The 112,457-nt window shown below is 48.8% G+C and overlaps 6 protein-coding genes, 1 non-coding gene and 1 pseudogene across 9 annotated transcripts; 2 read left to right on the top strand and 6 right to left on the bottom strand.

Annotated features, from left to right (window-relative positions):
• The first annotated feature begins 906 nt into the window (after positions 1 to 906).
• On the top strand, positions 907 to 27,164 carry LOC102267380 (liver carboxylesterase). Of its 2 annotated transcripts, none has more exons than XM_005890927.2 (14): positions 907 to 1,094; positions 4,192 to 4,399; positions 7,799 to 7,943; positions 10,793 to 10,926; positions 12,040 to 12,193; positions 13,895 to 13,999; positions 17,057 to 17,161; positions 19,714 to 19,752; positions 21,760 to 21,900; positions 23,443 to 23,523; positions 24,225 to 24,372; positions 25,073 to 25,204; positions 26,455 to 26,527; positions 26,806 to 27,164. In XM_005890927.2, the coding sequence occupies exons 1-14, from the start codon at positions 1,043 to 1,045 to the stop codon at positions 26,987 to 26,989; spliced, it is 1,701 nt and encodes a 566-aa protein (XP_005890989.2). In that variant the 5' UTR covers positions 907 to 1,042; the 3' UTR covers positions 26,990 to 27,164. The 2 variants fall into 2 exon arrangements, with proteins under 2 accessions (XP_005890989.2, XP_005890990.2); XM_005890928.3 differs by having other exon boundaries at positions 908 to 1,094; positions 4,195 to 4,399.
• An 8,000-nt stretch (positions 27,165 to 35,164) lies between these two features.
• On the top strand, positions 35,165 to 67,665 carry LOC102269282 (liver carboxylesterase). Of its 2 annotated transcripts, none has more exons than XM_070388410.1 (14): positions 35,165 to 35,541; positions 39,115 to 39,322; positions 46,838 to 46,982; positions 49,279 to 49,412; positions 50,513 to 50,666; positions 52,629 to 52,733; positions 54,539 to 54,643; positions 57,002 to 57,040; positions 58,647 to 58,787; positions 60,670 to 60,750; positions 61,113 to 61,260; positions 65,908 to 66,039; positions 66,959 to 67,031; positions 67,307 to 67,665. In XM_070388410.1, exons 1-14 carry the CDS (start codon positions 35,490 to 35,492, stop codon positions 67,488 to 67,490), a joined length of 1,701 nt encoding a protein of 566 aa, XP_070244511.1. In that variant the 5' UTR covers positions 35,165 to 35,489; the 3' UTR covers positions 67,491 to 67,665. The 2 variants fall into 2 exon arrangements, with proteins under 2 accessions (XP_070244511.1, XP_070244512.1); XM_070388411.1 differs by having other exon boundaries at positions 35,167 to 35,541; positions 39,118 to 39,322.
• Positions 67,666 to 70,324: 2,659 nt separating this feature from the next.
• LOC102278449 (metallothionein-1C-like) lies at positions 70,325 to 71,781 on the bottom strand (annotated as a pseudogene).
• Positions 71,782 to 75,714: 3,933 nt separating this feature from the next.
• LOC102278728 (uncharacterized) lies at positions 75,715 to 77,814 on the bottom strand. Its single transcript, XM_005899860.2, has 3 exons — positions 77,418 to 77,814; positions 76,655 to 76,720; positions 75,715 to 75,945 (listed from the first exon to the last, which is right to left on the bottom strand). The coding sequence occupies exons 1-3, from the start codon at positions 77,797 to 77,799 to the stop codon at positions 75,854 to 75,856; spliced, it is 540 nt and encodes a 179-aa protein (XP_005899922.2). The 5' UTR covers positions 77,800 to 77,814; the 3' UTR covers positions 75,715 to 75,853.
• Positions 77,815 to 81,344: 3,530 nt separating this feature from the next.
• On the bottom strand, positions 81,345 to 83,504 carry LOC102279002 (metallothionein-1B). Its single transcript, XM_005899861.3, has 3 exons — positions 83,275 to 83,504; positions 82,518 to 82,583; positions 81,345 to 81,577 (listed from the first exon to the last, which is right to left on the bottom strand). Exons 1-3 carry the CDS (start codon positions 83,300 to 83,302, stop codon positions 81,486 to 81,488), a joined length of 186 nt encoding a protein of 61 aa, XP_005899923.1. The 5' UTR covers positions 83,303 to 83,504; the 3' UTR covers positions 81,345 to 81,485.
• A 2,929-nt stretch (positions 83,505 to 86,433) lies between these two features.
• Positions 86,434 to 87,990, bottom strand: LOC102279288 (metallothionein-1C). Its single transcript, XM_005899862.3, has 3 exons — positions 87,684 to 87,990; positions 87,022 to 87,087; positions 86,434 to 86,657 (listed from the first exon to the last, which is right to left on the bottom strand). Exons 1-3 carry the CDS (start codon positions 87,709 to 87,711, stop codon positions 86,566 to 86,568), a joined length of 186 nt encoding a protein of 61 aa, XP_005899924.1. The 5' UTR covers positions 87,712 to 87,990; the 3' UTR covers positions 86,434 to 86,565.
• A 6,397-nt stretch (positions 87,991 to 94,387) lies between these two features.
• LOC102279580 (metallothionein-2) lies at positions 94,388 to 95,405 on the bottom strand. Its single transcript, XM_005899863.3, has 3 exons — positions 95,247 to 95,405; positions 94,889 to 94,954; positions 94,388 to 94,633 (listed from the first exon to the last, which is right to left on the bottom strand). The coding sequence occupies exons 1-3, from the start codon at positions 95,272 to 95,274 to the stop codon at positions 94,542 to 94,544; spliced, it is 186 nt and encodes a 61-aa protein (XP_005899925.1). The 5' UTR covers positions 95,275 to 95,405; the 3' UTR covers positions 94,388 to 94,541.
• Positions 95,406 to 103,106: 7,701 nt separating this feature from the next.
• On the bottom strand, positions 103,107 to 104,765 carry LOC106701043 (uncharacterized). Its single transcript, XR_011467555.1, has 3 exons — positions 104,473 to 104,765; positions 104,175 to 104,240; positions 103,107 to 103,357 (listed from the first exon to the last, which is right to left on the bottom strand). It is a non-coding gene; the product is annotated as an uncharacterized protein (transcript).
• Positions 104,766 to 112,457: the final 7,692 nt, after the last annotated feature.

Raw genomic sequence — 112,457 nt, 5'->3', positions numbered from 1 at the left:
TAGCCGGCTGTACCAGAGTGTACTTAGAGAATGTCCCATTTACTGGACATATAATGATTCTATTAGACGGGCTTTGAGCATCTTCCTCTTTCCCCTAGTAGGTAAGGGCACTGTCGCAGGTGTACTCAGAGCACTCTGCATCCCTCTACTTTGGTGCTGCCACACTGCATTGCAACCCACCTATCACCTCTCCCTGCCTCTGTCTTACCACATGGTGACTCCTCCAGGAGATGGACCATGTTTTATCTTTGTATCCATAGCACTTAGCATAGTGCCAGGTATTTGGTAAATGTTTGGAGAATGAATAAATGAAATAATAAATGGAAGGATGGATGGATGGATGGATGGATGAATAATTAGAACCAAAGAAATGGAGAGATGGAGTCCCTTTACTGTAAAGACATTCTCTCCCCAGATCCCTGCCTGGATAGGTAATGAGTTCCCTGACCCTGGAGGTATACAATGGGAGGCTGAGTCACTTCGCAGGAATAATGTAAAATTAATTCAGACATCAGAAGAGAGACTGAAAGAAATTTATGATGCTTCCAAAATAATAGCATGGAACTCTGAAATTGAAGCCAAAGGAAATGAAAAGATTTGCCCTTAATTCTCTAACTAGGCAGCTGTGGGGCTAGGAGTTGTTCTGAAAGCTTTCCAGTTTTTCTGAGGACCCCAGATCAAAAACTCCCCTTGTCTGAAAGCCTCTTGTCTGTTTGTGCATGCCCTGGGAAGGTCACAGAGCACTAAGGTTAGAGTCCAGGAAAGGAGAAGCACTTATGAAACAAGTTGTTTATAGAATCTGCAGCTACCTGCAATTGGAGAGTTAAGTCTGGGTTCTTGATTTCAAAGAAGGTAAACTCTTGTTGGGCGTGGCTCACACATTCTAACCATCCGCTAGGCGGGGAGGAGAGATTTGCTTGTTATTGAGCAGCTGGGGAGTGAGCTTGTGGAGGGAGCTGAGGCCGGGAGCTGGGGCCCGGGACTGAAACAGCCCCTGTGAGCAGCGCAGACACCTGTGTACAGGAGCAGTTCTCTTTCCAGGATGTGGCTCTTAGCTCTGGTCCTGACCTCCCTTGGTTCCTTCACAGCTTGGGGTGAGTCCTCCTGAAATGCAGATAGCAGGAGCATCTTTGGAAATCCTTGTAGGGGACAAGGATGGGCACAGGGCAAAGCAGTGACAGGCCGGGTTCTGCAGCAGCTCGCGCTCTGTGAACTTGGATGGTCTAGCCCAGCCCGTGCCCCATGGCAGGAGACACAGGGGACCAAGCACGCCCTAGACTCGGCTCAGCACAGCCACACCAGAGGAGGACAATCAGCTCCCCTCCCACATCCCGCTGAGGACTTTGACACGCTCCTCCGTGTCTTTCCCTCTTGATTATTAATATGGATATGGAGTGGGTCTTTACCAGAATCCTGCAACGGATCTCTGTTATTGTTGTTTAATAGCTAACTCATGTCCAACTCTTTTGCAACCCCATGGACTGTAGCCTACCAGGCTATCTATCCATGAAATTTTCCAGGCAAGAATCCTGGAGTGGGTTGCCATTTCCTACTCCAGAGGATCTTCCTGATCCAGGGATTGAACCTGTGTCTATTGGCAGGTGTATTCTTTACCGCTGAGCTACTTGGGAAGCCCTGAAGGGATCTTACCAGCATATTAATACTGGTTCGGGAGACAGAGCGGTGTGGGTTCCCATCCCAGCTCAGCACTTAGGGGCTGTGTGTTCTTACACATGGGATGTCCCTTTTCTGTGCTTTGGTTTTGCATTTTGAAAATGGGGGTGACAACTCTATCTCCGTGGACTGTTGTGAGGTGGAAATGGGCTGTTTATTCTAAAGAGTGCCTGAAATAGAGAAAGTGAAAAAAGAGATAAAGCAGTTGCTTTCAAAGACACTGTATTACTGCTATATTAAAATGGTTAACTAACAAGGGCCTACTATACACAGCACATGGAACTCTGCTTAGTGTTATGTGGCAGCCTGGATGGGAGGGGAGTTTGGGGGAGAATGGATACATGTGTATGTATGGCTGAGTGCCTTCGCTGTTCACCTGAAACCATCACAACATGGTTAATCAGCTATATCCAAACACAAAATTAAAAGCTTAAAGCTTAAAAAAAGAGATATGTATTAATAGACTATTAGGGTATTCTAAGGCCCACAGATCAGGAGCCAAGTACCTTTTGGAAAGATGGTTTATGACTCACATTTTCATGGAGGAGAGAGACCGGGGTAAGTCACGAGGGAAGAAAAGAAATTGGGAGTAAGGGTGTTTATCTTGGACACTGATAGGGAAGGAAGAGGAGAGGCAGGATAAATAGGGTTGGGAGTGGCAAAGCAGACAATTTCAGCAGGCTAGGGGGTATGCACAGTTTTCAGGTACTTTGTCCTGGAGTGTTTGGGGCAGGATGATAGTGGCGAATGGGGAGGACCTGATAAAGAAGGGGACTGGGGTACAGGCTCTGGCAGGCTAGAAGGGGAAGTTCATTCCTGTCTCCAGGGATTGGCTAACTCTGGGAGGGGCAGTTCCCCCAGAATCAGCAAGGCTCCAGCTGTCAAAGCATCAGAATACGGGACACAGAGGACATGGTTAATACAAGGGTGCAGCAAGGGACCTCAGAATGCATCTGTACCATTTTGTAGATGGAAAAGCTGAGGCTCAGAGAGGGAACTGTACATGCCCAAGGTCAGCTGGAAAACCACGCTCTGAATTCTCTGTCTCCTGAGTCCAGAGCCAGTGCTCTGGCCATCAGTGCTCTGACAGCCCAGGCTGCACTGGGTTTTATCTTCTTTCTGGCTCTGTGACACTCTGAGAGGCCTGGAACCGAGGGGAAGAGCAGTTATGTGTTAGTCGCTCACTCATGTCTGACTCTTTGTGACCCTGTGGACTGTAGCCCACCAGCTTCCTCGGTCTAGGCAAGAATATAGGAGTGGGTTGCCATTTCCTTCTCCAGGGGATCTTCCCAACCTAGGGATCAAACTCAGTTTTCCTGCATTGCAGGCAAATTCTTTACCATCTGAGCCACCAGGGAAGCCCTAATTAAAAGCTGATTATCCCCTTACTTGGAGAAGGCAGTGGCAACCCACTCCAGTACTCTTGCCTGGAAAATCCCATGGACGGAAGAGCCTGGTGAGCTGCAGTCCATGGGGTTGCTAGGAGTCGGACACGACTGAGCTGACTTCACTTTCACTTTTCACTTTCATGCATTGGAGAAGGAAATGGCAACCCACTCCAGTATTCTTGCCTGGAGAATCCCAGGGACAGCGGAGCCTGGTGGGCTGCCGTCTATGGGGTCGCACAGAGTCAAACACGACTGAAGCGACTTAGCAGCAGCAGCAGCATCCCCTTACTGCTAGTTATCCCCTGGCAGGGTCATACCTTTTCCACCTTTAGAAAATCCATACTAGCTGGCTCCATTTCCTCAGTTACCTCATCTGTAAAATGGGCATATTGATGTCTCCCTAGCCAGGCTGCTCTGATTAGAGTGCCCACGTGGTACATAGTAAGTGCTCAATACACAATCATTACCTATAACACAAATGGTAGCCACTGCTGTCACCATCATTGCCTATACCTCACAGCCCATCACCCGCTTTTTCACTCTTGCCAGTTGGGCATCTGTCCATGTCATGTCTCTTGAAGGCTGTGTCTGTGAGACCAGATCTGGGTTATTCTTCTGTGTCTGGCCACACACTTTGAGAGGTTGGCCTTTCGTCTGTATCTAAAGGGGAACAGTTGGGAGGGTGAGAGGCTGGAAATCATTTCCTGTAAGGATGCTTAAACAAACTGCAGCTGTTGAGGATGGACAAGAGAGAACTTGAGGGACGAGCATGAACAGGGGTCACACTAAGACCACCTGCCTCATGAAGGTGCAGGATGCCCCCGAGCAGCAAGGACCGGGCCTGACGTGGCAACTGCAGGAGACGCATTTAAGCTCAGTGAGAAAAAACCGCCTGCTCCATGGGAATGGGACAGATAGAATGTGACCCCGAGTCACCCTCCCTCTGATGACCCTGTGAGTTAGGAAAGACAGCTTCACCCTCTCCTACATAAGAAGCTGAGGCTTAGAGAGTTGAGAGGACATTCAAGGTCACATGGCAAAGTATCAAAAGTGGGAAAAGTAATAAAATCCACCCAGAATCCAGTTCACTGTCACCACTGACATGTCCTCATTTCCTCTCAATGTCCAGCAGGGCTGGCACCCTCACCGCCTATTGTGGACACCGCTCAGGGCAGAGTCCTGGGGAAACATGTCAGCTTAAAAGGATTTGCACAGCCTGTGGCCGTCTTCCTGGGAGTCCCTTTTGCCAAGCCTCCTCTTGGATCCTTGAGGTTTGCTCCGCCGCAGCCTGCAGAACCATGGACCTTTGTGAAGAATACCACCTCTTACCCTCCCATGTAGGTCAGGGGTGTGGTTTTGGCATCTTTCAGTGGGGATGTTAGTCTCAAAGGGATGCAGAAAGGAGCCAAGGCAATCCACTGAGTGGCTCATACTTTGCTGTGAAATCCTCAAGCTCTTGTAGGTCCTTACCAACATTCCAGAACTCTCACAGCATTCTAGAGCCCTTTGTTCAACTAGGAGTTCACACTCTGTGACTAAAAGACCTCACGTGTCATAGGCAAGAAACATGCAGCCAAATAAATAATTAATTTTTTGAAAAGTGAGGATGGTAAGTAAAATTAAGACAATGAAAATCATACACAATTCCACAACCTAGCAAGAGCTCCTGTTCATATTTTAGATTCTATTTTTCTAGTCTTTTATCTGTTCCATAATTTCTCCTTTAAAGTGGAATCATAATTTCCTGTACCCAGTTCTAATGTGTGTGTGTGTTTCCCACACCAAAAAGCAATTCTTGCAGACCATATGTGTGTCCAACAGTTCAACTAATTTCTGACACTGTCTTGCCAGAGATAGCATCAGATTCCATCTGTGAAGGGCTCAGTCCCACAAAACCTCCCTCTACTTCAAATGCCAAATCCAAGTTGTCAACTGCATCTGACCAACTGGCTATAATTCAGAGGTTCCCGTGACCCCCTTCCTATGTTCTATTAATTTACCAGAGCAGCTCACAGAACTCAACAAACTAGTTTCCCCACTAGATTACCATTTCATTATGAAGGATATTGAAGGATACAAACCACAAGCCAAATGAAGAGATCCGTAAGGTGAGGTCCCTGACAGAGGACCCAGCACGGTGGCCACCTCCCTGGTTGTCCAGAGGTTAAGAATCCGCCCTTCCACTGCAAAGGGTTCAGTCCCTAATCAGGGAAGTAAGATTCCACATGCCATGCAGTGTGAAAAATAAAAACAAGTTCTGGTTCACCAACCAGGATGCTTTCTGAACCCGTCCTTTTGACTTTTTACGGAGGTTTCATTACATGGGCGTGAGTGTTCATTGCTCAGTTGTGTCCGACTCTTTGTAACCCCTTGGACTATAGCCCACCAGGCTCCTCTCTCCATGGAATTTTCCAGGCAAGAACACTGGAGTGGGCTGCCATTTCCTCTTCCAGGTAATCTCCTGTGTCTCCTGCATTGGCAGACAGCTTGTTTGCCTTGAAGCCCCCTGGAAAGCCATTACATGGCCAATGGATTGATGTCATTGGTCACTGGTGATTGATTCCCCTCCAGCCCATCTTCTCTTTCCAGAGTTCAGGGGGCTGTGAGAGAAGGTTCCCTTGCTTATAATAATGAGATTATTCCTCTGGCAACCAGTTCCCGCTTTTAGGTGTGGTCCAAAAGTCACTTCATTAATCCAACAGTATACACTGCTCAGGAAAGTATGAACACAAGGGTGTCAAGAGCTCTTCAGCAGAAACTGGCCAAAGATCAAATACATACTTCTTACAAATGCTCATTTTTCTTATATCACAGTATCGTATTACATGGTACAGATAATATAGATGAAAGCAGTAGACGAAGTTCATGAAAGTGTATCATGAACACCATTCTGTGTCATTAAATATCACAACCTGACGTTTAATCACCATTTTATATTGACTATTGAATCATAATTTCTTTACTCCATCTCTTATTTGGGGTTCTTCATTGTTGTTGATATTTTTTATACTATAAATAGCACTCTGATGAACACCCTATAGCTAAATTTTCATGCATATTCATTTTTGGATAAGTTCCAAGATATAACATTTTAGAGTAAGAGTATTTTAAAAATTTCCCTTCAGAAATATTCCAACTGCACTGTTTTAATTAATATATGAAAACCTCCATTAACTGAATTTTTGTCAATGCTTGGAGTTATTAAAATTTATTTATCTACTGAATAGGCAGAATAATGTTAATAATTGTTACCATCACCATTATATAAAAAATTATTCTTTTTATTCTGTGTTTGTTTGAATACTAGTGACATTGAGTATTTTTCCTTTTTAACTCTTAATCTTCTTTTATGAATATTATGTCCCTTGCCTAAGTGATCTGGGGAAAGTTCCCACAGGATGGAAATCAAGAGGTTATCTTTGAGGTTGTGACTCTGTGACTTGACAGCTGTGTCATCCAAGCACATCAGTGCCTCAGTTACCTCATCGAAATACTGAGGGCAGTCATGCCTGTTTTGGTGGGGGCATTGAGATCCGTAAATGTGGCTTATGATATCCTTGAAAACATAAGCACGACATAGTGTGACTCTTTCTGGCTGTGTGACCTTGGGCAGGTTCTCTAACTTCTCTGTGCTTCGGTTTCTCAACTGTAAAATGAGGATAATAATAGTACCCGTATCATGGGGCCAATGGGAATTTAAATGAGTTAATATATAAGAAGGATTTAAAACAACAGTTGGCAAGTTGAGAGGACTCAATAAACATTAAAAATTATAATATCTGTAGCATCTTTAAAGTCTCCTATTGGGACAACCAATAGCTCTTGCCTGTGATGAGTTGCTGACAAATATTAGCATGTCCATGTTGCTAGACCCTTATAGAAATCACTCCCCTCACTTACATCAGACAGATTGGGACCCAGAGCAGGCAAGGCATTCACCCAAGGAAACCCAGAAAATCAGGCTGAGGCAGGACTAAATATAGTTCCCCTAATGCTGCCCCAGAGAAGGCGATGGCACCCCACTCCAGTACTCTTGCCTGGAAAATCCCATGGATGGAGGAGCCTGGTAGGCTGCAGTCCATGGGGTCGCTAAGAGTCGGACACGACTGAGCGACTTCACTTTCACTTTTCACTTTCCTGCATTGGAGAAGGAAACGGCAACCCACTCCAGTGTTCTTGCCTGGAGAATCCCAGGGACGGGGGAGCCTGGTGGGCTGCCGTCTATGGGGCCGCACAGAGTCGGGCATGACTGAAGCGACTTAGCAGCAGCAGCAATGCTGCCCCACAAATATTTGACCCTGCTCTGTTGTAGGCCCTAAATATCTGCCATTTGATTGATTTCTCCTGGTTTCTGGAAGTCTCCTGTGGCCTAGAACATGTTTCCGTGTGGGCAGAATACAGCGGCACTCTACAGCGGCGTCATACAGCGCTGGTGTGGACCCAGGGATGCAGGAATGTTCCTTTCTCATGCCCATCAGCACATAGGGCGGCCTCCTTCCTTGACCCAGGGCATTCCAGAGGCCTAAGAAGGGAAGAGGGTCAGGTCTGACTGTACATGGTCCTGGGAGACCTTGGTGAGCCTATGGATCCCCATCGCATGCCCCAGGTATGGTAAGAACAACTCTATTTACTGGCCTGAAGCTGCCAGCCCAAGGCCTTTGAGGACCACAGAAGACATCTCCTTGGTCAGCTCTGATTGAACCTCAAGAATTCTTCTCTCTCCTTGCCCCTCACAGGTGCTCCCAAGACCCAGTGGGGGCACAGTTGCTCTCGGATCTCTTTACCAACAGAAAGGAGAACATTAGTCTCACGTTTTCCGAAGACTGTCTTTACCTAAATATATACACCCCTGCTGACTTGACGAAGAGAAGCAGGCTGCCGGTGAGCGGTGGGAACCACTGGGCAAGGCTGGTGTAGACTGGAAGGGGATGAAGGCAGTGTTGGGTGGGGGCGTCTTGGGCCAAGGGTCTTCTGGGGCCGCAGGGCTTTCTTGTGCACCACAGCCAAACCTGACATCAGGGAGCACAGGTTGCCCACTCCTCTGTTTCCCCTCGGCCAGAGTAGGGCCCCTGGGGGAGATTGCTGCACATCTGTAATGCACATTTAATTTTTCTGATGTCTCTCATGCTAATAGATGGACAAGAAGGATGACTCTTAATTGCTAGATTAGGAATCTGATACCCAGAGAGGGTAAAACGTCATTTCCATAAAGTTAGAGCTGGAAGCAATCTCGGAGATAAGCCAACAAGCCAACCCTTCCTTTACAGACAGACAAACTGAGGTCCAGTGAGGGGAAGGTGCAGTCACAGAGTAGGGTTGGCAGGACTGGAGCACGGGGCTCCTGGAACAGCCAGGAGCGCTCTGACACGCGCTAGCACGGAGCCTGTGTGTGGCCTTTCCTCAGCACACAGAGACCCTCTCTGACAGCTTCCTGTGACTTGGTGTCACAGCTTGGGGGGCAGAGCCTGGAGCAACAAAGATGTATTTTCCTTTGCCTTTGCCAGCTATCAAGATTTTCTTGTAGTTAATTTCAGTTCCTAATTGTTTTGGGTGAAGCTGATGACCCAGTGAGTCAGCATTTCCAGAATACATGGAACCCAGAGACAGAGCTGTCACGCAGGTGTATGTTCCTCGGTTCTTTGTCTTGTCACAACAAAGATTTGGAGTGATGGACATTAAAGCCCCTTCGGCGTGTCACAGCTCTCAGGTCTTGGATAGACTGTGTTACAGCTCTCAGGTCTCGAATGGACCATGTTGTAGCTCTTAGACAAATCAGTGTTACAGCTCAGTGTTACAGGTGTATTTTATTTAGAAGATAGCAGGAAAATCCATCTTTGAGGCGTGAGGGCACATCGATCCAAAGACACGAGGAGAAGAGCACCCCAGCGCGCGGGGGAGAGAGAGAGAGCTATCTTTGGCTCCTCTTTTTATATGTTATTTTTCCTGGGCCTGTCCTCTGTAAATTGGGCCAGCCAGGAGTGTTGTTTGTTTTACCTGAGGTCCTCACTCCGGTCCTCGGTCCTCGGACCTTCTTTTGTTCTATTTTTGCGGGCTTTTCCCTTCCTTGTCTTTTAGCCACCGCCGTTTTGGACTCCTTTTCCCTATTCTACCTACCTAACAGAGCCGACTTCTAGGCTCCGGCTGGAGGTCTTCGGGGCAGGTCTGCTGGAAAAGGAGGGGTCAGTGGGGTAGAGATGGGTGGGCACATCCAGCCATCACCCAGGAACACCCCTGGCATGGTGCCCAGATGTGGAGGAGGGTGTCTGTGAACTTGTGATTAGAAGCTCAGAGAGGTGGGGACAGTTTTTCACTCATTCATTTATGCATTCATTTCTTTTCCCTATTATGTACTCAGTGTTCCCATAGACAGAGCTAGAATTAAGGGTTGGGAGAAAGGAAAAACATAAAACCATGACCACACAGCCCCTATCTTCGAGGATCTGCACAGAACTGGACTGGCCTCACTGCTGACCAGCCCCTGGCTCAGCCTGGTCTCAGAGATGACTGCAAACTCAGTCCCTCCACCCAGAGGTAGTCAGGGAAAAAAAGTGTTGGAGGAGCAGGGGCTCCGGGAACCTGAGGCTGGAGAACCTCAGCTGTGGACACTGACTCTGGAACCACAGGGTCTGGGTGTAAATCCTTGTTCCACCTTTTACTGTTTCCTCAAATTGGGGATAATCACACACAAGTGTTCAGTGACCAATATGAAGATTTGTGGCAGTGTCTGGCACAGCACACGAGGCTAGTCTTCCTGAAGTTAGAGTTGAAGGGAAGGAATTCCTCCTGTCCAGCAGCCAACCTACTGCGGCATGGCCACTGGCTGCTGTGTGCTGGGTGGCTCAACATGTGGACTCTGCAGCCAGACTGCCTGGGTTCCAGTCCTGCCTCCACCACCCATTAGCTGCGTGACCTCGGGGTGGTTAAGTGCCTCAGTTTTCTTGTCTATGAAAAGGGACAGTAGTAATTCCTTTCTCATGGATGGTTTATTTTAAATGCTTGAATAATACTTGTTACATAATTTATATATGAGTTCTTTGATTTTTTTATTAACCAAGTGTTTCTATTATTTTAGTCATTCTCACTTTCTTGCTATGTGAACTCCTTAAGTTGAGGGCTGTGTGTTATGAATTATCATAATATGTGAATACATATTCACTCTCATCCTCAGTTCTTGCTCAGGTGCTCCTGGCACCTAGTAGGTTTTCAGACCATATTCATCAAATGGTTAAAGACTTCTCAGAGGAGGTAGTTTTAGGCTGGGCTTTGGAGGATGGGTGAGATTTGGGGAGCGGAGGAGGTAGCAGGAAGTCATATTAAGAAGAGGTGCCACCCACGGCATGTGCTTCTTAACATGATCATTCATTCACTTGAGAAGTTGAATTCGCCACACAAAAGGTAACTAAGATGAAGCTGAAACAAATTTCTAACCAAGGGCTTCTGCATGCTGAGTGTGCTGAGCTGGGTGAGGGGCCCAGGAGTGAGGGTGGTGGGAGTGCTGGGGAGGGGATGATGCTCGAGCCTTGGCTGTTCCCATGATGATGTTCTCAGCATGAAGAGTGCTGAGTGCAGGTGGCACTGGGGCAGGGGAGACAGGCAGGGGCAGCCGGGGTGCCCTGAGTAGGGTGGTGGCCTGGGCCACTGCTGGAGAACGGGTAGGTGACCAAACCTGCCTCTGAGGTCTTCCCCAGCTCTGCTTCCTGTAACCCTGTGGTTGCATCCTCCCCGTCCAGGTGATGGTGTGGATCCACGGAGGAGGTCTCATGGTGGGCGGGGCATCAACATATGATGGGCTGGTCCTCTCTGCCCATGAAAACGTGGTGGTGGTGACCATTCAGTACCGCCTGGGCATCTGGGGATTCTTCAGGTAAGACCCTGGACTCTCCTGGTGGCACAATGCCCCCAGCGTGGGGGTGCTAGGACCCCACTCTGGTCATGCAAGCCCTCTGGTCATGCAAGCCCTCAAGGGGCTCCTTGCTAGGCTCCCTACTAAGACATCTGAGTCCCCTCCTAATTGGGCTCCACCTACCTTCTCATTCCCCAGCCACCCTGGTGCACCTACTTCTGAGCTCTTACACATAAAACACCTAATCTCCCTGACACACTCCTATTATTCCTACAAGCCCAACCCAGTTGTCATCTCATCTGAACTGCTGTTCTTGTTTTCACTGTGCTGCCTGGCATGTTGCAGTCTCTTAAAGATGACAGTTACCATGTAGCACAGCACTTAGAGGCTCACACATCTTTCCTCCTGGGAAGTAAAGAAGGGGTAGACTCATGTGGGAGCTCCATGAAGTCTTGTAGGTGAAGAAACGGCTGCCTGGAACTGGGAGTTGGTAAGGAGCATCTGACTCCAGGGGTACATCTACTGGGAGGAGCGTTGGGCCACGCACCCCATTTCCTTCTGGAATTTGGCACACGTGTGAGTGAAGGCTTGAGTCTCCTGTGTGGATTCTGTGGGGACAGGAACCAGGTTTCCAGCAGGCAGTTACTGAGCTTTTCCCAAATGCACTGGCGCCAGGACCTCCTACCCTGAGATGCTGGGGGCTGGGCCGGGGGAGGGGTGGTCACCTCCCTGGAAAGACCTGTGGGCTGGGGAAGGGTTGTCCGAGGGGAGTCGTGTCCCAGGATGTGTCCCCTTCACGGAGACCCCTCATTTCTTCCCCCATGGCCCGAGTCTGCTCCCAGGGACAGTGTAACTGCACGTACTCGCCCCACTTCCTCTCCCCCCGGCCTCTCCTCTACCACGTGAGTCAGAGTTTCACCCCGACCATAGCAAATGCTCAATCAGTAGATGAAGGATGGCTCTGTAGAGCCCTGTAGCAGAGCAGGACAGCAGGAAAGTGAAGACCCTGTGTCAGGGCTGTGGAAGCCCAGTCCTTTCCAGAAGGCTCCCCTGGACCCCCAGCCCCATCTCTGGTCCTCAGGGCCCTGCCGGGACATCTCTGCTCCCAACCCCACCCTGTTCTCTTACTCACAGCACAGGGGACGAGCACAGCCGGGGGAACTGGGGCCACTTGGACCAGGTGGCCGCGCTGCACTGGGTCCAGGAGAACATTGCCAACTTTGGAGGGAATCCAGGCTCTGTGACCATCTTTGGAGAGTCAGCAGGAGCGGAAAGTGTCTCCATTCTTGTAAGTCTTCCTAGCCCTGATGTGGCTGCTGATAGGACCCCTTGCAGATCATCCCATCTAGTCCTGGGACCTTTACTTCCAAGACCTGGATTCAAGGCTGACCTGACTCTGTGCAGCATCAGATGGTGGAGAGTTAATGGCCAGACTCCCCTTGGCCTCCAGGAAGCTCAGGGCTCAGCTCAGCCTCCAGGGCCATAGCTGCAGCCACAGCTGTGACAGACACTCTCTTGCTGTCCTGTGTCGGTTGAGCTCATCCTCTCCTTCTTAATCATTTTAACGTTAGGACTCGCCTCACTTCTCTTGAGATTAGGGGTGGGTGTAAATGATTAATCAGAGGAGCCAACTTGAGGTTGGTCTGGGTGTCCTTGTCTGACTTGAAGCCAGGCCTACAGTTCAGGGAGACACGAGCACTAGGAACAGGTTGGGGGTCCCCTCTGAGGGCTCTGGGGGCTTGTCCATGCCCAGGAGGGAGGGCAGCAGTCTCTGGGGCTGAGGGATGGAGCTGGGCTGGGGAGAAGGAGAAGAAGAGGAGGGATGGGGGATGGGACAGGCGACAAGGGGACACAGACAGGACCTGGGAGTGTGGTGTGGGGAATGGGAATGAGGGAGACACCAAAGGAAGCAAAGCTGGAAAGCCAGATTAGAAGTTGCTGGGAGCTGTGGGAAACACTCCAACTATCTCACATTTTAGCAGAGAGTTAGTGCTATTACCGTTTTTTCTTTTTTTCGGTCGCTTGGCCTGTGGGATTTTAGTTCCCCAACCGGGGATCAACTGGTTCCCCAACTCGGTTCCCGAACCGAGCCCCCTGCATTAGGAGCTTGGAGTCTTAACCACTGAACCACCAAGGAATTCCGTATTACTGATTTTTAAAAATCTATGTTGGTTTCACAACTGAACACTAAGAGGAAAATGTTTTTATTTTTCATAAAGTGGAGAAATAAAAGTACAGAAAACCTCAAAGAAGAAAAAAATTCACTCGCAATCCCATTGTCTGTGGAGACTCACCGTGAACATTTTGATCTGTATTTTTCTAATTTTTTCCTATGATTCTATTATGTATTAATCTAGGTGGAATTTCTTAAATAAAAATTTTCCTTAGCATTATAAAACAACATAAATGTTTATCTAACAATTACACACCCTTTCATATTTTTGTGTGTATAGTCAAGTAGTTCCATGGAAAGAATGAAAGACAGCTTAGTTGCCCAATCTCACAATATTGAAACCTTGGGTTATTCCCAGTGTTTACTATTATAAACAACGTTTGCATTATTAAAAGTTGTTGTGTACCTCCATGCTCATTTTCCTTAGGATAAATTCTGAGTAATGGAAACAGGAAATCAGAACTGTGCCTTTACTTTATTTATTTATTCTATATTTCCCCAGCCAGGTTTAAGATTTTTTATTTACTTTTATTTTTTTAATTAATTCCTACTGGGGTATAGTTGCTATAAGAACTGTGCCGCTAAAGTGTTGCTAGGAGTTGCTGAGCTGCCCTCAGGTACTGCTGATTGTTATAGTCAGTGGGCGCCACACACCGCCTGTTCTGTCCCTCTGCTCCTGCCTCCCTCCAGCTGAGGTTTTCTCACAGATGCTGGGCCCATGGTCTCCACAGTCCAGGTGAGGGTTGTGGATGGGTATAGCTGTTGAAGACCACCCTCCCCATGAGCATAAACTCCCTTCTCAACACGGTCCTGCAGGTGTTATCCCCCCTGGCCAGGAATCTCTTCCACCGGGCCATCTCTGAGAGCGGCGTGGCCCTCATTTCCACCCTGGTCAAGAGGGACTCGAAGGCTGCAGCTGAGGTAGGTCTCACACTGGCCTGCCCGCACACCACGCGCTGCCCTCCTGGAGTTGTCAAGGGCTGTTCTTAGAATGGGGCCTGGCTGACATCCTCGAAGAATCACAGAGGTGAGGGTGGCTGAACATGTAGGAGAAGGACACACCTCTCCGCACCTCCCCCTTATGCCACTGCACAAACCGGGAAGAGAGCTGAAGCACTGGCCAAGAGAGTGAGGAGGGCAGAGCTGGACTCGGGCTCGTGACTCTGGACTGCCAGCCCCGTGCACTTTCCACAGAACCTGTTTCCCAAAGTGTGCCAGGTGGGGTGAGGGGCTGCAGAGTGGGCAGGGGCCTGTCACCTGTGTTGCCTCTCTCGGGGTCTGAGTCTGCTGAACTCATTGGCTCCATGTGACTCTGGAGTGGATTCTTCCTGGGGGTTTGTGACTGGGGTAGTCGCTTGGAGGATTCATTCACTCATTATTAGACATAATCTGACATCTAGCAACCTCATGAAGCTTCTATTATAATTTAGGAGGCAGTTAATAATTATATAATTGCACAACTTAGAAAATGTCAGCTGTGATTGGAGCAATAGAGGTACCTGATGTCAACAGAATCCAAAAGCAACACGTAGTCCAGTTTGTAACGCTCAAAATTCTCCAAGCCAGGCTTCAGCAATACGTGAACCGTGAACTTCCAGATGTTCAAGCTGGTTTTAGAAAAGGCAGAGGAACCAGAGATCAAATTGCCAATATCTGCTGGATCATCAAAAAAGCAAGAGAGTTCCAGAAAATCATCTATTTCTGCTTTATTGACTATGCCAAAGCCTTTGACTTTATTGTGTGGATCACAATAAACTGTGGAAAATCCCGAAAGAGATGGGAATACCAGACCACCTGATCTGCCTCTTGAGAAATCTGTATGCAGGTCAGGAAGCAACAGTTAGAACTGGACATGGAACAACAGACTGGTTCCAAATAGGAAAAGGAGTACATCAAGGCTGTATATTGTCACCATGCTTATTTAACTTATATGCAGAACACATCATGAGAAACGCTGGGCTGGAAGAAGCACAAGCTGGAATCAAGATCGCCGGGAGAAATATCAATAACCTCAGATATGCGGATGACACCACCCTTATGGCAGAAAGTGAAGAGGAACTCAAAAGCCTCTTGATGAAAGTGAAAGTGGAGAGTGAAAAAGTTGGCTTAAAGCTCAACTTTCAGAAAACTAAGATCATGGCATCCGGTCCCATCACTTCATGGGAAATAGATGGGGAAACAGTGGAAACAGTGTCAGACTTTATTTTTTTGGGCTCCAAAATCACTGCAGATGGTGACTGCAGCCATGAAATTAAAAGACACTTACGCCTTGGAAGAAAAGTTATGACCAACCTAGATAGCATATTCAAAAGCAGAGACATTACTTTGCCAACAAAGGTCTGTCTAGTCAAGGCTATGGTTTTTCCAGTGGTCATGTATGGATGTGAGAGTTGGACTGTGAGGAAAGCTGAGCGCCGAAGAATTGATGCTTTTGAACTGTGGTGTTGGAGACTTTTGAGAGTCCCTTGGACTGCAAGAAGATCCAACCAGTCCATTCTGAAGGAGATCAGCCCTGGAATTTCTTTGGAAGGAATGATGCTAAAGCTGAAAATCCAGTACTTTGGCCACCTCATGTGAAGAGTTGACTCATTGGAAAAGACTCTGATGCTGGGAGGGATTGGGGGCAGGAGGAGAAGGGGATGACAGAGGATGAGATGGCTGGATGGCATCACTGACTCGATGGACATGAGTCTGAGTGAACTCCAGGAGTTGGTGATGGACAGGGAGGCCTGGCGGGCTGCGGTTCATGGGGTAGCAAAGAGTCAGACACGACTGAGAGACTGAACTGAACTGAACTGAGTCCAGGTTTTAGGGGGAGGTTATCTTGAAAAGTTTTCTTGAAAAATAAAATGATCACGAGTTGAGTTGAGAAGGATTAGTAGTAAGTTATTTGATAAGAATATCCAGGAAGAGGGAACAGTCTGTGCAAATGTCCTGGGCAGGAGCAGGTATCTTAAGAGAGAGAGTGAGGAAGGCTGATGTGGCCAGGGCAGAAAGTGCAGATAGGACCTGGAGAGAGCTGAGGATGGGGCCATTGGCAGGGCCATGCTATGTAGGACCCGGTGAGGGCTTTGTCTTTATTTGGAGACTGTTACAAAGACAAAGAAAGGATGAGCAGCACAGAGTCCCTGCTGAGGAGTATGCCTTAGTGTCAGTGACGTGGAACATTTGGTCCGGCTGTGAGAGCTGGTTTGGTGGAGGGGTGGGGGCAGCAGCCAGACTTAAAGGGGTGAGTGGTAAGTAGGAGAGGAGGAGATAAGAGTCCAAGAACATTTAGAATTTGGGGGAACTTTTTTCAGAATTGTTTCGCTATGGACAACAGAAGCCCATTAATCAGGCTAAAGTTAAGAAGGGGGAGTTTATTCCGAGAAAATGGACGTGGTAGAGATGGACCTGGGTTTTATCCACAGGACCAGGAATGGCAGAACAAAGACTCTCAGGTTCCTTACTGCGCGCTCCCGCTCTTCCTCTCTCCTCCACTTCTTCCTGCGCCTTTTTATTTTCCCACCAAATACATACTGAGCGCTGATGTATGTCAGACACTAGACCAGGCTCTGGGCAGCCCGTGCACACTCTCCAGGGCCCCGTCATCATGGCGCCTGACTTATCTTCTTCTGCATTTTCCCCTCTGGCTGCAATTCGCAACTGACTGGCCTGAGGCCACATGGCTATTAATCGGATGAGCCAAGATTTGAAATTAGAAAGTGGGATTCTGGATTCCAGGCTCTTAAGCACCCCTTCCGTGCTGCCTCTCTCTAGATGTTCAGCTTTGAGATCATTCTGCCCACTTTAACAGAGATTAGGCAGCAGAGGCTGAGGAATGTAAGTGGCATCGCTGGGACCCAAGACCTACTGGTCTGGAGTATTTTCTGCTATCACAGGCTGCCTATAGAAATTGAGGTTGGGACAGAACACTCAGTATTGATGGAAGGAAGAGAGATGGCTCTTGAACTCTCCTGTCACCTGTGATCTCTACAGCAAATGGCTGTCATTGCTGGCTGTAAAACCACCACCTCAGCTGTCCTTGTTCACTGCCTGCGCCAGAAGACAGAGGACGAGCTCCTGGAGATAACACTGAAAATGGTAGGTGCATCTACTCTTTTGGAAACACAAGCCCCCTACCCTAGAAACATGGCCCCACGCTTCATTATTTCACCTTCAGTCCTCTTGCCCTGGAAAAACTACCTGGGACAGTTTCTCAGCTCCCAGGAGGAGTGTCAGCCTCTAGATCTGAATGGGAACTTTCTTTCCTTCCTTCCTTATTACAGACTATCTCAGATGTTAGCAAAGACAAAAAAATAATGTAATAAACAACTGTGTAATGACTCCTCATATCTATCAACACTTACTTTTTCCAATATTGTTTTCTAATGTTTTTTAAAAGTTTATTTACTTATGGCCGTGCCGGGCCTCCTTGGCTCTGTGCGGGCTTTCTCTAGTCTTGGTGAGTGGGGGCTACTTTCCAGCTGGTGGTGCCCAGGCTTCTCATTGCCGTGCCTTGTCTTGTTGTAGAGCACGTGCTCGAGGTATGGGGGCTTCAGTTTCTGATATGTTTTTAGGAAATTAAGCATTACATATTCTCAGAGATAATTACCACCCTGAATTTGGGGGATGGGACTATTTCGAACAAAGATTTTCAGAAATATTGTCACAATTTGTTTTGGTTAATTTAGAAACCACCTCAATTATAACCCAGTGGTGGTCCAGTTTTTTAGATTTTCTGTGTGTCTGCCTCAATTGTGACTCTAATATAACTGTATCTACCCACTCATCCATCCAACCTTCCATCCATTCATTCATCATTTTATCTGTCCATCCACCAATGAATCCAATTTATCAGTGTCTTTTCATCAACCTTAAATACTATCAATTCATCTATAGCATTCATTCATCTGTTACCAATCATCCACATGTATGTATTTCATCACCCATCTCTCTAAAATCAATGATGAATCCATCACCTAGTCGGCTGGCTATCATTCATCTATTCACTTATCCCCCCAATTCACCCATACTCCTTGGATTGACTAATTTCATCCATCCATGCATCTCTGCTAAGTGTATGCAGGGAGATAACAGGGCAGGTGATGCAGACATAATTGGATATAGTCCCTATTCACAAGGAACTATTCAAAGAGAAATACACACATTGACTTGAGTGGATTGGGTGTGGTGGGAGTACAGAGAGGGGAAGCATTCATTATAACAAGCAGGGCTACTTCACAGAGAAGGTGACATTTCAGGACTGATGGATGGCTATGGTGGTGGGTCATCACAGGAAGTTAACAGCATGACAGATACCCAGAGAACAGCACATTTAGAACCAATGGGAACCATTGGAGTCGCCTGAGCACCTGGACTCTCTGTCTGGACCCTGGAATCCTGAGGCTACTCCTGGACTCCCCGGGGCTAGACTCCAGCACTGGATTCTGCTCTATTTCCATGGGTAAAGTCCAATGTAGCCTTGGATCCCTGTTTCTCAGGCTCAAATAAGGTGACCACTGTGCTCAAAGATAAAAACACAACTGTTTTCTGGTTGTGTACATTTCTTTCAGAGGTAAATTTCTTTCATCAATTCATGTGGCACAAGAGATTCAGCTTATAAGGGGAGAGTGGCTGACTTTGGGGAAACCCAGAGAACCTAAGAGTCCATGTTATTCTTCTGAGATCTTCTGAGATCATGTGGAAGTGTTTCCAGGATTATCCTCTCTCTCCAGTACACACACACACACACACACACACCTGCACACCTGGATTGTGGGCCTACAGCACATAATGGAGGGATCCTTAATAGGATTTCCTGCATACTGGTCAGGCCTGTTAGCTCCAGTGTCACAACAAAGCTAGCACAGTCTTGGTAAGCTCACAACAAAGAGAAGTGTGGGGTGGGCTGAATTTCATTGAGCTTGTAGGAGTCAGGATTTTCTAAAGTAAGATAAGAAAATTCATCTCAAAGTGTCTTGAAAAGAGAAAGGAATATGTTGTGACAGAATCTTCAGGTAACTCACTGCCAAATCCAAGAGTGGATGGCTTCAGGCATGGCTGGATCCAGATGCACATATGCTATTATTAAGAATCTATCGCTATCCCTCAGCTTTTAACTTTCTGTGTTGGTTTCACTCTCAGACTGATTTGTCCCCTGGGGAGGTTAAAGACAGCAACAGTACTCTACTCTTACATACTATCTGCTTAGAAACCCTATTTCCCAACAATTGCAGCAAAAATTTGGATAAACTCTATTGAACTGACATGGGCACATGTCCACTGCTGAAGTAGTCCCTGTATTCAGGGATTTGGTGCACCGGAGGTCACATACAGATGTCTGCAATGATGGAGTGAGAGTGGGAAAGAGGGAGTTCCCCAAAGGAAAATCGGGGTGTTGTTGCCTGGAAGAACAGAAGGGGAAATGGGTGGAAGGAAGGGCAGGCACCAAAAGTCCTCTGCAGAGCTCCCCTCCCCCATCCCACACCTGCTCCCTGTGTTGGTGCCCAGGGGAGGGTGTCCTGCCTGCTTCCCTTCAGCCCAGCCAGGGTGGCACCAGGAGGGAGAAGTTGGTATCTTTGAGCACAGCTCACATAGGTCAGCTTTCCTCCCAGGAAGCCTCCTCACCACAACCACTGTCTTTGTCTTCACAGAAATTTTTCGCTCTTGATTTACACAAAGACCCCACAGAGGTAAGGACCTTTGGTTTCTTGAATACACATTTTAAGTCTTGACACCTTTGCTCCGTTGCTAAGTCAAGTCCCATCCTTTGCGACCCATGGACTGTAGCCCATCAGGCTCCACCATTCATGGGATTTCCCAGGTAACAATACCGGAATGGGTTGCCATTTCCTTCTCCACTTGACACCTTTAAGCTCCAGTTAGTGAAAAGGAAAGAATGAAATAATTCTTCTCTGTAGAATCATGGTATCTCCTTGTGTTTATATTGCTGAGGCCCAGAGAGGGGCTGTGACCTGCCTGGGTCACACAGCCAGGAAGACCAGACATAGGACTGGAACCAGTTTCCCGGACTCCTAGTCCAATGCCCCCAGTTTTGAACTCTGTGTCCCTGTCCCCAGCCAGCCCCTGGTCTTGTTTACGTTCCTAAAAATGCCCTGTTGGGAGAAGGTGAACGAGAAACCTCCATGTGGGGAGTGGAGATGACTGGGTAAGGGGCTCTTCAGGAGCCTTCACGAGGAGCCCAGATCATCTCCTGGGGGCTGCAGGGTTGACTGGCTGTGCAAGTCACTCTATTTGCAGGCATGTGGGGAAAGGAGCCATGAGTCTCAGTCCTCAGGACACCACCCCTCTCCCAGTCATGCAGGAAACTCCAACAGCAATCTCCCCAGGCCGAGAAAACATTGAGGCCTTGTTGGTTGGTGTTTTATTATCAATAAATATTACACATAACTAATTGTCTGTAAGAAATGTATATTACATAAGGTGTCTTTAAACAAGAACATACGCAACACAAGGTTGAGAAAATGTGACCAGAGGCTCAGGAACCTGGCCCCATATTTCCCCTGTTGAAGTGACAGAGCAGTCCCTAAATCAGAGTCGTGGTAACTTTACAGAACTTAAGTGCTACAAATAATGAGAATGTTACTGAACCAATCAGGGGTCTTGCTCCTTACTGGTTATGAGATCAAATACATATTCACAAATCGTAAAAAAGAAAGGTGACTTTAATCAGAATGCAGGAATCTGGGGAGATGGCGAAGTCAGCATCCCCCCAAAACCACCTCCCAAGTTTCCGTTTGGCCATGAATCTTTTTGCTGTTGTTGCAGCATGCAGGCTTCTCTCTAGTTGTGGTACGTGGGCTCAGTAATTGTAGTGCGTGGGCTTAGCTATCTGTAGGCATGTGACATCTTAGTTCCCCAACCAAGGATCAAACCCGAGACCCCTGCATTGCAAGGTTGATTCCTAACCATTGGACCACCAGGCAAATCCCTGGTCATGAAACTTTTTAAAGAGCAACAGAGAAGTAATCTCAGTTCGCCACTGAGATAGGAGGTCAGAGTGGTAGCCATTCCCCTCTGTCCGCAGGCTCATATGCAGGTTGTTGATTCCTCGTGATCTTCTAGATATCATCTTGTTCACACAGTTTATTTTGGAGATTACTAAAGGGGAAGCTAGGGAGAAGACCTGGTCATCTGTTAACTACTTATTCTTCATTTCTACTTCTTTGATCTATGGGAAGAACCAAAAAGTTAAGCAAGGTATTGTGTGATTAAAAGATCTGATAAGTGTGCTTGGGCTGGAGATGAATAGAGCATGGCGGTTTAAAGCAACTGGTTTAAAAGTTGGTTATCATATAGCTTTGCTAAAGTGACCAAAGTAAAGGGACTTTCTGCTGAGGGTGGTTCTGTAAAGAGATGCTTGCAAGGACTGTAGATGGAGGAATGCACATAGATATATTACTATGTACACTTCAAATTAAATACACATTATATGATATATTTTCATACCAATTTGAGTGGAGATCTGTCCCCATCACATGACCACTGCTGTCCCCTGGTCAGAGTTCAGCCCTCTCGGATCTGCAGACTTAGCCCCCTCTGTTAGGACCCAGGTGTGTGGCCACCACCCACGGGCACCCAGGTGTGTGATACTGGCCTCGAGTTCCAGCAGGTGGAGAGGAGGATGAGGGTGTGACTTGGAAGAGGAAGCACAGACACTCCCTCGCTCTCTTCCCTAGAGCCATCCTTTCCTGCCCACCGTGGTTGACGGAATGCTGCTGCCAAAGATGCCCGAAGAGATGCTGGCTGAAAAGAATTTCAACAGTGTTCCCTACATGGTGGGAATCAACAAGCAAGAGTTTGGCTGGATTATTCCACTGGTGAGAAAGCGCAGGCCTTGTAGACTTGTCTCCCATCCCATCACCCTCCCATCTCTGGTCACAGACCTCTCTCTAGGAGAGAGGCTGTGTCCCCAGGGCAGCTGTCCCCTTCATACAAGTTGACATTTCCATGGAAACCATCTCTGATGGTCCACACTGTCATCTGGGAGATGTAGCCCTGGGGACCCACGTCCCCAAACACTCTCTAATTGTCCTCCCATCCATGGATCCTGAAATATCGGTTCCAGGAGGACTGGTGGAGATCATCACTGGGCAGATGAAAAACCTGGAAAGGACCAGGGGCTCGGGAGTTAAGGAGAGTGGGGCTTGGAACCTGCAGCCTCTCGCCTCAGGCTTGCTGCTTTCATGCTTTCTCCGTAAATTACCCCCGCCTCACCCATGCTCTCACTCATCTCACTGGAAAGAGTCAGAGGAGCCTGCTTCCTCCTGAGTTAAAATTGACTTATAAAAGTTAGGAAGGGCTTTCCCTTCTGACAGAGATAAACAAAGCCAGACACTAGGTGAAGTGGTAACAGATTTGATTCAGTTACACCCCTGCTAGAGGGAAATGACCCATCGTGAACTGAACCCAACCCCTGAAATGAAAGCCCGGAGCCTCTTTAAGGCATGGGTGAGGCAGGGTGGATTGTCTGTGTGACTGGGCTCCCTGGATTTGTTAGCTGGCATTTATGTGGAGAAGAAACAACTCCTGCCTTTATGACAGGAGGCAATGGTGTAAGTAGAAGCAAGACCCCACTGAACTTAGGCCTTTATCATCTCACAGGGACTGGAGGAGAGAGCAAGAATTATCCCTGAATGTTTGTTTTTCATAGAGATGGCTCTCAGATCCTTGAGGAAACAGTTTTGGGTGGAAGACTTACATCTAAAGGGGCAAAGAAAAGATTTAGAAGGGGTTCGTGGACCTACCTGCCTATCACCAGGTTTGGGCTGGAACAAACAGTAAAATCTCCTGGCAGCCCAGAGCTCTTTAAGGGGGCCTGTGGTCATCCTGGGGACATGGCCTTAAGCTTCCTGCAGCTGTCCTGGAGTTTGGTCAAGTCTTAGGACAGAGTTTTGATGGAGTCGTTATGTGCAGAGTTCTGTGGTTCTTCAGCATGATTTCAGAGATTTTACCAAAGGACCCAAGTCATAATGGCAGGATTTGGAGCTTTCTCAGTTATCTGACACAGCAGGGTATTTGTGGAGGTCTGTGTCATCTGCCCCAGGGCCTTCCACTTCAACAGTAGGCTGGCTGAAAACTTTCCTTTCTGTCTTGATGATTATTGTGGGAACTCTAGCCTAATTATTTGTACACACACACAAAGACTGGGGCACCTTCCCTTAACAATTACTTTATCCTCCTTGCACTCCTTAATCTCTAGATATAAAAGTCTGTTTGATTCATTGGTTTTGCCCAACTCATCAAAGACCCATGCCCATCAAGACATGGCAAAGTGACCTTAAGTCTGCGTTGGTTTGGTCTCTTGGGTTTTTCCTGCCATTGCTTAATGATTCACAGTTGTTTAACCTTTGTTTTAACAGTTCATGAGCTACCCTCTGCCTGAAGACAAGCTGGACCAGAAGACGGCCACATCACTCCTGTGGCAGTCCTACTCTCTCCTTGTGAGACTCTAGGAATCACAGGAACCGGTTGAGCCCCAGAGAGGGCCAGAAGCGTGTCCCCAGTTGCAGAGAAATTAATGGCAGAATGAAGACTGGGGCTGGGGGATTCTGATCCACTTTTTCTACTTTTCTTATTGTTACTCAAGTTGAGGGGTGGGGGAAGTTTCAAGTGGGCTTAAAAGGCTCACCATTAACCAAACAAGAGATGCTGTGTCACTCACCAGGGGTGGTGAGGTCAGAAATTGAGAAGTAGCAAAATTAAAACCACCAAGTGAATGAATAATATTTAAGAAGAATTTATTGTACATAAACACCACTTTTCTCTCTGGGAGCTTCCAACTTCAAAGGCTGATAGGTTTGAGGACATGAAGTTACAGCATATGGCTTCTAAAGTGAAAATGAGGAAGTTGTCCACCTTTCCAGTGGTTGCTTATTACAATAGAGTTTTTCAGGTGTCAAGGGAATGGTGAAAAGTGATTATCTCATACCATTTTAGGGAGATGACTTAAGTTTATTTTGTGATTGTCAGAGGGCTTTACAGAAAAATAACCTAAATTAGGTTTTGCTTAGGTGCATGAAATAAGCGAGAGTTAGTTTTGCTCCCATGGCTTAAATGTTTTGTCTGCACAGATAATTCATAAGTCTGGTCTCTACCTTGTATTTAATTTTAACAGTGGTCACTTTCACTTGATCTATTTCAGAGCATTCCTGAGGAACTGAGTCCAGTGGCCACTGACAAGTATTTAGGAGGGACAGACGACCCTGTCAAAAAGAAAGACCTGTTCCTGGACTTGATAGCAGACGTGCTATTTGGCGTCCCATCTGTGAATGTGGCCCGTCGCTACAGAGGTGAGTCCTGGACATTAGGCAGGAGAGGGTCACCGCCATTCCACCTTCACTGGTTCCTGCCCGGCCCTCAGCCCAAACACACACGTGGAAACTGTTGAGACTTGTACATCCGATACTAACTGCATTTGGCCTGAAATGCTCAAAAATAGGCGGAACTGAAAGCACCTGTTGTGCTGCAGGTATTCTCCACAGGAATGAAAAGCAGCCTGCTATCAATGAAATGTAGTGGTATTTCTGTGGACATAAACTGTGTGTATCTAGATGTTCTGGTGTGAGAATGCATCAGGGCAAAGAGGTTTATATGAGTTGACCCGATGCCTCTACAATGATAGTTATTTTTAATCAGTTTCCCCAGAGTTTCAACATTCGTTTATTCATTCATTCATTTACTCGGTCACTGAATAAATACTGGTTCAAAGGTAGTTCCACCTCCACCACCAATGTACCCTTAAGCAACTCATAGGATTTTCCCAAGCTCCTTATTCTCTACTGTGCTCATAACCAGGCACCTGCTGCAGGAACACACAAGGTTGGCACACGGTTGGTTCTCACAGTGGGCAGCTGTTATTAATGCTCTTGTTGTTCACGCAGGACCAGGCGTGCCCCCCGTTTCCTGATTGCTCACGGCCCCCTGGAGCCCTTGATACCATCCAGTTGTGTGTCTGCTGAAATGAACCATGTATGAATCCATGTTTTCCAGATGCGGGAGCCCCCACCTACATGTATGAGTTTCAGTATCGCCCAAGCTTCTCATCAGAGCTGAAACCCAAGACGGTGATAGGGGACCATGGGGATGAGCTCTTCTCTGTCTTCGGGGCTCCATTTTTAAAAGGTGATGGCCTTTTGGTGACTATGAACTTGGAGTTAGGAGCTCCTGGTCCGATATTTGATTTGGTAACTTGCGCAAGTTCCTCCTTCTCCGCAGTTGTTCGTTTCCTGAAGTCACCGTAACAGGGACAAAGGGCCCAACCATTTGTTGTTGTTGTTCTAGCGTACATGGTGTAGAATGCATATTCTTCTGCCCTCACCCATGGTCACTCTAGAATCCAGACCTGGGCATCAGCAAGACGGGAGTGTGTCACCCTCAGGGCCCTGCTCAGGGCTGCTGCTGCTGCTGCTAAGTCGCTTCAGTCGTGTCCGACTCTGTGCGACCCCAGAGACGGCAGCCCACCAGGCTCCCCCGTCCCTGGGATTCTCCAGGCAAGAACACTGGAGTGGGTTGCCATTTCCTTCTCCAATGCATGAAAGGAAAAGTGAAAGTGAAGTCGCTCAGTCGTGTCTGACTCTTCGAGACCCCATGGACTGCAGCCTACCAGGCTCCTCCATCCATGGGATTTTCCAGGCGAGAGCACTGGAGTGGGTTGCCATCGCCTTCTCCTCTGCTCAGGGCTAGAAGGCCACTATTCACACCACCCTCACAAGAGCGTCTCAGAGTACGAGTGAGAGAGTAAGGTTATAATTGCTGTTAACCTTGAACCAGGACTAATGTGTGTGTGTCTATATATCCAACCATCCATCTAAAGCTCGTATCTTTTTTAATTAAATATATTTAACATTATAATATTTTAAAGAATAACTCTCACAAATGTCTTCAATGTCTCCACCATCAACAGTTAACAGACAGCTTGTGTGTGACACACCCCAGGGCTGTGCCTCTGGACACTTTCTGATGGATGACTATTTGGGGATCTTGCAGCTTGGTTATTTTTCAGATTCTGAAAACATATGTAGGTGAAGGAAACTGAGGAAAGACCCAAAGCATCCTGGGAGGTGGGGTTAGTCTAGCAGCAGCCCTGGGGTGTGTCCCTAAAACACTGAAGGGGGAAGGGCAGTTGGGTGGGCACAGAAGACAAGGTAGTCAGCTTATGGATCGACTCCAGCCCTTCACTGAGCCCAGCCTCAGTTGGTAACTGTCAAGCTTAAAGTGTACTTGAATTACCCAAGATCTTCTTAAAATGCAGGTTTAGACTCAGCAGGTCTGGAGTAAGGGCTCCATTTCTGAATCTATTAACAATTTCTTAAGTGCTTCTGTTGCCCATGAACCACACTTTGAGCAGCAATGGCTTTGTCCTCTCCCCACAGATGGTGCCTCAGAAGAGGAGATCAATCTCAGCAAGATGGTGATGAAATTCTGGGCCAACTTTGCTCGGAATGGGTGAGCTGCTGGCAGACATGGAGTGGGGTTGGGAAGGGACAGGGCGTGTCTGTTGGGTGAGGGGAGCTTCCAACGTGCGATGGTCAAACACCTGGCCCTGTGACCTCTGACATGAGAGCTCCCTGTGATGGACTGGCTGCCCAGGACATGGTCAGCCTCTTGTCTCTGGTGGCATATGAGCCTTTGGCAGAAATGAAGCCATGGTGTCCCTGATCATCTCAGAGGGTTGTTGGGACCAAACCTTTGCTTTGGTGAATTTCTATTTGATTCTGTTTCAGGAACCCTAATGGGGAGGGCCTTCCCCATTGGCCAGCGTATGACCACAAAGAAGGGTACCTTCAGATTGGTGTCAACACTCGGGCCGCTGAGAAGCTGAAAGACAAGGAAGTAGCTTTCTGGAATGAGCTTCTGTCCAGGGAGGTGGCAAAGAAGGCACCACACTTAAAACATGTTGAGCTGTGAACGGGAGGCTCGACTGGGTCCCCAGATGGAGGTTTCTCTAGAAGTGTTTATGTGCCAAAGAGGCGTCTTATTGTGGAGGCTGAGGAATTATCCGATGGGAGCGGCAGAGGTCAAGGAGGGGGAGTTTCTGTTTCTGTGGCCTCAATTTGGAAATAAACTTTCTTTTGGAGACCAAGTCAATGTCTTTGTCTTGTGCTGGAATAAAGTCATCCTCCTCAGTGAGAGAAGGATGAAGGCAGTGGGCACCATCGGCAGGAAGGTGCTCTGGCCATTCTGGCTTGATCTCTGGACGTGCAGAGTGGAGCGGGCTGGGCCCTGGGAGGTGCTGAGGGGGCTGCTGCATCCGCTCCACGCCTCTGGGCCATCCACAACTCCAATGAGAGGATGTGGGGGACCAGAGTGCTGTGTCCCCCTCCTCCATGCGGAGCTGCCTGTAGAGATGAAGGCGACACAGACTGAGGATGTCCTGGAGTGGGAAAGAGGGGGACGGGGCATGGCGACATGTGGCATGGCTGCCTGGCCCTTACTGGCCCTCCCACAGGTCTATAATGCTTTCTTCAACTTATGTATTGTCCTCTAGGCCCCTCCCTGGGGCCATCTCTTCCAACAACTCATATGAACCCTCTCTGCGGCCTGGACCACATCAGGGCCAAGCAGTGACCACCTTGGAGGGAGTCCCTGAAGTGTCACCTGAAAACTGTCTTTCAGAATGCCTGGGGTGATTTCTGGCTTCTCCTGGGATGTAGAAGTCTCTAAGAATGTTACGGCCACCATTTCTGCAGGAAAAATCCAGATTATTCCCAGTTTCATGACTATTTCTGATTCATTCAAAGAGGTTGCAGGGCAATTACCCTGAAGTCTGAAGGAAGACGGGCACTGTGGAAGAGAGATGGGACATGAACACTGGCTGACTGTCTGCTGACAGGTGGAAGATGGAGTCACTGTGTGTGTAAGTACAGTGACTCTAAAACGTGAATCGAGGCTAGAGGCCAACTGTGGTGAGTATCAGAGTATACAATCCTCAGGAGCCACTAACCCACAGGGGAGTTTACACTGACGGCAGGCCCTTCTCTGGACCTCTATCAGGGACCCATGAGAAATACTGGTGACAGTTGCTTCTGTTCAGTCTGCAAGTCATGTCCGACTCTTCGTGAGTCCATGGACTATAGCCCCCCAGGCTCCTCTGTCCGTGAGGCTTTTCAGGCAAGAATACTGGAGTGGGTTGCCATTGCCTTCCCCAGAGGATCTTCCTGACCCAGGGATTAAAGCCTTGTCTTCTGCATCGGCAGGTGGGTTCTTTGCCACTGAGCCACCAGGGATGCCCAGCAGGTAGTAAGATCAGTGAAAACCTGCCTCAGGAATGCAGGATTGAAGCCCTGCTCAGACACTTCTCCCTTAAAAAATAACATCCCCAAACCACTGAAAGACCAGCATACCCACTTCCCTTGGGGCCCTGGGTAAGACCTATTGTAGCTGAGTGAAAGGAAAATTTTAAAATTTTGTATAGAGATAGAAAGTGTTCGGTAAAATCCTAGTACAAGTGATAGCAGGAATGTAGGTATCCTCCTGCATCTCTCAGGAGAACAGGGACAGCCTCGACTGTGGCTTTACATCACTACTGCCAGCTCCTCCTTTGTGGAAAAGATGATAGCCCTCTCTGGACAATGGCACAATCACACGTAGTTTTTGAGGATGACACAGGACACACAGCCATGAACAGCAGCCCTGGGTTATTGGTTTGGACGTTGAAAAATATCTCCTGTAATATGATAAGAATATCTGATAGTTTGGTTGCTCAGTGTGTGCATTCTAAGACTGTCCATCTCTTAAATACTTCAGTCTTATTAAATTCTTAAGTTTGTTGCCTAAAGTTAAATTCTAAAATAATCAGGAGCTATTGCTGTACCTGTCACAGAGGAGGAGACTGAGCAGAGAGGTGATGTCACCTGGCAGGGACATAGGTGGGACGGGCACTCATGATGGCCGAGTGCAACATCCTCGGCCTCACCCCTACCGGGCACCATGTCATCTCATGATTGGTAATTTGTTCCTGGTGAGGCAGGTGCCAGGAAGTCTGGTCAGTGTCCTGCTCCCACCTGCTGAGCTCCAGGTCCCTCCTCGGACTCAGCCCAGACCCCGCGTTCCCAGAGGAGGGCCCGCACTCACTCTTCTTGCAGGAGGGCCATCTGCAGGCCTTGCAGGTGCAGGAGCTGCCTGCCCGGGTGGGAAAGGCCAGCAGTGGGTAGGGGGGAAGGAGGAGCCACCGCAGACATCAGCAGGGCCCCCTCCCCCTCCTCCTGGGTCAGCATCAGCGCTGGAGCTCCCAGCCCACTCAGGCAGATAGAGAAACCCCAGCTCCTTGCTCCAGGTCCCAGGAAAGTAAATCCCCTTGGTCCCAGGCTCCAGACCCAGCCCAGGTTGACTGGGCTGGGGGTCAGGTCTATGTCCTGAACCCCAAGAGGCACTACGCCCCCTCCTGCCATCAAGGCGCGGCAGCTCCAAGGTCTCCCCCCAGCACTGGGTCCCAGTCTAGCTGTCCCCTGATCCCTTGGGTGAGGACAAGAGGTACAGTCTGGAGCCTCCGTGCCCTGAGATTTAGAATGGAGGCCAAGGGCGCCTGAAATGCTCTTAGGAGCCGGGCTAGGAAGACATTCCTGGAGAAGCAAGTGACAGGGGTCCCTCTGCGATCAAACTCCACACACTCCCTTCTGCAACCCTAGGGACCCTCTGTCACGTCCTGTGCCTGAGAAGCAGACATCAGTAGGGCTCAATTCCAGGGGTCCCTCACCAGTGGGGCAGGAGCACTTGGGGTCCATCAAGAGAAAAGGCGAGGTCCAAGGTCCAAAGCAGTGGTGAAGCAGACCCACTGGTCCTGTGGGAGGCCTTGGAGCCCAGAGCCAGTCCCGCGTTCGGAGGGGAGGGGCCGCCGCAGAGGCCCCGCCCCCTGCGCCCGCCCCGCCGCAGCGTCCGGGCCGAGCGCGCGGAGCGCGCGGCTCCACTTGGGTACCGGCTGAGCCCAGGGCCCTTGTGCCCAGCGGTAAGCGCTGTCCCAGCCTCCCCGGCCGCCCGTCCCCGTGTTCGCCACGTGAGCAGCCACTTGTTCCCGGGCGTCTAGGAACAGGGCTACTGTGTCCTCGCGGCTTCCCAGCCACAGACCCCGCGCCGCCGGCCTCCTGGTTGCCCTTGCCTGGAGCCAGTGAACCACCCCCGCCTCCAGCTCGCTGGTGTCCCGCTCGGCTGAGGCCGGGGAGTGGTGCCCCAGACCCAAGGTGAAGGTGACCCTTGCCACCATTTCCCCTTCCCCGGGGTCCCCAGGCATGGCCTGCCTCGGTCTCCACAACGGTCCTTTCGCAGCGGTTTTCCTGTAACGTCTCCTGTAACTGCTCCAAGACCCACATTTCCTTAGGCCTCTGGTCCTCACTTCCGTTTTCCTTTCCTGAAGAGACAATGGCGCGTTTCTCCAGGCGCCCCTTTGCCTCAGTTTTCCAGCGGCTTCCCTCAACTGTAACGGGGCCTTTCCACTCCAGCATGCAGGTTCCCTATAGGATACCCCCCTGGAGACAGGCAGACCTGGCATTCAATAAGAAAGACCAGTGGGTATTACCCTGTCAGACTCCAGTACACACCCTGGAGTCTGTACCAAGCCTTGTTAATTGCTTTTGCTCTTTGAATTCTCACAGCAACCCTGAGGGAAATACTAGTTAGGATGGCCTTTCTCAAAGGCAAAACTGTGCACAGTACAAGGAGGCTACTCAGGCAGGCTGATGGTGCTGGGAGGGAATGCCCTACTTCTGTATTTTTTTTTTTTTCCCCACTTCCTCGTGGAAAGTGAGAAAGCTTCTCTTTAGCCCAGAACTATGTCTTCAGCACTTCTCACTGTGTAAGGCTCAATCCTGGGAGTCACATGTGAGAAAGAAAAGAAATGTATATATGATGTTCTGGTTACCTACTGATTCTCTTTTTCACTAGTGGTCAAGGGTTTTTTTTTCCATATATGTAAGAAAATGTATATTAATTTCATATAATGTATGTAAGAATCATTCAAAAGAAAATGGTAAGGAAACCCTGAGGCAGGTGACAGCAGAAAGGGCAGGATCCTTCAGTATCTGTTAGGAGGATCCACACTGCATTGTTCATGGCCTTCTATCTCCAGGGTCAATGCCTCTTTTCCTGAATGGAGGGCAGCCCTCTCAGAGGAACTGGTCACATGCTCACAGGGTTGATGTGGATGACACAGAACCCAGAGCTAAGCCTCCTGTCCCCACTTGATTGTCTGGAAGGAGGAAAATGGCTCCTATGTTAATAATAATAGTAAATAAATAGCTGACATTATAGATACTCACTAAACATATTATGTCAGTCTGCACATATATTACATTCTTTCATCCTAAGAGCCAGACACTATTATTTTGTGCTTTAGAGCAGAGATGACTGAGGCACAGAGAGGTTATGTGACTAAGTGACACAGGTTGGACTGACACTCTTGCATGCTGACTGCAGCCTCCTACCCTCACCCCCCACAAGATAACCCCCACTATGTCATCCCAGGACAGGTGAGGACATGAACACCTGGGGGGAAGCACTGAGGTGGCTGTCAGAACCCTCTGCATACTTGGTGAGCTCTCTGGCCTCATCCTCCCGTCTCTCCAGCCAGGAGCACAACTGGACTGTCTCTGAGCACCCTCACAGCTCTGAATAAGGAGAGGCAGGGTCAGCATCCAGTGGCACCATCATCAACACAGCATGGCAAGGCCAGGCAATGAGACAGCGTGGTTTAGATTCAGCCCTCTGACTATGGGCTATGTGACCTTAGGCAAGTTGCTTTACTTGTCAGTACTAGCAGTCACTCCAGACCATGCAGGTCCATTGAGTTTGCTCAAATGATGGTACAGTGACTTATTCTGTGGGGCTTATTGAAAGACATGCACAGGCCCTAGGGACACTGGATAAGCAAAGTTCCTATCTGTCTGTGGCCTCACCCTAAGCATGGTTGCAAACCAATGAGCCTTTCTCCAGGGGCTTATTGGGAGCTGCATTAATGGCAGTGTGGATAGAGAGATCATAATGGACACTGTTCAGGTAGCCTGTGCTAGGAATCAAGCCACTGTCTCATTTATTCCCCCACATAGAAATGTCATCTTTTAAATTATTTGTTTATTTATTTATATTTGGCTGTTCTGGGCCTTCATTGCTGAGTATGTGCTTTCTCTAGTTACAATGTGCAGGCTTTTCATTGCAGTGGTTTCTCTTGTGGGGGAGAACAGGCTCAAGAGTTGTGGCTCACAGGCTTGGATGCTCCGTGGCATGTGGGATCTTCCCAGATCAAGGATCCCACCCATGTCTCCTGCATTGGCAGGAGGATTCTTTACCACTGAACCCCCAAGTGAAGTCTTATTATCTTCTTTATAGGAAAGAGGAAATGGAATTCCAGAGTGTATCAGTAACTTGCCTCTGTCAGGAAGTGACAAGGTGCCTGTGAACAAGGATGCCTGACCCCCAACCCATGCACTCAGCACAGGCTGGCTCTTCACAAAGAGCGCCTGTAGGCAATCTGAGACCTGACTTCTGAGCCACGTGACTCCCCTTTTTCTTGAACATCAAATAGCGAGTCCCTCCGGCAACCGCCAGGGGGCGAAACACCGGAATTGATTACCAGTCTATGGGGTCGCACAGAGTCGGACACGACTGAAGCGATTTAGCAGCAGCAGCAGCACTTAGCACATAGGACCCTGACAGGCTACAGTCCACAGAGTTGCAGGACTGAAGCCACTTAGCACACAAGCACCAGGCCCTTCAAACTGCAGAAAAGCCATCACCCTGCAGAGGAAGGTATGAAGTTCTCTATCTGGAACCAAGTCTCAGGTACACTTGCTTTTGCTAGAAAAGAGACTGGAAAGTCCCTCCAAATCTAAATCACTTTGTGACTTTCAGGTAGCAAAGGGCTGAATTTTCAAGGAAGGGTGGACTCCAGCCTGACTTAGGGAGGAGCTTTCAAAGAATCAGAGCCAAGTCAGCACAAGGAGCTCTCAGGGAAAACGGGTGTCTTGTCACTGGAACTGGCCAAGCCAAGACTGATGTTCCCTCTGGGGATGCCAAGCACAGCATCTCAGGCATGTTTGGTCTCACAGTGGGGCATTTGTAAAGTATTTCCCTCCAGGCTCCTCTGTCCACAGATTTCTCAGGCAAGAATACTGGAGTGGGTTGCCATTTCCTCCTCCAGGGGATCTTCCGGAACCAGAGATCATATCCGTGTCTCCTGTGTCTTTTGTAGTGCAGGAGGATTCCTTACCCACTGAGCCTTCAGGAAGACTAGATTATTAAAATATCTCATTAGTGAAAGATAATCCACACACCAGAAAATAAATCTTTTTAAACATTTGTTTTCTTCATTTTTGGCCACACCATGTGACATGTGAGATCTTAATTCTCCCACCAGCAGTTGAGCCCACACCCGCTGCATAGCAAGCATGGAGCCTTAACTATTGGACCTCCAGGGAAGTTCAGAATTCACCTTTTTAAGGCTTACAGTTCAGTGGTTTTTCAGTATACTCAGAGTTGTGCAACCATCACCACTATATAATCCCAGGACATCACCTCAAAGAGAAGCCTCTACCCAGTAGCACTCACACATCATTCCCTGCCCCCCAAACCCCAGGCACTCAGCAACCTTTGTACTACTTTCTTGCTCTACGGATTTGCTTAATCTGGACATTTCATATAAATAGAATCATACAATATCTGTCCTTTCATATCTGGCTTCTTTCATTAGCACAATATGCAATATTTTCAAGGTTCATCCCTCTTTAGCATGTACCAGTACTTCATTTTTTTTTATGGCTCAATAATACTGCATTGTACAGACAGATATTATTTCATTTGTCCGTTCATCAGTTCCTGGACATTTGATTTTTTCTACTTTGGCCCTTATAAATCGCTGCTACTTGTGTACAAGTTTTTGCTGGGACATATGGAGTGGAATTGCTGGGTAATATGATGACTCTGAGTTCAATATTTTAGAAAAAAATTTTTGCCACACCACATGGCATACAGGATCTTAGTTCCGTGACCAAGGATCAAACCCATTCCACCCGCAGTGGAGTCTTAGCCACTGGACAGCAGGGAAGTCCCTGTGTGTGATTTTTGAGGAACTACCAAACAATATCCTAATGCAGTCATTACTGTATTATAGGTGTTTTTCCCCTTAACAATAGATCATGACTGCCTTTCCCTGTTAAGAAACAGAGGTGTACATCACTAGATTGAATGAAAGAACAGTGTTGCCTTAGCCGGCTATACCAGAGTGTACTTAGAGAATGTCCCATTTACTGGACATATAATGATTCTATTAGATGGGCTTTGAGCATCTTCCTCTTTCCCCTAGAAGATAAGAGCACGGTCACAGGTGTGCTCAGAGCACTCTGCATCCCTCTATTTTGTTGCTGCCACACTGCATTGCAACCCCCTATCACCTCTCCCTGCCTCTGTCTTATCTATTATATGGTGATTCCTCCAGGAGATGGACCATGTCTTAGATTTATCTTTGTCTCCATAATACTTGGCATGCATGGTAAGTCGCTTCAGTCGTGTCTGACTCTTTGAGACCTTATGGACTGTAGCCTGCCGAGGCTCCTCTGTTGATGGGATTCTCCATGCCAGAATACTGGAGTCAGTGGCCATGCCCTCCTCCAGGGGATTTCCCGACCCAGTGATCAAACTGGCATCTCCCTCTCTAGCAGGTGGGTTCTTTGCCACTAGTGCCACCTGGAAAGATGAAAAACACTTAGCATAGAGCCAGGCATTTGGTAAATGTTTGGAGAATGAATGCATAAATGAAATAATGATAAATGGAAGGAAGGGTGGAGGGATGGATGGATGAATGAATAATCACAGCCCAAGATGATGGAGTGGTGGAGTCCCTTTACTGTAATAACATTCCCTCCAAAGATCGTTGGAGCTGTGCAGCAGGAGGCTGAGTCACTTGGCAGGAACACTGTAAACTTAATCTGGGCATCAGAAGGGTGACTGGATAAATTTCAAGATGCTTCCAAAATAAGAACATGGAGCTCTGAAATAAGCCCCTTAATTCTCTAGCTGGGTGGCTATGGGGCTGGGTGTCGCTCTACAAGTTATCCAGTTGTTCTGAGGGCCCCAGACCAAAGGCTCCCCTTGTCTGAACGCCTCTGTCTGCTTGTTCCTGCCCTGGGAATCTCACAGAGCACTAAGCTTAGAGTCCAGGAAGGGAGACGCACTTAGGAAACAAATTGAAGTGTCTGTGGCTACCTGTAATTAGAGAAGTAGGTCTGGGTTCTTGATTTAAAAGAGGGCAAAGTCTTGGTGGGCGTGGCTCACACGCCCCAACCACCCTCAAGGAAGGGAGGCCAGTTTTTCTGTTATTGAGCTGCTGGAGTGGGAGCTTGCGGAGGGAGCTTTGGTCCCAGAGTGAAACAGCCCTCTGAGCAGGGCAGAGACCTGTGGACACAGGAGCAGCTGTCTTTCCACGATGTGGCTCTTTGCGCTGGTTCTGACCTCCATCTCTACTTTCACAGCTTGGGGTGAGTCCTCCTGAATGCAGATAGCCAGGGCTTCTTTGGAAATCCTTTTGGGGAACATGGGGGAGGAGATGAGCATGGGACAAAGTAGTGACAGGCCAGGCTCTGCAGCAGCACGGGCTCTGTGAACTTGGATGGTGTAGCCCAGCCCGTGTTTCGCAGCAGGAGACGCAGGGGACGGAGCACACCCTAGACTCGGCTGCGGGCCACCACTGCAGAGGAAGCCAACGAGCTCACCTCCCACATCCCTCCGAGGACTTTGGTGAGCTCCTCCATGTCTTTCCCTCTTGATTGTTAATGCAGATATGGAGCAGGACCTTACCAGAATCCTGGAAGGGGTCTTTGTTTTTTTTTGGCTAAGTCCTGTCTGACTCTTTTGAGACCCCATTCAGCCCGCCAGGCTCATCTCTCTATGGGATTTCCGAGGGAAGAATATTGGAATGCCTTGCCGTTTCCTTCTTCAGGGGATCTTCTGCACCCAGGGATGGAACCCACGTCTCCTGCACTGCAGGTGGAATCTTTCCACTGAGCCACCCAGGAAGCCTTTACGAGAATATTAATACCGGCTCTGGAGACAGCAGTGTGGGTTGCCGTCGCGGCTCAGCACTTAGTAGCTGTGTGTTCTTAGACAAGTTATGTCCCTTTTCTGGGCCTTGGTTTTGCATTTCGAAAATGGGGGTGACAACTGTATCTACCTCAGTGGGCTGTTGTGAGTTGGAAATGGGCTGTTGCTTCTAAAGAGTGCCTGAAATAGAGAAAGTGAAAAAAGAGATAAAGGAGTTGTTTTTAAAGACAGTGTATTAACAGAAAGTTTGGGCTATCCTGGAGCCCACAGATCAGGAGTGTGTGTCTAAGTCCCTTCAGTCGTGTCAGACTCTGTGAAACGCTATAGACTGTAGCCCTCCTGGCTCCTCTGTTCATGGGATTCTCCAGGCAAGACTTCTGGAGTGGGTTGCCATTTCCTACTCCGGGGGATCTTCCCAACCCAGCGGTTGAACCCACGTCTCTTACATCTACCTATATTGGCAAGTAGGGTAAGGAGCCGGAGAAGGCAATGGCACCCCACTCCAGTACGCTTGCCTGGAAAAGCCCATCGACGGAGGAGCTTGGTGGGCTGCAGTCCATGGGGTCGCTAAGAGTCAGACACGACTGAGCGACTTCACTTTCACTTTTCACTTTCATGCATTGGAGAAGGAAATGGCAACCTACTCCAGTGTTCTTGCCTGGAGAATCCCAGGGACGGGGGAGCCTGGTGGGCTGCCGTCTATGGGGTCGCACAGAGTCGGACACGACTGAAGCGACTTAGCAGCAGCAGCAGCCACAGGCTAAGGAGCCAACTGCCACTGAAAAGATGATTAAGACACATTTCCCTGAAGAAGAGGGCATGGCCTTACCATGGTGGTGCAGGTTATGAAGACAGGGGTATGTCTCTAGGCAGAGGCAATAAAAAGAAATTGGGATTAAGGCCTTTATCTTGGTCGCTGATGGCAAAGACAGAGGTGAGACAGGATAAGCAGGTTTGGGAGTTCCAAGGTAGAAATGTCAGCAGCTTAGGGGGTATGCACAGTTTTCAGGTATTTTGCAATGGAATGATTGGGGCAGGGTGATAGTTACTCAATAGAGGGCCTGACTAAGAAGGGAATTGGGGTTCAGGCTACAGCAGGCTGGAAGGGGAAGCTTGTTCCTATCTCCAGGGATTGGTTAACTCTGGGAAGGGCAGTCCCCCCAGAATCAGCAAGGCTGCAGGTGTCAAAGCATAAGAATACAGAACATAGAGGACATGGTTAAGACAAGAACGTAGCAAGGGACCTCAGATGCATCTGCACCATTTTATAGATGGAAAAACTGAGGTTCAGGGAGGGAAATGTACATGCCAAGGTCAGCTGGAAAATCACATTGTGAATTCTCTCTGTCTCCTGAGTCCAGAGCCAGTGCTCTGGCCATCAGTGCTCTGACAGCCCAGCCTCCACTGGGTTTTGTCTTCCTCCTGGCTCTGTGACACTGTGAGAGGCCCAGAACCAAGGGGAAGCACTGACTAAGAAGCACATTAGAAGCTGATTATCCCCTTACAGCTGGTTTACCCGGGCAGGTCCATACAATTACCACCTTTAGAAAGGCCGTACTGGCTTCCTCCATTTCCTCGGTTACCTCATCTCTAAAATGGACATAATGGTGTCTCCCTAGCCAGGTTTTTCTGATTAGGGTCCCCACGTGGTACCTAGTGAGTGCTCTATGCACAAACACGTAACCAAGTGTCAACCTCTGCTGTCACCACCATTGCCTGTGCCTCTCAACCCAACACCCACATTTTCACTCTTGCCAGTCAGGCGTCTGTCCACTTCATCTCTCTTGAAGGCTGTCTTTCGATGTGTCCATAAACCAGATCTGGGTTATTCTTCTCTGTTCTGGCCACACACTTTGAGAGAGAGGTTGGCCTTTCGTCTGTATCTAAAGGGGAACAATTGGGAGGGAGAGAACCTGGAAATCATTTCCTGTTAGGATGCAGGTGTTGAAGATATACAAGAGAGGACTTGAGGGACAAGCATGAACAGGGGTCCTACTAAGACCACCTGCCTCATGAAAGTGCAGGATGTCCCCAAGCAGGAAGGACCAGGCCTGACCTGGCAAGTGCAGGAGACACATTTGAGCTCAGTGAGAAAAAACCGCCTGCTCACGGGAATGGGACAGACGGAACGTGACCCCAAGTCTCGCTCCCTGTGATGACCCTGCTCAGAGTCATCGGAAGGAGCCTCTTCAAGCTGATTGTCTCTCTCTTACTCCAGGACAGTTCTCTGTTGCTCTTACCCCCTAAAAAAGCCAGAATGGTTGGCCTGGTATTTGGGACTCTCCCAGCCTTGAACCTTCCAGGATCATGCTCCACCCCCATGACTCTTCCTGGAGTCACGAGGAAGACCCATCGCTCTTCCTCGGGCAGGCGTTGTGCTTTGCTGTCTCAGAGCCTCCCCTCTGCACAATCTCGTCTCTCTTTATACCTTTATACCCTCTCTTCCACCTCCCGGTGTCACTGTTCCACCACTGCAAGTCCCAGATGCGAGGTCACTGCTTCCATGAAGCCAGCAATCAGAGGGCCTCGCTCCCTCTTCTGTCTCCTATGGGACCTTAATCAGTAATTCTCCCAGGACAGGGACCACTTGTCCCCACAGGAGGGTCAGGTATGCGTGTGCTCATTCTCCACGTAAGGTCAGATGTCTGAGAAGAGCAGCCGCCTCTTGCTCATCCTCTCATCCAACGTGCAGCTCACGGCTGGGATCCAGTGGGTGGTTGACTCCAGAGGCTCCTAAGTGTGGAGACTGAATGCCATCTTCATTCCCAGCAGCTCTTCTTCATGCATTTGTGTCTGATGTGATGCTGTTACACCTCCAATTGCAATTCATTCCTTCAGATATCCCTGTGAGTTAGGAAGGACAGTTAGCTTCACCCTCTCTTATATAAGAAGAAACTGAGGCTTAGAGAGTTGAGAGGACATTAAAGATCACGTGAGAAAGGTAACAAAATCCACGCAGACTCCAGGTCACCATCACCACTGACGAGGCCTCACTTCCTCCCGATGTCCAGCAGGGCAGCCGCCTTCATCGCCTGTCGTGGACACCGCTCAGGGCAGAGTCCTGGGGAAACATGTCAGCTTAAAAGGATTTGCTCAGCCTGTGGCCGTTTTCCTGGGAGTCCCTTTTGCCAAGCCTCCTCTTGGATCCTTGAGGTTTGCTCCACCACAGCCTGCAGAACCATGGACCTTTGTGAAGAATACCACCTCTCACCCTCCCATGTAAGTCAGGGGTGTGGCTTTTGCATTTTTCAGTGGGGATGTTAGTCTCAAAGGGATGCAGGAAGGAGCCAAGGCAGTCCTATGAGTGGCTCATACTTCGTCCTGGAATCTTCAAGATATTGCAGATCCTTATCAACCTTCCAGAACTCTCATAGCTTTCTAGAGCCCTTTATTCAACTAATATTTATTGAGCAACTTTACCAGGTATCTTCTAGTTTCCTGGAATCCATTAGCGACCAGATCAAAGATCCCACCTTCATGGAGCTTGCACTGTAGCTGGGGCAGACAGATAGTAAGAAGTATGCAAATTGAAACATAGATTATGTAATGTATCAGAATATGATAAGTGCTGTGGGAAAAAATAGAAAGTGGAGCAGGTGAAAGATTTCAAAAGTAATGATTCTGTTAACCTAAAACAAGAAAACAACCAGATTTTTTCCAGCAGAACCAGGGGTTTATTTGAGAGCTGCAAAGAACTGCCATCGTGGATATGCAACTATGGCCAACCACATGCAAGTCAAGTAAAACAAAGGATTTTCTCTTATAGAGGCCAACGGGAAGGTAGGAGGCACTGTTACAAATAAAAAGTCCACTGGAGGAAACTGGGAGTTTGTTATGTAGTGGCTTTTAATTGGCTGAGGAAAGACAGTCTCTCATTGGCTGAGCTGTTGCCAAGGGAAGAGTTAATCTTTCTCATAGTAAAGTCCTGTCACTTCCAGCCAGAGGTGCAAAGTCTGTCTCTACCTAATGAAATCTGTATTGAGGTGAAGTGGTATGTTCCTGAGAACTGCCCCTCCTGATCTCTGCATTTTATTTTAGTGAGGTTTCCCTTTATTAATTTTCACAATTCTATTTCTTTTCCTTCTTGAACTTCACCATAGTGAGGAGTAAGGTGGGCCAGGAGATGTGTGGGTGGTAGTGCTTTGGGGTGTTGATTGCACAAGTTCTCAGCTCCCAAGTGTGTCTTGCTCTCTTGGCATAAGCAGAACCATTGTTGATGTTTTCTGCTTAGCTGGCCAAGTTGGGTAAAGAAGACGCTCAGCTGCTTCCCAAGGCATCTCAGATGTCTGCAAGCTTTGAGTCACGTATTATTTATCTCAGCAAGAGATTTCTAATTATTTCCAGGGTCCTGCGTCTTGCTACATTCTTTTCCTTTCTTCTCTTCTCTACTGTCCTTACTCCCTTCCATCTTCCCTTTCTTTTAAAAAACATTCATTCTTTTTCTTTCCTGATAACAAGTAATAAGTAGTACATACTTATTACATAAAAGTGAGGGAACCTCCCTGGTAGTCCAGTGGCTAAGACTCCATGCTCCCAATGTAGAGGGCATGGGCTCAATCCGTCGTCAGGGAACTAGATTCCAAGTGCCACAACTACGAGTTCCTGTGCTGCAACTGAAAAATCCCACATGCCATGACGAAGACCTGGTGCAGCCAAATATTAATAAATAAAATTGAGTAATTTTTTTAAAGTGAGGAACTACAGGTGAGTAAAGTTGAGAAAATGAAAACCACACAGTCCCACCACCTAGCAAGAACTGCTATTCACAGTTTAGATTCTATTTTTCCAGTCTTTTACCTGCTGCACACTTTCTCCCTTTAAATGGAATCACATAACTTTCCCTACCCACTTCTAGTGTGTGTGTGTTTCCCGCATCAAAAAGCAGTTCTTGCACACCATATGGAGCACAACAATTCGCCTAATTCTGTCGGGGTTTTGCCAGAGATAGCGTCAGATTCCATCCGTGAAGGGCTCAGTCCCACATAACCTCCCTCTACTTCAAACGCCAATTCCAAGTTGTCGCCTGTGTGTCTGACCAACTGGCTATAACTCAGAAGTTCCTGTGACCCCCTTCCTGGGTTCTAGTAATTTACCAGAGCAGCTCACAGAACTCAACAAACTAGTTTCCCCACTAGATTACCAGTTCATTATGAAGGGTATTGTAGGATACAAACCACAAGCCAAATGAAGAGATCCGTAAGGTGAGGTCCCTGACAGAGGACCCAGCATGGTGGCCACCTCCCTGGTTGTCCAGAGGTTAAGAATCTGCCCTTCTACTGCAATGGATTCAATCCCTGGTCAGGGAAGTAAGATCTCACATGCCACACAATATAGAAAAAAAGCCTTCTGTTTTGGCAGGACAATCTCTGAATGTGTCTTTTTGAGTTTTCATGGAGTCTTCATTATATGGGCATAGTGATTGAAATAATCGGTGATTCATTCCCCTCCATTCCAACTCCCCTTTCCAGAGTTCAGGAGGTTGTGATAGAAGGTTCCTACTCTCTAATTATGTGATTATTTCTCTGGCAACCGGTTCCTGCTCTTAGGTATGGTCCACAAATCACCTCATTCACCCAATAGTATACACCACTCAGGAAATGACTGATACAAGGGTTTTAACAGCTATTCAGTGAAGCTGGCCGAAGATCAAATGCATATTTCTTCTTATATCACAGTATCATATTACACCATACAGATAACTTAGATTCCTGTTTTGTTCATGCAAGTATATCATGAACATCATTCTGTATCATTAAATATCGCAATATGATTTTTGGTCACTCTATTTCATTTGGTATTGAATCACAATTTCTTTACCTCATCTCATATTTGAGATTCTTCATTGTTGTTGATGTTTTTGATAATATAAGTAGCACTCTGTTGAACATCTTGTAGCTAAATCTTCCTGCATGTTATAAGTATTTTTCGATTAAGTTCCAAGATATGATATTTTGGAGTTGGAGTATTTTTAAAAATTTCCCTTCAGAAATATTCCAACTGCACCCATTTAACCAACATATGAAAACCTCCATTAGCTGAATTTTTGGCAATGCTTGGGGCAATTAAAAATGGCTTTTGGATACTGAACAGTCATTATAAAATTATTTTTTTATTCTGCATTGATTTGAATATTAGTGAGATTGACTCTGTTTCCCTATATTAAATGTTGAATTTCTTCTTTTATGAATACTATACCCGCTTGTCTCGGTCATATGGGGAAAGCTCCCCCAGGATGTAAATCAGGAGGTTCTCTTTGGAGCTCTGACTCTGCCACTTGACAGCTGTAATTAGTTCCCCAATTAGGGATTGAACTCGTGTCCCCTGCATTGGCAGGCGGATTCTTAATCACTGGACCATCAGGGAAGCCACATGTTCCATATTTTAGATATCCTGTGATGGCAGCCTGTAGTTCCAGCCTGTGATGAGTTGCTGACAGAATTTTAGCATGTCCCTGCTGCAAAATCCTTACAGAAATCCTCCCCTCACTTACACCAGAGAGATTCGGGTGCAGAGCAGGCAAGGCATTTGCCCAAGGAAACACAGCATATCAGGGAGAGGCAGGGCTAGGGTGCAGTTCTAATGCTGCCCACAAATATTTGACCCCTGATCTGTTGTAGACCCTAAATATCTGCCATTTGATTGATTTGTCCTGGTTTCTGGAAGTCTCCTGTTTCCCTGTGGGCAGAATATGGGCACTCTACAGCGGCGTCATACAGCGCTGGTGTGGACCCAGGGATGCAGGAAATGGCCCTTTCTCATGCCCATCTTTTCTCCTTTGCTTTTCGTGTCTCTTCTCTTCACAGCTATTTGTAAGGCCTTCCCAGACCGCCATTTTGCCTTTTTGCATTTATTTTTCTTGGGGATGGTCTTGCTCCCTGTTTCCCGTACAGTGTCACAAACATCCATCCATAGTTCATCAGGCACTCTGTCTATCAGATGTAGTCCCTTAAATCTATTTCTCACTTCCACTGTATAATCATGCAGGATTTGATTTAGGTCATACCTGAATGGTCTATTGGATTTCCCCTCTTCAATTTAAGTCTGAATTTGGCAATAAGGAGTTCATGATCTGAGCCACAGTCAGCTCCCAGTCTTGTTTTTGCTGACTGTATAGAACTTATCCATCTTTGGCTGCAAAAAATATAATCAAGCTGATTTTGGTGTTGGCCATCTGGTGATGTCCATGTGTAGAGCCTTCTCTTGTGTTGTTGGAAGAGGGTGTTTGCTATGACCAGTGCGTTCTCTTGGCAACACTCTATTAGCCTTTGCCCTGCTTCATTCTATACTCCAAGGCCAAATTTGCCTGTTATTTCAGGTGTTTCTTGATTCCAACTGTTGCATTCCAGTCCTCTATAATGAAAAGGACATCTTTTTTGAGTGTTAGTTCTAAAAGGTCTTGTAGATCTTTCTAGAACTGTTCAACTTCAGCTTCTTCAGCGTTACTGGTTGGGGCATAGACTTGGATTACTGTGATATTGAATGGTTTGCCTTGGAAACAAATAGATCATTCTGTTGTTTTTTCAGATTGCATCCAAGTACTGCATTTTGGACTCTTGTTGACTATGATAGCTACTCCATTTCTTCTAAGGAATTGCTGCCCACGGTAGCAGATGTAATGGTCATCTGAGTTAAATTCACCCATTTCAGTACATTTAAGTTTACTGATTTCTAGAATGTTAACATTCATTCTTGACATCTCCTATTTGACCACTTCCAATTTGTCTTGATTCACGGACCTAACATTCCAGGTTCCTATGCACTATTGCTCTTTACAGCATTGGACCTTGCTTCTATCACCAGTCACATCCACAACTGGGTGTTGTTTTGCTTTGGCTCTGTCCCTTCATTATTTCTGGAGTTACTTCACTAATCTCCAGCAGCATATTGGGCACCTACTGACCTGGGGAGTTCATTTTTCAGTGTCCAATTTTTTTTTGCCTTTTCATACTGTTCATGGGCTTCTCAAGGCAAGAATACTGAAGTAGTTTGCCATTCCCTTCTCCAGTGGACCACATTTTGTCAGAACTCTCCACGATGACTCATCCATCTTGGGAGGCCCGACACGGCATGGCTTAGTTTCATCGAGTTAGACAAGGCGGTGGTCCATGTGATCAGATTGGAGAGATTTCTGTGATTGTGGTTTCAGTCTGTCTTCCCTCTGATGCCCTCTCTCGGCGCCTACTGTCTTACTGGGGTTTCTCTTACCTTGGAGGTGGGGAATCTCCTCATGGCCACCGCTCCTGACCTTGGAGTAAAAATAAAAAATGAAATGAAAAAGAAATGCAAAAAAGCAAAATGGCTCTCTGAGGAGACCTTACAAATAATTGTGAAAAGAAGAGAAGTGAAAAGCAAAGGAGAAAAGGAAGGATATACCCATTTGAATGCAGAGTTCCAAAGGATAGCAAGGAGAGATAAGAAACCTTCTTCAGTGATCAGTGCAAAGAAACAGAGGGAAATAGTAGAATGGGAAAGACTAGAGATCTCTTCAAGAAAATTAGAGATACCAAGGGAACATTTCATGCAAATAAGGGCTCAATATAGGACAGAATTGGTATGGCCCTAACAGAAGCAGAAGATATTAAGAAGAGGTGGCAAGGATTCACAGAAGAACTATACAAAAAAGATCTTCATGACCCAGATAATCATGATGGTGTGATACTCACCTAGAGCCAAACATCCTGGAATGTGAAGTCAAGTGGGTCTTAGGAAGCATCACTACAAACAAATTTAGTGGAGGTGATGAAATTACAGTTGAGCTATTTCAAATCCTAAAAGATGATGCTATGAAAGTGCTACACTCAATATGCCAGCAAATTTGGAAAATTCAGCAGAGGCCATAGGACTGGAAAAGGTCAGTTTTCATTCCAATCCCAAAGAAAGGCAATGCCAAAGAATGCTCAAACTACCACACAATGCACTCATCTCACACACTAGCAAAGTAATGCTCAAAATTCTCCAAGCCAGGCTTCAGCAATACATGAACCATGAACTTCCTGATGTTCAAGCTGGTTTTAGAAAAGGCAGAGGAACCAGAGATCAAATTGCCAACATCTGCTAAAAAGCAAGAGAGTTCCAGAAAAACATCTATTTCTGCTTTATTGACAATGCCAAAGCCTTTGACTGTGTGGATCACAATAAACTGTGGAAAATTCTGAAAGAGATGGGAATACCAGACCACCAGACTTGTGTCTTGAGAAATTTGTATGCAGGTCAGGAAGCAATAATTAGCAATGGACATGGAATAACAGACTGGTTCCAAGTAGGAAAAGGAGTACATCAAGGCTATATATTGCCACCGTGCTTATTTAACTTATATGCAGAGCACATCATGAGAAACGCTGGGCTGGATGAAGCACAAGCTGGAATCAAGATTGCCGGGAGAAATATCAATAACCTCAGATATGCAGATGACACCACCCTTATGGCAGAAAGTGAAGAGGAACTAAAGAATCTCTTGAGGAAAGTGAAAGAGAAGAGTGAAAAAGTTGGCTTAAAGCTCAACTTTCAGAAAACTAAGATCATGGCATCCAGCCCCATCGCTTCATGGCACGTAGATGGGGAAACAGTGGAAACAGTGGCTGGCTTTATTTTTGGGGCTCCTAAATCACTGCAAATGGTGACTGCAGCCATGAAATTAAAAGACGCTTACTCCTTGGAAGGAAAGTTATGACAAACCTAGATAGCATATTGAAAAGCAGAGACATTACTTTGCCAACAAAGGTCTGTCTAGTCAAGGCTATGGTTTTTCCAGTGGTCATGTATGGATGTGAGAGATGGACTCTAAAGAAAGCTGAGCACCGAAGAATTGATGCTTTTGAACTGTGGTGTTGGAGAAGACTCTTGAGTCCCTTGGACTGCAAGGAGATCCAACCAGTCCATCCTAAAGGAGATCAGTCGTGGGTGTTCACTGAAAGGACTGATGGTGAAGCTGAAACTCCGATATTTTGGCCACTTGATGCAAAGAACTGACTCATTTGAAAAGACCCTGATGCTGAGAAAGATAGAGGGCAGGCAGAGAAGGGGACAACAGAGGATGAGATGGTTGGATGGCATCACTGACTCAATGGACATGAGTTTGGGTAGACTCTGGGAGTTTGTGATGGACAGGGCGGCCTGGCTGAGAAGTCAATGGCAACATACTCCAGTACTTTTGCCTGGAACATCCCATGGGCAGAGGAGCCTGGTAGGCTGCAGTCCATGGGGTCACTAAGAGTCAGACACGACAGAGTGACTTCACTTTCATTTTTCACTTTCATGCATTGGAGGAGGAAATGGCAATCCACTCCAGTGTTCTTCCCTGGAGAATCCCAGGGACAGGGGAGCCTGATGGCCTGCCATCTATGGGGTTGCACAGAGTCGGACATGACTGAAGTGACTTAGCAGCAGCAACAGGGAGGCCTGGCGTGCTGCAGTCCATGGGGTTGCAAAGAGTCGGACATGACTGAGTGACTAAACTGAACTGAACACACCCATCAGCACATAGGGCAGCCTCCTTCCTTGATCCGGAGCATTCCAGAGGCCTAGGGAGGGAAGAGGGTCAGGTCTGACTGTACATGGTCCTGGGAAACCTTGTTGAGCCTGTGGATCCCCATCGCATGCCCCAGGTATGGTAAGAACAACTCTGTTTACTGGCCTGAAGCTGCCAGCCCAAGGCCTTTGATGACCACAGGAGACATCTCCTTGGTAAGCTCTGATTGAACCTCAAGAATTCTTCTCTCTCCTTGCCCCTCACAGGTGCTCCCAAGACCCAGTGGGGGCACAGTTGCTCTCGGATCTCTTTACCAACAGAAAGGAGAACATTAGTCTCACGTTTTCCGAAGACTGTCTTTACCTAAATATATACACCCCTGCTGACTTGACGAAGAGAAGCAGGCTGCCGGTGAGCGGTGGGAACCACTGGGCAAGGCTGGTGTAGACTGGAAGGGGATGAAGGCAGTGTTGGGTGGGGGCGTCTTTGGCCAAGGGTCTTCTGGGGCCGCAGGGCTTTCTTGTGCACCACAGCCAAACCTGACATCAGGGAGCGCAGGTTGACCACTCCTCTGTTTCCCCTCGGCCAGAGTAGGCCCCTGGGGGAGATTGCTGCCCATTTGTAATGCACATTTAATTTTTCTTGGGTCTCTCATGCTAATAGATGGACAAGAAGGATGACTTTTAATTGCTACATTAGGAATCTGATACCCAGAGAGGGTAAAACGTCATTTCCATAAAGTTAGAGCTGGAAGCAATCTCGGAGATAAGCCAACAAGCCAACCCTTCCTTTACAGACAGAGAAACTGAGGCCCAGTGAGGGGAAGGAGCGGTCACAGAGTAGGGTTGGCAGGACTGGAGCACGGGACTCCTGGAACAGCCAGGAGCGCTCTGACACGCGCTAGCACGGAGCCTGTGTGTGGCCTTTCCTCAGCACACAGAGACCCTCTCTGACAGCTTTCTGTGTCACAGCTTGTGGGGCAGAGCCTCGAGCAACAAAGATGTATTTTCCTTTGCCTTTGCCAGCTATCAAGATTTTCTTGTAGCTAAATTCACTTCCTGATTGTCTTTGGCCCAAGCTGATGACCCAGTGAGTCAGCATTTCCAAAATACATGGAGCCCAGATAGATGACCGACTTCTAGACTCAGGCTAGATGTTGGGGCAGGTCTGCTGGAAAAGGAGCGGTCACTGGGGGTAGAGACAGGGGAGAGAACACCCAGCCATCACCCAGGAACACCCCTGGCATGGTGCCCAGATGTAGAGAAGGGTGTCTGTGAACTTCTGACTAGAAGCTCAAAGAGGTGAGGATGATTGTTCATTCATTCATTTCCACTCTTACATACTGAGTGTACCCATACACATAGCTAGAAGTGGGGGTTAGGAGAAGAGGGAAGGGAAAACCATGACCACATAGCCCCTGGCTTGGAGGATCTGTACCTAGCTGGACTGGCCTCTTCAGCAAATCACTGCTGACCAGCCCCTGGCTCAGCCTAAACTCAGAGATGACTGCAAACTCAGTCCCTCTGCCTGGAGGCAGGCAGGGATCAGAGGTGTCGGAGGAGCAGGGGCTCTGGGAACCTGAGGCTGGAGAACCTCTAGTGTGGACACAGGCTCTGGACCTGTAGGGTCTGGGTGTAAATCTTTGTTCTGCCTTTTACTAGGTGTTTCCTCAAATCGGGGATAATCACACATGAGGTTTCAGTAACAAATATCAAGTTTATGGCAGTGTCTGGGTCAGAACATGAGGCAAGTCATCCTGATGCATTAGTTAGAGTTGTAGGGAAGGAATTCTTCTGCCCCAACAGCCACCCTGCTGTGCCATGGCCATTGGTGTCTGTGTGCTGAGTGGCTCAACATGTGGACTCTGGAGCCAGACTGCTTGGGTTCAAGTCCTGTCTCTACCGCCTATTAGCTGCGTGGTCACCTGTCTATGAAATGGGACAATTAAGAGTCCCTCTCAAATGGGTGATTTGTTTTTATTGCATACAACCATTCTTAGCATATAATTTGTAAATGAGTTCTTTTGTTTTTTATTAGCCAAATTTTTATAATATAATTTTAGTCATTCTCACTTTCTTGTTATGTGAACGCCTTAAATTCAGGGCAGTGTTTTATGAATTTTCATGTCCTCTCTCATCCTCAATTCTTCCCAAAGTCCCTGGCACCTAGTAGGTTTTCAGATCATATTCATCAAATGGTTGAAGGCTTTTTGGAGGAGGTGGTTTTAGGCTGGGCTTTGGAGGATGGGTGAGATTTGGGGAGTGGAGGAGGAAGTAGAATAGCAGGAAGTCATATTAAGAAGAGGTGCCAGTCTCGGTGTGTGCTTTGTAACACGATCATCCATTCACTTGAGAAGTTGAATTCACCACACAAAAGGTAACTAAGATGAAGTTGAAATAAGCTTCTAACCAAGGGCTTTATGCAGAGTGGACTGAGCTGTATGATGGGCCCAGGAGTGAGGGTGGTGGGAGTGCTGGGGAGGAGATGATGCTCAAGCCTTGGCTGTTCCCATGATGATGTTCTCAGCAAAAAGAGCGCTGAGCACGGTGGCACTGGGGCAGGGGAGACAGGCAGGGGCAGCCAGGGTGCCCTGAGTTGGGTGGTGGCCTGGGCTGCAGCTGGAGAATGGGTAGGTGACCAAACCTGTCTCTGAGGTCTTCCCCAGCTCTGCTTCCTGTAACCCTGTGGTTGCATCCTCCCCGTCCAGGTGATGGTGTGGATCCATGGAGGAGGTCTCGTGGTGGGCGGGGCATCAACCTATGATGGGCTGGCCCTCTCTGCCCGTGAAAATGTGGTGGTGGTGACCATTCAGTACCGCCTGGGCATCTGGGGATTCTTCAGGTAAGACCCTGGACTCTCCTGGTGGCACACTGCCCCCAGGGTGGGGGTGCTAGGACCCCACTCTGGTCATGCAAGCCCTCTGGTCATGCAAGCCCTCAAGGGGCTCCTTGCTAGGCTCCCTACTAAGACATCTGAGTCCCCTCCTAATTGGGCTCCACCTACCTTCTCATTCCCCAGCCACCCTGGTGCACCTACTTCTGAGCTCTTACACATAAAACACCTAATCTCCCTGACACACTCCTATTATTCCTACAAGCCCAACCCAGTTGTCATCTCATCTGAACTGCTGTTCTTGTTTTCACTGTGCTGCCTGGCATGTTGCAGTCTCTTAAAGATGACAGTTACCATGTAGCACAGCACTTAGAGGCTCACACATCTTTCCTCCTGGGAAGTAAAGAAGGGGTAGACTCATGTGGGAGCTCCATGAAGTCTTGTAGGTGAAGAAACGGCTGCCTGGAACTGGGAGTTGGTAAGGAGCATCTGACTCCAGGGGTACATCTACTGGGAGGAGCGTTGGGCCACCCACACCATTTCCTTCTGGAATTTGGCACACGCGTGAGTGAAGGCTTGAGTCTCCTGTGTGGATTCTGTGGGGACAGGAACCAGGTTTCCAGCAGGCAGTTACTGAGCTTTTCCCAAATGCACTGGCGCCAGGACCTCTTACCCTGAGATGCTGGGGGGTGGGCTAGGGGAGGGGTGGTCACCTCCCTGGAAAGACCTGTGGGCTGGGGAAGGGTTGTCCCAGAGGAGTCGTGTCCCCTTCACGGAGACCCCTCAGCTCTTCCCCCCACGGCCCGTGTCTGCTCCCAGGGACAGTGTAACTGCACGTACTCGCCCCACTTCCTCTCCCCCCGGCCTCTCCTCTACCACGTGACTCGGTTTCACCCCGACCATAGCAAATGCTCAATCAGTAGATGAAGGATGGCTCTGTAGAGCCCTGTAGCAGAGCAGGACAGCAGGAAAGTGAAGACCCTGTGTCAGGGCTGTGGAAGCCCAGTCCTTTCCAGAAGGCTCCCCTGGACCTCCAGCCCCATCTCTGGTCCTCAGGGCCCTGCCAGGACATCTCTGCTCCCAACCCCACCCTGTTCTCTTACTCACAGCACAGGGGACGAGCACAGCCGGGGGAACTGGGGCCACTTGGACCAGGTGGCCGCGCTGCACTGGGTCCAGGAGAACATTGCCAACTTTGGAGGGGATCCAGGCTCTGTGACCATCTTTGGAGAGTCAGCAGGAGCGGAAAGTGTCTCCATTCTTGTAAGTCTTCCTAGCCCTGATGTGGCTGCTGATAGGACCCCTTGCAGATCATCCCATCTAGTCCTGGGACCTTTACTTCCAAGACCTGGATTCAAGGCTGACCTGACTCTGTGCAGCATCAGATGGTGGAGAGTTAATGGCCAGACTCCCCTTGGCCTCCAGGAAGCTCAGGGCTCAGCTCAGCCTCCAGGGCCGTAGCTGCAGCCACAGCTGTGACAGACACTCTCTTGCTGTCCTGTGTCGATTGAGCTCATCCTCTCCTTCTTAATCATTTTAACGTTAGGACTCGCCTCACTTCTCTTGAGATTAGGGGTGGGTGTAAATGATTAATCAGAGGAGCTGACCATGGGGTTGGTCTGGGTGTCCTTGTCTGACTTGAAGCCAGGCCTACAGTTCAGAGAGACACGAGCACTAGGAACAGGTTGGGGGCCCCCTCTGAGGGCTCTGGGGGCTTGTCCATGCCCAGGAGGGAGGGCAGCAGTCTCTGGGGCTGAGGGATGGAGCTGGGCTGGGGAGAAGGAGAAGAAGAGGAGGGATGGGGGATGGGACAGGCGACAAGGGGACACAGACAGGACCTGGGAGTGCGGTGTGGGGAATGGGAATGAGGGAGACACCAAGGGAAGCAAAGCTGGAAAGCCAGATTAGAAGGTGCTGGGAGCTGTGGGAAGCACTCCAACTACCTCACATTTGAGCAGAGGGTTAGCGCTATTAGTGCCTCTTTTTTTTTTTTTTTGGCCGCTTTTCATGTGGGATCTTAGTTCTCCAATCAGGGATCAAACTTGAGCCCCCTGCATTGGGAGCTTGGAATCTTAACCATTGGATCACCAGGAAAGTCCCTATTACTGCATTTTAAAAACTTATATTGATTTCACAGTTGAACACTCAGAGGAAAATGTTTTTATGCTTCATGAAGTGGAAAAAACGAAAAGTACAGAAAATCTCAAAGAAAAAAAATCATTCGCAATTCCATTATCCTTGGATACTCATGTTGAGCTGTATTTTTCTAGTTCTTCTCCATAATTCACCCTGTTTATCTGTCTATCCATCTATGAATATAACCAGAATTTTTATAATTCCTTTTTGAAATATTTGGCTGTGCTGGGTCTTCATTGCTGCACACTCTTTGTTTGAGTGTGGGGGTGTCTCAGCACCCTGCCTTGTTGCGGAGCTCAGTTCTAGGTGCAGGGGCTTCAGTAGCTGTGGCATATGGGCTTAGATGCTCCATGGCATGTGGGATCTTCCCAGACTAGGGATTGCACCCATATCTCCTGCATTAGAAGGTGGATTCTTAACCATTGGACCACACGGGAGGCCCTAGTTAGAAATTTTTAAAGACAAACTTTCCCTAGCATCATGAAATGACATAAATATTTCTCTGAGTATTAAACAGTCTTTCATTTTTTGTATGTATAGTCAAGTTATTTCATCGTAAGAATGAAAAATATGTTGTTTATCCAGTCTCATAATATTGAAACCTTGGATTGTTTCCAATTTTTACTATTATAAACAACATGAGCATTATTAAAAATTGTTGTGTACCTCCATGCTTATTTTCCTTAGGATAAATTCTGAGTAATGGAAACGGGAAGTCAGAACTGTGCCTTTATTTTCTTTATTTATTTTATATTTCCCCAGCCATTTAAAATTTTTTATTCACCTTTATTTTTTTAATTAATTCTTACTTGAGTATAGTTGCCACGAGAACTGTGCCGCTAAAGTGTTGCTAGGAGTTGCTAAGCTGCCCTCAGATACTGTTGATTGTTACAGTTAGTGGGCGCCACTCACCGCCTGTTCTGTCCCTCACTCTGCTCCTGCCTCCCTCCAGCTGAGGTTTTCTCACAGAACCAGGCCCAGGCCTCCAAGGGAGCAGTCCAGGACAGGGGTGAGGATGGGTGTGGCTCTTCAAGAACAAACCCCCTTCCTCCCGTGAGCATAAACTCCCTTCTCAACACGGTCCTGCAGGTGTTATCCCCCCTGGCCAGGAATCTCTTCCACCGGGCCATCTCTGAGAGCGGCGTGGCCCTCACTTCCACCCTGGTCAAGAGGGACTCGAAGGTTGCAGCTGAGGTAGGTCTCACGCTGGACTGCCCACACACCACGCACTGCCCTCCTGGAGTTGTCAGGGCCCTTTTTTAGAGTTCAGTCTGGCTGACATCCTCAGAAAAGCATAGATGTGAGAAATGGCTGAACAGGAGGGCAAGGACACACCTCAGCCCACCTCCCAGTTCTACCACTGAGCAAACTGGGGCAGAGAGCTGAAGTACAAGAGCCTAGCCAAGGTCAGTGAGTGAGGAGGGCAGGGCTGAACTCAGGCTCATGACTCTGGTCTGCCAGCCCCGTGCGCTTTCCACTGAACACACGTCCCAAAGTGTGCCTGGTGGGTGCTGCCCCAAATGTGTGCCATCGTGTATTATCTCACTCGAGGTCTAAGATCAAGTGAACTCGCTTACACTATGGTGGCTTGGAGTGGCTTCTCCCTAGGGACTTTGTGACGAGGCGGGTGCCTGAGAAGTCTTCATGGCTTCATTGATTCATGCAGCAGATAGTTTGGGGATAACCTAATACCTAGATTCTATTCTCAAGAAGGAGGGAGATTGATGATTACATAATTTTACCAGTTATAAAATGTCAATTGTACCTAGAGCAATAAAGGAAGGTATCCGAGGTCATAACAGAACCCAAAAGGAGCACTTCATCCACGGTACAGGGAAGGTTATCAGGAAAGGCTTCCTGAAAAAAAAGAAATGATCAACGAGTTGAGATGAGAAGGGTAAGCAGTAAATTACTTGGCAAGCAAGGAATATCCAGGAAACAGGAACAGTCTGCACAAATGTCCCGTGGCAGGAGCAAAAGTCTTGAGAGACTGAAGAAGGCTGATGTGGGCAGAGCAGAAATTTCAGAGGAAACCTGGAGAGAGCTGTGCATGGGACCATGGCAGGGCCATAGCGCATAGGAGCTGGTGAGAACTATGGCTTTATTTGGTGAGTGTTAGGAAGACTAGGAAGGGTGAGCAACACAGAGGCTCTGCTGAGGAGTGTGCCTTGGAGTGAGTGACACAGAGCATTTTGATCAGGCTGCGAGAGCTGATTTGGAGAGCGCTGGGGGCGGCACTGACTGAAGGGACTGGTAAATAGAAAAGGGAGAGAAGGGGCCCCATGAATTTTTAGAATTTTTGAGAATGTTTTCAGAATTTTAGGATATTAACAGCAGATGCCCATTAATCAGGCTTAGGTCCAAAAGGGGGAGCTCATTTAAAGGAAAGAAAGGTCTCGGAGATGGGACTGGATTTTGCTATCAAACAAGACAAGAAATCAAAGAATGGAGAACCTGACACTCTTATTTTGCACTCTCGCTGTTTCTCTCTCCTCTACTTCTTCCTGTGCCTTTTTTATTTTTCCACCAAATACAGACTGAGCTCTGATGTATGTCAGACACTGGACCAGGCTCTGGGCAGCCCGTGCACACTCTCCAGGGCCCCATCATTGTGGCGCCTGACTTCTCTTCTGCATCTTCCCCTCTGGCTGCAATTTGCAACTGACTGGCCTGAGGTCAAATGGCTATTAATTGGATGAGTCAAGATTTGAGATTAGAAAGTGGGACTCTGGATTCCATGCTCTTAAGCAGCCCCTCCATGCTGCCTCTATTTAGATGTTCAGCTTTGAGATCACTATGCCCACCTTGTTTAACAGAGATAAAACAGCAGAGGCTGAGGAGTATAACCGGCATGCCTTGGACCCAGGACCTACTGGTCTAGGGTGTTTACTGCTACCACGGACTGCCTATAGAAAGGGAGGATGGGACAGAACACTTCGGTATTGATGGAGGGAAGAGGCATGGCTCTTGAATTCTGCTGTCATCTGTGATCTCTACAGCAAATTGCTGCCTTTGCTGGCTGCAAAACCATCACCTCAGCTGTCCTTGTTCACTGCCTGCGCCACAAGACAGAGGATGAGCTCTTGGAGGTAACACAAAAGATGGTAAGTTCATCCACTCTCTTGGAAAAAGAAGCCGCCCACCCTGGGAACATGGTCCCAGGCTTCATCATTTTAGCTTCAGTCCTCTTGCCCTGGTAAAACTACCTGGGACAGTTTCTCAGCTCCCAGGAGAGAGCAGTGTCAGCCTCTGGATCTCAATGCGAATGTTCCTTCTTTCTTTTTTTTTTTTTTTTTTTTTGAGTATCTCAGATGTTACCAAAGACAGTGAATAACAGAATGAACAACTGAACAATGACCCCTCATATTTATCAAAACTTACCTTTTCCAATCTTGCTTTCTGATATATTTTTGAGAAATTAAACATTACATATGCTCAGAGATAGTTATCACCTTGAATTTTAGGGATGGGGTTATGTAGAACAAATAATTTCAGAAAGCTTGCCACACCTTATCTCAAGATCACCTCAGTTATGACCCAGTGGTAGCCCAGTTTTCTAGGTTTTCTGCATGTCTGCCTCAGTCATCGTTCCGTCATAACTGTTCATCTACCCATTCATCCATCCACCTGTTCATCCATTCATCAGTTCGGTCATCATCTTATTATATATCTGTCCATCTATCGATGAATTAGAGTTCATCAGTATCTTTTCATCAGTCCAATATCAATTCATCTATAACATTCATTCATTTGTTACCAATCATCTATATATCTATTTTGTCACCCGTCTCTGTAAAATCAGTGAACCATCCATCAGCTAATCTGCTGGGTATAGTCCCTCTGCCCAGTAACCCCCCAGTTCATCCATACTCCACATAGTGATCAGTTTCATCAATCCATGCATCCATTTATCCACCCACCCATCCATCCATCCATCCACCTCTGGTAGGTGTATGGGTGGAGGTAACAGAGTGGGTGATGCAGACATAGTTGGCTATAGTCCCTGTTTACAAGGAACTATTCAAGGAGAAAGACACACATAGACTTAGTGGATTAGGTGTGTGGGAGTACAGAGAGGGGAGCATTCATTATAACATGCAGGGCTGCTTCACAGAGAAGGTGACATTCGGGATTGATGGCTATGGTGGTGGGTCATCACAGGAGGTTACAGCATGACAGATACCCAGAGAACACCACATTTAGAGCCAATGGGAACTGTTGGAGTAGCCGGAACACCTGGACTCTCTCTGTCTGGACCCTGGAATCCTGAGACTACTACTCCTGGACTCCCAGGGTCTAGACTCCAGCACTGGACTCTGCTCTATTTCCATGGTTTAAGTCCAAAGTAGCCTTGAATCTTGGTTTCTCAGGCTCAAATAAGGTGACCACTGTGCTCAAAGATAAATACACAACTGTTTTCTGGTATAAATTTCTTTCTAAAACTCCATGTGGCACAAGAGATCCACCTTATTTAGGGGGAGATTTGGTGACGTTGGGAAAACCCAGAGAACCTAAGAGTCCATGTTATTCTTCTGAGATCATGTGGAAGTGTTTCCAGGATTATCTTCTCTCCCCATTACACACACACACACCCCTGGATTGTGGCCCTACAACACATAATGGAGGGATCCTTAAAGGGATTTCCCCTTACAGGGTCAGGCTTGTTAGCTTCAGCATCACAATAGAACTAGCACAGTCTCATAACAAAGAGAAGTGTGGGCTGGACTGAATTTCAGTCAGCTTGTATGAGTCAGGATTTTCTAAAGCAAGATAAGAAAACTCATCTCAAAGTGCCTTGAGAAAGGAATATGTTGTAACAGAATCTTAGGTAACTCACTGACAAGTCTAGGAGCCCATGGCTTCAGGCATGGCTGGATCCAGATGCACATACGCTATTATTAAGAAACTGTCTCTATCCCTCAGCTTTTACCTTTCGGTGTTGGCATCATTCTCAGATTTGTCCCCTGGGGAGGTTAAAGACAGCAACAGTACTCTAGTCTTACATATTATCTCCTTAGAAACCCTATTTCCCAACAATTGCAGCAAAAATTTGGATGAACTCTATTCAAATGACATGGGCACATGTCCACCCCTGAAGTAGTCCCTGTATTCAGGGATTTTGGTGCATCTGAGGGCACACAGAGATATCTGCAATCATGGAGTGAGAGTGGGGAACAGGGGGTTCCCCCAAAGGAAAATCGGGGTGTTGTTGCCTGGAGGAACAAGAAGAGAAAATGGGTGGAGGGCAAGGCAGGCACCAACAGTCCTCTGCAGAGCTCCCCTCCCCCATCCCACACCTGCTCCCTCTGCTGGTGCCCGGGGGAGGGTGTCCTGCCCGCTTCCTTTCAGCCCAGCCACGGAGGCGCCAGGAGGGAGCACTTGATACTTTCAGCACGGCTCACATAAGTCAGCTTTCCTCCCAGGAAGCCTCCTCACCACAACCTCTGTCTTTGTCTTCACAGAATTTTTTCACTCTTGTTTTATATGGAGACCCTACAGAGGTAAGGACTTTTGGTTTCTTGATTACACATTTTAAGTCTTATCACCTTAAGCTTCAGTTAATGATTAGAAAAGAATGAAAGAATTCTTCATGTGGAATCTTAGTAAATCCTACTGTTTATAGTGCTGACACCGAGAGAGGGGCTGTGACCTCCTGGGTCTCACAGCTAGGATGACCATATAATGGGACCAGAACCTGTGCCCCGGCCCCCAGGCCAGTGCTCTCTGTCATCAACTCTAGTCCCTGTCCCCAGCCAGCCCCTAGTCTTGTGTACATTCCTTAAAACGCCCTGTTGGGAGAAGGTGGATGAGAAACCTCCACTGCGGGGACTGGAGATGACTGGGTAAGGGGCTCTTCAGAAGCCTTCAAGAGGAGCCCGGATCATCTCCTGGGGGCTGCAGGGTTGACTGGCTGTGCAAGTTGCACTGTTTCCAGATCTGTGGGGAAAGGAGCCATGAGTCTCAGTCCTCAGGACACCACCCTCCTCCCAGTCTCACAGGAAACTCCAACAGCAGCCTCCCTGAGCCGAAAAACATTGAGCCCTTGTTGACTGGTGTTTCATTATCAATAAATATTATATATAACTATCTATAAGAAATAAATATATTACATAAGGTATCTTTAAACAGAAACATTTACAGAACAAGGTTGAAAAAATGTTACCAGAGGCTCTCAGGAACCTGATTCCTTATTTCACCAGCACAGCAGCTCAGCATTCGCTATATCAGAGTCATGGTGACTTTATAGAACTTAAATATCACGAATAATGAGAATATTACCAAGTCAAGAGGGGTTCCTGCTGCTGGCCAATCACAACCTTTAATCAGAATGCTCACAATCTGGGGAGACGGTGGGCTCAGTGTCCTCCCCAAAACCACCAAGTTTCTGTTTGGCCATGAAAACTTTTAAGGAGCAACCGAGAAGTCACCTCAGTTCATCCCTGAGATGAGGGGTCCAGAGTGGTCACCGGCCCTGTTCGCCTGCAGGCGTGTGTGCAGCTTGTAGACGCCTCCTGGTCTTCCTCTAGATGTTACCTTGCTCTTATATTGGGGAGATTCCAAATGTGTCAGCTAGGGAAGAGGTCCGATCATCTATGAATTTCTTATTCTTTATTTCTGCTTCTTTGATCTATGGGGAGAACCAACAAGCTGGGCAGGGCATTGGGTGATTAAAAGATCTGACAGGTGTGCTTGGGCTGAAGATGAGTAGAGCATCAGGGGGCCTGGTTCAAAGGTTAGTTATGCTATAGCTTTTCTAAAGTGACCCCAAAATGGGGGGCTTCCTGGTGAGGGTGATTTCCTAAAGAGGTGCTTGCAAGAACTGACTATAGATGGAGAGTTGCATAGGGATATATTAATTATGCTTTTCAAATTAAATACCCATTTATAACATACTTTTATAGCAATTTGAGTGAAGATTTGCCCCCATCACCTGACTATTGCTGTCTCCTGGTCAGAGTTCTGCCCTCTGGGGTCCACAGACTTAGCTCTGAGCGTGTGGCCACCGGCCACAACCATGTGCTGGTTGTGAGCTCCGGCAGGTGGAAACGGGGATGCGGGTGTGACCTGGAAGGGGAAGCACAGACAATACTCTGCCCTCTTCCCCAGACCTATCCTTTCCTGCCCACCGTGGTTGACGGAGTGCTGCTGCCGAAGATGCCAGAAGAGATGCTGGCTGAAAAGAACTTCAACACCGTTCCCTACATCGTCGGAATCAACAAGCAAGAGTTTGGCTGGATTCTGCCTTTGGTGAGAAAGCGCACGCCTCATAGACTTGTCTCCCCTGCCCATCATATCACCCCTCCCATCTGTGGCCTCATCACCCCTCATATCTCTGGTCACAGGACCCTTCTTTCTGCAGACCCCTCTCTGGGACCAGGCCAGCTGTCCCCGTCATACAAAAGTTGACATTTCCATGGAAACCATCTCCAATGGTCCACACTGTCATCTGGGAGATGTAGCCCTGGGGACCCACGTCCCCACACACTCTGTGATTGTCCTCCCATCCATGGATCCTGAAATGCTGGTTCCGGGAGGGCTGGTGGAAATCGTCACTGGGCAGATGAAACCCAAGGCCTGGACGGGGCCAGGGGCTCGGGAGTTCTGGAGAGTGAGGTCTGGGACCTGCAGCCTCTCACCTCGGGCTTGCTGTTTTCATGCTTTCCCCACTAATCACCCCTGGTCACCCATGCTCTCACTCATCTCACGGAAAGAGTCAGAGGAGCCTCCTTCCTCCTGGGTTAAAATTGACTTCAAAAGTTAGGAAGGGCTTTCCTTTCTGCCAAAGATAAACAAAGCCGGACACTAGGTGACATGGTAACAGATTTGATTCAGTTACACCCCTGCTCTAGGGAAAAGATCCATCGTGAACTGAATCCAATCCCTGAAATGAAAGCCTGGAGCTTATTAAAGGAGTGGGTGGGAGTGGGGTGGGGTGGGGTGGATTGTCCATGTGACTGGACCTCCTGGATTTGTTAGCTGGCATTTATCTGGAGAAGAAACAAACTTCTGTCTTTATGACAGGAGGCAGTGGTGTAAGTAGAATCAAGGACCCCAGTGAAGTTAGGCTTTATCATCTCACAAGCACTGGAGGACAGAGCAAGAATTATCCCCTGCATGTTTGTTTTTCATAGAGATGGCTCTCAGATCCTTGATGAAACAGCTTGGGGTGGAAGAGTTACATCTAAAGGGGCAAAAATTACAAGGTTTCTAAAGTAACTGCTCTAAGATGGGTTTCATGGTGTTGGCTGGAACAAACAGTAAAATCTCCTGGCAGCCCAGAGCTCTTTAAGGGGGCCTGCGGCCATCCTGGGGACATGGCCTTAAGCTTCCTGCAGCTGTCCTGGAGTTTGGTCAAGTCTCTTAGGACAGAGTTTTGATGGAGTCGTTATGTGCAGAGTTTTGTGGTTCTTCAGCACATTTTCAGAAGTTTTACGGAAGGACCAAAATCATAATGGCAGTATTTGGGGCTTTCTTAGTTATCTGACATGGCAGGGTATTTGTGGGGCTTTGTCCTCTGCCCCAGAGCCTTCCACTTCAACACTAGGCTGGCTGAAACCTTCCCTTTCTGTCTTGATGACCACTGTGGGACTCTAAGCCCAACTCTGTGTGTATGTGTCTTTATATATATATGTCTGCGTGTGTGTGTGTGTACATATGTATGTATGTATATGCTTCGCTGGTGGCTCAGTAATAAAGAATCTGTCCGCCAGATGAGATGTGGGTTTGATCCCTGGGTCAGAAAGATTCCCCTGGAATAGGAAATGGCAACCCACTCCAGTATTCTGGAAAATCTCATGGACAGAAGAGACTGGAATGTCCATGGGGTCACAAAGAGTCAGACACGACTTAGAGACTGAGCATGCACACGTGTATCTGCTTGTGTGTGTGTGAACACACACACAAAGACTGGGACAGCTTCTGTTAACAATTACATTATTCTCTTTGCACTCCTTGATCTCTGGATATGAAAGTTCATTTGATTCATTGATTTTACCCAACTCATCAAAGACCCAAGCCCATCAAGACATGACAAAGTGACCTTCAGCCTGCATTAGATGCTCTCTTGGTCACTTTGATTTTTCCTGCCATTACCTATGATTTCACAATTGCTTAACCTTTGTTTTAATAGTTCATGAGATATCCACTCTCTGAAGACAAGCTGGACCAGAAGACGGCCACATCACTCGTGTGGTACTCCTACCCCATCCTGGTAAGAGGCCAGGAATCACAGGAACTCAGGGGTGTGAAGTTACAGCATGGCTTCTAAAGTGAAAATGAGGAAGTTGTTCACCTTTTCAGTGATTGCTTATTGCAATAGAGTTTTTCAGATAGCAAAGGACTGATTAAAAGTGGTTATCTCATGCCATTTTAGGGAGATGACTTAAGTTTATTTTGTGACTGTCAGAGGGTTTTACAAAAAAATAACCTAAATTAGATTTTGCTCGTGTGCATGAAAATCTACAGTTTTGTTTCCATGGCATAAATGGTTTTGTCTGCACAGATAATTGATAAGTCTGGCCTCCATTATGTATTTAATTTTAACAGTGGTTACTTTCACTCAATCTATTTCAGAGCATTCCTGAGGAACTGGCTCCAGTGGCCACTGACAAGTATTTAGGAGGGACAGACGACCCTGTCAAAAAGAAAGGCCTGTTCCTGGACTTGATAGCAGATGTGATGTTTGGTGTCCCGTCTGTGAACATGGCCCGTCGCCACAGAGGTGAGTCCCACACACTGAACAGGAGGAGGTCCCCACCCAGCCACCATCACTGATTCCTGCCCGGACCGTGGCACAAGCACGCAGGTGGAACCTGCTGAGGGTCAACCATCCAAAACTGATTGCATCCGGGGCATTGTCCTATTTTGGTTTCCACCAGAAGCAGACTCTGAGGAAGGATCTAAATGCAGGTAGTGTATTTGGGGGTGATCCCAGATAACACTGGTAGAGGAGTGGAGAAGTGACATGGATGGACAAGGAAGTCAGTCTACACTGTGCTGTCAAGCGAGTATCCAGCATGGACACCTGGGGCTCTGGGAAACCAGCAGAAGACGTGGCTCGGGATTCTCCCCAGTCAGTGGCAAGAGAGCTGGGCTATTTATGCTCCAAATTCCATGAGTCATCGGTTGAAGGCTATTCCCAGGGGCAGTTAATTCCCTGGTGCTTTGACCTTCTGCACACGTGGGCAGAGTGGTCTCTGGCTACCAAAGACCTCAGAAAGAGCTGCAGATATGGGAGGTAGAACTCAGGCCAGTGTGCCGGGAAGCAGAGAACATGGGGAAGCACCGATAGCCTCTGCCCAGGGGCCCCTCACCTGAATTACAGTAGTTTGTGGGGCCACAGGGCACATATTGGAGGTTTTGACTTAGAAGCCTTCCAAGGTCAGAGCTAGCTGCAAACTAGTTTGTTAGCCAGTGGAGCTGGGATAGCATGAGGCCAAGCATAGGATCAGGAGTGTTGTCTGGGGGACTTCACTGATGATCTGTGGTTAAGACTGTGCTTCCAAGGCAGAGGGCAGGGGTTCGAGCCTTGATCAGGGAACTTATATCCCGCATGCTGTGGGCTGCAGCCATAAAAAAGGAGTGTTGTCTGGGACCAAGAAAGTGCAAAGGACTGAGCACCGGAAGAGTAGGAGCAGGTGATCTGGTAAATGTCAATGTCTGCGGCCAACTTAAATTTATCCCAGTGTGTGCTGTGTCTACCACAGGACCTTCCAACACTGACCCCAAGTCTGTGTGGGGTGTGAGGTCAGGCATGGATGAGCCCACCTGGAGAAGAGGTGATCCTTTTGGGTACCTTTTGAGTTCCTCACAGGACCCTTCCTTTCCTGGAGCCCTCACTCACCTAGTCCGCAAGCCAGGAGATGGTGCTTTGGTCCAGACCTCTCTGCATAACTGTGCTAGGAGGGTTTTAAACTTGGAGACTTTATAAACAAATAAAATATTGCTACAGCTGACATATTCTGTCCCCAAACATTCACTGATTTGGAGGTGCTAGCTACCACTTCCTCCTTCCTAAGGTCCTGATGACCATCCAGGGGCTGCCTGGAGTCAGATCTTTCATGTACTTGGTCTTGCTTCTTGCTGTGTGTCTGATATTAGTATCGCTGTCTGCATCTGTGCCACTCCCAGCCATGCTAGGCTTGAGTTTTCTTTTATCTGACTTCTCATGACTGTTTTTTTATTCTGTTTTTTACACTTTTGATTTTATTTTGAAGTGTACCCAGTTACCCATCCTGTGATCATTTCAGATGGACAGCAGACAGACTCAGTCATATATGTACATGACATTTCACAACTTGAATTCAGGGTCTTATTGCCAGCACTTCTTGGAGTTTATCAATGTTATGTTTTCATTGTTGTATTTCTCTCAATCTCTTTTTGATTAAAAAAACGTGTTACTCTAAAAGAAAAAAGCGTTTTCTGAATATGAATTAATCTTACCATTGTAGAATTTTTTGAAAATAAGAGAACATATGCAGACGCAACTATGTATCACTCATAATTCCTTCACTGAAAGTATCAGTTATAAAGGTTTGACATATTTTCTTTGATTAATCTTTCCATATCTTATGTATAATTTTAAAATTAATTATGTTGTTCATGAAACACTGTATTGTTGTCATTTCCTCACTGTCAGTACTGTTTTCTGAAAAATCTCAATTATTTCATGGCATGAAGGGTTAAGTTTCCTTTAGTGTCCCTGTCCTAGTGGGTATTTAGCCAGGCTGCTCGTGTTGAGGCTCCACACAGCATCGCACTCAGCCTCACGTGCAGATCTCTTTAGCCAAGTCTCAAATCATTTTCTTGGCATTGGATTTAGAAGTGAAACTATTAAGCTGGGCTGTTGGAGCATTTGAATGTTCTTGATACATTTTGTGAAATTTCTTTCCAGTGTGTGAGACTGCAAATTTCTTAATTATCTCACTTGGGATAGTCAGATGAAAAGAGTAAAGATAATGCTGCCAATTTTACATAAGTCCTTCCTCACCGAAAAAAGGAGAACATCACTTTGTTTTAGTTTACATATTTTTTATTCCTAGCTTTCTCCCACCTCCTTCTTCTCTTGGAGCTCCTAAGTGTTATTATTGAAATCTCTGTCCTACGTTTCTGTGAAGATTATGTTGTGATTTTGGGAAAATTTTTTTTAATAAATCTCAATAGTTTAAGGTGAAACGGTAAAAAAAAAAAAAAACAATAAGAGGAAGGGAAAGAAGATGATCATAACTGAGTTCTGTCACTCACACTAGGTCTTTCTTGTGTGGCTGGGTTCTGAGTTTCTTTCTCTTTTTTGCCCACACTATGCAGCATACTAGAGCCTGGTTCCCTGAGCAGGGATTGAACCTGCCCCCCCTGCAGCTGAAGTGCAGAGTATTAACCACTGGAACACCAGGGATGTCCCCTGATTCTAACACTTCGGAGTGGCAGAAGCAAGAGTAAACACTGTCGATACAGCAATTTCTGCTTGACCCTGAAGCACCTGTTTAGCACGTGGATTATGGAACCATGGAAGGATTGTTTGTTCCAAACAACACCTCTTGCTAAACTAAGGGTGACATGATGGGGTGGAAAAAGGAGGCAACTAAAGTATTCTACACCCTCCTGTCAGGGTGGTGTATATTGTTACACCATAGAGTGGACAAATATTTAATAATATAAAGAAATTATTACAGTAATTACAAAACTACATATCCAATAACACCCTTATTTTTTATACATGTGCTAAAATATTAGAAGGTTTCTCTGAGCAGTACGATTATAAGTGATCGTTTTGTTCATTTTCCCTTTTTCTGCATTTTCCAAAGGTAATAGTGTCAAAAAGCAGGGAGAAGTTATGATATTCCGCACCAGTCTGCCTTGGGGCCTGACCCTTCCCCATTACAGTCACTGGCTGTGGCATAACGATCAATGCAAAGCACAGAGCTCCCCAGGTGGGGGGCCCACGAGTTAGGCCTGAAGGAACAAGATGGGCATCTCTGCTGAAGCATCAGCAGAAAAAGTAACATCTTCTTGGGGCTACAAGAAAGGCTGAAGAGAGGGGAGAGGGGAGGCAAGGAGAGAGGCCAGGAGAGAGGGACTGTCCCCTTCCTCAGCCCCTTCTCCCTTCTGCCACTGCTGCACATTCCCTGAGCCACGCAGGAAGCAGGACACGTGAGAGGATGGATAAAAAGGAAATACTGGGATTGAGGTTTCCTGGGACACAGAGAGTAAATTGTCCTCTTCTGCATAGGTTTGTGTTTCAATATCTGCACTTTCAGGCTGCTGCTGCTGCTGCTAAGTCGCTTCAGTTGTGTCCGACTCTGTGCGACCCCATAGACGGCAGCCCACCAGGCTCCCCCGTCTCTGGGATTCTCCAAGCAAGAACACTGGAGTTGGTTGCCATTTCCTTCTCCAATGCATGAAAGTGAAAAGTGGAAGTGAAGTCGCTCAGTCGTATCCGACTCTTAGCGACCCCACGGACAGCAGCCCACCAGGGTCCTCCGTCCATGGGATTTTCCAGGCAAGAGTACTGGAGTGGGATGCCATTGCCTTCTCTGCACTTTCAGGCTAGCAACTTGAATTTCCTTGAATTTGTTCCACTCTTAGTAGGTGAAAAAAACACTGGAAACGCTCAAAAGTAGGCAGAATCGAAGGCACCTGTTGTGCTGCAGGTATTCTCCACAGGAATGAAAAGAAACCCGCTCTCAAAGAAATGTGGGCTTCCCAGGTGGCGCTAGTGGTAAAGAATCAAGAGACATAAGAGATGCTGGTGTGATCCCTGGGTTGGGAAGATCCCCTGGAGAAGGGCATGGCAACCCACTCCAGTATTATTGCCTAGAGAATCCCATGGACAGAGAAGCCTGGCGGGCTATAGTCCATAGAGTGGCAAAGACTCAGACAAGACTGAAACGCCTTAGCACACTCGTATCCGTGAAATGTAGTGTATTTCTGTGTGCATAAACTGTATGTATCTAGACGTTCTGGGGTGTCAGTGCATGGGTAGGCAGAGACGTTCACATGTATTGACTCAAGGCCTCTATAATGATAGTTATTTTGAATCATTTTCCTCAGAGTTTCAACATTCCTTCATTCATTCAGTAAACACCTGGCTCCATCTAGTTCTACCTCCACCACTAATACACCCTTAAGTCATAGAATTTTTCCCAACCTCTTTCTCTACTGTGCTAATAACCAGGGGCTTCCTGCAGGGACACAGAGCGTCTGGCACACAGTTGGTTCTCAACGTGGGCAGCTGCTAATAATATTGTTGTTGTTCACTCAGGACCAGGTGTGCCACCAATTTCCTGACTGCTCACGCCCTCTTGGGACCTCGATACCATGCAGGTGTGCGTCCGCTGAAATGAACTGTGTATGAATCCATGTCTTACAGATGCTGGAGCCCCAACCTACATGTATGAGTTTCGTTATCACCCAAGCTTCTCAGCAGAGCTGAAACCAAAGACGGTGATGGGGGACCATGGGGATGAGCTCTTCTCTGTCTTCGGGGCTCCCTTTCTGAAAGGTGATGGCCCTTTGATGACTATAGCTTGGAGTTAGAAGATCGGGGTTCAAGTTTTGATTTGGTGACCTTGGACAGTTCCTCCTTCTCTCCAGGTCTTACTTTCACCAAAACAGCGTTGAAGGACAAAGACTCCCAACCTTTTTTTGGCTCTAATGCATGTGATGGAGAATGAGTATCCTTGGGCCTTCACCCATGATCGCTCTAAGAATCCAAACCTGGGCATCAGCAAGTCAAGCTTAAAGTGTGCTTGAATAACCCAAGATCTTCTTAAATGCAGGGTCACCCACAGGGCCGTGCTCAGGGCTAGAAGGCCACCACTCACTCCACACTCATAAGAGCATATGAGAATGTGAGTGAGAGTAAGGTTAGAACTGCTGTTAACCTTGAACAAGGACTAAGTGTGTGTGCCTGTATATCCAACCATCCATCTAAAGCTCATATCTTTTAAAAATAAATATAATTTAAATTATAATATTTTAAGGAATACCACTCACAAGTGTCCTTAAGTCTTTAATGTCTTCACCATCAGCAGTTATAGACAACTTGTGTGTGACACACCCCAGGGCTGTGCCTCTGCACACTTCTTGATGGATGACTATTTGGGGATCTTGCAGCTTGGTTATTTTTCAGATTCTGTAAAAAGGTGTGTGGATCAAGGAAGCTGAGAAAAGACCCAAAGGAGAGCATCCTGGGAGATGGGGTTAGTCTAGCAGAACCCGTTTGCACTGAGTCCAGTGTCAGTAGGTGACAGTCAAGCTTAAAGTGTGCTTGAATAACCCAAGATCTTCTTAAAATGCAGTTTTTGACTCAGTAAGTCTGGAGTAAGGGCCCCTTTTCTGAATTTCTAGCAAGTTCTCAAGGGCTGCTATTGCCCACAAATCATACTTTGAGTAGCAATGGCTTTGTCTCCTCCTCACAGATGGTGCCTCAGAAGAGGAGATCAATCTCAGCAAGATGATGATGAAATTCTGGGCCAACTTTGCTCGAAATGGGTGAGCTTCTGGCAGACATGGAGCGGGGTTGGGAAGGAACAGGGTGTGTCTGTTGGGTAGGGGAGCTTCCAACATGTGATGGTCAAAAGCCCGGCCATGTGACCTCTGACATGAGAGCTCCCTGTGGTGGACTGGCTGCCCAAAACATGGTCAGCCTCCTGTCTCTGGCGGAATATGAGCCTTTGGCAGAAATGAAGCCACGAGGTCCCTGACCATCTCAGAGGGTTGTTGGGACCACACTGTTGCTTTGGTGAATTTCTATTGATTTGTTTCAGGAACCCCAATGGGGAGGGGCTTCCCCATTGGCCGGTATATGATCATAAAGAAGGGTACCTTCAGATTGGTGTCAACACTCGGGCCGCTGAGAAGCTGAAAGACAAGGAAGTAGCTTTCTGGAATGAGCTTCTCTCCAGGGAGGTGGCAAAGAAGGCACCACACTTAAAACATGTTGAGCTGTGAACGGGAGGCTCGACTGGGTCCCCAGATGGAGGTTTCTCTAGAAGTGTTTATGTGCCAAAGAGGCGTCTTATTGTGGAGTCTGAAGAATTATCTGATGGGAGCGGCAGAGGTCAAGGAGGGGGAGTTTCTGTTTCTGTGGCCTCAATTTGGAAATAAACGTTCTTTTGGAGACCAAGTCAATGTCTTTGTCTTGCGCTGGAATAAAGTCATCCTCCTCAGTGAGAGAAGGATGAAGGCAGTGGGCACCATCGGCAGGAAGGTGCTCTGGCCATTCTGGCTTGATCTCTGGACTTGCAGAGTGGAGCGGGCTGGGCCCTGGGAGGTGCTGAGGGGGCTGCTGCATCGCTCCATGTCTCAGGGCCATCCACAACTCCAATGAGAGGATGTGGGGGACCAGAGTGCTGTGTCCCCCTCCTCCATGCAGAGGTGCCTGTAGAGATGGAGGCGACACAGACTGAGGATGTCCTGGAGTGGGAAAGAGGGGGACGGGGCATGGAGACATGTGGCATGGCTGCCTGGACCTTACTGGCCCTCTCACAGGTCTACAGTGCTTTCTTCAACTTACGTGTTATCCTTCCAGGCCCCTCCCTGGGGCCATCTCTTCCAACAACTCATATGAACCCTCTCTGCGGCCTGAACCACATCAGATCCAAGCAGTGACCACACTGAAGTGAGTCCCAGGAGTATCACCTGAAAACTGTCTCTTTCAGATTTCCTGGAGTGATTTCTGGCTTCTCCTGGGCTGTAGAAATCTCTAAGAAATGCCACTCCCACCTTAACCCACAAAAATTATATTATCCTTAAAGTCCTGACCTTTTCTGACTGTTTCAGAGAGGCTACAAGGAAAACCATTACCCTGAAGTGTCAGGGAAATGGGCTCCGTGGAGGAGAGATGGGATGCGAAAACTGGCTGACCATCTGCCAACAGGTGGAAGATGGAGTCACTGCACGTGTGAGTAGAATGAGTCGAAAATGTGAATCAACTGCTAAAGGCCGATGGTTGGCAAGTATGGGAGTATACAGTCCTTAGGAGCATGGACCCATAGGGGAGTTTACACTCATTGCAGGCCCTTCTCCCTGAACCCCAAAAAGGGACCCATGAGAAATGCTGGTAACAGGTAGTACTTGTTATTCTTATGTGACTAGGTCATGTCCGGCTCTTCTCAACCATGGACTATAAACGGTTAGGCTTCTCTGTCCATGGGATTCTCCAGGCCAGACTACTGGAGTGGGGTGCCATTTCATTCTCCAGAGGAGCTTCCCAACCCAGGGATCCAACACATGTCTCCTGCATTGACAGGCAGGTTCTTTACCACTCAGCCACAGCAGAATCCCTTTCTCTTGGGTTGAACATCAAGTAGCAATTCCCTCCAGCAAACACCAGGAGGCAGAACACCTGGAATGGATTACATTCACTTAGCACACCCTGCTCCTTAGTAACCACCACCAGGCTCTCCCGCTGCTGCTACTGCTGCTGCTGCTAAGTCGCTTCAGTCGTGTCTGACTCTGTGCAACCCCAGAGACGGCAGCCCAGCAGGCTCCCCCATCCCTGGGATTCTCCAGGCAAGAACACTGGAGTGGGTGGCCGTTTCCTTATCCAATGCATGAAAGTGAAAAGTGAAAGTGAAGTTGCTCAGTCGTGTCCGACTCTTCCAGACCCCACGGACTGCAGCCCACCAGGCTCCTCTGTCCATGGGATTTTCCAGACAAGAGTACTGGAGTGGGGTGCCATCGCCTTCTCCTCCAGGCTCTCCTACCACTGAATAAACAACAGCAAACAGAGGAAAACATGAAATCCTTCCTTTGTAACCAAGTCTCAGGTACACTCACCCTTCCTTGACAATGGCTATCAAATTCCCTTCAAATTCAAGTCAGTATGTGGATTTCCACTAGGTTTGAGGGAAGGGCAGCTTTCAGCCTGACCTAGGGAGGAATTTGCAAAGATTCAGAGTCCGGCCACTGCAAGGTCCTGTCAGGGGTCCTGTCAGTAGCACTGGGAAAGCCAAAACTGCTGTTTCCTGTGAGGAGGAGGGGAGGAGAGCCCCTCCAGGCATGCGTGGTCCACACAATGGGGCATTGGTGACGTGTATCCGGAACAGGTGCACACCTTCAGTGAATATACGTGCAGCTTATAAACATTTCTAATGCTAGTAATTTGTTCTTCACATATTTAGGTGAATATATCTGTTGAAGGAAAAATGGGTTTGATATATTTTGTTTCAAAAAAAGTTTTAGAAATCCTTTTATTGACTAAAGTTTGAAATTGAGGTGTAAAAAAAAAAATAGATTTTTTTCCCCGTGGTGTTTTAGAAGCCAGCCCTGTGTAGATGTCAAGCAAGAGGTGTGTTGGATTTCATCCCCTCCAAGTAGTTTTCCAGGCTCTCACCAAAACTGAGTTTGCAGGGATTCCCAGAAAAGGAAAATGAGGAATTGAAAACTTTCTCTGCAAACCATACTCTTAACACCAATAGAGTGAATCCTGCCATTGTCTGATGTCCTAATCATCTGGACGATGCTTTCATTTTGAGCCGAGAAGCTGAAGATATGAGAGGTGACCACAATGAATAGAGGTGTGAGGGGGCTACTATCTGGTCCAGAACCCAGGTCTCTGGGCTTCCACTCGAGTTCGTCACCCCAGTCCTCATGGTCATGAAATTTCTGTGTCCAAGACAAACAAAGGAAAACAGGGCCAGAATAAAGTCAACAACTTTTATTTCCACTCAGGAATTTCATAGAAACAGGAATGTGGCATCGAGTCAGGTTGTATGAAAAAGAATAAACTGCAGATTTGCCCTGGTTGCTCTGTGGACACGTGGGGCAGGGTCTCCCCTACGTCAGGCACAGCAGCTGCACTTCTCAGAGGCCCCTTTGCAGACATAGCCCTGGCATACTTGGCACAGCCCACGGGTCTGCAGGAGCAGCAGCCTGGGGAGGCAACGGCAAGGTAACGTCAGAGCACACGTTACCCAGCAACACCCTTCCCACCAGCAGGCCTGACACAAGCAGCCCTGACGCCCAGACCATGAGTTTCATGGAGTCCGCTGTCCTGACATCATTGCTGTCGGTTACCAGGTTAAGCTTTCCTGCCCCATGTTTGCCCGGGACAGGGCACAGGGCCTAAGAGAGACAGTGACCAGGGCCTCTGGGGACAAGAGAAAGCCAGCTCCCAGAGCCATCACTTAAGAAAGAATGTCCTCCAGGTCAAGGTGGAGGCCGTGACCTTCACAGAGCACCTCCCAGTGGGAATAGGGATGGTCTGAGCTGCTTACAGGAAAGGGCAGAACCAGATCAGAGAAGCCACACATGGTCACTAGCTCATGTCCCTAAGGTGCTTCAGTCCATGAGAGGATTCAGAAACCTGAATCAGGAGGAAGGAGAACTAGATCTAGTGATGAGTCTGAGTCTGTTTGGTTGGGACCATCCGGGCCTCCATTTCCCGGTTCCCTAGTGAGAGCTTGATGTTCAGTCATGTCTGAGGTGATTCCAGGTGATTCAGAATCAGTTCCCGGTGAGGCGGGTGCCAGGAAGTGTGGTCAGTGTCCTGCTCCTGCCTGCTGAGCTCTGGGTCCCTCCTAGGACTCAGCTCAGCCCCGAAGTTTCCAGAGGAGGCCCTGCACTCTTTTCTTGCAGGAGGGTCATCTGCAGGCCTTGCAGGAGCAGGAGCCAGTGCAGCTGCAGGAGGCACCAGACAGGACGGGAAAGGCCAGCAGTGAGCAGGGGGGAGGAGGAGCCACCACAGCCATCAGCAGGGCCCTCCCCCACCACCTGGGTCAGGACCAGCTCTGGGAGAGCTCCTCTCCACTCAGGCAGATAGAGAAGCCCCAGCTCCCCTATTCAGGTCCCAGGAAAGAAGATCCCCTTCCCAGGGAAAATCCCAGGCACCAGACCCAACCCAGGTTGACCGGGGCTTGGGGCCAAGTCTATGTCCTAAACCCCAAGAGGCACCATGTCCCCTCCAGCCATCAAAGCTTGGTAGCTCCAAGCCTTTCAGGTAGAACTGGGTCCTGGTCTTGCTGTCCCCTGAACCGCTGGGTGAGGGGAAGAAGGACAGTGTGGTGCCTCGGTGCTCTCAGATTTAGAATAGAGGCCAAGGGCGCCTGAAATACTCTCAGGAACCTGGCTGGGAAGACATTCCTAGACCAGTAAGTGACAGGGGTCCCCCTGTGATCAAACTCCACACACTCCCTTCTGCAACCTTAGGGACCCTCCGTCCAGTTACTGGGAAGCAGGCATCAGTAGGGCTCAATTCCAGGGGTCCCTCACCAGTGGGGCAGGAGCACTTGGGGTCCATCAAGAGGAAAGGCGAGGTCCAAGGTCCAAAGCAGTGGTGAAGCAGACCCACTGGTCCTGTGGGAGGCCTTGGAGCCCAGAGCCAGTCCCGCGTTCGGAGGGGAGGGGCCGCCGCAGAGGCCCCGCCCCCTGCGCCCGCCCCGCCCGCAGCCCCCGGGCCGAGCGCGCGGCTCCACTTGGGTGCCGGCTGAGCCCAGGGCCCCTGTGCCCAGCGGTAAGCGCTGTCCCAGCCTCCCCGGCCGCCCGTCCCCGTGTTCGCCACGTGAGCAGCCACCTGTTCCCGGGCGTCTAGGAACAGGGCTCCTGTGTCCTCACGGCTTCCCCACCACAGACCCCGCGCCGCCGGCTTCCTGGTCGCCCTTGCCTGGAGCCAGTGAACCACCCCCCGCCTCCTGCTCGCTGGTGTCCCGCTTGGCTGAGGCCGGGGAGTGGTGCCCCAGACCCAAGGTGAAGGTGACCCTCGCCACCATTTCCCCTTCCGCGAGGTCCCCAGGCATGGTCTGCCTCGGTCCCCACCACGGTCTTTTCGCTGCAGTTTTCCTGTAACGTCTCCTGTAACAGCCCCGCGACCCACATTTCCTTAGGCCTCTGGTCCTCACTTCCATTTTCTTTTCCTGAAGAGACAATGGCGCGTTTCTCCAGGCGCCCCTTTGCCTCAGTTTTCCAGCGGCTTCCCTCAACTGTAATGGGGCCTCTGCACTCCAGGATGGAGGTTCCCTAATCATAGGATGTCCCCTGCACCCCTGCCCCATCTCAGAGATAGGCAGACCTGGCATTCAGTAGGAAAGACCAGTGGGTATTACCCTGTTAGTATTGCTGACAATTTCCTGGTAATTACACACCTTGGTGTGCCAAGCCTTGTTAATTACTTTTGCTCTTTGAATTCTCACAGTAACCCCAAAGGGAAATACTAGTTACGAATGCCTTTCTCAAAGGCAAAACCGCACACACTACAAGGAGGCTCCTCAGGCAGGCTCACAGTGCTGGGGAGTTATTCCCTTCTGGTTTTTTTGTCACTTCCCAATTGAAAGAGAAAGTCAGTGAGAAAGCCTCCCTTTGAGCCAGAACTGTGTTCAGCACTTCTCACTGTGTAAGGCTCAATCCTGGGAGTGATACATGAGAAAGGAAAGGAATGTACATATGATATTCTGGCTATGGCCTTACTCTCCTTTCCAGTAGTGGTCATTTTTCATATAATGAAATTTTCATATAACTATTTTTCATATGGTATACCCAAGAAAATATGAATCATTGAAAAGAAAATGGTAAGGAATTCCTGAGGCAGGTGACAGCAGAAAGGGCAGGATCTTCAGTATCTGTTAGGAGGACCCACACTGTCTTGTTCATGGCCTTCTATCTCCAGGGTCAATGCCTCTTTTCCTGAATGGAGGGCAACACTCTCAGAGGAACTAGTCACATGCTCACAGGGTTGATGAGGACGACACAGAACCCAGAGCTAAGCCTCTTGTCCTTGCTTGATTCTCTGGAAGAAGGAAAATGGTTCTTATGCTAATAATCATAATAAATAACTAGGTGATATTATAGGTACTCACTAAGTGCCAAACCTACTTTGACAGTCTGCCCATGTATTACATTCTTTCATCCTGAGAGCCAGACACTATTATTTTGCGCTTTAAAGCAGAGGAGACTGAGGCCCAGAGCGGTTACATGACACTAAGTGACACGGGTTGGACTGACACTCTTGCAGGCTGACCGCAGCCTCCTCTCCTCACCCCGCACCAGGCGCCATGCCCTCCCCGGATAGGTGAGGACATGAACACCTGGGGGGAAGCACTGAGGTGGCTGTCAGAACCCTCTGCATGCTCGGTGAGCTCTCTGGCTTCATCCTCCCATCTCTCCAGCCAGGAGCACAACTGGACTGTCTCTGAGCACCCTCGCAGCTCTGAATAAGGAGAGGCAGGGTCAGCATCCGGTGGCATCATCATCAACACAGCATGGCAAGGCCAGGAGGTGAGACAGTAGTTTAGGTTCAATCTTCTGACTGTGGACTGTGTGACTTTAGGCAAGTTCTTTTACCTCTTTGTAACTAGCAGTCACTCCAGACCTTGCAGGTCCCCTGAGTTTGCTCAAATGGTGGGACAGTGACTTATTCTGTGGGGCTTACTGAAGGACATGCACAGGCCCTAGGGGCACTGGATAAGCAAGGTTCCTATCCATCTGTGGCCTCATCCTGAGCATGGTTGCAAACCAATGAGCCTTTCCCCAGGTGCCTATTGGGAGCTGGATTAATGTCAGTGTGGATATAAATATCATAATGGACACCATTCACGAAGCCTGTGCTTGGAACCAAGCCACTGTCTCATTTATCCCCCCACATTGAAATAGCATCTTTTAAATTAATTATTCATTTCTATTTGGCTGTGCTGGGTCTTCTTGCTGTGCTCAGGCTCTCTCTAGTTGCAGTTCGTGGACTTCTCGTTGCAGTGGCTCCTCGTTGGGGACCACAGGCTCTATCGCGCAGGCTCATCAGTTGTGCCACACAACTGGTCAGGAGGCTTAGATGCTCCGTGGCATGTGGGATCTCCCGGATCAATGATCCAACCTGTGTCTTCTGGATTGGCAGGTGGATTCTTTACCCCTGAACCACCAGGGGAGTCCTTTAATCTTTTTTATAGGAAGGAGGAAATGTAATCCCAGAGTATCAATAACTTGCCTCTGTCAGGAAGTGGCAAAGTGACTGTTAGCAAGGATGCCTGACACCCCCCCCCCCCCGGCCCCATACCCATGCACTCAGCACGGGCTGGCTCTTCACACTGGACACATGTAGGCAATCTACATCCTGAGTTCTGAATCACAAAACTCCCCTTTCTCTTGAACATCAAATAGTAATTCCCTCCAACGACCGCCAGGGGGTGGGACACCTGGAATGGATTACCATTCACTCAGCACTTGGGAGCCTGGCAGGCTAGTCCATCGGATGGCAGAGTCGGACAGGACTGAAGCGACTTAGCTCCCTGATAAACACCACGAGGCCCTTCAAACTGCAGAATAGCCATCACATGCCAAGGAAGACATAGAAGTCCTCTATCTGGGACCGAATATCAGGTACACTGGCTTTTGCTGGGGAAAAGATGGGAAATTCCCTCTAAATTTACATTACTTTGTGGGTTTCCAGTAGCAAAGGGCTAAATTTCAAGGAAGGGTGGACTTCAGCCTGACTTAGGGAGGAATTTTCAAAGATTCAGAGCCAGGTCAGCACAGGGAGCTCTCAGGAAAAACAGGTGTCTTGTCACTTTAACTGGCCAAGCCAAGACTGATGTTCCCTCTGGGGATGCCAAGCCCAGCATCTCAGGTGTGTTTGCTCACACAGTGGGGCATTTGTAAAGTGTTTCTAGGGCTCATGAACGTCTTCAATGAACATATAAAAATCACACACTTTTAAAAGTTATCATCTTCATATATTAATGTTGCTTATTATGTGTTGAATCCTAAAGTAGGTTTTACATACTGTAGATTTTAACAATTTTTTAGTAATTCATTTTTTATTTTTCAAAATAAAAGTGTGGTAGAAAATAAAAACAGGTCATTTTAGTGTTTTAGAAGCAAGCTAAAACATGGAAATCAAACAAGAGGAGTGTTAAATAGCGTCCCCTGTGAGTACTTTTGAAGATTCACATCACCGAGGACTGAGGTTGTCACAAATCCCCACAGAATTTAATAAAAACAGAAGTTTCTGAGCCATCAATACCTGCCTGATATCGTTGTGTCATGTGGACAACATTTTCATTTTGAACTGAGAAACCGAAGCTCTGAGAGGTAGCCTGACCTGCTAAGACCCTCAGTGTGTTAGGGGCTAATATTTGGTCCAGAGCCCAGATCTCTGCACTTCTGGTCCATTCCCCACCCCCAACCCCAGTCCTCGTAGGCATGAAGTCTCTTTGTCCAAGACAAACAAAGGAAGACAGAGCCAGAATATAGTCAACAACTTTACTAGAAATCACATGTCTCATAGAAGAAGGTAATGTAGCACCAGGTCAGATTGTATGAAAAAATAATATATATAAATTTGTCATGGTTGCTCTATTGACAACTAGGGCAGGTTCTCCCCAACATCAGGCGCAGCAGCTGCACTTGTCCGAGGCCCCTTTGCAGACACAGCCCTGGGCACACTTGGCACAGCCCACAGGGCAGCAGGAGCAGCAGCCTGGAGAAGAAAGGAGAGAGTGAAAGTCAGAGATAATATTACATGAAAACACTTTTCCCAACAGCAGACCTGCCACAGGCTCTTCCTCCAGGCCTAGAGGACTCTGACTTCAGGATAGAGAGCTGCCTTAAGAAATTTGCTTTGTGACAAAAGGAAAAGGCTGCCGGCCCCATGTGAGTACAGAATAGTCAGAGGGCCTTGGAGAGACAGTGACAGGGCCTCGGGACCAAGGGAAGGCCACCCCCAGAAGCATCGAATGAAGTGAGAGAGTCTTTAGGGCCAGAGAGGAGGCAGACTAGTTACAGAGCTGGTCCCGGGAAGACCAGGTGTGCCCTGGGCTGCATCTGCAGCAAAGGACGTGGTTCAGAGAAGCTACACATGGTCACCAAGTTCAGTACGAAGTACTCAGGACTCTGGAGGGTTCACAAAGTGGCATCAGAGAAAGGAGACCTGGATTCTAGTCCCATCCATTGTTGACATTATTATGTGACTTCTATGGGCTCAGTTTACCAGTTTACCTTTCGAGAATGAGAGGTTGGGACTGAACAATCTTTATGGCTTGTATGGGTCTCAATCTGTTTCAGTGCTGGGGGTAGGGGGCGGGCACAGGACATGTAGGGAAGTGCGGTCAGTGTCCTGCTCCTGCCTGCTGAGCTCTGGGTCCCTCCTCAGCCCAGACCCCAAGTTCCAGAGGAGGGCCCACACTCACTCTTCTTGCAGGAGGGACATCTGCAGGCCTTGCAGGTGCAGGAGCCAGCACAGCTGCAGGAGCCGCCTGCCAGGAAGGAAAAGGCCAGCGGTGAGCAGAGGGGAGGAGGAGCCACTGCAGCCCTCAGCAGAGCCCCTCCCCATCTTCCTGGGTCAGGACCAGCGCTGGAGCTCCCAGTCCACTCAGGCGGATAGAGAAGCCCCAGCTCCTCACTTCTGGTCCCAGGAAAGTAGGTCCCCTCCTGATTTACTCCCCAGGGAAGGCCCAGGCTCTAGACCCAGCCCAGGGTGACTGGGGGTGAGGGCCAGGTCTATGTCCTGGAGCCCAAGAGGCACCATGTCCCCACCTCCCATCAAGGCCCGGCAGCTCCAAGACCTCCCCACAGCACTGGGTCCCGGTCGAGCTGTCCCCTGACCAGGTGGGTGAGGACAAGGATGAGCTGGAACCTCACAGTACATTCAGTTCAATAAGAAGCAAGGATTTCCCTGGTGGTTAAGACTCCCCGCTGCCATTGCAGGGAGGCACGGGTTCCATCCCTGGTCGGGGAACTAAAATCCAGCACACCGTGCAAGAGGACAAACTAAAAACAAAGGCGGGGTGGCGGGGGCAAAGGGAGATAAACGCTCTCATAATCCAGACTAGGAAAAACCAGTGGTCCAATGACAGGAGTCCCCTTGAGCATCCTCCCTTCTCTAGCTGCCGGGACCTTCTGTCCTACGCCTGGAAGCGCGCGTCCTAGGGCTCAGCGCCAGGGAACCCTTACCAGTGGGGCAGGAGCAGTTCGGGTCCATTTGGAGGAAAAGCGAGGTCCGAGGTCCAGAACAAGTGGCAAAGCAGATCCACTGGTCGGATGGGAGGCGTGCTGGAGCCCAGGAGCCGAGCGCTATTATACCCACAGGAAGCGGGCCGGGCGCAGAGGGTCTGCCCCTGCCTGCACCCGCGCCGCCCGCTGCGCCCGGGCCGGGCGGTGAGCACCACGCGCGGCCGAGCGCAAGATTCCGGGAATGCGGCTGGGCTCCGTGTGCACCGAAACGCCTCCCTCCCCCTACTTGCCCCCAACACGGAGGAACTTTGTCCCGAGCGACAAGTAGCGCTCCAGGCTTCCTGCCCGTCCCTTCCCAGCTTTCCACGATGTGGACAGACATCGGTGTTTACGGGAACCCAGCCCCTGAGCCCTCGCAGTCTTCCCTGCCCCCGCAACTCCTGTCTTTGCTTTCACCCTTTCCCAGAGCCCATGCGCAACCCGAGCCTCGTGCTCACATCCCAGGCTCGGCTGGAGCCCCTGTGTTGTGTGCAGAGATCCGTGATGGATGTGAGCTTCACCACCAATCCCCCGAACCCCGCTTCCCTAATATGTCTTCCCACAGCCCCCACCGTGGACTTTGAACACAGTTTCTCTAAAGTTTCTCCTGTAACAGCCCAGCAGGGAACTCAGCCTTCTGTCGCCCAGCCTTCCTTACATTCTCCACGACTGAATACATGAATGGGCCAGGGAATCCACTGCCTAGCCAGTCCACCCGGCTCCAGGATGGAGGTTCCCTAGTTATACGATGCCCTCTAGGGAAAGCATCCTTGTAAGTGATAAGCAGACCTGGCATTCAATAACGAAGTAAAACAGTGGGCATTTCCCTTTGAATAGTCCTGACAGTTACATACCAGGGAGTCTGTGCCAAGCCTTGTTTCATCAGTTTTCCTCTTTGAATTCTAACAGCTCAAGGGAAACACTACTTGGGAGGCTGTTTCCCCAAGGCAAAAAGTACATCCAGTACAAGGACGCTACTAACCCAAGGTCACAGTGCTGGGATGTGGTGCCCCAAATGCTATTCCTGTCTCTTCTTAAGGAGTCAGCGATGAAGCTTCCCTGAGGCCCAGAGGCATGTGTTCAGCACTTCTCTACTGCCTTAGCTCAAGCATGGGTGCCAAAGTGGCAGGAAAGGAATGCATATATGTCTTAGTGGTACCATCAATGTCTAGAGGTAAATTGAGCTTCATATTCATAGCCTTAAAGAGTTTGCTTTTCATGTAAATAAATTTATATGTATATAAAACATTGAGTAAAATCTTGGTTCAGGTGACAGCAGTAATGGCAGAATCCTTCAGTATTTTGTTAGGAGAACTCGGATTGTCTTGCTGATGGCTTAATATCCCTAGTGCCAGCCCCTTTTTGTTGGGAGAGGGGCATAACCCTCTTAGGGGAACTAGTCATCTGCTCCCATGTTTGATGAGAACAAGAGAGAACACTCAGCTAGCACACCAGCTCCAGCTTATTGGTCTGGGTATAGAGAAATATATCCTATGCTTCGACTGATAATAATAATAGCTAATATTACTATATTACTGACTGTGTGCCAGGTTTCATTCCAATTTCTTTGCAAATATTCAATTCTTTAATCCTAAGAGCAAGATACTATTCTTTTGCCTTTTAAAGCAGATGAGACTGAAGCACAAAGAGGTTGTGTCATGTGGCTGTGACACAGATGGGACTGGCACTCATGCAGGCTGATTGCAGCCCCCTTGCCCTCACCCCCTACTGGGCACCATGACATCTCACAACGGGTGAGGACATGGAACACCTGGCATGGAAGGAGCAGTGGGAAAGCACTGAGCTGGCAGTCAGAACCTTCTGCATAGCTCTGTGACCTCTCTGGCCCTCAGTCTCCCATCTCTCCAGCCAGGACCATGACTGGACCATCTCTGGGGACCCTTGCAGCTCTGAATAGGGAGAGGCAGGATTCAGCCTCCAGGGGCATCTCCAGCAGTGTGTGGCCAGGAGGTGAGACAGCTGTAGCACAGGTTCAGTCTTCTGACTTCTGACTGTGTGTCCTGGGCAGGTTGCTTAACCTCTCTGGAAGATGGCACAATGACCCCAGCCCCTGCACATTTATTCTGGCACTGGTTCCTGTGCAGATCAAATGACATGAAGGGTGGGAAAGTCTTCCGAGTCTGTCCTGACACTGTGTAGCATCTTATCCTTTCAGTGTCATTGGAGGGCATCCCCACTCCCTTGGCACTCAGTCAGCAAGGTTCCAACCCATTCTCAGCCTCAGTCCTGGGGCATCCTCCCAAATCCATGAGTCATTTTCTAGGAGTTTGTTGGGGCCTCAATGGATTATCCACATATCCACAAAATTTCGTGGATAAAGTGATTATAATGGCCACTTCTTAAAGCCATATCTAGGAATCACCACTATCCCATTTATGCCCCTGCCATTGAGATGTAATGTCCCTTAAACACATGTGAAAATGGAGGCTCAGGCAGTATCAAATACATGCCCAAGTCAGATAGTGGCTAGGTAGTTGTGAACCAGGATGCCTGACACCAAAACCCAACCCCTCTTCACAAAGGAAATCTGTGGGCAAGTGTGGTTCTGACTTCTAGGCCAAGTGACTTGTTTTATGGGGTTTTTTTTTCTTTTTTTTTTGATTGTGCAACAAATAGCAATACCCTGGAGTAGGAAGGGGAAACCTACTCCAGTATTCTTGCCTGGAAAATTCCATGGACCAAAGAGCCTGGGGAGGAACAATTCATGGGATGGCAAAGAGTCAGACACAAGTGAGCCACCTGAGCACACACGCACGCACACAGCTTACATTAAGTGTCCTTTTACTATTAAAAGATTCCTGCGTTAAAAAAAATAATAATAATGGCAATACCCTCTGCAAATGGCCAGGGGCAGTGAGCTTTGATATAAATAACAAGTCACTGGGCTCCTCACTCCAGCCTTATGAACACCACCTCGCCCTCCAAACTGGGCAATAGCCATCACCCTGCGGACATGAAGTCCTTCACCTTGACCCAGTTCTTAGGTACACGCCCTCTTCCTGGGAAACAGCTGGGTGGTGACTCCTTCCACTTTCACAATCACTTTGCTGCTTTCGTGTAGCCAAGGGCTGGATTTTAAGAGAGGGACAGATTTCAGCCTGCCCTAGGGAAGACTTCCCAAAGATTCTAAGCCAACTCACCACAGGAAGCTGGCAGCGGTGGTGGCTGTCCTGTCGGTGACCCTGGGCAAGCCAAGGCTGATGTTCCCTGCAGGTATGGGGGGCAAGAGCTACTTCAGGTGTGCGTGGTCCACACAGTGGGGCACTGGTGAAGTGTTCCCAGGAGGGCTTATCCACGGCTTCGATGAACATATGTGTAGCGTTTAAAACTTAAATTTTCTTATTGGTTCTTCATCGATTGATGAAATTCTGTGTATTGAATCTAAAAGTGGGTTGTTTTTTTTTTCACTGTGACCTCTAAAATTTTTTTAGTACATTTACCAAAGTTTAAATCTGTGAGCATTAGAAAATAAAAACTGGTCCTTCAGCAGTGTTTTAGAAGCAAGCCCTATGTAGAAGTAAAACAATTAGGGTTCGGATTTCACCCGGTCTGAGTACTTTCGAAACCTACAAACCTAATAACTCTGAGGCCTGAACTTTGGTAGGGGAAGCCCAGAGAGTGAAAATGAGAAATTGAGGAGTTTCCCCATCATCGACACTTAAAACAATGAGGACAGTGAGGACCTGTATGTGCCCAATGCCTTCATGTCACTTGGAGGATGTGTCCCCTTTTACCTGAGAAGCCAAAGCTCAGAGAGGTAACCTGACCTGTTTAGGGTACTCAGTGTCTTAGGGGCAACTGGTTAGGTCCAGAACCCAAGTCTCTGCATTTCCACTCAAGACACACAAACAAAAACAGAAGCCAGAATACAGTCAATAAGATTTATTACAATTCACATATTTCATAGAAAAAGGAATGTCGTTTCGCATCAAGGTAGTAAGAGACAACTGTCAAATGCAAGTTTGTCGTGGCTGCGCTGCGGACACCTGGGGCAGGCTCTCCCCGACGTCAGGCACGGCAGCGGCACTTGTCCGAGGCCCCTTTGCAGATGCAGCCCTGGGCACACTTGGCACAGCCCACAGGGCAGCAAGAGCAGCAGCCTGGGGGTAGTGAGAATGAGAGACAGCATTACGTGAAACCACCCTTCCCAACAGCAGGCCTGGCACAAGCTGACCCCAGGCCCTGAGGACCCTGACCTTAGGAAAGTATGCTCTGTCCTAAGAAATTCGTTTCTGACACTCTGAAAATTGCTCTGAGTTCAGGACAGGGCAGAAAGCCTAGAGACTGTGGTGGGGCCTTTAGGGGCAGTGAAAGGGCAGCTGCCACTCCTCAAAGGGCTTCCCAGATGGCACTAGTGGTAAAAAACCCTCAGGCCAATGCAGGAGACATAAGAGATGTGGGTTCGATCCCTGGGTTTGGAAGATCCCCTGGAGGAGAGCATTGCAACCAACTCCAGTATCCTTGACTGGAGAATCCCATGGACAGAGGAGCCTGGAAGGCTATAGCCCATTAGTGTCACAAAGAGACATGACTGAAGCGAACATACAGTGAAGTAAGCATGCATACACCCCTCAGAAACATACAGTGAAATAAGGAAAGTGGTCAAGTTCAGAGAGGGGCAAACTGCTGCCACAGCTGTTCACCAGGGGTCAGGGAAGGACTGGGCTGCCTGTACAGCAAAGGGCTGCACCCCCAGGGCAGAGACCCCGCACCTGGTCACCAAGTTCAAGAACCTAAAGTGCTCAGGACACTGGAGGGTTCACAAGGTGACGTCAGAAACAAGAGACCTGGGTTCTAGGTCTAGTTTCCATCCTTGACCCCATTCGCTGACCTCTCTCAAACTTATTTAGCCATTCTAGAATGAGAAGTTGGAACAGAATCATCTCTCTAGCTCTTTCAGCTCAGATTCTGTTTCAGTGCTGGTACAGCGGGTGGGGAGTGATGTAGGGAATTCTGGTCAGTCCTGCTCCCTGCTGAGCTCTGGGTCCCTCCTTGGACTCAGCCCAGACCCCGGGTTCCCAGAGGAGGCCCCACACTCACTCTTCTTGCAGGAGGGGCATCTGCAGGCCTTGCAGGTGCAGGAGCCAGCGCAGCTGCAGGAGCCGCCTGCCAGGAAGGAAAAGGCAAGTGGTGAGCAGGAGGCAGGAGGAGCCACGCAGCCATCAGCTGGGCCCTCCCCCACCTCCTGGGTCAGGACCAGCCCTGGGAGAGCTCCCCTCCACTCAGGCAGATGGAGAAGCCCCAGCTTCTCTCTTCTGGTCCCAGGAAAGTAGATCCCCTTCCCAGGGAAGGCCCCAGGCTCCAGACCCAGCCCAGGTTGACTGGGGCTGGGGGCCAGGTCTATGTCCTGAACCCCAAGAGGCACCATGTCCCCTCCTGCCATCAAGGCCCGGCAGCTCCAAGGTCTCCTCCGAGCACTGCGTCCCAGTATAGTTGTCCCCTGACCCCCTGGGTTAGGACAACAAGGATAGTCTGGAGCCTCAGTACTCTCCATTCAAAATTAGAGTCTGGGAATTCCCTGTGAGTCTAGTGCTTAGGATTCCCGTGCTCTCACTGCCCAGGGCCCCGTGTTCAATCCCTGGTGGAGGAACTAAGATCCCACAAGCCGCTTGACTGGGTGGGCGGCAGGAAGAAAAAAAAATGCTCTCTCGATCCTGGCTAGGAAGAAAGCACTTCTGGGTGAACCCTGGGTGTCCACTTTAGCTCAGATTCAAAATCCTTCTTCGTCTAACCCCACGGAACCTCTGTCTAGTGCCTGGGAGGGGGCGCTCTAGGCCCAGAGCCAGTGGTCGCTTACTAGTGGGGCAGGAGCAATTGGGGTCCATTTGGAGCCGAGCTGAGACCAGGGGGCAAAAGCACGCGGCAAAGAAGAGACACCCGATCTGATGAGAGGCGTGTCGAGTCGAGGAGCTCGCTCGCTGGGTTTGTAACCGGAGGAGATGGCCCGGGCGCAGAGGGCCCGCCCCGCCTGCACCCTCCCCGAGGCTCCGCGCCCGCGCCGCCCACAGCTTCCGGGCCGGGCGGTGAGCCCCACGCGAGCCGAGCGCAAGAGTCTCCCGGTGCCCTTGGGGCCGCTGTGCACACGGAGGGCCGCCTTTGGCCCTGGCCCGCGGGGAGGGACAGTTTGCCGGGAGGGACGCGGTGTCCTAGCCTCCCTACCCACCCCCTCCCAATGTTCCCGAGGGCGGCAGGCACCCTGCTCCCGGCTTTTTCCCGGAACCCAGCCTCTGTGTTTTCGCCGTCTTCCCCACCCCCGACCCCCGCGCTGTTCTCTTCGTGTTCGCCAGTTCCCGGAGCCAGTGTGCAACCCTAGTCTCGCGCTCACGTCCCAGGCACAGCTGGGTGTGTCGTGTGCAGAGCCCCGTGGTGGATGTGACTTTCACCACCAAGCCCCCGACTCTCTCTTGCCCCACCGTTCCCTGTCCTGGTCCCCGCGAAGGGCCCTAGGCAGCGTTTCTCTTAACATTTCTAACAGCCCCAGGATCAACTCACTCAGGCCTCTGGCTCCCATCCTTCCTTTTGTTCTCCACGACTGAATGGATGGATGGGCACGTTTTTCCGGGTGCTCTTGCCCTAAACTTTTCAGGGGTTTTCCTGAACCTAGCCAGTCCACCCCATTCCAGGATGGAGGTTCCAGAAGCATGATGACCCCCAAGGAAGGGAAGATCACAGCTGTGACCTCTTGGACTTCAGTTTCCCATCTCTTCTGCTATTAGCACAACTAGCCTGTCTCTAAGGAGCCTGCCAGCTCTGAATAATGAGAGGCAGGGCTCAGAGTAATATGACCTCATAATTATTCACCTTTGGCGAGTAGGTGAGACAGCTATAGATTCAGACCTCTTGACTGCGATCTGTGTGCCCTTGGGCAGGTCGCTTAAACTCTGGGCAATTGGCACATCACTCCATTGCCTGCAAGTTCACTCTGTAATGGGTTCAGTGTAGATCAGGTGATATGAAGGGTGGGCATTGAATTTGTGGTTGTCCAAATGGTGTGGCAGCGTCATACCTGAGGGGGGCTGTCGCAGGGCATCCACACTCCTGGCAATGGATTAGTACATTTCCAATCAAACTTTAACCTCCCATCTTTCCCCAAGAGCTTGTTAGGATTCAACAAGATTCTGTCCCAATAAAGTCACTGTGAACTGAAGGATTGTAATAGACATTGTTTATTAAGACCTAGTGAGGAGCTACAGAAAAGGCAATGGCAACCCACTCCAGTACTCTTGCCTGGAAAATCCCATGGACGGAGGAGCCTGGTAGGCTGCAGTCCACGGGGTCGCTAGGAATCTAACACGACTGAGCAACTTCACTTTCACTTTTCACTTTCATGCATTGGAGAAGGAAATGGCAACCCACTCCAGTGTTCTTGCCTGGAGAATCCCAGGGACGGGGGAGCCTGGTGGGCTGCCGTCCACGGGGTCGCACAGAGTCAGACATGACTGAAGCAGCTGCAGCAGTGAGGAACTAGGCCACTCTCACTTAATATCACGTAGAGATATAACCTCCTTTTTATAGGAAATGGAGACTTAGAGGATTTGAGAGACTCATTCAGGATATGGGGCTTCCCTGGTGGCTCAGACGTTAAAGTGTCTGTCTGCAATGCAGGAGACCCAGGTTCAATCCCTGGGTCAGGAAGATCCCCTGGAGAAGGAAATGGCAACCCACTCCAGTACTCTTGCCTGAAAATCCCATGGACAGAGGAGCCTGGTTAGGCCACAGTCCATGGGGTCCCAAAGAGTCGGATATGACTGAGCGATGTCACTTTCATTCAGGATATGTGGCAGGAAGTGCCACTGCTTAAATGAACCAGCACACTGGGTCTAGAAATCCCCTCTTTACACAGGATACCTGTAGGTAAGTGTGGTTCTGACACTTGGACCATGTGACTTGTCTTTCTCTTTATCAGATAGCAAATCACTCCAAATGTTGTCGGGGGGGACTAGCCATGACCATCGTTTACAAGTCACTCAGCACCTCTCTCCTTCCAAATACACACAGCTAGTTTCGTAACTGCAGAATGTGACACTGTGCAGAATGTGCACAGGCAGACATGAAGTCCTTCATCAGGAACCAGTTTCCAGGTATACTCCCTCTTACTGGGAAATGGCTGGGCATTACCTCCTAAGTCCTAGCCACTTTGCTGGTTTCAAGTAGCCAAGGGCTGGATTTTGAAAGCAGAGTTCAGCCTGACCTAAAGGAACTTCCAAAGACTTAGAGCCAACTCAACGCAGGGAGCTCTCAAGGGTAGCAGGTGTCCTGTCGCTGGCAGTGGGATGGATGGTCCCTGTGGGGATGTGGGGAAAGGGCTGCTCCAGCTATGGCTGGGGCCCACAGTGGGGCACCAGTGTTTTCAGTGTTCAGCACACACCTTTGATGAACAAGTGTGTAGTTTGTTTCTTTTTCAAACTGAACCATAGTTGATTTACAATATTGTGTTAGTATTGGGTGAACAAACATGTGGTTTTTACTTTTTAAGTTTTTCTTGTGTTACTGTTCCCCATGTATTTATTCAAATTTGTTGAATCAATAACTGGACTTTGTATTTTGTATCCTTGTAAATTTTTATTAGTAATTCACTTAATTTTATTTTGCCAACATTTAGGTTTGTGAAGATAGAAAATAGAAACCACAGCCAGAAAATTCACACTAGTCTTTCAGTGCAGGGAGTTTGAGAGTCCCAGGTAGGGATTTAGGTAACTAGGGGTGTGAGTCCAACTTCTTTAGAGTCTATCAAGCCTAAAATCTGTGAGGAACTGAAGTTATTCAGGGCAATCAGAGGATGGAAAATGAAGCCACCAACCCTTGACATGAGAACGGAGGGACCCTGAATCTGCTCAGCACACTTAGTTTATTGGGGCCTAACGCTTTGTTCTAGTTGCCATGTCTCTACAGTTCTCATCCAGTCTCCTACAAAAGCCCTTATTCCGAATGCACAGAAAAGAAAACTGAATCAGAATAGTGTCAACAATCTTTATTACCATTCACATATTTCCTAAGAAAGGGAATGTAGTGATCAAGTCAAAGTTGTACAAAAATGCAGGTTGGCCCACGTTCCTCCATTGATACCTGGGGCAGGCTCTCCCCGACATCAGGCACAGCAGCTGCACTTGTCCGAGGCCCCTTTGCAGATGCAGCCCTGGGCACACTTGGCACAGCCCACAGGGCAGCAGGAGCAGCAGCCTGGGGAGAGATGGGGGAAAGCAGGTGTCAGCAATGCATTTCCCAGGCACCTCCCTGCCCAACAGCAACCCTGCGGCAAAACCCTCAGACCCAGAGGACCCTGAGTGCAGAAAAACATGCCCTAAGACAGCTTGGAGGACCTTTGGCATGAGTTCTACTAGGAAATGGCTGCCTGGCTCCATCTAAGCCCAGGACAGGGCAGAAAGTTAGAAGCCACAGTGACAGGTGGGTGCCCAGCGGCAAAAGAGGGCCAGCCCCCCAGAACCATGCACTCAGAACCCACTCTGGGTTCCCTCCCTCCCGCTAGCTACAGCACTCCCCACCCACCCCCTCCCTGGGTTCCCAGAGAAGGCCGCGCACTCACTCTTCTTGCAGGAGGGACATCTGCAGGCCTTGCAGGTGCAGGAGCCAGGGCAGCTGCAGGAGCCGCCTGCCAGGAAGGGAAAAGCCAGCGGTGAGCAGGGGAGAGGATGAGCCACTGCAGACATCAGCAGGGCCCTTCCCCTCCTCCTGGGTCAGCACCAGCCCTGGGAGCTCCAGTCCAGCACAGAACAGACAGAAGGCTCATTCCCCAGCCCCCTGCCACCCCGCTTCTCTGCCCTTCGGTGCAAAGGGTACTGTCTTGTATTTACCCCCACGGAGGAGCCCAGGCTCCAGTGCCCATTCAGGAAGCCTGGGTCTGATGGCCCGGACCTTCTGTCTGAGCCCAGAAGAGGCAATATCTCCTCCCCACCCAGCTTTGGCAATACGGAGGCCTGGACAGAGCCCTGGAGCCGACCCAGAGGCCCCGTGACACCTGAATGATGTGGGACCGGGCAGCCTTGAGCCTCAGACCTCTTGCCTCTGAAACGGAAGACTAAGAGGAAGGGAACGCTCTAATGGCAGATGAAGTCGCTAGTTTGGGGAGAAGGTACATGCTGGGTTAACTACAGAAGCTCACCCAAAATACTCCCTCTTCTAAACCCAGGGACACCTCTTGATATTGGGGAGGGGACATCCGAAGTCCCAGAGCCAGGGATTCCTTACCAGTGGAGCAGGAGCAGTTGGGGTCCATTCGGAGACGAAGTGTGGCCGTCCAAAGCAAGTGGCAAAGTAGAGGTCCTTGAGCCGGTTGGGGACGTGTTGGAATCCAGAAACGCGCGGTTCAGTTTATACACAGAGGAGGCGGCCCGGGCGCAGAGGCCCCGCCCCGGCCTTGCACTCCTCCCGCCCCGCTCGGTGGGTCCACGCGGTCCACTCCGCCCCGCTGGGCTGAGCGCACCTCGGTGGGACCACGCGGTCCACTCCGCCCCGCTGGGCTGAGCGCACCTCGGTGGGACCACGCGGTCCACTCCGCCCCGCTGGGCTGAGCGCACCTGGCGGCGCCCGCCGAGCGCAGTTTCAGTGAGCAAGACTTCGGTCCGTGCGCAGTGCTCGGACCGCCCCCTTTGTCACGAGAACTCGCGGAGGGAACGTGTGCCGGGTTGCTCTCGGTGTCCCAGCTTCTCTACCCGCCCCTTCCCAATTTTCCCAAGGTAGGACGCCACCTTTGTTTCAGGATCTTCCAAGAACCCAATCATCCGTCTTCGCCACCCCAACCCCTCTCGCCGCCCGTTCCTTTGTACTCAAGTTCTCAAGTTCGTCCTTTCCGGAGCCCGTGTGCAACCCCAGCCTGTGCTCACGTCCCTGCTGAAAGGAGGCGGTGGAAAAACCCGAATATTTCCTCCCCCAGTGCTCAGAAGGCCTTTGGCCCTGTTTTTCTGCCTCAATTCAAGGCGGACACTGCGCCCGGGGAGCCTCTTTTGGGTATAAACGGAAATGGCCTCTGCTTCCATCCTTCCTGCACTCTCTAGTTTGAAGGGATATATGGGCACGTTTGTCTGGGTCCTTTGCGTATCTATACAGCCTGGCCAGCCCACCTCAATCCAGAAAAGATGTTCAGAAAGTGGGATGCGTCCAGAGGAGGGATTTTTTTAGGCGATATTCAGACCTAGCCTTACATATCATTTTGTAATTGTTTCCCTTTCAATATTACTATTTGACAGCATTTTGTATGTGTCACACCTGGTTAATTTTTTTTTTTTTTTTTATCTTTCATCCCTCACAATGAATCTAAAGAGGAACACTATTATTTATGAGCCCATTTGGCTGATGGGAAGAAAGTCACAAGGATGTTAAGTAACTTGCCCACAGAGCTAGGAATTAGAGCCACTGGATCTGAGTCCAGTCAGCTTCCCAAGGGAAGGAGAGCGTCAAGGATCAAGTTTTCCTCTGATGTGCCTTCAATATCAGTGTACCACTCGAGATCTTTTAAAGAGAGATAGGCCTCAACCTTATCAACTCTCCAGGCTTGTGTCATGATTTTGTCTTCAGGGACCTAGACTGTCTTTTCCTCCTCTAAGACACCACACTGGTCCAGTACATTGATGGTATGCTGATTGGAGCTAGTGGAAAAACATAGCAAGTACTCTAGGCTAATGGGTAAGACTGCAATGGCACTAAGAAAGCCTATGAAACAGAGGAGATCCCTTAGGGCGTCTCTTAGTACTACCCTGCCCTGAGATTAAAGTCAGTGGGAAGCTACTGTAACAACCCAATCAAGACTGGACTGATAAAGGCCGAGACCCTTCAAAAATGAAGGTTTAGCGTCACCAGATCAAGAACCATGACCAAATGAGGTACAAGCAGGGGGCAAAGTGAACACAGAGTAGGTAGGAGAAGGTATTTATAAATGTCAGCTGTGACCACATGACTGGTTCCAGAAACAGAAATGACAACTGTAACTGTTGAGTGCTTCTTCATTATTTTCTTACAAATATGTAATATATATAAATATGTAAATAATGTAATATATTTGTTGTTGTTAGGTCACTAAGTTGTGTCCACGACCCCATGAATTGTAGCCCACCAGGCTCCTCTGGCCGTGGGAATTTCCCAGGCAAGAATACTGGAGTGGGTTGCCATTTCCTTCTGCAGGGGATCTTTCCTATCCAGGGATCAAACCTGCATCTCCTGCATTGGTAGGCCGATTCTCTACCCCTGAGCCACCAGGGAAGCACATGTAATATATATATATATGTAAATATATATGTATATGGCAAATATCTTTGTTTTCTTCCCTCTTTTGTTCCCTTCTCATATAACATAGAATGTATTGACTGCACATTGTAGTATTTATGTGTTGTTAATATCACAGTATTTAAGTTACATGATAGCAAGTTCAAAAGTGACCATCACACAAGGACTTTACATCCTCCTTTGAGGACAGTTTTATACATTTTCAGTTGTAGGTAAGGTAGTTGTGTTAGAAGTATGACCTTGTTATTGCCTTTGTTGGGAGATTAAGTATAGTTTAATAAGTTGTATATTGTCACCCTGCTTATTTAATTTATACGCAGAGTACATCATGAGAAACGCTGAGCTGGAAGAAGCACAAGCTGGAATCAAGATTGCCAGGAGAAATATCAGTAACTTTAGATATGCAGATGACACCACCCTTATGGCAGAAAGTGAAGAGGAACTAAAAAGCCTCTTGATGAGAGTGAAAAAGTTGGCTTAAAGCTCAACATTTAGAAAACTAAGATCATGGCATCTGGTCCCATCACTTCATGGGAAATAGATGGGGAAACAGTGGAAACAGTGTCAGATTTTTTTTTCTGGGCTCCAAAATCACTGCAGATGGTGACTGCAGCCATGAAATTAAAAGATGCTTACTCCTTGGAAGGAAAGTTATGACCAACCTAGATAGTATATTGCAAAGCAGAGATATTACTCTGCCAACAAAGGTCCATCTAGTCAAGGCTGTGGTTTTTCCAGTAGTCATGTATGGATGTGAGAGTTGAACTGTGAAGAAGGCTGAGCGCCAAAGAACTGATGCTTTTGAACTGTGGTGTTGGAGAAGACTCTTGAGAGTCCCTTGGACTGCAAGGAGATCCAACCAGTCCATCCTAAAGGAGATCAGTCCTGGGTGTTCATTGGAAGGACTGATGCTGAAGCTGAAACTCCAAAACTTTGGCCACCTCATGGGAAGAGCTGACTCATTGGGAAAGACCCTGATGCTGGGAGGGATTGGGGGCAGGAGGAGAAGGGGACGACAGAGGATGAGATGGCTGGATGGCATCACCGACTCGATGGACATGAGTTTGAGTGAACTCCAGGAGTTGGTGATGGACAGGGAGGCCTGGCGTGCTGCGATTCATGGGGTGGCAGAGTCAGACATGACTGAGCGACTGAACTGAACTGAACTGAAGAAGTTGTATGGGTGACTAGTGATGGTCTATAATGGTTAATTTTACGTGCCAACATGTCTAGGCTGTCATACCCAGTCCTTGACCACACACGTAGCCTGATGTTGCTGTGAAGGTGTTTTTTTTTTTTTTTTGACATGATTAACATTTAAATCAGTATACAGAAAAGCAGATTACTCTTCATAATGTGGAAGGCCTCATCCAATCAGTGGAGGCCTTAGAGAAAAAATGAGGTCTTTTGAATTGGAAAGAATTGGGCCTCAGATGGCCTTTAAACTCAGGATTGCAACCAACATCAACTCCTACTGGAATTTCCAGGCTGCTGGCTGGCCCTGCAAATTTCGTGCCAGTTTCCACAGTTACATAAGCCAATTTCTTAAATCTGGCGCTGTCTCTCTCTCTTTCTGTCTATCTACAACCTACTGGTTCTGTTTCTCTGAAGATGCTGATACAAATATATTTTAAAACATATAAATCATTTAAATGTTAAATAAAATACTGGTGCAAGTGTGGTAGCAGAAATCGCAGACAATTGTCTGTATGCACCATAAGGGCACAGACTGTTGTGCTCGGGGTTATAAACCCCCAGTGCTGATCACAATTTTGTGAGAATCATTGACTCTTTTTGGACCACAGGTCACATGCTCAAGTGGTTGATGAAGACCACAGGACATACATCTAGGCACACCAGCACTGCTTCTGTGTCTGGAGGGTACTTGAATAGCCGCGATGTTATGAATAATAATGATGATAATAAATAGCTGACATTATAGACCACTCACCAGACATTATAGACCACTCAGCACATGCCAAGTTCCATACTAAGTTTTTCACATGTATTAGTTCTTTAATCTCCTGACCCATATGCTTTTGTTTAAAAAATATTTATTTATCTGGCTGTGCCAGGTCATAGCGGTCGCATGTAGGATTCAGTTCCCTCACCAGGAATTGAACCTGGGCCCCCTGCATTGAGAGTGCAGTCTTAGCCACTGGACCACCAGGGCAGTCCCTGAGCCATGTGCTTTTATTTTGCCCGTCCAACAGTGGAGGAGACTGAGCCACAGAGAGGTCATGTCCTGTGACGAAGGTCGGATTGGTACTCTCGCAGGCTGACTGCAGCATGCTGCCCCCACCCAGGCTCCTTCACCCCAACTTCACACGACCAACAAGGATGCTGAAAGCTGGCACGGGGGCGGCAGTGGGAGCGCACTGAGCAGGCAGCTCTGTGACCTCTCTGGAATTCAGTTCCCCACGTGTCAAGTCAGGAGCACATTCAGACCTTTTCAAAAGGTCCTTCTCCCTCTGAATAGTGAGAGGCAGGGTTTAGCATTCAGTGACATCATAATCTACCAGCTGTGGCCAGGGGGTGAGATCAGCTTAGTATAGGTTCAGGCCTCTGACCTCTGAGCTGTGTGTCCTTGGGCAGGTTACTTAACCTCTCTGAAATTGGCATATTCACTCCAGCCTGCACATTTACGCTCTCACTGGTTCCTGTGCTGATCAGATGACATGGTTGGGAATGTGTCCAAACGCTGTGGCAGCATCTTGTCCTGGGGGTGCTCGCTAGAGGTCATCCATACTCCCTTTGGCACCAGATCAGCAAATTTCCGATCCCATCCTTAACCTCCAGCCCAGAGTATTACTTCTAAACCAATGAGTCTTTCCCCAAGAGCTTGTTGGGAGCTGAAAGGATTCTCTCTCCATGAATGTCAGTGTGGATATAGTGATCAGAAAGGCCATTGTTTATTAAGCCAGGACACTATCATTTAATCCCCACATAGAGATATAATCTCCTTTCCACAAATGGGAAAATGGGGGCTTCCCTGGTGGCTCAGTGGTAAAGAATCCCGCCTACCAGTGCAGGAGCCACAGGTTTGATCCCTGACCCAGGAAGATTCCACAGGCCACGGAGCAGCTAAGCCCATGTGCCACAACTACCAAGCCTGTGCTCTGCAACAAGAGAACCTGCTGCACTGAGAAGACCACGCAGCACCACTAGAGAGCAGCCCCAGCTCGCCACCACTAGAGAAGAACCCACGCAGCAACAAAGAGCACAGCCAAAAGAAAGAAATATATATATATATATATATATATTTTTTTTTTTTCAATGGGAGAATGGAGACTCAGATGTTGGGTAACTTGCCCAGGGCTTACCACTCATGCCAAAATAGGCTGTGAACTGCAACACCCATGCCCTCAGCACAGGCTGACTCCTGGGATCCCCTCTTTACCTAGGGCACCTGTGAACGAGTATGGTCTTGACTTCCGGGCCACATGACTTGCCTTTCCCTTTTATTTGACATCAAATAGCAATTCTGTCCGCAAGCAGCCAGGGGGGCTAACCGTTGGCATTAATTACAAGTCACTGGGCACCTCAGTCGTGCCTAACAAATACCGCCACACCCTCCAAACTGCCATCACCTAGCTCTGGCAGACATGAAATACTCTCATCTGGATCCAGTTCTCAGGCATCCGCCCTCTTCATGGGAAATGGCTGGGTAATTCCCTCCGAATCCCTGGTTACTTTGCTGTTTTCAGGTAGCCAAGGGCTGGATTTTGGAGGGACCAGTTTCAGCCTGAGCAACGGAACAGCTTCCAAAGACTGAGCGCCAAGTCCCAGCAGGGAGATCTCAGGGCAGTGGGTCTATTGTGAGTGGCACTGGGCAAGTCAAGTGTCTGTTCCCTGTGTGGATGCCAGGAGTGGGAAGGCAGTGCTGTGCAAGGTGGGGTCCACACCCTGGGGCTATTTTATGAATTGTTTCCCGTTGCTCTTGGACACTTCATGAATGCATGCGCAGCATTCCTTTTTTTTTTTTTTTTTGACTGCACATGATCTTAGTTGCAGCATGCAAGATCTTTAGTTATGGAATGTGGGATCTAGGTACACCACCAGGGATGAAACCCAAGCCCCCTGCATTGGGATTGCAAAGTCTTAGCCACTGGACCAGGGAGTCCCCCTGTGCAGTAATTTAAAATCTGATTTTGCTTGTTCTTCATATAGTGATTGAAATTATGTGTGTTGAATCTAAAAATATGGGCTTTGTGTTGTTCCTTTATGGCATTTTTATAGTAATCATTATTATTATTTTTACCAATGTTTAGATCTGTGATGGATGGGAAGTAAAATATGTCCCTTCACCACAGGGATTTATTTTAGAAGCCCCATTTATATTCAAGCAGGTTTTAGTCACTTTCAAGCCTAAAACCCAAGAGGAACAGAAACTGAACAGGGAAACCATACAGAATGAAAATTCTAGATTGAGCAGCTTCCGTGCCACCAACCCTTGACTTGAAAACAGAGGGGACCCCACATGTGCCCAGTGCCCTTGTAGCATCTGCCGTGAGGCACTTCCATTTTACAGAAGATGAAGCTGGTGCGGAAATGTGGCTCAAACAAGGCACTAGGTTGCCAGGGGTTAACAGTTCCATCCAGAAACCAAGTCTCTGTACTTCTAGCCCCATCCCTCACCAAAGCCCTGGTCAAGTCAAAGAAAACAGTCAGAATAAAGCCAACCAGTTTTATTATCATTCTTGTATTTTATAGGACAAAAAAAAAAAAAAACAGGGATGTAACAAACGGGTCAGGTTGTATTAAAAAAAAATATGCAGGTTTGTACACGTTGTTCTATTTACACCGGGGAGCAGGCTCTCCCCGCCTTCAGGCACAGCAGCTGCACTTGTCCGAAGCCCCTTTGCAGACGCAGCCCTGGGCACACTTGGCACAGCCCACGGGGCAGCAGGAGCAGCAGCCTGTGGAAGGGAAGGGGGCGGAGGCACTGATGAGCGCCTGGGACAGCGGGTTAAGGTTTCCCGCCCTCTCCGGCGGAGGCTCCGCCTTCCCTGGGGAAGGGGCACCCACTGCCCTATTTAAATTCCCCTCCAGTGGTGTAGGGGCTTCCCTGGTGGCTCAGACGGTAAAGAATCCTCCTGCAAGGGCGGGGGGTGTGGTGCTGGGCGCGGGGAGTGGGGCGCGTGAGGGGTAGACATAGAGAAAATCCCACTTACTCTTCTTGCAGGAGGCGCACTTGCAATCTTTGCATTTGCAGGAGCCGGCACATGTGCAGGATTCACCTGCCAGGAGAAAGATGCAAGAACGACCCCTGAGAACCGAACGCGGGCATGCGGGCTAGCAGCCCGAGTTGGAGTCCCCGTTCCACAACCAATTCGTGGGAACCTGGGCGAGCCACGAACTCGAATCGCCTTATCAGTCAAACGGGGTCTCCTAGTTGAACTCAGAGGAGAGAAGGGTACACGGAAACCCTTTCGAAATGGGCAAACAGTGCTCTGAAAGTGAGTGATGAGAAGTCAGAGACTCTCCTCTAGCTCTGCGATGGACACCCAGCCCCAAACCAGAGGTCCTTACCCGCGGTGCAGGAGCAGTTGGGATCCATGGCGAGCTGAACTGGAGGCTGGGGTCCGGAGACTGCTGAGCAAAGGATGGCGAGGGTGTCGAAGGGGCGTGCTGGAGCGGAGCGGGCGGTGGGCTGCCTTTATAGCGGAAAGGAGCTGGGACGAGTGCAAAAACCCTCCGGGGCCGGGAGCTGCCTGAACCCGCCCCGCGCTGAGTCACTGGCGGGCCGCGCGGCTCACCGAGCTGTGCACACGGGCCGCCAGGCATCAGTTCCCAGAAGCCGCCCTACGTGCGCCAGGGCGATGGAGGGGCGGACGGGGCGCAGAGCGGGGAACACCGCGTGCAGGGCGGCCCGGGCCGTGCGCCGAGCCCCTGGCACCTGCACTCAGCGTGTGCAGAGTTTCCGCCACCGCCTGCCCCTCCCCCAGCTCTCCCGCCCCTCCCCTCCCCCTCCCCCCTGCTCTGTACCCTGTGCTTGCCGGGCCTGAGTAGAGTTGATCCTGAGGATCCTGTTCAGTTCAGTTCAGTTCAGTTCATTTCAGTCGCACAGTCGTGTCCGACCTTTGCGACCCCGTGGACTGCAGCACTCCAGGCCTCCCTGTCCATCACCAACTCCCGGAGTTTACTCAAACTCATGTCCATTGAATCAGTGATGCCATCCAGCTCGGGTGGAAAAAAAGGTTGGAACTCAGGACATTACAGAAAACTTTTTGTACCTGTGAAGACTCAAAATTTTTGTAGCCTCCTACTGAATCCATGGGATGATTATTGATGTTGTACTGTAGCTGCCATGGGGGAGTCAGTAAGCCTGTTATGTAGGAGCTCTTATTTAATCCTCCATCAACCCTGTGAGGTAAGGACTAGTCATCATTCGCATTTTAGAGTATGGAGGCCCAGAGGTTAAGTAACTTTCCCAAGGTCACAGAGCTAGTGAGTGGCAGAGCCTGGTGATTCAAATCAATGGGCCCAACAGATGCTGAAGTCCCTCTAAGGTAGATATCACCACCAGGGCAGACCAAGGATTAGGAAGCCACAAGCTTTGTGCTCAGGAAACTCAGAGTCATGGGGGCAGCCTCACTGGGGCATGGGGAAAAGTAATACCAGAGTCGTGGCTAGGATGGGGGCAGGGGGCAAGAGTTGGGAGACCCAGCCCAACCTGGGGGGAGATGGGCAAGCACCCTGGGCTTGAGGGTGAGAAAGTCTTCCCCAGGCAGGGGAGGAGGAAGGAGTTGTATGCCAGCGCCTAGAAGAAGCAATGGGAAGTTGGCACTGCCTTGGGACATTGGGAAGGGAAAAACCCTGCAAGAAACTTCTTCCCCAGTGGATGCAGAGGGGAAGTGGGGAGGTGATGTCCAAATTCCTCTCTTCGGAGACACATCCTGCTCCCTTGCTGGCACATGTCTGAATACTAAGCAATGGATCTTAGATCATCCTGCCCAGAGCGAGTCATCGGAGGACCAGGTTACTGGAAAGTTCCTAGCGGGCTTAGAGAATGCTATTTGCTGCAGTGGGGAGTTCAGTGAGGAGGTGGGCAGAGGACAGGGTGTCCTCAGAGCATTTACTGTAAAGTCCTGTGGAAATATCTTCACAGTTCAGCTCAAACATCACTTCCTGCTGGGAGCCTGTCCTGACCCTAGCACCTAGGTCAGCTACGGACTAGCTGACCTAGCCGCTGACTTAGCCTGTGGAACATGCTGGTAAACAGCCTGTTCTTTTCCTTCCTGGTGCTTCCTGTGTGTGTAATGTGTTGGAACGTGTGTGATTCTGGGATCCGTGTCTGGGTCCCTCCACCTTTGCCACTGCTGAAAACACCAAGAGAACTCACTGCCCCTGATACGTGTCTACGGCTCTCAGCCCAGGGTCAAGTTTACTACCGTACTTAATAAATATTTGTCAAATCAATTAATGAGGGTAAATCCATCCATGTGCCCTCCCTTCCCAGCCTCCCTTCCCCCCAGCATTAGGGCTGATTACAAAATGAAAGTTAAAAAAACTGTTTTTCACCACTCTTGAACCTGTGTGGTCACCCAGAAACGCCAAGCAGGGCAGGAAAGTTGAACTGTCAGAAAGACTTAATTCTAATGCTCACTGCACCACTCACAGGCTAAGTGACCTTGGGGCTGTTATGGGCCGGGGCTCCCCACGCCCCACCCCAAGCATCAGTTTACTCATCTGTCAAATAATTAGATTGTACTAGAATTGGAGGCTCACATGCAAACATGCTCTGATTTGAGAGCCAAGGTCTCAGAAATCTCGCTGTCTGGCAGCCCCGTGGACCAAGAGCATGGAAGGGCCGCTGTTTGGATGGTGGGTAGGTTTTGTTGTTATTTACACGTGCATGTGCATTATAGGAAAATTTCAAGATCTCTCATAATCCAGATGGTCACTTGTCCACTCAGGGGAAACAGTCCAACTCTATGAGGAAGACAATAAAGCTTGTTTGGGGCCCAAAAAGTGTTGAATCAAGCCCTGGGTTTGGGCCATCTGTGTTGGCAGTAAAATTTGTTTTCAGGTCGAAGCTGTCTCTCTGAGTCATTTTGACTCTGTGAGGGAAGGGATGACCAATCAACAAAGGTGAAGGGCAGCCCAGGCCCAGTTTTGCTCATCTCTGTACTCCTGAAAGCCTCACTATGTTGGGGGGATAGGGGTGGAGAGGAAGAGCGCCTGCCCTTCTGATGCCTGCCCTCCTCACGTGGTAGGAAGTGAGGAAAATGAAGCCAAGCAGTGTGAAGCGAGGAGTGTTAAATGCAGATTTGGTGTGAGTCATCAGTGTGAGGCAATGGTATGGCCTTAGCCTGCATTAATAGTACTACGCCATCTAGAATGAAGCCTACTTCTACTGCTGAGTCATCCATTCATCTTTCCCCTGTGACAGTATCCTTAGCCTTCCTTTGTAGAATTGCTCTTTCCTATGCTTAGCCCATATGATTTGTATGGAGTAGGCCCCATCTGTGGGCTCTCAGGACATGTTCGTGACATGTAAAGAAGGGTAAAGAATCTGCCTCCAATGCAGGAGACCCAGGTTCTATCCCTGGGTCGGGAAGATCCCCTGGAGAAGGTAATAGCAACCCACTCTAGTATTCTTGCCTGAATAATCCCATGGACTGAGGCGCCTGGTGGGCTACAGTCCATGGAGTCACAAAGAGTTGGACACAACTGAGTGAGTAACTTTGATTTGTGCAACTAATCACCCAAAACTTTGCAAGTTAAGACAAGAACCAACTTTGGCCATCTCATGCGAAGAGTTGACTCATTGGAAAAGACTCTGATGCTGGGAGGGATTGGGGGCAGGAGGAAAAGGGGACAACAGAGGATGAGATGGCTGGATGGCATCACCGACTCGATGGACGTGAGTTTGAGTGAACTCTGGGAGTTGATGATGGACAGGGAGGCCTGGCATGCTGCGATTCATGGGGTCGCAGAGTCGGACACGACTGAGCGACTGAACTGAACTGAATTTATTCTCTTTCTTGGTTTTGTGGGTCAGAAATTTGAGAAGGGCTCATTTGGGTGATTCTTTTGTTTAGTGTATCACTATCTGAGGTCACTTGGTGGCATTCAGTCGGTGGACGGGCTGGTCTGGCGCCCACTCACGTGTCCGGCACCCTCACAGACTCAGCAGGAATTAGAGACCAGAGCTCCCTCTTGTGGTCTCTTCAGCATTTGGCCACAGGGCAATTAGGTTTCTTAAATTTGGCTCTGGGCGCCGAGGGTGAAAGTCCCAAGAGACTGGAGCGGTATCTGTGAGTCTCTTAAGCCCTGAGTCCTGAAACTAGCACAGGTCACTTTCACCACATTTGACTGGCCAAGAAGCCACAGATTTGAGGGGAAGGGATGAAGACCCCAGGTCTTGATGGGAGGAATGAACGTTTGCAGTTATCTCCAATCTGCCCTAGTCGTCATGGGGCATAATATTGAGCACCTACTATGCATCAGAACACTCTGAGTTGACTTCACTTAGACCTCAGCTGTTAGTCTCTCCATTTTACAGACGAGGCACTGAAGAGTTGTACAGTGGCCAGCTCTGGGTCACACAGCTGGAAGTGGCAGTGTGGGGATTTGAACCCAGGACTCTCTGACTCCACAACTACATGTTTATGCCATACTGAAAAGAAGAAATTAGACTTGTGGTCTGTGTTTCCAAGGGCAGAACCAGATATAAAGATTCTGTTCTGGGCAGGAAAAGGCCTCTCTGGCCATTAGAGCTGGTGATGATGAAGGGACGGCCTGGGGAGATAGTTTCCTCTCACCAAGGCAGTAGGGACAGAGGCTGATGGATTCTGACAGATTAGCTGGTGGGATAGAAACAGTATATTTCTCGTGAGAAGATCGTCAACATTATGGAGGTGATGAACTGGCCTACTTCTCCAAGGTCTTCCTTCAGATCACTGATGCCCTGGGCTCCTCTGTCACCACCATCACACACCGCTTATCAAAGACACCCTTACATATATTATATGCACACACACACATATATAGTTTAAATTTCCCTTTTAATGTGATTAGCGTTACACTACATGTACATCTTGTTTTTTCCCCACTAAATGATAAGTTGTGGTGGCCTTTCCATAGCAGCACCCAGAGCCTTAGAGCATTCTTTTTATTAGAGGCTCATATGACCAATCTTATACTTCCCTCTTGAAGGTTATTTGGCTTGTTTTGAGGCTTCTGTGGATACCAACGATGGGCAGTGAACTTCCCGGGTTGAAGGCGTGTGCATTTTAAATTTGAGTAACTACTGTTAAAACACCCTCCAAGATTCTGCTTTTGATTCTTTTGGGTATATACCCAGAAGTGGAACTGCGGGTCATAAGATAATTCTATTTTTATTTTTTTGAGGAACCTTCATCTTACATTTTCTCCAATACTGCACAAGGGTTCCAATTTCTCCACATCCTTGTCAACAGTTGCTATTTTCTGGGTGGTGGTTGTAGTTTCATTTTTGTTTTTGTGATAGTAGTCATCTGCTATAGTCTGAGTGTTTGTATCCTCTGGAGCCTTTGAGAGGTGCTAAGGTCATGAGGGTGGAGCTCTCATGAATGGGGTTAGTGCTTCTATAAAAGAAACCCCACAGAGCCCCTAGTCCTTTCCACCATGTGAGGATGTGATGAGAAGCCTTTGACCCAGAAAAGGGGCTGCACCCAACCATGCTGGCCCCCTAATCTCAGGCTTCTAGCCTCTCAAACTGTGAGAAATAGATTTCTGCTGTTTGTAAGCTGCCCAGTCTATAGTATTTTGTTATACCAGCCCAAAGGGACAGACACTCTCCTAGTGGGTATGAAGTGATTTAGCTTTGTTTTGATGCTTTTTGTAACACAAAGCAAGCCAGAAGCAGAGGAAACAAGCATGATTAGGTTTTAGTCAGACAGCCTGGGTTCAAAGCCTGCCTCTACCACCTTCGAGCTTCATTGCTAATTTGTGTCCAACTCTTTTCCAACCCCATGGACTGTAGCCCGCCAGGCTCCTCTGTTTGTGGGATTTCCAAGGCAAGAATTCCCTTCTCCAGGGGATCTTCTTGACCCAGGAATCGGACCCATCACCTGCTTTGGCAAGCAGATTCTTTACTACTGAGCCCCAGGAAAGCCCACCATCTTATAGTTTTGTGAATGATGCAAAAGCTGAAACTCCAGTACTTTGGCCACCTCATGCGAAGAGTTGACTCATTGGAAAAGACTCTGATGCTGGGAGGGATTGGGGGCAGGAGGAGAAGGGAACGACAGAGGATGAGATGGCTGGATGGCATCACTGACTCGATGGACGTGAGTCTGAGTGAACTCCGGGAGCTGGTGATGGACAGGGAGGCCTGGCGTGCTGCGATTCATGGGGTCGCAAAGAGTCGGACACGACTGAGTGACTGAACTGAAATGAAACACAGGACAGCAGGCTCAAAATTGGAGTTGCTTATGCTAAGCTCCATGTCACCAGAGACTTTGGCCCTCCAGAAATGGAATCTTTAACCATTCAGGAATCATCTGATCAGCATGAGTTAGGTAATCTACATGAGAAAGCCCTGCCACCCCCTGAAGGAAAGTAACTGCAATAAGCAACCAGCTTTTCTGCCTGTTATAACTTCCTTGTGTCTTGCTGACTATAAAAGTCTTCTGTTTCGTGCAGTTCCTCACAGCTCCAATCTATCTGCTACATTCAACGCTGCCCAGTTTGAATAGGCATTTGCTCAAATCAACTCTTAAAAATGTTAATATGCCTCAGTTTATCTTTCAACAGACCACATACAAGTTTTACCCCAAGCCCTATTGGCCCATCTGTTAAATGGGTAAAATAGTCATACCATTCTCCTAGAGTTGTATGGATCAAGTAAGACGGTGTGCTTAAAAGAATTTTGCACAAGATAATCTCACATTTATTCATCTTTTTGGTGTCTTATTTAAGACAGTCACCCCCAGAATTCCCTGGTGGTCCAGTGGTTAGGACTCTGTGCTTCCACTGCGGGGACATGGGTTCCATCCTTGATGGGGAACTAGGATCTCACAAGCCATGGGGTGAGGCCAGGGCGGGGAAAGTCATCTCCACCCCATAGTACTCAGCATGGTCCTGTCTTCCTCTTCCAAATTCTTTTAAGGCTTTGATTTTGCTCCTGGGTATTTAAATCGATTGAAAATTATTTATCTGATAAGCACAGGGGTAGGCAGTTGTTTCAACACTTTTCACTAACTAGTGTATCTTTTCGCCGCTGATTTAATCACTTTTGCAGCTGCACTGGGGTCTATTTTTGAACCATCCTTTCTGTCCAATTGATCTATTCCTAAGCTGACACCAATTCTAAGAGCTTTAGAACAAGTCCTGCCATGGGGTTGGTTAGAGCAGGCCTTTTTTGTTGTTTCAAAACTGGCTTGGCTTTTCTTGTACTGTTTTTCTTTTCAAAACAGCCTATTAGGTTAAAAAAAAATTCCTGGTGGACTTTTGAATGGATCATCCTGATGAAGTAACGTGGAGGAAAACTGACATGTTTACAGCATTCGATTCACTTAGCTGGGATACTTTTCTTTCCCAGGACTTTTTCTTTTCCATTCAACCCAGGTAGACCGGAGTGTTCCCTTTCATCTAGGATTGCGCCACAACCACTGTGGATTAAAGCTCTCAGTACCCTACCTCCCCCGAAGAAAGAAGGAGCTGGACACAAATTGCCAAATGAGAAGGTTTGAAAAGGAGTGGAACAATCTGTTTGGGGAGACAGGCTATTCAGGGTGGTGACCTTGGAAACACAGATGACAGTCTGCCAAGGCAGGCCCCGGGGCCTCCTGGCCTCGCCTCTGATGACTCTGAAAACAGGCAGCTTTGCAGGAGTGGCTAGAAAATTGAAGAAATTGCAGGCCTTTGGGGCTGGGGTCCGGTTTTAACTTCCCCCAACCCCATTGATTTCTCAGGTGGGTCAGTGGTAAAGAATCCGCCTGCCAAGCAGGAGACGCAGGTTTGATCCCTGAGTCGGGAAGTTCCTGTGGAAAGGGAAATGGCAACCCACCCTAGTATTCTTGCCTGGAAAATCCCATGGACAGAGGAGGCTGGCAGGCTACAGTCCACGGGGTCACAAAGAGTTGGACACGACTTAATGAAAACAGCAACAGCAACAAGTCCCACTGTACAGATGCAGACTGTGAGGCTGAGAAGCAGAAAAAGAAACAGACCCATATGAGTCTGGTCTCCCCTCTTTCCCCAGAGTTCAGCTTGACTTGGCAGGAGAGTCATGTGCCATCTGAAGGTGGGAGAATATCCTCCCAGTCCCAAACAGACCAGTGGCCAGTCTCCCGATTTTATCTTCCAACTGGGCAGTTCTTCTGATGAGGCTCCTTCCACCCCCCCACCCCCACCCCCGCCCTGGCGTCCTTCCCCTTTAAGAAGAGACCAGTCCTTGGCTTATGCCATTCATAGGATTTATTGTCACTTGCCAGTGCCTTGCAGGGAAGGGGACACACTGCCAGGCTCACCACGGGGCAGGTGGCACTGGGCCACCCAGCACTATTTACACACGTTTCACACGGGACAGGGGGCACATCCTCACTGGCAGCAGCTACACTTCTTCTCCTCAGCTTCGGCCCCCTCTCCACCTTTGCACACACAATCCTTGGCACATTTCTCACACTCTGCAGGGCAGCAGGAGCAGCAGCCTGCAGATAAAATGGGGAACGCCCAGTCTGATGGCCTGTCCTCCCCCATCTGTGCCCATCAAAAGGAAGGGGGGAAAGGAGGGGCGCCAAAGGTCACTGCCCCCCGCTTCCTCATCTTACACCTGGGTTGACTCAGCATCTCTGGTGTGTCAGCTACATACTGGGCTCCCATGGGGGAAGGGGAGCCAGTAACTAGCCCACAGCCCCATCTATGAGCCCAGGAGCCCTGGGGACGGTGGAGTGAGGCCAATGCTAGGGGGAACCAGGCCTTAAGGAGGAAACACCCAGGGGAAATGACCTTGAAGGACGAACCTGCAGGGGCAGATATGGTGCAAGTGTAGAGGCCAGGAGATTCATGGAGGGCATATGCCTAGTCTAATACACAAACAAGGGTGCCTTTCCCCTGCGTATTACACTGCTTTGGGGGAGATTCAGGGGAGGTAAAATTGAGGGGATCCACAAAGGCCTGAGAGGGCCCAAGGGACCTCAACTCCAGAGCTAACCCCCCGCCTCACCAATGTTTCCCCAGGCGCTGGAGGTCTGGAGGGGAGCAGTAGGCTCAGGAGAGCAGTTCTGCATCCTAACTGCCCATTAGAACCTTCTGGGAATCCACAAATTGTTGCCTGGGCCCAAGGTAACAATCACTGAAGGAGGGCCTGCAACTGAGTCTTCAGGCCTCTGGGTGGTTCTCTTCCCGTCAGAGTCAACGCAGTGTCACAGCCGGCCGAGGGGCCGCTGCGTGCCTACGTGGACAGGCGTGGTGCTCAGGGGAGGACCGGTGAGGGGAGGGGGGGCGCAGAGGGGTCCCCGCACTCACTCTTCTTGCTGGAGGCGCACGTGCAGCCCTCACACTTGCAGGGGTCGGAGCAGGTGCAGGAGCCACCTGGGGGGCGGGGTGGGGGGCACAAGAAGGGTTAGAACACGGGGTGGGGCCAGGCCCAAAGGGAGATGGGGTACCCAGCCTCAATGCCCTTTGGGATATAGCCATGCCCGTCCTTCAGGAGATTCAAAATGGGAACTAAGGGTCCCTTCCCCCAAATGTCCTTGAGCAAAGGCGTAGGGTTCTTTGCAAGCAAAGGGGCTCGCGGTGCCGCAGGGCGGGGGCGGGGGCTCACCAGTAGGGCAGGGGCAGGTTTCAGGGTCCATGCCGGAGAGGAGCGACCGCCGAAGCAGGCGAATCGGCTTCTAGGGCAATTGGATGCACTGGCGGCAGCAGGTGGCGAGGCTTTTATAGCCCCAGGCGGGGGCGCGTTGGCACAGCCCTCTAGGCGCGCGCCCCTCCTCTCTCCATCCGGGAGCGCAAACCTGCGCGGAGGCGCGCATTGCGGCAGCGCTCCCCGCACCCCTGCCGTGTGTCCCCCGCCGTGTGCACGGCCGGGGCTCTCCCCCCACCCCACCCTGCTGCCGTGAGCACAGCCGGGTGCGCGCGCAGTCACGTACTTCCCACCGTGTGCCCAGGGAACACTCCCCGCCAGCCTGTCCGCCCTTGTCCACCGCTGCAGCCGCCTCCCCGCAGAAAGCGCACACTTCCCGCCTCTGAAGGCGGAGGGAGAGCAAAGGCTCTCTTATTTCCCAGCCCTTTCCTGCTTCTCTTTCTCTCCACCGCCGTCATCCTTTATTCTGGGATTCCCAGGGTGCGCTGAGCCATTCCGCTGCTCCAGGACTGCGTGTCTGATGGGGAGAGAACACACCCCGCCCCCACCCAAGGGCCCTCACAAACTGTCTCGGGAAGGACCTGCTCTGGGAACCCTGCAGCGCAGGACTGGGGTGACCAGCGGCAGTTTTGGGGGGAGGGGTGGTGATGCTAGGTGGCTGCATCTCAGCTTCAGAGGGAAGCCTCTCTCCTTTTATCTGTTCCTCCTGCTGAGTTTCTGAGTCGCTTGAGCGTGTGGTTGGCTGAAAACTGGCCGCTCAAGAGATATCAATGTCAAATCCTAGAATCTGTGGTTATTACTTTATTTGGAAAGGAGGGCTTTGCAGATGTAATTAAATTAAGAATCTTGAGATGAGATCATCCTGGATTATCCACATAGGCCCTAAATCCAGTGATGAGCATCCTTAGAAGGTCCACAGAGACGAGAAGAGGAGGGGACGATGTGACCATGGGAGCAGAGACTGGAGTGATGGGGCCAGCAGCCGCAGAAGCTGGACACAGAACAGTTCATGTCTTTTGTTATAAGACTGTGTCCTCACTCAGCAAGTCAGGACACTTAATCCCTAGGAAATGGAGGAGCAAAGGACAGCATTAGACAACTGGCCAAGGGTTAAAGGAGGAGGAGAAAGGGTTGCTGATGGTATTTCAGAAAGGGCAGCCACATGGTGACCTACCACCCCCCAGTCCCGAACATGGGGGGGCCTCACTTCTGCTGCTTGTAGTGTAAGCACCTTTCACATGGTTGTGTTGGGCCTCACAGAGGCAACGCTCATCTAGAGACAGTAAACAAAACAAAATTTTTCCCAGGAACCCTGCATTAAGGGGCATCCCCGGTGGCTCAGCAGTTAAAGAATCTGCCTGCAATATAGGAGATATGGGTTCAATCCCTAGGTTGGGAAGATCCCCTAGAGGAGGAAATGGCAACCCACTCCAGTATTCTTGCCTGGGAAATCCCATGGGCAGAGGAGTCTGTTGGGCTGCAGTCAGTTCAGTTCAGTTGCTCAGTCGTGCCAGACTCTTTGCGACCCCATGGACTGCAGCACGCCAGGCTTCCCTGTCCATCACCGACTGCCGGAGCTTGCTCAAACTCATGTCCATAGAGTTGGTGATGCCATCCAACCATCTCATCCTCTGTCATCCCCTTCTCCTCCTGCCTTCAATCTTTCCTAGCATTGGGGTCTTTTCCAGTGAGTCCGTTCTTTGCATCAGGTGGCAAAGTATTGGAGTTTTAGCTTCAGCATCACTCCTTCCAATTCACAAATTCAGGACTAATTTCCTTTAGGATTGACTGGTTTGATCTCCTTGCAGTCCAAGGGACTCTCAAGAGTCTTCTCCAGCACCACAGTTCAAAAGGATCAATTCTTCTGTGCTCAGCTTTCTTTATAGTCCAACTCTCACATCCATACATGACTACTGGAAAAACCATAGCTTTGAGTAGACGGAACTTTGTTGGCAAAATAATGTCTCTGCTTTTTAATATGCTATCTAGGTTGGTCATAGCTTTTCTTCCAAGGAGCAAGCAAGTTTTAATTTCATGGCTGCAGTCACCATCTTCAGTAATTTTGGAGCCCAAGAAAATAAAGTCTGTCACTGTTTCCATCGTTTTCCATCTATTTGCCATGAAGTGACGGAACTGGATGCTATGATCTTAGTTTTCTGAATGTTGAGTTTTAAGCCAACTTTTTCCACTCTCCTCTTTCACTTTCATGCATTCCATGCATGCTACAGTCATGGGGTTGCAAAGAGTTGGACTCGACTTAGCGACTACACAACAACAACCCGTTGCCTCCTCAAGAATGGAAGTGCCTCCACAAGTCCTCCCAAAGAGACATGATCACCTCTCACACCCAACTTCCAGTTTTCAAAAAAGAAATACTGGGATAGGCTGGCACCTGGGACTCTCTATCAGAGTGCTTGCCCTTGAACCTGGACAAATGTCTCTTCATTTACAAAGAAACTGTATGAAACTGTAAATAACCATGCATGCACAGTTGGGGCAATTAGGAACAATGAGATACAGGAGGGCCACAAACTGACCGCCACTTTGGAGGTGCCCAGAGCAGATGCCCTGGAGGAGGGCTTAACCCACTCCAGTATTCTTGCCTGGAGAATCTCATGGACAGAGCAGCCTGGCGGGCTGAAGTCCATGGGGTCGAAAAGAGTCAGACACGACTGAAACAACTCCGCACACAGCAAAATCAGGGTACTGTGCATGATCCCTGCTCACAGCACACCTAAGCCACCCCTCTGGCCCAACCAGAGCCACCCCTAACTTCATCCATTTAAGGAACCAACCAAACCTCCTGGGAGAGCGAGCAAGGACACCTGTTTCTTGTTCTCACTCCCTCATGCTGCAGTCTGAACCCAATAAAGCCTTGCCTGGCCTCTTATCAATTTCTCTTGATTAAAGGGTCAATACCTGTGGAGGATTTGCAGCCCTCCCCCTTTGGAGGTGGTCCTGAGGCTGCTTCCCAGGAAGATGGAGTGACTGAGACTCGCCAGGACAGACCAGTCCCTACTCCGCTCCCCTCTGGCAAAGCTGAGCCTCTTCTAAATCGGAGCTGGACAAGCACTTGAAAATGTTGGTTGGAAACTCTGCACCCTCAAAAATATTGGCTTCCAGGGGGCCTCCAAATGGCCTCAGACAAGGAGCGAGCTAAGCTTTCTCCAGGCTTTGCACGTGTTGGCTCATGAGTCTTCAGTTTCGATAAAGTTGAAGGAAGAGGAAAAAGAAGGAAGAAAAAAAGTCCAAAGAGGAGACACTATCATCTCCTATCTGGACATGATTTAGTGACCAAACAACAACAACCCCAAGGTATTTAACGTGAAGCCCAGGTGGCTTCGCAACAGTGGCTTCAGGCACTTTCAATTCCACCACCTCGAGCACTGCTGTCTGTTCCCTGTTTGTTTTCGTTTTGCCTAAGGGCCCTCAGGCCTTAGACTTCTCTGGCCTGGGCCCTAAGCTTGACAGTACTCGAGGTCTCGCTGTCTGGAAGGTTTAGTGCCAGGTTAGGTGTGCAACCTAACATTCAAGCCAAGCTGTCTGCCTGCCGTTTCCCCTTGGACTGCTCAGATTTCCTCAGAATTGAGGTTTCAGAGCTAGGAGAACCAGCTCTCACCCTGAGGGCTAATCTTGTTAACCCGACTGGGCTCAGGGATGTCCAGAAAGCTGATTAAATGTTATTCCTGAGCTGTCTGTGACAACGTTTCTGGAAGAGATTAGCATTTGAATCAGAAGACTGAGTAAAGATCACCTTTACCATTGTGGGTGGACGTCATCCAATCTAATGAGGGTCCAGGTAGAACAAAGAAGTAGAGGAAGGGTGAATTTGCTCTCTGCCTGATCTCAGACATCCATTTCCTCCTGCCCTTTGACTCCTGGTTCTCGGGCCTTTGGACTTGGACTGGGACCATAGGCTTCTCCATTCCCAGCCTTCCAGACTCGGATTGAATTTCACCATTGGCTGTAAAGGTGATCTCCACCCTGCAGATGGCAGATGTTGGAACATTTCAGCCTCCATAATCCAGTAAGTCAGTTCCTAAAATGAGTCACTCTGTATGTGTAGATTGCCTACGGTTTTGTTTCTCTGTAGAGTCTTAATATATCACCCATGTTGGGGGCCAGAGTGAGGTACTCCGCCCATGGCAAAGGTCATGAGGAAGGAGGCTCGACATACGCAAAGGCGGGATCAAGCCTCAGGAGTCCCCCTGGAAATCCTCGAGCGTCTACCCCCATAACCAGAGCCTGCCTACTTTACTACTTTGTGCTCTTACCTACACCTCTGACTTTACGGGGGGCTGTCCCCCACCACCTCTTTCGGAGAAGGAGTTAACCTAGAGCTCCAGTTAATAATAACTCTTGGGTGTGACAAGAGTGTTTTAACCTACAAACTCCTCTGAAGGTTCTCTAGCCTGCCTGACAGGCTCCGGCCACATGTGATTGCTCACAGCCTCCCAACCATGAGAGGCACGAGATGCTTTAAACCCTCTAAAAACAGGTTCTTTAGAGAAGTTAGAAAAGTATAAGTATAGTGGGCTAATTAGAAATTGTGTTGGTGAAGGGTTTTTCATTTGTTGAGCCAATGTTTGTTGCTAAGTCTCCATATCCCCTGCCCTTACACACATTAATGAATATATAGAAGGAATAAGTATTAACCTTTGATATTAATCACGTTAGACCTTAGGCTAAGTAAATTCTTTCCTTAACTAAAACCCACTACACCCTCACCCTGTAGGAATGTAACTTTATTTGGGTGGCGTCTGTTTTGAGAATAATCAGCCCTGGAGAAATAAGTGTCCTGATTGACTGACCGCTGTCACAAGGAGAGGGTCGTAAATTGTCAGCAGGCCCCCCTGGCCAGAAGATGATGTAACACCCCTAAGACCTCTGTATACATTTGTGTGAAGCACCTGACTTTAATAAAAGTCAGGACTGCTGTCCCCACGTGACTTTTGTATAACATCTTAGTGTATAAAAACAGACTCTGGAAAATAAAGAATTGGGATCAGTTTCTCGAAATACTGGTCTCCCCATGTCTCTCTCTCCCTCTGGTTGAGTCTCCATCTGGAGCGTGGAACCCACCATGCTTACTAATTTTGCCTGGGCTTCTAAGATCCGACCGGGGAGGCCTCAGTGTCTCCTCTCCTTCGGGAGAACGGAAGGACGCCTGCGGCCTACGTAAGTGGTGCAAACTTCTTGTCTTGAAGTTTTATTGGTCCCCCGCGTAAACCAAGCTACTCAGCCTCTTTTCTCCACTGAATTTTCCTACTGAGCTATCCTTATTCTATTACTCTTTATATCTCTAATTAATATCTAATTGAAGCTATCGTATCCTGATCCTCGCCTATGCCGTCTCTCCTTCGAATACCCTGGATCAGCCGGGGCTGGTCCAGGGTGGCCAGGATTTTGAGAAATCTGAAAGCCACAACATTCTTCTGAAATACCCTCTTGCCCACCCCTACCTGCCAATTCTTCACAGAACCAGGCTTCTCATCCTTCTTTCTCAGCTTCTGTGACCTCCAAAGAGCATTTCACGTAGGTGCGTCACTCCAGAAGGTTCCCGATCACCTCACCTTCATTTCCCTCTGACCCCTTGTTAATTCTCAGTGTAAATTTATTTTGTTTGTGTTCCCTATGCCTGTGATGCTCCTTCCCCAGATATCCACATGGCTCACTCCCTTCTTTCTTCTAATCTCAAATCTTGCTGCCTCCATGAAGCTCAAATCTTGATCGCCTCCGTGATCACCCTTAAAATGGCAACACGTACCTCGGTCCCCCATACTTTGCTCTGTCTTTTCTTTTTTCATAGCATTTAACACCTTTTAGTGAACTAAATCATTCATTGGTAAAACTTATTGCTATCTCCCCCCTACTAAAATTTAATCACTGTAATCTGATGAAGAATTCATTTCTTTTTTTCGTGGACATATAAAGTGCCTGGAATAGTGTCCTGGACATCAGAGATATTCAGGAGATATTTACTGAATGAATGAATGAGTGGCTCTGAAGTCAAGCTGTTGCCTTTGTTACCGAAAGGTTCCTAACCTCCTTCGTCAATAGGAATTGATGAGACCAGACAAAGAATTTAGGCAAGGCTTTTTAGGGTTCCTGCTGCAGCAGTGGGGAGCAAAAACAAGTGACAGATTGCCATCTTTCTCCCTGAGAGGGGGCAAGCTGGTTCCTTCTATGAGGTGAGAGTAGGAGGGGGTCCATATGTCGGGCCAAAGGGATGGCCTAGGTGGTCTGCCTTTGATGGTGCTGTGTGGGTTTTTGGTCTTTTTTTCTTTGTTTTATTTTTATTTAATAATTTTTGGCTGTGCTGGGTCTTTATTGTTGTGCCTTGATTTTCTCTAATTGTGATGAGCGGGGTCTACTCTGTAGTTGTGCTGTGTGGGCTTCTCACTGAGGTGGCTTCTCTTGTTGGAGAACACAGGCTGTAGGGCGTGTGAGCTTCAGTAATTATGGCTCATGGGCTTGGTTGCCCCTTAGTTGCATGTGGGATCTTCCTAGACCAAGGATCGAATCCATGTTGCTCTCATTGGCTGGTGGACTCTTAACCGACTCTTAACCACTGGACCACCAGGCAAGTCCCTGGTTTTTTCTTCTTGTATCTTGTTCATAATTTGCCCCAATTGCATACACAGGCAATTATTTTAGTCTCATAGTTGATTTGAGAAGAAGGCAATGGCACCCCACTCCAGTACTTCTGCCTGGAAAATCCCATGGATGGAGGAGCCTGGTGGGCTGCCGTCCGTGGGGTCGCTAAGAGTCGGACACGACTGAGCAACTTCACTTTCACTTTTCACTTTCATGCATTGGAGAAGGAAATGGCAACCCACTCTAGTGTTCTTGCCTGGAGAATCCCAGGGACAGGGGAGCCTGATGGCCTGCCGTCTATGGGGTTGCACAGAGTCGGACACGACTGAAGCTACTTAGCAGCAGCAGCAGCAGCATAGTTGATTTGTATCTTGTTGCTTAAAGACGTTTGTCTACGTACAAGCACTGCAGCAAAGGGTCCCAGGTGCCAGCCCGTTTCAGGTCACAATCTGACTCTGACACTAATACTGTGACAAGTGACTAGCAAGTTGCTAACGTTTCTGTGTCTTGGGTTGCTTAAGGGTAAAATGGTAAGTTTTTTCAGTGGCTTAAATTGGAAGGCACTTGGAAAGCTTTCAGAGTAGGGCCCTAACTATGTTGGCTCTTTCTGTTTGCAAATAAGTCTGAGACTCATGAGGTCCGGTGAAGACTCTGCAGGAGCCTGGGACCCCTAGAGCTCCTACCTGACACCCAGCTCTATTGTTAGCCTCAGTTCTGGGCTTCCCGAATGGCAGCTCCCTCTGATTGACATGGGTTTACAGGCGTTGGCTTGGACCAGCTGAGTCACAGACATCAATCCTCACCCTGAGCCCTGCACCCAATCCCAGTGCTTCCTGGGAGAAGGGAGTGCATGGAGATACTTATCTTTTTAAATGAGATTGGAGCCAGGAGGCAGGATCAGATGGGTTGAGGGGTGGAGATCACTTAGGATCACACCAACTAATGGATGGAAAATCCCCAGGTGATCTTAGAAACAAGCCTAACAAGTCCCATCCCTGGCTGAAATTGGTTCAGTGCAGTATTAAGATGGTTGCATTGCTCTCTTAAAGAGTTTCCCAATTTATTATCCTGGGACTGAAAGTTGGCCAAGAGTTTAGGAGCCTGAGTAAACAGCAGTGTACCCAAAAGAGGTTGCAAACATGCTTATTTGCAAAGAAAGTCATTTCTTGGAGAGAGCTAGACATTTATTAGTAGATACATTGTTAAAAGAGTAATATTGTTCACAGGGGCAGCTGAAGCAGAAGAATGGGCTCTGGTCTAAGAGGCCCCTGGTTCCTAGTTCCAGCTCCTTCAAAAACTAGCTTTCTGAACTCAAGGAAATCTCTCCCCAGTTTTCGCAGTTTGACCAG

Source organism: Bos mutus, chromosome 18, assembly GCF_027580195.1.
Source record: "Bos mutus isolate GX-2022 chromosome 18, NWIPB_WYAK_1.1, whole genome shotgun sequence".
Lineage (NCBI taxonomy): Eukaryota > Metazoa > Chordata > Mammalia > Artiodactyla > Bovidae > Bos > Bos mutus.
Note: the sequence above shows the minus strand (reverse complement) of the source record. Positions and strands in the feature narration are given on the sequence as shown.

Bases quoted from the DNA above. Each gene is read 5' to 3' on its own strand.
- LOC102279580 (XM_005899863.3), bottom strand. From the start codon at position 95,274: ATGGATCCCAACTGCTCCTGCACCGCGG. The intron at 94,955-95,246 runs GTAAGGACCTCT...TTCTCCTGGCAG, and splicing joins CAACTGCTCCTGCACCGCGG to GTGAATCCTGCACATGTGCC. The intron at 94,634-94,888 runs GTAAGTGGGATT...TCCCTTCCACAG, and splicing joins GTGCGCCTCCTGCAAGAAGA to GCTGCTGCTCCTGCTGCCCC.
- LOC102267380 (XM_005890927.2), top strand. From the start codon at position 1,043: ATGTGGCTCTTAGCTCTGGTCCTGACCTCCCTTGGTTCCTTCACAGCT. The intron at 1,095-4,191 runs GTGAGTCCTCCT...CTCAATGTCCAG, and splicing joins TGGTTCCTTCACAGCTTGGG to CAGGGCTGGCACCCTCACCG. The intron at 25,205-26,454 runs GTGATGGCCTTT...CTCTCCCCACAG, and splicing joins CGGGGCTCCATTTTTAAAAG to ATGGTGCCTCAGAAGAGGAG.
- LOC102279002 (XM_005899861.3), bottom strand. From the start codon at position 83,302: ATGGACCCCAATTGCTCCTGCCCCACTA. The intron at 82,584-83,274 runs GTAAGCGACCAC...CCTTCCTGGCAG, and splicing joins CAATTGCTCCTGCCCCACTA to GCGGCTCCTGCAGCTGCGCT. The intron at 81,578-82,517 runs GTGAGTGTGGGG...CACTACCCCCAG, and splicing joins ATGCCCCTCCTGCAAGAAGA to GCTGCTGCTCTTGCTGCCCT.
- LOC102279288 (XM_005899862.3), bottom strand. From the start codon at position 87,711: ATGGACCCCAACTGCTCCTGCTCCACTG. The intron at 87,088-87,683 runs GTAAGGAATCCC...CCTTCCTGGCAG, and splicing joins CAACTGCTCCTGCTCCACTG to GCGGCTCCTGCAGCTGCCCT. The intron at 86,658-87,021 runs GTGAGTGCGCGG...ATCTCTCCCCAG, and splicing joins ATGTCCCTCCTGCAAGAAGA to GCTGCTGCTCCTGCTGCCCT.
- LOC102269282 (XM_070388410.1), top strand. From the start codon at position 35,490: ATGTGGCTCTTTGCGCTGGTTCTGACCTCCATCTCTACTTTCACAGCT. The intron at 66,040-66,958 runs GTGATGGCCCTT...TCCTCCTCACAG, and splicing joins CGGGGCTCCCTTTCTGAAAG to ATGGTGCCTCAGAAGAGGAG. The intron at 67,032-67,306 runs GTGAGCTTCTGG...GATTTGTTTCAG, and splicing joins GCCAACTTTGCTCGAAATGG to GAACCCCAATGGGGAGGGGC.
- LOC102278728 (XM_005899860.2), bottom strand. From the start codon at position 77,799: ATGTCTGTCCACATCGTGGAAAGCTGGGAAGGGACGGGCAGGAAGCCT. The intron at 76,721-77,417 runs GTAAGGGTTCCC...CCTTCCTGGCAG, and splicing joins GAACTGCTCCTGCCCCACTG to GCGGCTCCTGCAGCTGTGCT. The intron at 75,946-76,654 runs GTGAGTGTGGGC...TTTCTTCTCCAG, and splicing joins ATGTCCCTCCTGCAAGAAGA to GCTGCTGCTCCTGCTGCCCT.